Source organism: Archocentrus centrarchus, chromosome 20 (genome assembly GCF_007364275.1).
Source record: "Archocentrus centrarchus isolate MPI-CPG fArcCen1 chromosome 20, fArcCen1, whole genome shotgun sequence".
Classification (NCBI taxonomy): domain Eukaryota; kingdom Metazoa; phylum Chordata; class Actinopteri; order Cichliformes; family Cichlidae; genus Archocentrus; species Archocentrus centrarchus.
The window spans coordinates 14,859,957-14,987,095 of record NC_044365.1 but is presented as its reverse complement, the minus strand read 5'-3'; the positions used below and the strand labels follow the sequence as shown (position 1 = coordinate 14,987,095).

Sequence of the window (127,139 nt, the reverse complement as noted above, 5' to 3'; positions counted from 1 at the left end):
TTGTGGCATTGTGTTAACACACACTTGAAAGCTTCAGAACAGCAAACTCCTAAAGCTTCTGCTTTTATAGAGGTGCTCTCACTTGCTGATGATCAGTCCATCAAGTGCATTTGATTAGCAGCACTTGGCTGCTACCTACCCTTCCTATGGAAGCAGTGAGGGTGCACTTAGGTTTTCTCAGGACTGTGTAGATTCCTGTGAAAACTTTCTTTTTTCACATGTCCTCCTTGCAGTTAGATGTTCTCTATCCCTGCAAGTAATCATGACACCAACAAGCCTTAAGCATTGTAAACATGGATCAACACTTTACAATAAATCTTTGTAGTCAGTATGCATATAGGGCCATTAAAGTATCTACAATATAATGCTACAAATTTAGAAGAGAAAAAACCCCTATTTTTTCCACAGAGAAAGTTTTTTCTTTATCCATCACATTGATTTTGTTCACAAAGAAAGTTATCACAGGCAAGAGTGCTTTATTTTTATTAACAGAAATATTATCTTGGCTTATGCAAACAGCCAGACAGCTGAATTCATGACAGTCTGCTATGTGTCTGTGTGAACGTCTGAAACAATACAATGAAATCTCAGCATGTGGTTTCAAATCTTATCACTGCATCATGTAAATAAACTCAGAATCAAACAATGCAGTCATCGCTGTGTCTGGGCAATGGTCAGCGATGTTGATATTGCTGTCGACACTCAGTCTAATCTTCTATTCACAGGGGTGTGATGCACGAAACCAGCAGCGACAAACTAAATGACCACAAAACAATCACGGCATTAGTGCTGACTCCACCCAAACAAACAAATGCCAAGATATAAGTCAACATTTACTCCATCTGAAACTGTCCAGGAAATGAAGTACATTTTTTTGTTTCTTATTCTCTGCAAAACATCAGAGTTTACAGAGAGAGGAGACAATAGTTCTCTCTGCAGTGAAGGGATGCAACGCAGTGCTGTTGCCCTTAAGAATGACTTTTCACAGGGCCTCCATGGCCAATGTCTTGGAGGCAGGAAGGATATTAAAGCTTTTTCCCAGAGTTGACAGAAGAATACAGGGAAGTGGGTTGACCCTGTGGTTTTGACCAAAAGCAGTGTAGGAAGTGTGAGAGTAGTGTGCTTCCAAGCAGACATGCGCTGCTGTGATGGGTGAAATGCTGGCAATGCACAAAGCAACTTTGACTTTTCAAGGTTGATGTCAATTTCTAGTATTGTATTCTGGCTATTTTTTCTATTGACTAAAAATATCTACTTAAGAAGTGCTATTGAGTGTTTTTCTGGGTGGTGTCACCAAAAAAGCAAATCGACAGCACTACAAACAATATCCATAAAATCATGTTTAACACAAGGGATACCATCTCAGTTCTTGGCAAATTATTATGCCAGTTTGTAGCTCTGAGGCACACTGCTTACATCAGTGTGTGAGTTGGCAACCTCAGTGAGCCGCTGCTGTTTGCGTGCCCATTTGTGTCCACACCACCATCTTTCTACACTGAGTTTGAAACTAATAATTAGAGCCTGCATCAGTGATGGACATGTCCAGAGGGACACTTTGGCCTGATGTAAAAGGCTGATGGCTGATGGAGTGATTTTGTCTTTCTCACTTTTAGATCGCCTTCACCACGTGTCCATGGTTGTGCACACCAAAGAACACATACAGTTAGGTTAGACAGTGACACATAATTTTGCCTCTGCACACCACCACAGTGAATATTAAACAGTCAAGAAGTGATGGAATTGCAGAGGTGGGGAAGTAACAAAGTACAAATACTTTGTTACTGTACTTCAGTAGATTTTTCAGGTATTATTTATTTATTTAAACTTTATTTAACCAGGAAGGTCCCATTGAGATTAAAAATCTCTTTTGCAAGGGAGTCCTGTCCAAGATAGGCAGCAACAGAATATAAGTAAAACACTGTTAGAAAAATTACATAGTTAAAATACATGTTCAAAAACATAAAATAATTAAAAATTTAAAACATAAATTAAGTGAAACAAGTACAAATTATCAGCCACAAAAGTCTGCAGTTTTGATTTAAAGGCACTCTGAAATTAATTCTGTCAGTTTCCAATCTTTCTGTAACCTATTCCATGAGGAGGGTGCAGAGTAAACAAAAGCCTTTTCTCCCAAGTCAGTGCGAGCAAATGGAGCAGAAAGCAACAACTGATTCTGAGAATGAAATAAGTAAGGAATATCGCTTCTCAGTGTCAATAAACCACAAATATAGGCTGGTAGTAGCCCAAGTAATGCCTTGTAGATAAAAGTGTACCAGTGACAGGATCCACGGATGGACAAAGCAGGCCACCCCACCCGAGCATATAGATCACAGTGATGAGTATGCCTTACAATTGGTGATAAACCTGAGATAGGCATGATATACAGTATCAACCATCTGAAGGCATTGTGCAGAAGCATTCATATACAGCAAATCTCCATAATTCAATATAGTCAAGAAAGTTGCCGCAACAAGATGCTTTCTTGCACTAAAAGAAAAACACAACTTATTTTGAAAATAAAAGCTTAAGCTTCAACTTCTTTACAAGGTATTCCACGTGTGGTTTAAAAGTAAGAGAATCATCAAGTAGAAGACCCAAGTATTTATAAGTATGCACCAACTCTATTTTGTGTCCTTCAAGAGTGAGCACTGAAGGATTTTGTTCTTGCTTCTTCCTGGAGTTTGAAAACATCATTAACTTAGTCTTATCTGCATTGAAAACAGGTTTTAAGTTAAATAATGAATGCTGGACAGCAACAAATGCTTGCTGCAGGGATTCAAGAATCTGAGTAAGAGTTGGACCATAACAATAAATAACTGTGTCTTCAGCATAAAAATGCAAATTTGCACCTGACACATTTAGATCTAAGTCACTGACATAAATAATGAATAAAAGAGGACCTAGTATAGATCCCTGGGGCACCCCCTTGTGGACAGTAACAAGATCATAGGTCATCATGTTTGATGCACCATGTTCTATTACTAAGATAATTTGTGAACCAGGCGACTGCATTCTCTGAGAAACCTGACTGGAGCAGTCTAAATTTTAGTATATCATGATCCACGGTGTCAATTTCGATAAATCAATAGTGATGCACAATATTGTTTCTTATCAAGTGCCACAGAAATATCATTAACAACCTTCATTGCAGCTGTGATGGTGCTGTGTTTTTTTTTCTGAAGCCTGACTGGTAATTTGATAATATTTTGTTATGATGTAAATATTCCTTTACTTGCTCACTCACTAAAGCTTCCAGAATTTTAGCCAGAGATTATACCAACAACTAACAGTGATGACACGGGCTCGTCCGGGATTTGAACCCGGGACCTCTCGCACCCAAAGCGAGAATCATACCCCTAGACCAACGAGCCAGAAAACGCCTCTCTGACATCTGTCACAAGAAAAGAAAGTGATTTGAGTGAGAGAAAGGTTTGATGGATAGATGGGTTCAGTATTGTCCATAGACTTTGGCAACTTTCTGCAGAGTTAATCACTAACAACCTACAATCTTCATGTGGCCTTCAGATTAGCTCAAGAACAGTGCGCAGATAGCTTCTTGGACTGGGTTTCCATGGCTAGATCAAAGGTGCCGTGTTCTCTGCAGTGAGGAATCACACTTCTAGCTCTTTCAATCTGATGGACAAGCCTGGGTTTGGCAGTTGCCAAGAGAACAGAACTTGTCTGACTGTACTGTGCCAGTTTGGTGCAGGGGTGATTATGTTGTGGCGTTGTATTTCAGGAGTTGGCCATGGCCCCTTGCAATGGGTGGGCCACTATCCCCAACAGTTTGGGGATGGCCACTTCATGTTCCCAAAGACATGGATGAGCCAGTTTGTTGTGGAAAAAGTTGACTGGCCGGCACAAAGTCCTGACCTGAACCCGATATAACAGCTTGGGGATGAATCAGAGCGGAGAATGCGAGTCAGGTTGTCCCATCCATCTTCAGCCTCATGTCTGACCTCACAAATGCACTTCTGGAAAAATGGTCAAAAATTGCTTCCAATAAGCTTTGTGAAAAGCCTTTGCAGAAACTTTCAATCTGATACAGCTGCAGTGGGTGGGCAGATATGACATTAAACACTATAGTTTAAGAAGTCAATCAAAAGCACGTCAACTTGAAGGCAGACAAGTGAACAGCTTTGGCATGTGAATGAGTGTGTTGCCAACTACTACCTGAATGAGGACTGTGTCAGAAGGACCACCTTTGCAAAGATTATACCAACAACTAACAGTGATGACACGGGCTCGTCCGGGATTTGAACCCGGGACCTCTCACACCCAAAGCGAGAATCATACCCCTAGACCAACGAGCCACAAAATGCCACTCTGACATCTGTCACAATCAGTGGCGGTTTCTGATATGGGCGACATGGGCAGCCGCCCAGGGCGGCATTTCATCTAGGGCAGCATGACCGCCCCCCTCCCCCCAACGCATTGCGATCGCCGCAGCAGCGCCTACCGCACTGCTCCACTTGTGGGGTAATGGGCGCCCTCTGCTTGCTGTGTATTGCATGTAGCTTTCTGCCATGGTCAGACAGGTTGTAACAGAAGGAAAGGGGCAGGCGGGGGATTCTCTGTCTGTCTCGCTGTCACTGCTTCACTCGATCGTCACACACACAGCGCTGCCCCGCCCCCTTCTCCTCTCAGCCTGGGGTGCGAGTCAGTGAAGCAGTGATGGCGTGAGAGTGAGACAGTCAGCCGGGTTCATTCATTCATGCCTTTACAGTTTGGGCCTGGTTACAGCCAACATTAACCGCTGAATTATAAATAAAGGCGACTTTTGCTGGCAATCTCTCGCCAAACCTTTGATCCTCACTGACACTGCCATATCAAGATTAACACGAAGTGTATGTCCTAATATTGAAAAGTTTTGCGAGATCTCGCAACAGTAACTCAGGATCTCGCAAAACTTTTGCGAGATATGCATATGCAGATATTTTTTTTTGTCCTCCCATGTTTTTTTTCCCCCATGTTCCACAGAATGAATCTGTGCATCTAATAAAATTAGATGCACACAAATGATAGAGCACAAAGTCCATTTCATTTATAATACTGTAAATATGGTCATTAATTCACAGTATTTGTGTGAACCCGAATCCTGATAAAAAAAATAACACAAATACGAATCTAGACAAATGTTCGGACACACAGCAGTCGCTCATTACCCCCCAAGTGTAGTAGTGCCGCGATCGCTATTGTTGGGGGGGGGGGGGGGGGGGGGGGGGGGGGGGGGGGGGATGGGCGCCGGCGGGGATGCTCGCCCAGGGCGCCACACAGGCTAGGACCGCCACTGGTCACAATGAAAGAAAGTGATTTGAATGAATGAAAGGTTTGATGGATAGATGGGCTCAGTATTGTCCATAGACATTGGCAACTTTCTGCAGAGTCAATCACTAACAACCTACAATCTTCATGTGGCCTTCAGATTAGCTCAAGAACAGTGCGCAGATAGCTTCTTGGACTGGGTTTCCATGGCTAGATCAACGGTGCCGTGTTTTCTGAAGTGAGGATTGACACTTCTAGCTCTGGCAATCTGATGGACAAGCCTGGGTTTGGCAGTTGCCAAGAGAACAGAACTTGTCTGATTGTCCTGTGCCAGTTTGGTGCAGGGGTGATTATGTTGTGGCATTGTATTTCAGGAGTTGGCCATGGCCCCTTGGTTCCAGTGAAAGAAATGCTTAATGCTTGAGCATAACAAGACATTATGGACAATGGCCACTTTCCAGTGTGGTGCTTAATGCTTCAGCATCCCAGGACTCTTTGGACAATTTCTTGCTCCCAACTTTGTGGCAACAGTTTGGGGATGGCCACTTCATGTTCCCAAATGACTGCGCACCAGTGCCCAAAGACATGGATGAGCCAGTTTGTTGTGGAAAAAGTTGACTGGCCGGCACAAAGTCCTGACCTGAACCCAATATAACAGCTCAGGGATGAATCAGAGCGGAGAATGCGAGTCAGGTTGTCCCATCCATCTTCAGCGTCATGTCTGACCTCACAAATGCGCAGATAGCTTCTTGGACTGGGTTTCCATGACTAGATCAACGGTGCCGTGTTCTCTGAAGTGAGGAGTCACACTTCTAGCTCTGGCAATCTGATGGACAAGCCAGGGCCTTGTCCATCAGATTGCCAGAGCTAGAAGTGTGACTCCTCAAAATGCAGGAAAGGCCTCAGGCGTTTTTCTGTACAACTATTTGCAGAGCAATCAGGACTCACATTAAGATGCTACACAAATTATTTATGCCACCTCAAAAAACAGTTTCTGTCCTCACAGAACCCTGTGGAACTCCATTTTTAACCTTAGTGTGTGAAGAAGACTCCCCATTTACATGAACAAATTAGAGTCTATTAGATAAATATGATTCAAACCACTGCAGCGCAGTACCTTTAATACCTATAGTATGCTCTAATCTCTGTAATAAAATGTTATGGTCAACAGTATCAAAAGCTGCACTGAGGTCCAACAGGACAAGAACAGAGATGAGTCCACTGTCAGAGGCTGTAAGAAGATCATTTGTAACCTTCACTAATGCTGTTTCTGTACTGTGATGAATTCTGAAACCTGACTGAAACTCTTCAAATAAACCGTTCCTCTGCAGATGATCAGTTAGCTGTTTTATAACTACTCTTTCAAGAATCTTTGAGAGAAAAGGAAGGTTGGAGATTGGCCTATAATTAGCTAAGAAAGCTGGGTCAAGTGATGTTTTTTTAAGTAGCTGTTTAATTACAGCCACCTTGAAGGCCTGTGGTACACAGCCAACTAATAAAGACAGATTGATAATTTTTAAGATTGAAATATCAATAAATAGAAAGACTTCTTTGAACAGTCTAGTAGGAATGGGATCTAATACACATGTTGCTGGTTTGGAGGAAGTAACTATTGAAGTTAACTCTGAAAGATCAACTGGAGCAAAGAGTCTAAACAAGTATCAGCAGTGCTGAAAGCAGCCAAACATGAAGCTAAATCTTTGAGATGGTTATGAATAATTTTTTTCTCTAATCTGTAAAATTTTATTTTAACTTTTACTTCCTACATTTTTAAACAAGTATCTGTACTTTCTTCTTCTTACATTTTCAAAACAAGGTCATTACTTTAGATTTAACGCGTCTGAGAAACGTTTGTATTTCTGGTCAGTGCGTGAGTCGGCTCCTCGTTGTGAGCGTTTTTTTTCTTGGGAGCCGCAACAACAGGCTGGGAGGGAGGGAACAGACACCCACACGGTAGAGGGGGAGGCTCCTGCAAAGCTGGTTCGGAGACCGGAAAGAGCCAGATGAAGTTGCCTTTTACATAGAGGCTACATATCGGAACGGTGAGGAAAATAAGTGACAGAAAATGTAAAGGACAAAAAAGTGTCTGCAGTTTGTCACACAGTGTGTCTGCTTGCTAAAAGAACAGCTACTGTATTTTAAAGGAGAGCAAAGACTGAGCGATAATTTCACTCAGATGGAGAACAATGTAAGAAAGAGATCGAAACGTTCTCCAAAGAACTACTTTTACTTTCTTACTTGCCTGTACTTTTTTACTTTTACTTGAGTACAGAAGTTGAACCAGTACTTCAGCTTTTACCAGAGTAGTTTTTAACACAAGTACTTGTACTTCTACTTAAGTATAGAGTGTCAGTACTTTGGCCACCTCTGTGGAATTGTGGACTTTCAGCTTTAATTCAAGAGGTTTAACGAAAGTATTATCTTAACTTTTTAGGAATTACAACCATTTTTATACACAGTCCCCCATTTACAGAGGCTCAGAAGTATTTGACCTACTTGTGGCCTAATAGTGAGACGTTGTGCACAGATTTCTCTGTTCAGTTCCAGAAGTGGGGAACATACTGCACGGAGAACACATTTATTGTCCATGTATTTCAGTAGCTGCTACTGCTTTCCTTGTTTTCTTGCACAATTTGTCTTCTCTGTTGTCTTGTTATTAGCCCAGAGCACACACATCGTGTATACAAAAATAGTTCTATTTTTCATCTAAGATAGGCAGCATGACTGATCACTACAGAGGTCATGTGGTATGTTTTGGTTTTATGACTAATGATAAAGGTCTTGTGCATGTCTGTGTGAGGTCCAAGTGTAGGGAGATTTTTATTCACCCAGACAAAACACACATAATGTGCACACATACAGAAAGGTATTATATGGGCTTACATTTATTTACCAGTGCTACCCTAACCACCGCCTTAGCAACATCCATCCATCCATTCGCTTCCGCTCATCCTGTTCAGGGTCGTGGGAGCCTATCCCAGCTGTCATAGGGCGAGAGGCAGGGTACACCCTGAACAGGTCGCCAGCCTGTTGCAGGGCTAACACAGAGAGACAAACAACCTTTCACACTCACATTCACACCTATGGGCAATTTTGAGTAGCCAATTAACCTAACCCCAGGAAGTGCATGTCTTTGGAATGGGGGAGGAAACCAGAGTACCCGGAGGAAACCCACACAAGCACAGGAAGAACATGCAAACTCCACAGAGAGAGAGAGGGGCCTGGGCCAAGGTGGAATCAAACCCAGACCTTTCAGATGTTATTCTAACTGTGAGGCAGCAGTGCTAACCACTGCGCCACCATGCGCCTTAGCAACATAATATCCCAAATATCCTTGGCAGAGCAGTGCGCCATCAAAAGTAAGTTCTCACAGCCAAACCAGGCCACACACATAAATATATATACACTTACAGACACACACACACACAAACACACTTTCCCACAGTAAAAAGCTCTGAGGCACATGACCCAAACAGGACATCCTCCCTCTTTCACCCTCTTGAGTTCCCACTCTCCCCTCCACTACCAACCATTTGTACTCAAAAAACATACCAAATATCAAATAATCTTACACATGCTTTTTTGGAGATTATGCAATGTAGATGTGGTAATTATCCAGCCCCGAATACTGAAGTTTTCATGTACATCTTGTTGTCTCTGTCCTTCAAAGTGACAGTGGTCTGATAGATTAAAGGCTACATTTCAAAACAGAGAACATGGTGACTTAATTATGTAATACTTTAAGGAAAAGATAAGATTGTTTGCTGAGTCTATGCCAGAAAATTTGTTCTCAAGGACACGTCAGCAGCCGATGGAGTATCACTTTACTTCTCTTTTCAAAGACTCCCAAATGTATCCATGTTTCCCATGAGATGGCAAGCACATTTTGTTAAAGTTCAGTTTTATGTTTCATTATGTTCAGAAAAGTGTGTTTTTATTTCTACATCTGGAAGTAAGGTAGGGTCGACTTAACTTGGGGGTCCAAACAACATAGATTTCATAATGGGGTGGTGAGCTCGAGGCTCTGTGTTGATGTCCCCATGCTTTGCATTTTTTTGTGTAACTGAATCCATGTCTGCAGCAGAGTATAATCTCTGCCTTAGCCACCTGTTTAGGAAATGATCAGCCCACTGAATGTCTATTATCAGCTCTAATCAATCCCATGCAGCGTAAGCAGTTATTATCCACTGTAATAAGAATTAAACATGTAAAGTTGTGTGTGTAAAATGGGGCAAATTTTGAAATTTTGCTGGAAAATAGAAAATGGAGCTGATATAATATGAGATTCTGAAGAAAAACACATTTACTGCACATGCAGGGTTAAACTTTAAAACACAAAACAAAGCAAAAAGAAGCTGGCAACACAGAGGAAGCAGAAAGCAGTAAGTGTATTTTAGAGATCTGGAGAGAATCCGTTTTTTTTTTTTTTTTAACAAATGCTTCCAGTCATGTAGTCAGTGCCAAGATATGCTAATCACAGCCCAGCTCTAATTAAGTAGTAATAATGCAACAATGAGAGTGGCATACATTTTCTCAGCTCTTAAAGAGAATGCAAGCTTCCCACTAACTGATGAATTTTTGGGGAAAGAGTTCCAGATATGTGCTTTACAAATACAATCACCGGCCGCTTCATTAGTTACACCACTTCAACTGCCTTTTTAAATATCTAATCAGTCAGTCACATGGCAGCAATGCCATGCATTTAGGAATGTAAACATGATTAAGACAATCTGCTGAAGTTGAAAACTGAGATGTAGGGTCAAAATTTAGCATAAACAACACGAAAACATGGATTCATTGTGCCTTGTATTAACAGTTCACACTGCTGGTGGTGTAATGGTGGAGGGAATATTTTCTTGGAGCACTTTCAGCTCCTTAATACCAACTGAGCATGGTTTAAACACCAAAGCTGAGTGTTGTTGCTGATCATGTCTGTCCCTTTGTGACCACAGTGTACCCATCTCCTGATATGCCATTATACATTATAAGAGAGTCCAGACTAAAAGGTGGTGGTGCCATGCTGAGTGTTACCTAATGTACTTCATCTGGATCAAAAAATCATGAAAAAACTGGAACGTCTGTGTCCTTGTACTCAAACTAATTATGTCATTTTTAACAAAATGCTGCAAGACATAGTTAGACTGTCTCATCCATTTTACAGTTCCACATAGCTACACCTGCAAAATCATTCCCCTTACATACTGTCATGTTTACAACTCTACACATCCCCAACCAATGACTCTAAACAATTAGTCTGAAACAGGCTTTAAGGAAACAGATTTAGCTGAAAGACAGACCTACTGCAACCTCCTCACAGCCTCTATGGTTGTTTCTTTTTTGTCTGTATGATTTCACCCCCCGCTTCATCCTCATCCCCTTGGTGTTGACATTTTTCTATCCCTTTCAGAGTCCTTTCCTGCTTTCACCTTTCTTATATTTTTCTTCCCTTTCTCCTCCTCCTCTCCTATTCCACAGTGACCCTTTGCCCTTCTCTTTTTGACTCCCCCTTTGCTGCCTAAATCACCACACAGCTGGATTCTGTCTCTCTCTCATGCACACACGCACACACACACGCGCGCACACACACACACACACACACACACACACACACACACACACACACACACACACACACACACACACACACACACACACACACACACACACACACACACACACACATACTTTGCTAGAACAGACTGCTCAATCTAAAACGGCATTACAAAATTAACTGGTGCCTTGTGATAAGCATGGCCATTTGTGCAACAGTGTGCGTGTCCAGATGCACAAGCTGGGGGCCACTCTTGGAACATGTTCCAACTTTTGCAACATCTTGCATCATTTTTCCAATAGCAGGATTAAGACAGTCTAGGGACTCATTCCAAAGTTTTATTTCTACTTGTTTCAGAGATCTCTTTTTTTCTTTGCAATATTTCTCTCTTGCCTATGAGGCTTCTGTCTGCATGACAGCTCTTAGTGTCGATTTTCCTGCCGCGCCGATGTTACTTTTTCAATATTCTAACTGACGAGGTACTGCAGAAGCCGTTGTAATGGTTATTTTGATGTGTCTCTCTCTCTGCTCCCCAACAAGCCATAGAAAAGCGATTTATTCTGTTTCAGATCAGTGTAATAATCAGTTCTTGAGTGTAGATGGAAGAGATTTGGTTTGAGTGGCTGATTTTATCATGTCTTATAATACACAAGAGCAAACCAACATCCCGTTAGGAATTGAAGCAAAAGTAGATGCAGGGAATTAAATCTATAAGAGTGCAGAAGATGAGGTGAGAAAAGAGATGAGATGAAATTTTAATGACTCCTAGTATAAAACTGGGTCATCGATTCTTTAAGAGTATTCATTTGCAATGTGGAAAACATAAGATGGAACAAAAAGGAGCAAAAAGACCCAGGCTTATGCTGACCTCCTGCCAATTTGAGAAAAAATTTGTGTTCTCTCCTGACAGATTTAAAAGCATCCGTCTTGTTGCTTCTTCATAGCAAACATTAAGCTGACATATATGCATATCCTGCTGATGGAAGCTTTTATTCATGCTCCAGGGCAGTCCTTCAGTATCCTCTGAGTGCAAATATGCATGAGTGGCTCATCACATGACTCAGTAAATTTATATAGCAGGGGCACCAGCATGCATCGTAACCTATCACTATTAAATTTACTGCATTTTTTTGTCAAATCTTCATACAGAGATTCAGCTTACTGAAATGTAAGATGGGGATTTTAACAGAATGATACACTTTACTTTTCTGTCAGGGTTGCACTGCTAAATTAACATTTCAACAACTGGTGAACAAACAACACTGATGTCTAATGAAAGTGGGAATTAGATGCAAAGGTTGATACATGTGTATAGGTTAAATAAGAATCAATTGAAAGCACAGGTGGGTACAGCTGTTGGGCATTTCTGCCTATCGCACCTCCAACAATACCATTGGACATTGGCTGCAGCCACTCTTCAATGAATGATGCTTCGCTCCACCAAACCCATAACATCTCAAGGTGGTGAAGCAGTGGCAGGGATGTCTCCCTACCACTTAATCTGGGATGATTTTGGCTCTCCATAAATCACAACTAATAGTTTCTTGTCCTTCCATAACATTTCTTCTAGATTGAGGTCTGGACTTTGACTTGGCCTCTCCAAAACTCTGATTTCTTATTCCTTTGGTGGAACAGTTTGGGTTCTTTGGGCTGATGGTTTGACATATGATCCACTTTCTTTTGACAGCTTCTTTTGCCCTGATATTTTCCTTCAGATTTTGCTTGTAGAATTCCGATTCATTGTTCGATGGCAAGATGTCCATGAACAGCCCCTAAATAACACTACCACCTTGTATCACAGATGGGATGAGGTTCCTCTGCTGAAATTCACTGTTTTAAGCTTAAAGTCATCCTGACTAGTACCTGTCCATTTTCCCTCATTTCCTTCATTCTGGTTTCAAAAAGCCGTACGTGACAAGGAAGGGAGGGTCTGACTGTGAAACTGCTTGCTTATTGGCTCCCACTTGTTAATCATACCAGGATGCATAATCAGTTTTGAAATATAGTATATTTTTATTCAGAATTACCCAAAATGAGTGACTGAACCCATAAACTCAGCAGGAACAGAAAGCCATTTTCCCACAGACTTCTATGGATCAGAAGTCTTCCAACCACAGCTATCGCCCTCTGGTGCCCTTCAGATAGAATGTGGGTTTAACGCACTTCCAGCGTCTGGCTTAATTCCTTGTTTTATACCGTCTATGTTTTCAGCAGCTTTCTGGTTAGTTGTACACATGATCTTTAAAAAAAACTACAAGTGGGCAGCTGTTTTCTGTTTTTGTGAAGAGCAATGGATTTCTCCATTAAGCCCTGCCTGCACCATTGTTTTCAGTCCTGTAATGATGGTGAACTTATCGACATGAAAATTAGCCAGTGTGAATCATTGAAGTTACCCTGTGTTCCTTTGTGATCTCCCAGCTTCTTACACACCTCGCTCTTGGAGTGCTCTTTGTTGGTCAATCACTCCTGTGAGCAGCTTTGACTCTGGGATCAATCAGGATCTTGAATCTTGGGCCATAAGTGCCATAAGTGCAAACAATTGGTAAATTGGTCTTGAATTTCCTCAATTTCTAAAGTGTCTGTATGACTGTGCATTGGTGAAATCCAATCTTACTTTAACGGAAAAGCCTAATTTTTTGACAGAGTACAAAACAATGATACTATTTACTCTTTAAGACTTAAACTTGAAGCTTGATCTGGATTTTAGACAAGTGTGGTCACAAATTATTTGAAAGAGTGGGGAGTACTTTTATGGAGTGAAAAAGTAATAAGGAGCCATTTGAGGAAAATACATACTGTATGGAGTAAAAGATAGGAAGACTTTTTTTTTTTTTTCAGCAGACCGCTAAAATGAACCATAGTAAAGAGCAGGACGACTTTAGAGAAACTCTGCTGTAAGGACTCAGACACAGATGATATAGAAATTCAATTAGAATTAAATAAAGTCCATTCATTAAGAGGAACTCTTGCATCTTGGGCTATCGGCACAAAGACGATGTTTATATCTTTAAATTAGCTGCTTTGCATGCTCATTAAACCTGGACAGATCTCCCTTAAGATGCATTCATGCTGCTTTATAGTCCACATTATTTTGAAAGTGTCAACAAGTGTGGTGGGTCATACTCTTAATTTGGACTGTTGAATGGCATCACTATGGCCCTATTCTGATGAACTACTGAAAAGGGTACAGTTGAGTTTAATATAAATGAGCTCTTTCAGTCGCAGGTACAGCAGCTAAACCCAGGACCTGTTTAAAGAATAGACAATTCACAGAGACTTCTCTTGCTTATAACATCCACTGTCTTCAGCACTTGAGTGAAGATGTTGTGAATTGCTGATCTACTTGAAAGAAATGATTTTCACTTTGAAAATCATTTAAGAAAAATAATGATAGTCACAACCCAGCAGTGCAGGCAGCAGGAAGGACTTTCAGATGAGCATTATCTGAAGGCTGAAGATGTGTGCATCCAGCACACATAATGGAAGTGTATTTGTAGCTAATAGTGTGAATTTTAATGGTGTGAGGCATCTCTTTCAACGCTGATGCAAGTCAAAGCTTATCAGCATCATATATGTACAGTGGGCCATGATTACAACACAGCAGAGACTGCTGATGGAGACTTACACTGCACAGCCCCCCCCCCCCCCCCCCCCCCCCCCCCCCGGAGCAGCCTTAATGGTTACCCAACAAAGATTCTGACATTTGAATAAGAGTCAGCTAACTCTCTTATCTTGATGTCTCGTCTTGCTTGAAAAATAATTCCAATATCAAAGCTGTGCCACAAGAAGTTTGCTGTTGGCTCAGTGTACTTCTTGAACATCATCTGGATGCCCGGGCTAGCAGGAGAACATTTGTGTTCGAGAGATATTTTCATCACAGGTAGACAATAAATTAAATTACTAGTTATGCATTTTCACTTTTGAGAAACTCTTTCTTTTGATTCAGTGAGTTATTCTCTTCAGTTTTTAAATTCCAATTGTAGTGACACATATTTAAAGACTTATATAGTCATGGTCCTCTATCATCCTGTGACTTACCCTGCTCTCCTCTCTTGTTGAAAAATTACTGCAGAGAAAAAAAAAAACAGTGGAAACCTTGGACATACCTACCCACTCCGCCTCTTTCAGTTCAATTCAATTCAATTTAATTTATATAGCACCAAATCACAACAACAGGCTCAAGGCAGTTTATATTGGTAAAGACCATACAATAATATAGAGAAAACCCAACAATCACATGGAAAAACTCCCTTTTAACAGGAAGAAACCTCCAGCAGAACCAGGCTCAGGGAGGGGCAGTCATCTGCCATGACCAGTTGGGGTTGAGGGGAGGGAGACAGGACAAATTAATAAGAAATTAATAATATCTAATGATTAAATGAATGGCCTAAAAACTACTAGACCACTACAAGACTAATGTATGACATAAAACTGGTGAGTAGGAAGTGTTTTATGTATTTATAGAGCAGTGTAAGTGCATCTCTGAGGTATTTGTAGCCTCAGAAGTGAGTTTCACTTTTCCGGTGACGCGTTTGTGCCTTGTTGTATTATGGGTGTTGCATCCTGAGTACAAAAGTGGATTCAAAGGAGCTTTTTTCTAAAAGCAGAGTTCCCTCCAGTTTTGTCTTCCTGTTCACACCCATTCTCACACTTAAACACCCATTCGCACACACAGTTGCTCATGTGAAAGCGATACAGTCACTATGTTCAAAATATAATCAAGTATTTTATATTTCATATCCATATTACAGTATGGTTTTGATCCTCTCATAGCGTGCCAGTAAACCCACTGAACTGTCTCCCAGCAGGATTTCCTGTTACATCATCAGCTATCTTATTTATTTTTAATCATATACATATTTAAATCTAAGCCAAGAATAATGGCATACTCACTGTGGTTATTTGATTTATTAGCCTGTCACTAAACACTTTATTTGATTTATTCACATCACTCACTCAACTTTGTTTGAGGATCAGAAGAAACTGTGACAGAAAAAAAAAAGTGTGTCACAGAGGAAGAGGGCAAAGAAACCGATGAGTCATGCTGAACCCAAGGAAATAATCCCATCACACTACACAAAGCTGCTGCTTCAATCTGAAAACAGTTGCTTTCATGAGGAGAGAATTCAACGGTAGAAGATTGCCTTGGTCTTTGTCATGTAACATCACGGAGAAGGCTGAGCAGGTGGGATAAAAAGCAGAAAGAGGCAAAGGATAAAAACCCCAGTGGATACTTTTAACAACCCTCACTGGTGACTTTCTTTTCATCACATGAATAAGGATTTTTTTCTGACTGTATTGTCACAAGAGTACAGACAAAGAGACATGGGCATTTCAAGAGAAAAAGCCCTCATATCTCAGTAAATGTCCTTAAAGTGCACGATTTCTGCTGGTACTTTACACATGAAAAAATTGTATTGTAAAATGTATATAATGTAGGTAGAATGTGTTTCTTATTATTGTATTTGATTACCAGACCAGGAAATGTGAGATGTGTGCTGATGTCACTGTGGCAATGTTAAACATTGTTAAACACATGTAATTTTTACCATGATATAATAATTAAACAGTCACAGAGCTATCAGCTATTAGGAACCCTGCAAAGGCCTTGAGACAAGATTTCCACAAGCAGTTCCAAGAAGAAGGTTGTAGAAATGCATTTTATTACCAGCTTTATCATGAAAAAGGGAAACACCATTTATATGTAGACTTTGGAAAATACATCTTGGGCATAATCATGGTGTCAGTGGATGCCAAAATCTGGATGGCAAAATGTATTGCAGCCAATTTCTACAAGGAGGAGGTGGAATTCAGCGCTCCTGCAAGGAAAAGGCACCAAGAGGCTTGTTCAGATATGTCAGTCAAATCAAAATCCAAGAAGTAGAAGGCATGTACTATGGCGGTACAACAGAGAGTGTTTTACATCTATCTGTAAAACACGGTAGAGACTCTGTCATGGTTTGGGGCTGCTTCCCAGCCAGTGGTGCTGGAGATCTTGTCAAAATTGATGGAATTATCAATGCAGAAACATTTGAATGTCCTTCAAGAATGCTGGAGAACTACTCCTGAAGACTACTTAAAGAAATTACAAGAAAGTTGCCTGCTTATGTAGAAGATTAAAGGTGGTCATATTGACTTTCAAGCACATGTTTCAATCCATCCTACCTGGTTGCTCCATTCCTTGGAGCTCCAGTGCAGCTATATATATATATATATATATATATATATATATATATATATATATATATATATATATATATATATATATATATATATATATATATATATATATATATATATATATATATATATATATATATATATATATATATATATATAAAACTGTACAAACAGGCTAGTTTTGGTCATTTTTGTATTTTGGAATTTGGGTATCTGTTCTCCCACAGAAGCACATAAAGGCTGGTTCCTGTTACATGAACAAATAGCCTTATGGTGCTTTGCATGAGCTAAGTGGCTTTGAAAGGAGTCAAAACCCTGGACTGAACTATTGTTTCAGGCCACCCTCTGTATACATTTGAGCAGAAAATGCACATCAAACTGCTATTTCATGTGCTGCCTATTATCTGCCAATAAAAGCCTAATAAAACAGGTGTTACCAGGCAACTGACGCTATTATAAATTGAAACAGTCATTTTATGATGTTTAATACCTTTTTGAGTGTGAGCGAGTGCTCTAACAGCTCTCCTCTGAAACGGTGGGTGGGATTTGAGAGCATTTGTGTAGCAGCCTGCTAGAAATGATTGTAAAACTATTTTTCATTTCATCTTTTACATTTTGCACATTACAGAATTAATCAATCTCAGGTGTAAAAATAAAACCATCTTCCTTTACTTGAAAGCTTTTATCACTCAGGTGTGTAAAGAGTAACAGCACACATTGCAAGTCAGTGGTCAAGCCTGAAATCATAATAAAATAAGCGGTATAAATACAACAGGCTAACTTCTAGTAGTAGAAAGGGTTACCGCTTTTGAGCACAGAAACAGTACACTGAGCCTTGCTGATTGATGCTGTAGGTTTGGCATTGGTTCTCAGCAATGCAACGGTGCTCACAGCCCTTTAAAATTCTTCGTGCGTGCATGTATCAGTGTCACTATGAATTATTATCAACATGACAGCAGCAGCAGCTGCCTGTGAGTTTATCGTTTAGTCTCCTTATAAAAGTAGTAAAGGCTGCACGCAGACAGTTGGCTATGCACGCAATGTGTTTAATACAGAAAATAGGTTGGGATGACCCTCCGGAGCTCACATTAGTACACACACACACAGACAGACCAGTACACGCACACCCACACGCAAATGATGAAAACAACAGGAGATCAGGTAGGTGCATCAGTCTATTGGGAATGAAAGAAAAGACCTTCAGGAATACTGTCCATCTGTCTTTCCTTCACCCCTCAGGGAATCAGCCTGCATAGCTGCCAAGTCCCTGCCTTGAGCAATCAGCACCAGAAAGAGGAAACACAATCGAGTCTCACACGGGGGGAAGCAGTGGAAGGTGAATATGTCCCTCCAAGCGAGCTCAAATGAAACTGCAGCAATGAAAATTCAGGGCATTTCTACAGCATTTGTGTATGTGTTGAAATCCCATCAGTCTGGTTGCACATGGAGAAGCACTGGAATATTATACAGCAACCTGTCACTGATGATTTACAATGCAAAGGAAGCAAAAAATGCTATATGTCAGTTTTATATTTGGCTTTGTCTGTTAGGAACGGGATTTATTTGAATGTTCTTTTGAATTAGAGAGAGAAAAGCAGGTTTCAGGATTAATAATTAAATGTTTTTAATATTTCACTAACACAGGACTTCAAAGAGGATTAGTACCTGTTTGGGAACAAAATTTAGCAATGGACTCTGTGCAGAAAGTGCCTATAAAACACAGTAGCTTTTGGAATTGATGTTGTTTGAATTTTTTTCCTCTTTTTTTTTTTCTTTTTTTTTGAACAAGTGAGTACAACACTGTCATTTAAAGTGGATCTATTATGCTCATTTCCACCTGTATACTTTTATTCTTGGACTAGAGTAGCTTTGAATGACCCAGAGTACAAAATAATCCTTATTTATCGAAAACTGAGCCACAGTGCAGCCGCTCAGTTCATCCTCTGCCTGAATCAAGCAGTTTTTGCTCGTCTTCCTTTAATCCCCCCCTCACCATATTTGTCATCATCCGATCAGGTTGCAGTGTTTAAACCTTGGTTCTCTTGTCATCACCAAATCATTCAGTTTACATGTGTGGTAAAGATGTTTCTTAGTTTTACTTCACTTTGCTTTCTTTGCTTTAGAACCAAGTCTGGCTTGTGCCTCAGGTTTTACGCAGAATTCATTTTGGATTATGTTGTAGGCTGATGTGGATAATAGCCATTAATCCACATTTCCCTTCCTTTTATTTTCCCACAGACTGTACAAAAAAAGACATTTCATCTGGATCTGAAAAGTGAAGCCAGTGCAGATGTGCTGTAAACCTGCAACCTTTCTAGTTGTGGGCCTTATCATGAAGTGTTACTGCAATTTCTGCTCAGCCAGATCTACAGCTGTCATTTTCATGAAAATCAATTCTTTCTAAGTACCTCCAAATGTGTGTGTATGTGTGGGTGCGTGTGTGTCTCTTCATAGCAATGTGTGTTTCTTGGAGACACCAACCAAAGTTCTGTTGCGTAGACGGTGACCCTTCACCCTTTGTGACCTGTAAGCAGTTGTTGTTCCTGTGACAATGTGAGCTGTCCAGATTTGATGGGGGCAACTTCAACATGTGGTAATCCAGTCTCACAGTTTTTTTTTTAGTTTTTTTATTGTGAAACAATAGACAAAGATTTTTCTCCTGAGTCAGACTTATGCAATTGGATATTTGGATGTGCAAGTCTTTAGATCATTTTTCTTTACGAAAATTGAATCATGTAGTTTTGTGCCAAATGTTATCTTCTGGGAACCATCCATAGATGTCTTTGTTAAAGTCCTAACTCTTGTGCCAAGCTTTTACCTGCCTGTTTTCAGAGTCAGTTTGTTCACTCCTGAATGCCACTGTTTATTGCACCTATATTTAGATGCTCACCAGTGTTCCTGCATCTTTTTCCAGCTTTGTGAAGTCAGTTCCTCCGGCAGTTCTTTTTACCCGGAGCCCCGATGCAGACGTGCAAGACAGACACAGCTCACAGGTCCCAAACTAAGAAAGTTCTGGTGTTCACAGATCATTTTATTTTATTTCTATTTTTAGTTTCAAGAAATAAGGATGCTTTGAAAACACAAGCAAACCCAAATTCTGTTTCAGTGATGAAAAGTTTTCTAATATGATCAGAGGGAGAACATCTACTTTGGGGCTTGTATATTAAGTTTTTGTTTTTGATGGCTCATAAGCAGAAATACTCATCAGCTTAAAATAACCTAGCCACTGAGCATTATTCATTTTAAGTAGAATAATTTGACATTTCAGTCATATTGATCAATACTCACTTTTGTTGTGTGTTGTATGGTTCACCGCATAGGCTCAAAACATCACTGGAAAGACAGCCCCAGCATGAGCCTGTCTTTATTGGTGGCAGCGTCTCATATGATGAGGACGACTGAAGATAAGGATTCAAAGGTAGTTACAGTCAGGCAGTATTTACTGTTTACTTTGGGCTCATAGAGTTCAATACAAATCACAAATGGGAGATTTTAATTGTAGGCGTCATCATCTGAGGAACATGAATGTCTGTTTTCTGACTGACTAGAAAAAATCCCTATAAAAATACAGATCAACACAATATGAATTTCTGTACAGTTCTGTCAAACAGACAGCTGGTAATATATTTTTATTTTTTAGCAATCTCAGAATCGAATTTATTTTTTTTTAGTGGCTGCGATGAAGCCACGATTATGGATACATCACGAAGTCCTATAACAGCTTCCATTTGTCATATAATAAAACACATTTTAGCTGCAGAGATGGCTGTGATTTTGTGAGCACCAGAATTTACACTTACAGTTCTGGCTGAGCACCATGACACCAGACGGAGCGCTATTTCTTGCCCTGGCTTTGCCTTTCACATCATAAAAGATCTCAGTAACTGCAGGCTGTTTTTGGACACAGTTCAGCCTCAAATCCCTTTTATCTAGTTGTTGGGAACAGGAAGCAGGAGTGGAAAAATACAACTGGTGGCCAACAGTAAACTGCAGCATAAACAAGCTTCTGTTTGTGATGCTGACTGCAGCCAAACAAGAGATGACGTCTGAAGGCGTGACGCAGATTCTCCGGTCTAAGGGTCAGCTCTGCTTTCGGCCTCATGTTGGTGACACGTGTGTTTATGTTTTATCCTCATTTTAATGTTCTTCTTTGTTTTCATTTCAAAACTCAACAAGCTTGGAGGGAAGAGTAAACGCATTTCTTCTCACTCTTATTTCCAACATCTTTAAATGCATTTTTCTCTGGATTTGTCCCCAGAAATACTCTGGTTCTGTCTCACACCAGAAGGCATAAAATATTTGAAATATTGTTATTGGATGTGAAGATGTCTTTTTTTGCTATTATTCAACCTGTTGCACTGTATCCGTGTTTTTATGTGTGAGCGTGACGAATTCTAATCCAGGAAGACTCTGATTATCTAAAATGAGTGATGAATACTATGTAAATCCAAGTTCTTCCGTTAACAGTATTCAGACATGATTTACTTTCACTTCCAGAAGCTTGATTACACAGTAACTATCCAGCAGGGTTGCAGATGAAATCCAAACTAGATACCTGGTTGGGGCATAGTCCTTGTTGATCAGAATAACTCCTGTAGACTTTTGCTCACATTTACTGTGAATGTCAAATCTCAATCTTCAGAAAGTCTGCAAGAGCGATGTGACAGTTATTACATTCATATGTGCAGAGTGCTAAATGAAAGTGCCGCCGATCCCTTGGAAGCGCTGGGGAAGTTTACTGCAGCATGCGACCGGCTAATTTTTTCTCCATGCCCACTAGTGAGTCACTTTTGGGAATGACTTGGAGACCATTGTTAAAAGTGGTTCCTCTTGTTGAATAGGAAACATGCTTGCTGTTTCACATAATGCACGATTCTGCTTAAATGGAAATGTCCTGAAATGCATCAGTTAAGTAGCGTGGTCCTGGGTTCAAATCTGGACTTGGACCTTTCTGTGTGGAGTTTGCATGTTCTCTCCGGTACTCCGGCTTCCTCTACAGTCCAAAAACAATGGAAATGATTAATTGGTGATTCTAAATTGACTGTAGGTGGGAATGTGAGCATGAATGGTTGTCTGTCTCTATGTATTAGCCCTGTGACAGATCCAAGGTGTACCCTGTCTCTTGCCCTATGACAGATGGGATAGGTTCCAGCCCCCCCAGCAACCCTGAATTGGATAAGTGGAAGAAAATGGATGCATCCATCCATTTTCTTCCACTTATCCAATTCCAATTATCCAATTATGGATATTCATCTGCGTGAGCTAGCTAAGCTAAATGGGCTTGGAAAATGCTAGGACTAATAAATGTTGTCACTACTCCTTCTCTGCTCATGCAGCCTGAAATGAAAGGTACTTACAGGAGGCTAGGACATTTTGTCCTGTTTACTTTAGATTTGAAAAAGTCTTAAGTGACCTCACTGGTCACTAATTTCCATTTTCACCAAGTACACCCTTACCTTATGCCTATGATTAATTGCTGTGTACTCAGCCACATTTCAAATGTCCTGATCATGGTAAAAATTACCATCTACTGTAGCATTTAGAGGAACTCGCAGAGCTTACACTATACTCCCCTCCCATCCCTCTTTCTAGTGTATTGAAGTTCTTGGGAAGGATGTTTGGATTTATCTAGTGTTTGGGATAAAGGTCCTGTAGAGATTTGCTGTGTATACACACAGATAATGCTGTTTGGGTTGACCGCTGGCCTGCATCCTGCTTGACGCTGACTAAACCAGAGGAAAACAATGCGCTGCCATCAATCGCCCTCTGAGCTCCCAAAGCATCCCCCTGGTCATTCCCCAACCTTTAACTGATTTGATGGGTTTATGCATGTACATTATAGGAGGCCATTATATTCATTTTTAGTGGTATTTTCATTAAAAAAACCCTCCTTTAAATGTGCTGAAACTCTTTATACAAACTGATATTTTTTACTTACCAAAGTACAGCATCTTTGTAGTGCACAACATTTGAATTAATGCCTGTTCTCTGACAGCGACTTCTGATGTGTGTCGTGTTTAAATGGCCTGCTGGCAGACCGAGGTGGCGTACAAAGAGAATATAGAAAAGGAACAAGAATGAGAAGTTTCTGAAATAACAGCAGCCACTCCAAAGATACACCTCATAAAGCTCCCTCATCCTAATGCTAGATTAATGCTTCAGCCCCTTGAGCCTTCTCTTCATGTTGTTCACACAGAGATGTAAACACATGTGGATGGAAGCAACTAAACATGCAACATATTTTAGGCTAGAGGATGCCTCTGAAGACCTGTCCTTGTTACTCATTTTTTCCAAAATGTCATGACTGAGGCATCCATTCCACCCACCAGGCAAGATGTAGATTAATCCACAGATTTAAATCATCTTCTACCACATAATATTCACTGTGATTTGTGATGCACTAAGCTTTTGCTTCAGCAAAGGGGGACTTCTGTTTCTGAAATAATATCTTGAATACAGAAGGTGTAAAAGGATTAAAAAAAAAAGAAGACTCAAGCCCCTTTCAGACATGAAACTCTTTTGGTTAATCTTACAGCATCCGAGCAGTCTGAATGAGTGCCGTACTTTTATTAAAGTCAAAAGATTCTTCTTCTCTATAGAGACCTAGGAACATTTACACATTACAAGTCCATACACTAATGGATAGACATACAAAAGATTACATAAGATCTTTTCTGTATGGAAAGAGTTGCTCAGTCCAGTGAAAGATTGTCCTGCACACTAAACAAAGTCTGAACTTTCCCCTCTTTTCAGCACCAGCACTGGTCAATAAAGATCGAAAATACAAAAGACTCACATCTGTGGCTGAAGGAGGCACACAGATTTGGCCAAAGTCAGCTCTAATGTAAGCTGAGTTTAACCTTGTTCACTTTGCTTCACAGTTTTACTTTTAGTGAATGTTACAGTGAAGCGTTTATGAAACCATGAGGAACATTAATCTAACTTTAAATGAAGGACAAAGTTTTTGATTGAGTTTCAGAGCAGGAGGTCCTTATGGTCCTAAGACTTACAATGTCATTTTCAGGCATACATATACATATACTCTTATTTGTGTATATATTTTTTTAATGTGTGCTGCATTCCTCTCAGTCTATTTGAGGCAGTGAATTTTGTGGTTTGAGCAAATTGAGTTCATTTGTTTAAAGTGTTGCTGCAAAGCCAAAGTGCCCTTGTCGTGTGGCTCTGGGTTTGCTACAAAATACTGCAAACCTTTGTGAGTTTCACCGCACTTACTTCCTTCTTCCTCCAATATTTTGATTTCTTATTCCTGTTTCTACATGTTTTGTCTTTACCCTCCAGTATCTAAGTGTCAGTGATTTATGAAGCCTTTAATTCAGTTGGAATAAGGTCTGAATGAGCACTCGGTGGTGTATTATGTGTTGTGTGTGAGTAATGGGACCTTTGTGTGTGTAGGTGAGTCCTACCAGAGCCTCAGAGGTGATTACCAGTTGGAAACTGGTTTTGTTCTCAATCACTGATGGGAACTCCTCAAAGCTACAAGGCCCACTGAAAGTCACTTCAAAGCTTATGCTGGGAAGCACGGCTGAAAGATTATTTGGGAGTGCATGTTTTAACATTCTCATTAGCCTGCAGTGGGTACTGTATGTATTCTCCCTTGAATAGAAAAGTGGTGAAAGTTGACGTTTTCATGCTAGAAGTTTCTCAGGATCACTGAATAGTACTTTTATAGCTTCCTTAGGATCAGAAATACTGACAGACAGAAATTCTTATTGTCTCAGGTGCAGGTTGAGACAGGTTAGCCTTCCTGTTGCATGGTGTGACAATGCCATTGTTACGGTTTGGTTGGGATTAGCAATCAAAACAATTTGGGTATGGCTTGAGTTAAAAGATGGGTTTTGGAAACATGGTGCTTTGGGTGAAGATTATTCATTTGTTCTGTGATTTTTTACAATAGAAATGGCAAAACTCATCTTGTTTCACAGCAGCCACAAAGCCAAAGATTTATGAAATCACATCCACCTTGGAAAAATCTATTTTTATGTAGAAGGTAGACATATCTCATTGGAATTGTGGAAAAGGGGCTTAAAGTAGGGGAGACAGTGGCCTCTTGGCCCCCTACCTTGAGCGTCCTTTACTCAGTACTTCTCAACCCATTCTCTGCCAAGTCATCCCATAATCTGCTTTGCCACATGAACTCAGAGAAATGTCAGCAGAATTAAGTAGAGAGATTGTCAGAAGTTGCCCTTTCTCATACCACAGGAGATGGCCTGATTCAGATGTGTTTTCACTACAGGAAATATATTTGGTTTCAGTGCTGCTCGAGTAAAATGTGCAGTGTGATGTCACTATCGGGCATCACATAGATTTTTTATACTAGGAAACAGGTGGGTTAAAGACTGATCTATGTCTGATCTGTCTGATCTGACTGTGTCTGACATTTGTGCTCTCACAAGGATCTCAATAGAGAAGTGTTGAGAATATTTCAGGGCTGGAGTACACGTGTGATGATGGCAATACTGATGCTTCGTCAGGCGTCAGATTGTAACATACTTGGTGCCCCTTTAGCATCAGTTATTAATGTGTCCAACAGAGTCTAATGGCAGTAAAACAGCCCCTAAAATGTTCAAAAAATAAAGAACATGACCACAGGCCATTGTGAGACATCTAACTGTGGTAGCCAAGGATGCATAAGTGTGCTAGCAAAGGCAATGTAGGAGAAGTGGTGGTGGGGATTCAAGTAAAAATTACTGCAGTCCAAAAACGGGGAGGAAGCAGGAGCAATCAACAACAAAAACCGACAAAGAGTGAGGAATACACAGAATAAATACACGCACCAGGGAGTGGGATAGTAAGGTACAAGGTAACTCAATCAAGAGAATCAGGGCGGGAAAGGAAATAAAGCCACATGGAGTCAACTGAAAGAGGGACCAAGAATAAGCTCAGACAAAGCAGTGAAATGCATACAGCAGAACCACAGGAGGTGCATGGAAAAAGAAGACACTCAGGATTATTATAAGAGCAAAACTACAAAGGATTACAGCAATAACAAGGATTATAACTAAGGAGATGACAGAAGCAGAGGTTGTAAAAAGGTGCATTTCCCCTTTAAACGTAACCACTTAATTCTAGTGCTTATTGTGAAGCACCAGTGGGCAGTGGGTTAATTGCTGTCTTGCTGTGTGAACATGAAAGGTGAAGACATGGGATGCAAAGAATATTTGTAAAAGAAATTGAGAGAGGAAGCTTAGTTTTGGCTCCTCACCATCACTGGGGCCCACCACACAGTTTGAGATCCACTGACTTAACCATATTTAACCATACAGGTCATTTTGGAAGGCAAACAAACCTGCTTTGTGTTCAGGGGTTTGGCAGATGGGGGAAGAAATAAGTCAGAATAATTTATTTTGTGAGCTCCAGTAGGTTTATCTTTGTGTGCTGTCTGTGATCAGGTGACCTGAGCTGCTTTGTGAATTTAACCAGGTGAATTCAACATGATGTAAGGGGATGTTTCACGAGCCTTTGATACCATAATGCTAATAAAAAAAGTAGAAACTGGTGAGTCTAATCAGCATTACAGTGTCTAATCCAGTATTTTCATGTAAGCTTTGAATAACACAGAATTTGTTTCTTGTTATTGTAGCTGTAGCTGTTTAAGTGCTCTTTAACTAAAACTGCACTGCTCTAATTTAACCCTTTCTTGTGTTTTCTTTAGAGCAATCCAGACAGTCCAAACATATATTTAACAACAAATTAACCACCGAGCAGTTACTGTAGTTATTTCCTTTAATTCCCCACACAGTTGTGACATACGTTGCAATGGAACACATGGCATGCTTTAAGAATATCCTCCGTCTGGAGAAAATACAGAACAAGGAACATCTCATGGGACTAACTTTTCTTTTATTACTGAATCCTCACAGCTTCCCATTACATTGAAATGTATAACAAGCCAGGCAATGTGCATAAAGATAATAAATAAAGATTAGGATGCGCTGGTATATCTGTGCTTCTATGAGCCCACATGTAGTACCAGTCAAAAGTTTGGACACACTCACTGTGTCCAAACTTTTGACTATTACTGCATATGCTTCTCCTTCAATCATTGCACTTTTTTTTTTTGCGTGTATTTTGAGCTTGCACATTTCCCAAAACATTTAAAGAAGCTTCCTTAGAAATGTTACCACAGATGAGGCACTTATGTGGAGGAAGATGAAGAATTGAAGACCCCCACGGGACATGAGATGTGCGGAGAAAGGATCAAATAAATGCAAGAAGATTGTCTTTTCAGTAGAAAGACATTTGTGCAATAACACAGCAAAATGTAAGACATGTTACACAGTCAAATCCCACCTAAAACCCTGTTTACTCTGGATTCTTAAATAAAGCCAAGCACCACTTAACCTGTCTATATTTGCTGTCCACATAGTCTCCAGGCTTTCTTTCTTTTTTTGATGAAGCAGCTGGTGTGCATGTTGTAGTGTATATGTCAGAGCAGGTGTTGTGTTGATGTTCTCTTCATCTAAACTTCCATTTTCTACACCTACTTATCCTACTCAGCATCACAGGAAGCTGGACACAATCCCAGCATGCAGAGGGCAAGAAGGATTCATGTCGTGGACTGGTCATCAGTCTGTCACAGGGGTCTTTCGGTATATGTGTGTGTGTGTTGTGTCTCTTTTCGAGCTGTCATTGCCAACAGTCCTGGCACTGACATGTGCTACAGTAAAGTGGTCTAATCAGTAATAGTGGGATGCCTCAGTGTAGCTATAAATGTACTGTGGATATTTTTATGAGGTTATTAACTTTGTTAATAAGCACTAATCATGTTAATGGGACACAGAGACTTGGGAGATATGGGACTAAAATTAGCTGTAATTGGTGATGCATTTGATTGATCAAATTGCTCTGCCAGCCATTGATTGTTGCAGGCGTGTGAACACAGTGAGTAGCAGGCCTATTAAGAAGCTCTGTGCACAGACACAGAGGGCTGCAGTAAGAGTGATACTGAATATACAAGGGAAATAGAAGGAGATAGTTTAGCAGCCTTTCCAATAAAACAACACAGAAAAACAACAGTTTTAGGATGTTAAGAATAAGATTGTTTTTAAGAAAATGCCACTGTATTCAACATGTTACAATCCCATAACATTATAGTCATCCGGCTTCATTTGCTCTATCATTATTCCAGCTTTGTAATGTTACAGTTGCATCCTCCCACAGAGTTTAAGTCAATGAACCAAACATTTTTTTTTGCTGAAAAATTGCTGTGTCAAGGTTAAATTACAGATAAATCTGGAAGCCACAGTGAATACCTCTTTATGATACCAGAGTGCTTTTCATCAACACAGATATTTGTGAAAGTGAGAAAGATGGAAGAGTTCAGATGTACCTTTCAGTTTATGAAAAAACAGAGAGGGAAAAGAGCAGTGGAGTAAATTATGGAAAGGAAAAGACACAAATAAGCATTTTAAGCACAATGTGACTCATGACAGCAGGGAGTAGGAAGGGGGAATCAGTCATGCTTGGATATGGCACAAGGCTGGTGTGCGAGTACAACTTTAGTTGCTTGGCTGCTATATCAGAGTTTAAACTTAAGTTTAATATTAGCTGCTCTGGATTTTGGGGGGTTTATCCACTAAACCCACTACATATGCTGGCTATTCAAGTACATTTAGTAAAAACTCACATTCTCAGAGCCTTTTCTCATGGGACACTGTCTGAAAATCCTAACATAGCTCATGCTCTTTAGCTTTAATGCTTTAGTATAAGGTAATTTTATATAGTATGTACCCATTGTGCTACTCTTTACAGGGTTCATGCAAGCTGTACACATTAGAAGGTCACATAGACACTCATGAAGTTAATGTTTAGCTACAAATGAGACTCTTTGTAGAAATGAAGCATCTATTATTTCAGAAATAAAGAAACAGTCAGTAGGAACTCTGACCCCCAGTGTCATAAATGCTGTCTGCTCAGCCTGTATCTGTTGTGAGCTTCACATATTTGGCAAAGAGAGAAGTGTTTCATTTGGCAAGATGTCGCCGTCAAGTGTTCTTGACATGTCAAGTGAGCATTAGTGATGGGGACCACTCGATAACCCCAGAAACACACTCATGCTATCAGCCGTGCAGCAGTTAGATTAGATGGCTGGAGAGCAGGATAATCTGTCTGATGCTGCTGTATGACAGCAGATGTCTGCTATCACCCTGAGCGCAGTTTATCACTTTGCTAACAGCATTGAGGTTCTGTGAGAATGCTCCAGGAGATTTTACACATTGTCACTGAAAAATGGCAGGGACCAGTATAATCAAACCTGTTTTTATTTAATGCACATATGTCCCCTTACCACCAAAAAAATTGGATATCTATGCTGATATGGACTGGGTGATGTGTTAGGAATGAAAGGAAGCCACATTGTTTGATGGAAATCAAAATGATCAACCTACAATGAAAAAAAAATGATGCAGCAGGCTATTCCATTTTGCTGAAATTTCATTGCAAGCAATTCAAAATTAGTCAGTAGTTTGTATGGCCCCCACATGCTCCTAATGAAACGACTGGGGGATCTCCTCCCAGATCTGGAACAGGGCATCACTGAGCTCCTGGACAGTCTGAGGTTCAGATGGACCAAAACATAATGCCCCAGAGGTGCTCTGTTGGAGTTAGGTCAGGCGAGTGTGAGGGCCAGTCAGTGGTATCAATTCTTTCGTCCTCCAGAAACTACCTGCATACTGTCACCACATGAGGTCGGGCACTGTTTTGACCCAGGAATTAACCAAGGACTCACTGTCTCAGTGTAGGGTTTGACAGTGTGTCCAAAGATTTCATTCAATACCTGACGGCAGACAGGGTGCCGGTGCCTAGCCTGTAGAGGTCTGAGACCCTTTTCCCACTGAGTGGGTGCCGGTGCCAGTATTTGAACCGTTCAGCGTTTTTTCCACTGCGAACGCACTCGGTGCTAGACCAAAAATTAGGTTCAACTCCGGCATTGCAAGCTAGCTGGTCTGGAACCAAGAATGTATGACGAAAGCAGCAGAAGGGCGTGACTCTGCCATCTCAACATAAAGTTTTCTACTGCTATTTCACTGCATGGTGTGAATTACATGAGAAAAGCGATGCAATTTTCATGACTGTAAATTAGGTTGGGCTCTAAGGCTGAACCTGCTGCTTTGTATCAGTTCATATCACAGATAAAAGGACGCAAAGTGCGTGCTTGTCGTCTTGCTCATAATCGCTGTGTGTTTTCCTCTGTGCCGCACACAGAGGCTGCAGTAGTTTTGTTTGGACCATAAAATATGTTTGTAGGACAACAGCGTGTTCTCCCACATTTGTGCCCTTCAGCTTCCGTGTCCAGACGAGGACCCACCCACACTCATATGTAAAGGATCAGTTCACAAAGCGCGGTGGAAATGCAGGCCCATTCTTAAGAGTTCTTAAGAGCACCGGCACCTCGGAGATGGAAACGTAGTATGTGTGTCCCTCCATAGATATGGCTCTCCAGACCATCTCTGTCTCACCACCAAACCAGTCTAAACAGTGTTACAGGCAGTATAATGTTCTCCACGGCTTCTTCAGACCCTTTTATGTCTGTCACATGTGCTCAGGGTGAACCTGCTGTCATCTGTGAAACCACAGGGCACCAGTTGTGGACCTGTTAATTCTGGTATTCTGTGGCGAATGCCAATTGGGCTCCACGGCATTGGGCAGTGAGCACAGGGCCCACTAGAGGATATCAGGCTCTCAGGCCACCCTCATGAAGTCTGTTTCTGATTGTTTGTTCAGAGACATTCACACCAGTGGCTGCTGGAGGTCATTTTGTAGCTCTGGCAATTCAATTCAATTAAATTTTATTTATATATTGCCAAATCACAACAAACAGTCACCTCAAGGCACTTTATATTGTAAGGTCAAGACCATACAATAATATGGAGAAAACCCAACAGTCAAAACAACCCCCTATGAGCAAGCATTAGGTGACAGTCGGAAGGAAAACTCCCTTTTAACAGGAAGAAACCTCCAGCAGAACCAGGCTCAGGGAGGGGCAGTCATCTGCCGTGACAGGTTGGGGTTGAGGGGAGAGAGACAGGACACAAGACATGCTGTGGAAGAGAGCCAGAGATTAATAATAACTAATGATTAAATGCAGAGTGGAGTAAAAAGAGAGTAAAAAGAGGTGAATGAAAAGAAACACTTAGTGCATCATAGGAACCCCCGAGCAGACTAGGCCTAGCAGCATAACTAAGGGAGGGCTCAGGGTCACCTTATCCAGCCCTAATTATAAGCTTGATCATAAAGGAAAGTTTTAAGCCTAATCTTAAAATTAGAGAGGGTGTCTGTCTCCTCAATCCAAGCTGGGAGCTGGTTCCACAGAAGAGGCGCCTGAAAACTGAAGGCTCTGCCTCCCATTCTACTCTTAAGTATCCTAGTAAGCCAGCAGTCTGAGAGTGAAGTCCTCTAGTATTGTGATATGGGACTATAAGGTCTTTAAGATAAGATGAGGCCTGATTATTCAAGACCTTGTATGTGAGGAGAAGAATTTTTAATTCTAGTCTGGATTTAGCAGGGAGCCAATGAAGAGAAGCCAATATGGGAGAAATATGCTCTCTCTTTCTAGTCCCTGTCAGTACATAAGCTGAAGACTTTTCAGGGAGCTTTTAGGACAGCCTGATAATAATGAATTACAATAATCCAGCCTTGAAGAAATAAATGCATGAATTAGTTTTTCAGCATCACTATAAGACAAGATGTTTCTAATTTTGGAAATATTGTGCAAATGCAAAAAAGCAGTCCTAGCTATTTGATTAATATGTGCATTGAAGGACATATCCTGGATAAAAATGACTCCAAGATTTCTCACAGAGTTGCTGGAGACCAAAGTAATGCCATCCAGAGTAAGTATCTGGTTAGACACCATGTTTCTAAGATTTGTGGGGCCGAGTACAAGAATTTCAGTTTTATCTGAATTTAGAAGCAGGAAATTAGAGGTCATCCAGGCCTTAATATCTTTAAGACATTCCTGCAGTTTAACTAACTGATGTGTGTCATCTGGCTTCATGGATAGATAAAGCTGGGTATCATCTGCATGAAAATGTATGCAATGCTTTCTAATAATACTGCCTAAGGGAAGCATGTATAATGTAAATAAAATTGGTCCTAACACAGAACCCTGTGGAACTCCATGACGAACCTTAGTGTGTGAAGAAGACTCCCCATTTACATGAACAAATTGGAGTCTATTAGATGATTGGCAGTGCTCATCCTGTTGGTCCTTGCACAAAGAAGCAGATACTGGACCTGCAGATGGGTTAAGGACCTTCTACGGCCCTGTCCAGCTCTCCTAGAGTAACTGCCTATCTCCTGGAATCTCCTCCATGCTCTTGAGACTGTGCTGGGAGACACAGCAAATCTTCTGGCAATGGCACTTATAGATATGCCATCCTGGAGGAGTTGGGCCACCTGTTGCACCCTCTGTAGGGTCCAGGTATCACCTCCTGTTACCAGTAGTGATCCTGACCCTACCCAAATGCAAAACTAGTGAAAAAACAGTCAGAAAAAATAAGGAGGGAAAAAAATATCAGTGTCCTCCACCTGTAAAACCATTCCTGTTTTGATGGTTGTCTCATTGTTGCCTCCCTAGTGCAGATATTTGTTTCCAGAGATGATTGTTTCCTCTTTGAAACCATTCACTGAGATGTCCAGTCTTTGTCAGATCCATGCTCACATTATGCATGGAGTGAGTGTCAGTGTCATCACAGCTACTGGGAGCTGTGATGACAAATAATAATCTTATAGCACAGATTCTCATGTGACTGGTCAATATTAAATAATCATATTATTTAATATTGACTGTGTGCGTGCGTGCGTGCATGCATGTGTGTGTGTGTGTGTGTGTGTGTTAACCTAGGCTGATTTAATTAGGATAGGCAGATGAGAACCAATTATAGTAGACTTTGTTTAGCTTTCAGAAAATATTGTCTCGTTGCCAAAAAAAAGCAAAACAATAAGCAAACAAAGACAACTTATAATGATAAAAGGTTTACTCAGTTTGCTTTATCGTACTTTGTTTTGATGTACTTTTAAATCTGTCCCTTAGGCAGTATATTAGATCTTGGTTTCAAATTGCTTTTATCAGTGAAATGGCACATTGTACTGCGTCCTAGTCTGCAGAGCTCTGATTTTCAAATTCAAACGCATTTCCCTAACAATATTTAGAAAATTATGGGCCATTTCTGGAGGTTTTGCAGCATACAATATCAATAATGCACCAGTTTTTCCACTGTGAGACAGTTGTGAGTTAGTCCCTGGTTCATGACATTGGGATATGAGCCAGATGTATTGTTGAAAGAAACTGGCGTCCCACTGGGTTTGATTCATTGTCAGGATTTTCCTTGCGCTCAGAAGGAAATAACTGGAAGAGACCGAGAGGGACTGAAAGCAGATGATAAAGGGTTTCATATACCGCGCTGAATTGAGAACAAAAGGAAAAATTTTATCTTATTACTGGAAAACAAAGCTTGTACAAATATTAAGCTTTCTCCCCAGCTGCTAGTGTGCAAAGAGAGTGTAAGGACTGACTGTCCTTTAAGTATTATCAGCAATATGGTGCAGTTTGAATTTCAAGGCTTTAATAGAACAAACACTTTGAATGCAAAAATGATCTGGAAAGATAATAGATGGGAGACTTACGGCACAAACTTTTGGAAAACAGTACTTACAAGTATTTATTCATGATCAATATGGAGTGCACAAGGATGTTCCAGAGATTTGCTGCTTACCCGCCTACCTCAGAAAGTGAAAACATTCAGAGTGTGATGGCGGTGTCAAAGAAGATGCGACAGGATGGAGGAGAAATTGAATTCTTCATGGAGACATTAAAGGTTACAGGGACATTTGGGAGATGAGTGTTTGGGAGGCACTGATGCCACCAAAGTTGCTGTTTTCTCTGACAAGATAAGCCATCAAGACAGGCTGCCCATGCCCACAGCCTGCATCACTGCAGATGTGTGCAATAACACACCTGACGAAAGTAAAAACTAAAGTGTTCTCTTTTAAAGGCTCACTGCTTTTAGCATCATGGCTGCTAGCCAGAGCCAAAGTTGGCAGTCATTAGAAAGTTAGCTGGTGGAACAAACAGAAACTTCGCTGTTTCTTAGAATATAACCGGATTTTTTGCCAACTTTTATTTCTGACTTGTAAATGAGTAAAACAATATGTTGGCAGTGACTGAAAACATGCCATTAAATGGCCCAGAAATGGTTTGTTTGCTGTGGTTTCCATGGTTAGCTGAGGGCACAACATGCTGTAGGTATGTCCTCAACCTGGATCAGTAACTGAACTTCAAGGTTTAAGAAAAGAAACCCTGTAATGATCTACACCCTGAAATCAAGATGGAGAAAATGCAGATCTTTTTTTTTTGTATTAACTGGCTATCAACAGTGTTGGGGTCAATGCTCAGAAAACATAATGTATGATACTTTGTTTTTTTTTAAAGTGTTATGCATTATGTCACTCTACTGAAATACTTCTTACATCACTTTTGTGTCACTGACTTGTGTTACATGGCCTGAGATGCACTGTAACATAATAACAATTAACAATAAAAAAGAAACTAAGCTATTTACTCTTCAATCAAAGAGTTAGAAGCGTGAACACTGAGGTCATTAGATTATTATTGAAACTTATTGGATTTTATTCTGAATTTTGTAAGGAGCTAATGTTCAAGCTGTAGAAGTAAAAATTCCCTTATTGTGGACACAGAGACAGACTGTATCAGGGCCTGATGATAAATTAAGATCTATATCTTCTACTATTATTAATAATTGTTCATTTCATGGAAGTTAACATTTTCCTCTTGAAATGCTCTGTGACGCCATCCATCCATCCATCCATCCATCCATCCTTTTGCAGGGCCCTGGAAACTGTATGACAGGATACAGCCTGTATAGGCTGCATCACAGGGCTGCAAAACTACTAAATTGCCCCAAAATTACTGTTTTCTCAAAACCCCCTGATAGTAGGCTTCATATCCACGTATCTGCATGTGGGAGCAGTAAATCCTAATTGTGCCTAGGGCACCCAAACGGCTACAGCCAGTCCTGTGACAGAGATCCCTTTTTATCTGAAAGCATGTTCTTCCATTCATTCTCCAGTGCAAAAAAACATTTGCTAGATTTTTTTGGCTTGATGTGGATTTGAAAAACCTTTCCCCACTAAACCAGTGGATGTGTTCCTGCTGCAAAGAACACAGTGGGATCTGCAGCCCAAATGGGAAGAGAGAAAACAAAATCCATCCCAATGTGTGTTTGTTTTTGTGCATGTACTTGTGATCTCTGACCTACTAAATAGTTCTTTCAGTCCCTTGTAGGGCTATTTATTAAATTAGCAGTCATGCACTAAGCCCCACCAGTGCCCACTGTAGACACAAACTGAATTTAAAGGAAGCACCACATGTAGATAGCGAGTAAATAAATTAGCTTACCTGAAACACAACTGGGCTGTTCCTTATCAGTGCCATCCTCAGCCAACAGGCCTGTTAAGCAGCATTTTTGCAGTTTCTTGCTTGAAGAGTGCTAATGTATTAAAGCTGCAAAGCTATTCAAACTGACCGCAGTGTAACCCCGGGAAGACAAAGGGAACGAGGTTCTGCACTCATGACCCATCATAACAACATGCTTAATTATAGCTTCACACGCAAGAAACACCTTTGTTCTAGAGAGTGGGAGACCGCTCACAAGTACTGAGAGATATGAGTGGGACACACATCAGCATTTCAATTCCAATTCACTGTTGAGCACCTCACGTTGTGCCAATAACAAAATCTGTTGACCCTTAGCCGTGTGGCCATCAGTAAAATCCAATCTACAAACATTTGCAGGCACTGTGGATGTAATTAACCAAATGATCAAATGCAGACAGTGTAGCCTGAAAACATTATGTGATGTTATCTCACTCCAGTTAATGTGGGCCACACAGTAGCTCGTGCATTTATGAAAAGTCTTCTGTTGAGCTGTTCAGCTCAATTACTGTTAAAGTAATGTGTCATATAGTAGAACTTGCTGTGCATTTATTAAACACTTCAAGTATTTGTGTTCACTGTTGTAGCCAAGAAATATTTCATCACAAAAAAAGTGAGTTTTTGTGGTCAGTAGGAGGGTGAAGGTGTGAAGCAGGGGACAGAGTAGTGCAGGGTGGGATTTTGCTGGGGGGACACAAGTTGCTGAGAGCAGTTCCACTGATACAAGAACAGAGCCAGAGGATGGACTCAGGCTGAAGGAAACAGTGAATAGTAACTTGGCAGTCAAGGAAAAAAGGCTAAAAATACAAGCTTAGCTGGAACAAGAGTGACTGTGAGATACAGTAGAGGATATGGCGAGGATTTGGGGTTGGAACCAGGCATTTATGGCAGAGCAGATGGGATGATGAACACCTGGTGGCCTGACTTCCCACGCACCTGCCTCCGCTTCTGCAATCAAACTCACACAAGACAGGAAGACAAAAGACAGAGAGGGGAAGAGAGAGAGCGAGAGTGGTGGCAGAAGCAAAGGCCCTGGGAGCTTTTCATTATGGAAATGCACTGGCATTTACTGTATGTAGCTGCTGACCACTCAAGCCACATTCAACAGATACACTCCCAGAGTGCTTAATTATATGCATTTTAGGCACTTTACCTGTCTCGCATCCACAGCTCTGGACAATTTAGAATCAGCGGTTAACTTAACATGCATGTGTCTGAATTGTGGAAGGAAGCCAGAGTACCCTGAGAGAGCCCACGCAGGCACAGGGAGAAAACTGTACAGAGACAAGAACCAGGAAGAATTTTCCATTGATCAGTGTTTTTTAATGACTTCTTATTTATTCATGTGCATCCCTGTTATTTATACAGCATTCTGCTGTGTCAGACAGAAGAGTTACAACCTGTGGCTGTGCTTAACGTCACAACACTCTGCTATTCTTGTATATAATCATTTAACTTTTGATTTATCATGCACAAGGTGTCGGTGCATTATGTTGCATCTACCCGGTTGACATCTGTTATCTGTTGAACCAAATTAACTGGCACATGTGGATATGAGGCACTTGTATGCAAGGACATACCTATCTTATTTAACTGGAACGTCCTTTAAGATGGTGAGGGAGAAGCCTTAGTTAGGTGTGTGAAAAGCCCCCTCTGCCATTGTGATTGATTCCCTGATGATGATAATGGAACAACTGTACTGGAAATGTCTCACAAATGTGTGAGAAATTAGAAATAAACAAAAAAGAAAGAAAGAAAAAAGCACGTCATTTACATTTGCTACAAGGTGGTCGGGAATGTGAGCTGGAAAGCTTCTGATTGGTTGCCTCCTGCAAGGTGTTGTACTTGTATCTGCATTTTCACTTTGCCAAGGTAGCAGATGTACTGAAATGAATGATAGGGCTGCACTTTGAAAACCAGTGCTTCCGTCAATATAAACAACTACCTGACAGACTGGCTCTAATCAGGCAAACATGATTATTGTGTCTCTATTTATGCAAGAGGTTTATGGGCTTCACCAAATTGAACAGAGGAGGTTGTGTATGTGATGAAGTTTTAGCTTGTCAGTAATTTATTGGTGACATTTGAATGACTTTGAAGTCCTCACTCCAATCACCAAAAAAAAAAATACAAAATAAAAAAATAGTTTGAACCCACAAAACATGGGGCACTCCTTTAGTGTTGTTGATTTTACAAGAAATGAGGCAGTATGAGATAACAGGCTAACTCATTGGTCCATGTATAAATCTATATATACTGTATATGGTTCAGGACTGGAGCCAAGAATGATATTAGTAACTCACCATGACAAAATGTGATGTAACAGGAGTGAAAGGTGAATCTGTATGCAGAGATCAAAGCTGCCACTGTAAGGTCTTCTTCTGGTTTGCAAATATTTGTTCAAATTATCTGTTAATCACATGCAGTCTTGACAGGGAAGCTGATTTATGAGCAGCATTAGCTGCATGCACGATACCTCACCATTAGCATGCAGCATTTATCATCCATTTGTTGTCTGGGCTGCTTTGCTTGTTGACTTATGGCTTGTTTAAGGAGGCAAAGATGCATAAAAGGTCAACAACATGTTGACGTGTAAACCGTGATAGATAACTGAAGATTGCCACTTGGAAGATTAAAGGCTTGGCCTATATAGAGACGATTGTTTATCTTAATAATTGAGGCTGGTATATACCCGAATAATTCACTGTTCTCTAATGAAACTTCCATGGCTTGTGCTGTTTATTGGTGTTGCTTGTTGAAAGCAGCCATTTTTATTTAACACAACAGAACAACAAGGATGCAGTACTTAGCAGACGCAACAGATGGCAGCACAACAGCCACTCCATTAACAACCATTGAACAAATTACTGCTTCATATTTCAACACTCCCACTTAATTTTACAATGGTTCTAAGACACAAGGTAATGCTGAAATAATAAATTTAACTCAACTTGCAAAAACTAACCTATTATTCCTTCCGGTTTATAGTTTACTTCTGTCTTGCTATATCCAACAAAAAAATATTGCCCATTTTATAACAAATCCACACAGCAAGACATTCTATTACAGATTTACATCGGGACAAGTCCAATCTCTCTCCTGAGATACTCAAATTTCTGTCTTGTAAGTGTCATGGTCCTGGGCCGTCTGCCCAGCATTTTGTGTTTAGTTCTGTCTTCCCTGAGTTTTGTTGTTTTTCAGTTGTTTTGATACGTTTGTTCCCCTCGTCCCTGTCTCCCCTGCTCCATGTTCTTGTCATGATGTCTTGTCCCTGACCTCCTGTGTTTTCATGTTGAGTTTATTCCTAGTGTTGTGACTAGTCTGTGTCTCTGCCCCGTGTCTGTGTGCCAGTCCCCCGTATGTAGTCTGCGTGCGCCTTGGTTAGTCACTTCCTGTATTATTTTGACAGTCGTATGTTCCCTGTGCTTTGTGTTTAGTTTTGCTTCCCATGTTGTTAGTTTCATTTGCTTCACCTGTTGTTCCCTGCTGTTTCCTCTTGCCCTGATTACCCAGTGTGTACTTAAGCCCTCAGTTTTGTTTTGTTCTCTGTCGCGTCGTCTTCAGTGTTCCCTCGCTGTGTGTCTCCCTGCTCCTCCTCAGGTTTTGGTTTAGTCCCTTCCCAGTATAGGTTTGTTTTGTATTTTTCCAATAAATCCTGTTTTTTTGAGTCTGCATCCTGGGGTCCAATTCTGCCTGCCACACACACACGCCATGACAGTAAGAGGTTTTGTCAAGATATCTGCCTTCATGTCATCTGTTGGACAGTATTCCAACTTGACTTCACCGTTCTGCACACACTCACGAATGTAATGATAGCGAATGTCTATGTGCTTGGTTCTTGAATGGTTCACTGGATTCTTTGCTATTGCAATAGCTCCTTGATTGTCCTCCAGAATCACTGTAGGCGTTGTGACCATACCTAGATCACTTAGTAATCTTCTCAGCCAGGTACCCTCTTGAGCTGCTTGACTGAGAGCAACATACTCAGCTTCTGCTGTTGAAAGTGCAACTGTTGCTTGTTTCTTGCTTAGCCAGCTCACTGCTCCTCCACCCAGCAGAAATATGTTGCCTGTTGTTGAATGCCGGTCATCCTGATCTCCAGCCCAGTCAGCATCAGAGAAGCCAATCAGATCTTTGTTCCCTGTACAGTCATACTTCAGAGCAAGGTTAACTGTGCCCTTTAAGTATCGAAAAATTCTCTTTACAGCAGTCAGATGTGCAGTATTTGGGTTTGCACTGAATTTTGACACTGTACTCACTGCTTGTGTTATGTCTGGTCTTGTTGTCATCGCTGCATACAGCAGACTTCCTACCATGGACTGGTAAATACTTGGATTGACAGGATTACTGACACCATCATCCTTTTTCAGCTTTACACTGATGTCAGCGGGGGTTGCAACAGTTTTTGCTTTATCCATCCCATACTTCTGAAGAATGGTTTCAATGTACTGCTTCTGATGAAGAGCGATGCAGTTTTCTTCTTTGTCTTGAACAACTGAGATGCCCAGGATATAGGACAGCTCACCCAAGTCCTTCATTTTGTAGTGCTCCTGGAGAGCTAGTTTTAACTCATCCATGCTTTCAGTTGACTCTGTAATCAACATCAGATCATCTACATAGACTGCAATGATCTCCAGCTCCTGTGATGACCTCACAAACACACAAGGATCTGAGGTGCTCTGCTTAAATCCAAGATCCTTCATGAACTGTGTGAATTCTTTATTCCAACAACGAGGAGACTGTTTTAGTCCATAGATTGATTTTTTTAGCTTGCACACAAGGTGCTCCTGACCTGGTTTGATGTATCCCTCAGGTTGTTCCATGTATACTTCTTCCTCCAAGTGTCCATTTAGGAATGCAGTGACAACATCCATTTGATGCACATGTAGGTTATTCTGGATGGCAAAGGATAATAATGTACGAATTGAGCTAAAACGTATCACAGGTGAAAAGGTTTCATTGTAGTCAGCACCATACAGCTGTGAGTAGCCTTTGGCAACAAGTCTGCACTTGTATCGCTCCACTTCTCCATCACTTTGATGCTTGACTTTGAACACCCATCTTGACCCTACAACCACTTTGTCCTTTGGTAGTTCCACCAGATCCCAAGTTTCATTTTCTAGCAGTGACTCGTATTCCAAATCAGCTGCTTCTTGCCATTCTTTTGCATTTGGACTCTTTAATGCTTCTTTCAGTGTACCAGGTTCTGTGACAGAACACACATTAGCACAATGATCAATAGTCACCATATCTGCAAACTCATCATATCCATATCTCTTTGGTGCACTTCTGATTCTACTCCCTTTTTTAACAGTTTCATCGACAGTGATTTCATCATCAGTTGTTTCCTTTTCTTCTGTGATGATAGTCACTCCCTTTTCTGGACAGGAAGCATCCACCTCATTTTTCCAGTCAAATTCTGTCTCACTAAAGATGACATCTTTTCGAATCAGGATTCTTCTCTTCTCTTCATCGAACAAACGATAACCTTTTGCGTTGCTTGCATAGCCCACAAATCTGAGCTTTACTGCTTTCTTGTCTAGTTTTCGCCTTTCAGCATCTGGGACATGTGCATAAGCAACACAACCAAACACTCTCACATGACTGATGTCAGGTTTTTTGCCAGACCATCGTTGGTAAGGTGTCTCTTGCTTCAGAACAGATGTGGGCAACCTGTTTTGTATGTAGGCTGCTGTTGCTACTGCTTCAGCCCAGTACATATTTGGTAGCTTAGCATGCAACAACATGCTTCTAGCTGCTTCAATCAATGTTCTGTTTTTCCTTTCTGCAACTCCATTTTGTTGAGGCGTATGAGGTACAGACATTTCATGGTGGATACCTTGAGCCTTCAGATAGTCTTGAAACTCCCTTGAAATGTACTCCCCACCATTATCTGATCTTAGTCTTGCAACTTTGTGTCCACACTCATTGGAGTATGTTTTCTCAAATTCCTTGAATTTGCTTAAGACTTCACTTTTTTGTTTCATGAAGTAAACCTTACAGCAGCGAGAGAAGTCATCAATGAATGTTACAAAGTATTTTGATCCACCTATTGACTCAGTCTGCATGGGTCCACAGACATCACTATGGATCAGTTGCAGCTTACGTTTGGAACGGATTTCTCCCACTGTCTTACATGACTGTCTCGTCAGCTTGCCCTCCACACATGCTTCGCAGAAGGGAAGCTCTTTGTCTGTAGAGAATTTCACTCCATTTACCAGACCTTCTAGTTCCTTTAGCTTGGTAGTGTGACCCAAGCGCTGATGCCACAGATTAGCTGTCACTGATGCACTTGATGCACTATAACAGATAGGTGAAGCTCCTTCAACATCTAACTGATACAGTCCATCAGTTCTTTGTGTTCCCATTCCTCGAAGAATTCCATCCTTGTCACGTATGTAGCAACGAGATCCTTTGAACTGCACTGTATTTCCTTTTCTTGTAGCAGCTCCCACTGAAAAGAGATTTCCAGACAACTTTGGAACGTACAACACATCATACATAGTGGCAGGTTTAGCATCACTGACTTTGAAGATCATGTTCAATTTAACAATGCCAAAACCTTTGGCTTCAACAACTCTGCCATCACCCAGTTTTACAGACTGTGGGTTTGAGAACTGCTGGTAATCTTGAAGAATTTCTTTATCACACGTCATGTGTTTTGATGCTCCAGAATCGATCAACCACTCAATTTGTCTTGGTCCTTCAGTAAGATTCGCATTTTTAGCAACGAATGCACTTTCAGAGGAGTCTTCTGCATTTTCACAGATCACATTTTTGGCTTTGTGGTTTTTGATTCGTTTTTTCCAGCTTGGACAGTTACGCTTTATGTGTCCTTCTTTTCCACACTTGTAACATCTCCATGAACTTTGTCTTTCAGCTCCCACTACTTTTGAATCAATCTGCATTCCTCTGTGAACTTGTGTTGACATGGCTGATGCACCACCTGATGTAGCAGCACCGTAGTCATCAACATTAGCTCTCTTTTGCTCTTCGTTTATTAAAGCTTGCTGAACAAACTGCAGTGTCAAATTGTCTATCTTTGTCTCCAGAGCTGTAACAATTGTAGCGTAGCTTGGTGGTAAGCTACCCAGGAGTGTTACGATCTGATCTTCTTCTTCAATTACAGCACCTATTGCCTTTAGCTGATCAGTCAGTTCCTTCATTCGTTTTAAATGATCATTTAAGCTTTCCTTTTCTTTCATTTCACATCTGAAATATTTCTTCTTTAGAAACAGTTTATTTGCTAAAGTGTCTCTCTCAAAATGTCCTTTTAGCGTGTCCCAAGCCTCTTTTGGTGTTTGGCAACTTGTTATCAAATACAGTTGTGGTGTACTCACATTCAGCACTAACAAGGAAAATGCCCTTTCTCTCCGTCTCTCAAACTCTGCCGTAGCTTGTGCGTTAGCATCCGCAGTTAGCATATCCGTCTCAGTTAGCATACCCCATAGTCCTTTAGCTTTCAGCAAATGCTCCATCTGAAACTTCCATGTTGCCCAGTTCTCTGGTCCGCTCAGCTTGTCAATAAACGTCTTATCATCCATTGTGAATTCCACAACTCCGTTTATCTGACTCAGCAACTAAGTTTACAGAGCTTTTTTAGCGACGCTCTGGGCCCATAACCTGTTGAAAGCAGCCATTTTTATTTAACACAACAGAACAACAAGGATGCAGTACTTAGCAGACGCAACAGATGGCAGCACAACAGCCACTCCATTAACAACCATTGAACAAATTACTGCTTCATATTTCAACATTGCTTTATCCATAGATATCAGGAGTGAAGGATTTTCAGCATAAATATGAATAACTGGCAGAAAATCTGTGCAACATTAGTTTTAAAAAGATTCAGATTTTTCTCAAGCACACTTTAACCTTTCAAGCATTTCAAAGTATAGCTGTTTGCACCAGGAGAAACTGTATCATTGAGGCCATTCCACTTAATCGCCTCACTTTTCAATCACATTTGTTGATTACTACCCCTTTTAAGTGGAATCAATAAGGTATAAAATATTTGTGAAACAAAGTGAGGTTTTAAGGGTGCCCCACAGCTGAAATAATTAAAATGTGTTACCAAGGGTTCCTTTCTTATGTCATTGACACCCCTTAAGTTTCTCTCCTTGTGGTTTAAGGGAATACATTAATTATTCTCTGCTTTCATTAAAAAGCCCAGGATCAGTTACAAATGTAATAAACCTACAAAGAAAAGGAGGAATATGGATGCTTCCAGATATTCATCAGTATTCCATTGCTTATAATTCTAGGCACACCTTATCCTGGGCCTACAATGATATGAGAGAATCGGGTAATTAGAAATGGCTTGAGGAGAAAAGTTTAAAAGAATAAAATATAGTCTCAAAACCCCCACAGGAATTGACAGCCCACATCCATCCATCCATCCTTTGCCAGTTATCTAGGTTTAGGTGGTGGGGACAGCAGTTTAAGTAGAGACATAATCTCTCCAGCATATCCTGGCCTCCTACTGGTAGGACATACCAGAAACCCCTCACCTAGGAAGTGCCCTGATCCACCCTGATCAAATGTTCAAACCACCTCAACTGGCTCCTTTTGATGTGGAGGAGTAGCAGCTCTACCCTGAGCCCCTCCAGAATGACCAAGGTCCTCGTCTTATCACTATAGGGAAAGCCCATGTTCCCTGCTTGTATTTGCAATCTCAGAGTTTGGGTGGGAACATAGATCACTTTTATGCTCAGCTCTCTCTTCAACACGACAGACCAGTTCAAAATCTGCATCGCTGCAGGTGCCGCACCAATCCGTCTTCCTCTCCCCTCTCCCCTTACTTATGAACAAGACCCCGAGATACTTGAACTTCTCCACCTTGGGCAGTAAGTCATTCCCAGAACCATGCCCTCAGACTTGGACATTTTAATTTTCGTCCCAGCTGCTTCACATTTGGCTGCAAACCGCCCCAGTGCAAGCTGGAGGTCATCGTTCGATGAAGCCAACAGAACTAAATCATCTGGAAAAAGCAGAGTTGAGATCCTGAAATCACTGAACCCTGCGCCCTTTGGCTGCACCTAGAAAAATCTGTCCATAAAATTATTAACGGCAGGAAAGAAGAGTTTAGAAGACAGAGTAATGGATGCTGCAAGCAGAGCAGAAGAGGTCTCAGCAATGTATAGGTCTGCTGTATAACACTACTTTTCATAAAAGATTTCTTGGCTCAACTATAACTACAGCACAATGAGACTGATTATTAGAAAATAGTACAAAAAATCAAATAGTGTTACATACAGAAAACTGCATAAATCACATCTTGTACTCTGCAGAGAATTGATCATAAATCATCAAAACTGTGCAGACATGGTTGGAGAGTGGAGGTAACTTTAATATGGTACTGTCTTCTGGTCAAGCAGTTTTGGATGGATATTACCAAAAACTGTATTCTTGATATATGTCAAAATGTTCACTGTGCAACAGAAATCTCTGCACAGGATTACAGCAAATGGGCTTGCAAACTGTTTTAGTGTGAATAACTGGAATAAGGACTTTCTGGACTTATTTTCTTGCAGCCCTGTTTTGTTTTTGGTCTTTGCCAACTCAATAGCAGTGAAATGCTGCTTCTTCTTCTTTTTTTAAATTGATCTTTTTTTACCTGTGTGTTTTGTCTGTTTGCCATTCAGTGCTGGACAAGTAGCACAGATTTTTTAGAAATGATGATGAAAATACTGAAAGAAATGATGTTTCATTTAACAGCTGTGGACAAAAAGAAATGCTGTCCTCATATGAGCTAGTCTTGTATTAAGCGGGAAAATGAAAGATGAGGAAAAAGGTTAGCCACTCCACCAGACAATAATTATGGGTACTGATGATAGACTCCAAAACCTTGCTTTAGTTGCTCGTATCAATAACTAATCAATAGTCTAATCAGTTCTAGGAGTGGCTGCAGATTCACTTTTCATATTCTTGCTGCATGAGGATGTCAGTGCTTTCATTTGTATTTGGACTGTGAACACAAGGTTATTGCATTTTCTGGTTCAGTTAATAAATAAAAAACAGAATAATACAAATGCACTATACCACTTATTCAAGTTCACTCACATGGCCTGTCACACTCCATCACTGAATTCCTCCAAATCACTGAACTATCAAACCTAAGGCACTGCGCGGCGCTGCGCTAGATTAACTGACCCCTGGTCGAGAGTCGTGTTATAAACAGATGAGTGTCAAAAGTGTAAATGAAAAAAAAAAAAATCCTGCTTAAGGACTTCTTGCTTAACAAGAAATGACTTGTTAGAGAAAATATGGAGACAGAAGAGTAGATTAGCACTGAATTAACAGTGTCATAAGTAGTTAGTATGGGGCATCACCTGCAAACCCACCAAGAACGCCTCACAGTGCAGAATTTAAATGCTGCAGGAGTTTAAATAGGCAGTCAAAAGACTGTATAATTACAACAGTCACATTAGTATTTCAGATCCAATCCAGCCAGAAAAATGCAATTTTTCCACTTTCACTCTTAATTTTCTCCGTGCATCAAAAAAACAACTTGGTACCTCTGAGTGACACAACATCATTTATAAAGGATTTCTGATCAAAGTGAAACTGATGAGTAGAGATTTAAAAGTTAGCAGTTAAAGTAGGACTTTATATAAGGCATTAGCATGAAGGGTCATGCTGCAGGAGGGCAAACAAAGACTTTCCATCATTAATTGATCTGAGTTGTTTTTAAGGCTTTATAGCTGATTCAGTTATTGGGAAGAATAAATGTAATTAGAAGCATTTACTCCTTTGTATAATTATTTTATGCTACTTTAAAGAGAGGCATCTACATGTAGGTTTTACTCTGTGATATCTATCTCATGGCTGAGTTACTTGATAGCTTCTTTTTTTTCAGTACCTTTTATGCAAATCTACTGTACATGAATTGATTTTCACTGTGGGATTGTGGGGGTGGAGGCAAGTTTCAAACACAGTAATAATATATGTTCTTCTGCATAAGGTGAAACTGTTACTAAATTGCTTTGCACATCCAGCAGAGATGGAGTATTCATTTGGAGGTCTTGCTCTCTGACAAATATAAAACCAACTTGCTTATCTTGCATCTTTGCTTTGGTCTTCACCAACTTAATAACAGTCAAATACTACTTTACTTTTTTTTTTTACCTGTGTGTTTTGTCTGTTTGCTGTTCAGTGCTGGGCCAGTAGCACAGACTTTAAGGAATGATGATGAAAGTGCTGAGAGGGAACACAAACAGCAGCCAGTAAAATCAAAAGGAAAACTATGCTACTGACTTGATGTATGCTAAGGTAAGCTAAGGTTTTTCTATTTATATGGAAATTATGATTTGCTCATTATGGCATCTGTGTATTTGCATCCACATTGATTTATTTTTCTGTTCAAGAAAAGTCATTTGAGTATTTTCCTTCTAACTTTCAGTTCCTTTGTTCCTGTGTTTTGAATAAGTTTTCCTGCCAGCAGCAGCATTTCAATAGACACACTGGGTGGATTTAAATCCCATTAAGTGGGTATTGGTCGCTTTTCTTTGTTCCAGCTTCACTTCCTGATTTAGGATGATAACAAAATGACTCCTTTAAATCAGTGTCTTTTTGTGTAAACACAAAGAGCCAGTTCTTCTATTTGATCCGTGTGAGCTGTGAACTTCATAAGGAAAGGGAAAAAAAGGATTTAATGTTTGACTATTTGGGATGAATGATTATTCCACAAAGTCATTATAAGCCACACTGTTTAAGCAGAAACTGACATTCTTTCAGGACTTTGTCTAAACCTAATCTCTGCTTGTTAACTCTCCCTTATTCTCCTAAAGTATCTCCCCCTCCACAGCTTGCCTACGCTAAATCTCCTCTCCTCTTTTCAGTTGCAACTCTGACCTTAAAAATGTCTTGCAAAAGCTTGTCATTGCATAAGCGAGTTAATCTACCCTTGACTTCACTTGTTCTCTTGCAAAAGAGAACGGCAAGAGCAAGCCTCATAAAAACTCACACAGAAAAACAGGAACATACACATTTACACAGCGTGCACTGTCTGGCAGTTTATCAGCCTGTTAGATCTCTTGGAAAACAGGAAGTTGAGTGTAAGGCACTGGCAGCGGTCCGACGTGAACCGCAGTCACTCTCAGACAGATTGGCGAAGGTTTGCAAACAACTGCTGTTTAATTTATGAATGCAGACAGATTTCCAACACCTTCTCAGATTGATCTACATCTTCCTTTGCGTTGGAGGACTCAACTCAGCTGGTTACCAACTGGTTGTATTCTGGTACTCATGTACTTATTGTGGTTAAATCTGATTTTTGTTTCAAATCTATGAGGTTCTGACTGGACTCTGAATGTAAGTATTTAATGTACATTTCTGTTTAAGGCCAGTTTTTGTGCATGAAGACAGCATCTGATTCCCAATTTTTGCAGATTCTCACAGTTATTTGCCATATTATTACAAACAGATTGCATGTTATCTCCAACTTGACCCCATTCAATTGCAAACTGACTTATTATTATTACTATTATTATTATTATTATTATTATTATTATTATTGCCATCTTGACTCACCAAAGTCACTTTGAAGATGGCAGCTGGCTGAGAGCAGTTGCAGACCTCTCTTCTTTGAAGCAAAGGCAAACATTGCACACAGTCACAGTAATTTTGGTCATGCTGTGGTCTCCAACCACTGTTTTCCCCAGTGTGACTGTAGCAATATTATTAAAAGGGGAAGGTGCTAATCTATAGTCTCAAGGAAGCAGTGAGATACTGATGGCAATGAAAATTATCATGTGTCTTGTTCTGAACAGAAAGTTTGGTGAAACACTGGCTCAAAAGCAAAACTAAAGGGCTTTCACACACAGTAGTATCTTTAAGTCAGGTTGATAGAGGAAGGTAATTTATTAAAAGAAGAAAGAAAAAGGAAATGAGTAGGAGTGACACTATTTTTTTAAACAGGATAATTGAAAACCAAAATCCAAACGGCTGCATATTTCTTGGCTCTAACGTGAAAACGTGTTTTTGCTAATTTAATTTTCTCCCCATGGACAAGCTCACAGCTTACAGCTTTTAGTTCTCCATTGGGGAAAGAAAAACAACAAAACAAAAGAGAGCAATTTACTGCTCGCAGCTTCTAGCTGACACAGAGCCAGCCATTGTGTCCGTGCTTGTGTCTGTGTGCTTCAAAAAAGTTTCTTGTGACAAGTGACTTGATGCTACACTGTTCCCTGACAGTGTGAAATGTCCCCTGATTACTTCCACATGCTGTAAGTGAGGAAAATACGAAACACAAATGGATTGTAATGATGTTTTTGTGGATATAGAGACCGTCAGCTCTGATATTTATCATCACTGTATGGGTTCTTATTAACGGCATCAATCTCGGCTGTGTAAATCTGCAGTTTGTTTATTTCAAAAAAAGAATAATGGATACCCCGAGGAAACAAAAAAAGCCTTTGAGTCGTGAATGCTAATTCTCACATTTATGGAGGCACTCATATTACTGTATTCCATCATATCGCAGTCAATCTGACAGGCTGGGATTGTAGATGGTGTATATCTTTCAGTATCTTTTAGATGTCTGCTTGGATGTGCTTGACACCAGGGCACCTAGAAAGCGCACACAAACAGAGGAAATCTGTAGAGTTTAGATAGCAGCGAGGTGTTGCGCTGATAAACCTCCTGTGAATACAGACTCTCTGTCTGACTCATCGTCTTATCTCGCCGGCTGCTCCATTGCGACACCTCACATGGCAGCTACAGCTGTGTGGGCTTCCATTTTTCATTATGCAATTATACATCCACCAGCTCACTGACATGAGACAGGTTGTGCTCCAAGATTTTATGAGCAGCTTGATATCTGCAGCCTCAACCTACACAGAGTGTGTGTTTGGCGGGGGAGGCATGGGTGGGGGAGGGGTGAAGTGGACCAAATGCCATCAGAGCCCAGCGAGCAGGCCGCTGACAGTTTGTCAAATGGACTTTTCTTGTTCTTATGGGAAGGAAATAACAGCATAAACACTTTTATGTTTGTTATAACTCTGACTGTGAAACTTTCCACAGATTTCAAAACAATTTTTTTTATTATTATTGTTTTTTTTTTATTAAATCAATCTTCACATTCTCCTCCTCAGGTCTTTTATTGTCATTAGACTGTAACATATTTAAAAAGCGTTTAGAAAACCTGCAGACAATGCTTTGACCCATTCTTCTCATCCGCACAAGGTCAGGACTTTGAAATTCTCCAAAGAGTTTTGTATGGTATTGACGATCTATTTATTATTGTTTGCCCATGTGGTTACTGTGTGTCTACCGCTCAAACAAAGACGTGCACAATCCATTTATATTGCTTGCTGCTTTGGTTTGCTTGGTTTGTCCAAATCTTTCTGGTTTTGATACATCAATACCTTAGTGTATTTGCTATTATGAGTGAGATGGCTGGCGGAATGGATTATATTTTTTTGTAAAATAATAAAATGCAATGATCAAGAGAAATATAGAGCACTGTGCAAAAGTCACGAGCCAGTCCATATTTCTTTATGTTTTGCTTCCAAGGAGCCAGACTTTACTTGCCTTGTAATCTTTTTTAATCTTGAGCAAATTTTCTGGCGATTTTCAAATTGTTTTTTTCTTTGTCACTTAACATTAACCTATGAATCATCCAAGCATAAAAAAGGCACCTAATTCAAGGGTCTACATATAACAGAAAACTTAAAAAGAGCCAATTTTAAATTGTGTCTTTAGACATTTTGTTACTAGCAGCCTGTCACAAAAACCCATCATTTGTTCCAATTTCTTTGGCTAAATCTATGAAAAATACCAATGATAACACACTTTGAGAGGGAATAAATTAGTATTTTTCCACCAACAAGGTGATTTCCAAAAAAGTATTAGCCGAGAAACTGGGATATCTCGGCATGGTGTGCAATATGTCCTCAAAAAAATCAGAGGAACCTGGACAAGTGTTGGACAAAAGTAGAAGTGACAGGCCAAAAAAACTGTCTATGGCAGCCAAATAGTGTCTGAAAGTCATGTCTTTAATAGGAAAAACAAAATCCAGCAAGGACCTGACACAGGACCTGAGAGATGCGTCTGGCCCTTCAGTTGATCCATCTACTGTTCACTGAAGCCTCATCAGAAATGGTGTCAGTGGAAGGACAGCTGTCAAGAAGCCGTTCTTCAGGAAGTGGAAACAGGGAGAAAAGGCTGAGGTATGCCACATTACACAAGAACTGGACTGAAAATCAGTCTGATGCACTGATTAAGTTTTGGTTCAAATCATAAAATCTGTGGAGGCTCTATCGTGGTTTGGAACTGTGGTGTTGTGAATCTTGTCAAAATGGATGGAATTGTGAACTCAGAAAAGCGTCATCTTACTTTGATCTACCACAAAGAAAAGTATCTGTTTGGCAGGGGCTTAATTTTTGAGCATGACAATGATCCCAAACACACTGCCAATGCAGTAAAAGCATACATGGACAGAAAAACACACAGTGGAACAAAAGACAGCCAAAATTCAAAGAAGAGCTTTGAATGTCCTTCAAGAAGCCTGGAGAACCGTTCCTGAAGACTGCTTAAAGAAATGACATGAAGCTGCTTCAGAGAGTTCAGGCTGTGCTGAAGAATAAAGGTGGTCATACCAAATATTCAATTCCAAGCTCGCTGGAATTTACTTACATACTGTATTTCTTTGTGTGTTTGCATGTTTCAATATACCACTGCTCCTCTTTCCCATTTTCCTCTCAAAATATAAAGAAATGAAGGCGTGGTGTGAGGCTTTTTGCACAGTACTATAAATAAACATAAAAATGCATTTCTGTTAGTCTACTAATTTATTTCCACTAGTGTCATTTCTGCCAGCTTTGAGGGTCATCATGTAAACTGAGTTGACCACATGTTGTCATTGTCAGCACAAGTTTCTCAATAAGTGTTAAAACAGACACAAAAGCTGCAAAAGAGAGAGAGCAACGAGCCACTTGACCACACTTTGTGGAAGCAGTTAACTTCCACAAATTATGCACTAAGCACAAAATAACAGAGAATTCAGTATAATAGGTCAGTCTTATTCTGATCAATACTAGATGCTTCACAATGTCTCCCTAATCCCATAAGACTGAACTTTCAAGCCTAATTTAAATAAAAACAGTCCAATATTGTTGATATTGATTTATTTTTTGCCCGTTCATTACTATATTTTTCTTTTCTTTCACACAAGTAGTTCCATCCTGCTGTTCTTCATCACGGTGTCCGGTCCTGTTTTAGTTCCCACGTTGTGGTACAGGTGGAAGAGGTCAGAATCCACTGATCTGTGTGTAACTGTAAATGGCTTCCTCACAGCGGTCACCCTTCCGGCTTCATCCCCGGCCCAATGCATGCTGATAAAAAGGTACGATAATGAGTGATAATCATGCTCGCTATGCTCCTGCTGTTAAAGAATTGTGTGTGTGTGTGTGTGTGTGTGTGTTACCGGCTGCTTTCACATAGAAAGCAGAAAGTTAAGCACTGTAAACTATTTGTCAAATATACTTCCTTTATGGAGTTACTGGTTCAATAAAATTATCCTGGCTGAAGATAATGAATTTAACTGCTTCATTTGCTGTTTTTATTCAGAAATGGGAGATTGTGGCGAGAGGAGCTAGCTTATAACACATTAACTACCGGCATAGTAGCTAACATAGCCTGAAGCACTAAGAGTTTAAAAGTTAAAAAAAAAAAAAAAAAAAGCCTCTCAAGCATTTATTTCAGTGAGGTGAGTTAGTTACCTGTCCCGATAGTTGATGTTACTCCAGGGCTGAGCATATGAAGCATTTTTTTATGTCCCCCTCTCCAGGACCAACTGCAGATAAAGTTTTGGTTCCCCGTCATTCAAATCTTAGAGCATATCCATCAGATTAAAGTGGGTCTCATCAGTTCAGTTGGTTTATTTCAGAGTTTGAGCCCCAGTTTTGGCAGAGAGTTGATTATATTTTGGCCATAAAATGATCCTGATTGCATTAGTAACAGTTTCTTTAGAAAATTAGCCATTCATTTACAGACAGCTGCTACTCGGTTAAATGATGTTAATTGGTGATTCTAAATTGGCCATAGGTAGGAATGTGAGTGTGAATGGTTGTTTGTCTCTCTTGGTTAGCAGGCTGACAGGCTGGCGACCTGTATAAGGTGTACCCTGCCTCTAGCCCTGTGACCGCGCCCCCGCGCCCCTGAACAGGATAAGCAGAGACGAATGGATGGATGGATATCAGTAAACACACAAAGTGTCTGCAGTTTGTCACACAGTGTGTCTGCTAGCTAAAGGTCCAGCTGCTGTGCTTCCAGGGAGAGAAAAGAAAGAGTAAGCTCACTCAGAGATGGAAGAGGTAAGGGCTGCTCAGTGACACCTGACGAAAGCTTACATTTTTAAATCTAATCTTGGATCTAATATATGATGTAAAGTTGAGTTTTTCATATTGTGAAACATCCTGCAAAACAAACTGAGGTACACTAACTTTGTGTTATTCAAAGGTTGCATGGAAATACTGCAGTTTAGTGCAGGACAAACAGGTCAGTTTGCTGTACTGTGGTGACAGTATACTGTCAGTGTAGGCGATGGAAATCAGCTAGGATAGCTCGTGAAATACTGGATTACATCTTGTTGAATTCAGTTGTGTAAATCCACAAAGGGGAGTAAACCTCAGAGCAGCAGCAGCTGCACACAATGAAAGTCTGCTGGAGCTCACAATAGAAATTATTGTGAGTTGTGATTCTTTTCCCCACGCTGAGCCACTGCAACCGATGTCAGGGTCCCCCCGACCTGCTGAATCCCAGCATTTAGGGGAAAGTAAGAGCAAATAAAATTTAAAATTCTTTTTCTTTTTTCTCTGCTCGTGTCTTACATAACAGTGTTCAACCTGAGTGCATTCATTAAAATTAGGATTTAGATTGAAATAAAGTTTGCATTCTCATATAATAATATTGACTTATTTTAAATTAATAGAGCACGAGGTAACACAAATAGGTGGTGGAAACGTCCTCCAAAAAGCTCCTTTTACTTTCTTACTTTGAGTAATTTCAGAGTCTGCACTTTTTTCCCTTTTAATTAATAATGAAGTTGAATCAGTACTTCAGCTTTTACCAGAATAATTTTTAACACAAATATCTGTATTTCTACTTAAGTACAGGATGTCTGTACTTTTGCCACCTCTGTTTAACACACCTGTGAGGAGTTATGAGATTAGTGGCACCCATCCAATGTCTGATTGTTGCTTTGACAATAGTTAGAGGAACTGGCTCTTCTGAATCTGCATGTTTGTCTGTCTGTGTTCTGCGATCTCTACTGAACTGCTGTTCCCTTCTGTGCCAAAGACCCAGAGCTCGTGCTCATGAGCAACCTGAGGGAGAAAATCCTGGTGAGGGATTCTGTGGATTATCAACTGTTATTGCTTATTTATTGCTTAATGGATGGTTTTGTGGAGACTTTGGAGCAGTTTTCATTGGAGGCCTCAAACCTCCGTAACTGCTTTGCATAATTCCACAGAGAAGACTTTTTAGTTATTTCATCACTGTAAATAAATGCACTGAACTTCATTCTGGGAGTCTGCACTTTGAGTTCAATGACAGAACAGCACTCTGGGACCCAAAATTATAGCCAAAGGGAAACCTTTGTTGCAATTTAAAAATGAGGAGGGATGAATCAAAGACTGAACAATCTGAGGAATTTTTAAACTCTTATCTGTTTGTGTCTCTCTGAAACATCGTTTACTCTGAAAACTCCACCAAACCTTTAATATGCAAGTTGATAGAGAACACAATAAGAGAGACAGGGTATTGATCTGCACTAAAGAAAACATTCAAAGGTCGAAATGTGTTGAAGTTATCAGGATTTCTCCCAAAATATGTTTTGGTCTGCTTGTATTGTACAGACTATAAACTGCAAAGGTTGTTTTCAGTATTTCACATATCTATTCTATAAAAGTGTGGTGCTGAAGAAGGAATATGTGCATATGTATAAATAAATGTTCTTCAAAGAGTGGTGCTACAGTAATAGTGCCTGTAATTGATTGCTTTGTCTTATACAAGGAGGATACAGCTTGTAGTAGTTTAAGATTGAGCCCTGTTGTTTCTGGAGCTTGAAGACGTTTCACTGCTCATCCAAAAGGCTTCTTCAGTTCTCAAACCAAAAGGTGGAGAGACCCAGGTATTTAAACCCCAGTGGGTGTAATCCCCTGGAGCTGGTTGTGACCTACCATTGTTCATGTGCATAATCACATGCACCAAGCTCCAGAGACTTGGCTTTTGTTGTTCGGGTGCTGGGGGGGGGCAACTGCATTAGCCGCAGCTCTCTGCTTCGCACCACCTGGTGGGACTCGCTCTGTATGTTTGGCTGTGCCGTGCTGCGACTCCAGATGGAAAAAAAAAAGTAGTCAGATTACTGCTGAACACACACACACACACACACACACACACACACACACACACACACACACCATGAACTGATTGCCATACCTGACTGTGATGAAAAGTAGGGGGACGAGTGCCTGAGCTGAAATGCTTTAATTAACTGATGGATTTATACATACCAAGAATATATTTATTCAATTTTACAAGTTCCACTTGCCTTTTCTCTCCTTACGCTTCATCTAGTTTGACCCTAATGAAACACACTTTGCATTTTCCGCTTGGAGCAGAAATGTAAATTGTCTTGATTACAGGAAGTGTCAGAGTGTATAGATCTTAGTTCTCATCAAAGAACATTAAAAGTTCTGCATAGTCACAAATTCTTGAACTATTCCCCATTTCTTTTATGGGTGTGTTTTTTAACAGACATTTCGCTGAATCTAATCTACTATTAACTCAGTTCCAGTTTGCCTTTTATGTAGTGGGATGAAAAGTGGTAATGTGGGCATCTCAGCATGAACATTATCAAGATTAACAGGAAGTATTAGTGCTACTCTGAGGAGAGACAAAAAATCAGATTTTCAGCTCTAATCTTATGAAAAATAAGTTGAAAAAGGCGTTTCATTATCAGACCAACGTTATATTTCTGTGTTGTGCTGCTGTATATCAGAAATCCTTCAAATAAATGCCCTCTAGCATGATACATAAAAGCACAACATAAAAAAAGATATCTGTACACTATCTGGCTTCAATAAGTCTAGCAACCACAATCATACCAAACATTATATCACATTATGAGCAGCCACATTGTTTCCCACATATAGGATTAAGCATGTTCACATAAACGTGTTGCTGCCTGATGACCCTGTCATGTACAACCTGTCATGATTCCCAAGGAGTCAAATACTGCTATTTTTTTTAAAGACCATCGCCATCTCAGATATAATCACTTGGTGCACTTGGGAGTCATGGCAACACTGTCATAGTGAATTGTCCATTCATTCTGCTGTGCTATGGTATCACTGGGGAAAGCTCTAGCTGGATATTGGTTAATGACCAAAATTACTGTAACCATGTGCAATGAGTTTGCGATCTCTTTGCCTTTGAAATGGATGCCTTTAATTTGGGGGAGCAGGTGTGCCACCACTCGCAAGTGAATTTGGTTTTGTCAAGACAGCGACAAAATGGCAATAAGAGTCAGTCTGCTATTAGCTTGTGATTAAATGGGATCAGGCTGGCAATTATGTGCAATCTGCTTGTGATAATACTCCAATTAACTGTGACAAATCTGCAAAAATCACAAGTTTATTGCTGTCTACATACACAGAAATTTACATGAACGAGGTTCTGACTGGATTACATCCAGAATGCAGTCAGAACCTCATAGATTTAAAACAGAGATTCAGAAATTCCTCCACAAATTGCGACGTAGTTGCTGCAGGACAGTGATTTAACTGCAGAATGACATAGGTAACCTTGTCCTTATATAGGAATATAACCAGAATACAACCAGTTGGCAACCAGACGAGTCGAATCCTCCATTGCAAAGAGACGTCGCAGATAATTTGTGCTCATGGGTGGAGACTGACTTCGATGGCAATTACTACATTTGCAAACTTCTAAATTAAAATCTATCTAAGAGTCATTGTTTGTTTGGATTGTGTGGATACAGCAGCTGACCTGTGCAGTCACCTTGTGATTGAAAGTGGTCACCCAGAGGTTGAGGGTGTTGAGTCCAGGATCAAGATACACCGTGGATAGGTCACCAGCCTTTTGCAGGGTTAAAACAAAAAGTTTTAGTTTTAGGTTTAGGAAAATATTATGGTTTGGACTGAAATACTCCCCTGCACATATAAAAATTATTCTAATATAATGCAACTCTGATGCAGGGGTCATGACCATGTGTCACATGGTCATGACCATGTGACTATGTCACAAGACGGGAGTGAGACCAGCTTCAGCACAGCCTGTTTTTCAGTTTGTTTGTTTGTTTTGTTTTAAATTAAGTCATACGATCTAGAAACAGGTCAACAGACTGACTGTCTGGTCTGTACCCTGTAAGTCTTACAGGGTACAGACCAGACAGTCCTCTCACAGTGGAAGAGGACTGTTTACTTTTACCTTTTTTCTGAGCTGTGACAAAAGGATTTATCCTCACATGAGTGATGGCTTTCTGCTGCAAACATAATTTAATCTGCCCAAAAGAGGAAGCTGGAGTAGTGAAGATGCAATAAAACCCCCTCTTTTCTGACTCAGTGGGAGCTCTTAAGGTAGAAAAAGTCCCAAGATGGAAATGAGAATGCAGTCTGGATGGATAGCAGAGAAAAAATAAGAGAAATATGAAACAAAGTTGTGAGTTCGGTAAACATTTTGAGCAGAAAAATAAAAGCTTTAGAGACAGAAAAAGACAACGTGTATGTATACATATGAAGCCTTCCATCAACTGGCTTTTCTCCCCCAGTTTTTCCAATAACCATTCATCCTCCCGCCACCTCTCAACATTTTTCTCAACACAGCTTGCATTATTCAGTCATTATCCCCCAGCAGTGTATGACTTATGAACACCATTGTGACAAATGATTCACAACGTACCCAAAGGAGTTCAGCCAGATGGATAATGTGAACCCACAATGCATTCAGTTTGGAAAGAAAAATGATACGACATTAAAGTGTCTCTGATTTCAAATTTAAAGATGGAGAAATCAACATGCTGCTGGTGCTGCTGAAGCAACAATAAACTGCTTTTTAAACGATGCCATTAAATTGAGTGAACGCGTTCTCCTCCCTATTTTTTTTTTTAAATCATTGTTTCTTCATTGTTTTAATTGGCTTTTGTCTTCAGGTTTTATCCTCTAATTTTACAAGGTTTAAAAACTATAAATATAAGTCTATTCAAACACTCAAATGAAGATGAATTCTCCTCCTTAACAAGGTTTTTCTCTGTTATGTGCAGAGTAATGTGATGTGTCGAGGTATGACAAGCCTCTGTGCATCACGTCGTGCAGGGCTTCTCTGTCATCACTGATTCCTCTTCCCTCTTCCTCCCCAAGTCTTTGTCTTTTTCTTAACGTGTGCAAATTTTCTAATCTCCCTTTCTGTCTGGAGCCGGATTTCCATCTGAGTGTATCATGCAAATTATGATAAATGCAAACTGACTGCAGGATTTGGGGGACAAGCTAAAAAAAAATCCTACTTTTTTTAGACTCTTAAAAAGCTTTTTTTTTTTTTTTTGTCAGTGCAACAGAAACAAGATCTTACTGAGTGCTGTCACAGTGGAAACCTGTACCCTCTGGAGAGAATAGATTGTGCACCATGGCCACAGCACGAGTGTCTCAAATTCTATTATTTTATTCCATCGAGTTGATAGACTACAGCTGTTCTAGATGTGAATGTAATAGTAAATAAAAGGAAGCAACAAAAATCTGTACATGCTACTACACATTCTGTTTAAATAAAATTAAAATTATAGAGGTGCATCAATTATTTCAGCAGGAGGGGCTTCAGGCATAGAGGCCTGTGGTAGATGCTCCTGAAGAGCCAGAGCCTATCCCAGCTGTTCCAGAAAAACCTCACATTTTTGTGCCCAACTATAGGCTGTGTTAGGCTATAATTTTAAACAATGAGTCCTTGATTTCAGTCCAAAGGAGAGAGACAAAGACAGCTTTTCATTTCTAAATTGTTAACATGAATTTCAGCCATTTATACATATCTTGGAAAATTATTTCATAAATCAGAAGAAAAAGCGTATAAGACACAATAACTGAGAAGATTATGAAAATACCCACCACTGTCTGATTTTCTGAAGAAACCATAATCTGCTTCCTCTGTCTGTCTGAAAAGGCAGTTAGTCATTGTTCTCTGTCTCATTACAGAGAGAAGAAAAATACACCTCCATATCTACAGATATAGAGTGAGTAGCATTTGAGTCCCTGTGTGGATATGGCACTAAACTAAACATTTCATCTCTGGGATGTCATATACACTCACATGAAAAAGAAAGCTCAGCTACTTTTAATTCTAAGGCTTTATGGATCAGAAAATAATAAAAAATTGGCTGGTCCTTAGCAGGTCTTAAAACTAGGTACCCACAGGGTACCCAAAATTTAACAAAAACTAAACCAAAATGCAAAAGAAGTATGTGAAAAACTAAATACACCCTTACTGCTTCCATAGCCAGGTGCTAATAATCAAATGCAAAGTTCAACAAGCCGGACACTTACTTGCTTCAGGACAAAGAGTATTTCTGAAGTCTGGTGTAAGTTCTGACTTAAATGAGGCATATTTAATTGATGCTGTCCCAGGATTAAGAAATAGAAATTCTCTTTTCTTCATTAGTGGGACAATCAAAGGAGATTTTAAACCTCCCACAGGGACTTGTTCCTGGTGTTTCAGAGGCTTTTCCACGTCACAGTATAACATTATCCTAGTAGAAAAAAAAAATGCAAAAACTGTTATTACAGGATGAAGATAACAGGTTTGGCTGAGAAACTGAATTACAGTACCCTCATGATGAGTCATCCTCATTAGAGACCATTAAAATTTGGTTGGAGGCAGAAAATATTTAGCTCAGCATAAGCAGTGGAATGTCAGCTACAGACGCACGCCCCAATAATCTTTTCAATTAACAGATTCAACAACTTTTTATATTGAAAAATTAATTTTAATATCATTTTAATGAAATTTCAATTTGAGCTTGAGCAAGGCAAACATATCACATGTTGTGCAGCCTTCTGGACAGTCTTTTGTATTCTTTGTCTTGCAAAAATAAATCATTTTAAAGAAGTAGTTCAACCTAACTACTGAATAGAGAATTGTCCAATTTAGTTCAATTCAATTTATCGATTAATAGTTAAATGCTTAACATAAACTTTAAATGTTTGTGCAGTGAGAAATTGAGTCGATCAGCAGCAGGAATCTAACACTATGAACAAATGTAAACAAATGTTGTTCACACAGGCTGTAAATAAAAGATGGACATGGCCAATGTGACATCACCCCAGACTCTCCATTTTGAAGCCTCAACATTAGCGCTTTGGATGCATTTGAAGGACAGGGTGGAGTGTTAAGTTATCAGCTGCATCCATAAATTGTCTGGGTGACACACATACTTACTAATTAGTTCTAACAGACTAAAAATAATTTCATTCAGCACAACCAGAGCACATACTTCTTTACCACATAGAGAGCAATAATATCTTTCTATGGTGAACCCTTATGAATAAGGGGGCAGCTAAAAGTAGCTATTAGAGCTTGAACTATTTTTGAAGACAGCCTCAAGTGGCCACTGGATGAACTGCAGTTTTTGGCCATTCTGCATTGGCCTCATTTTTCAACCACATAACTTACCAATTTAGTCCATTTAGCTTCTTGATAGCATTTAACGTGTTATCATGACAATGCATCTCTCTGCTGCTGTCCTCATCTTCATCTGCAGATGTCTTAATCCAGCCTCTCAGCACACTTTGCAATCAGGGTTTCTTTAAATATCCAGATTCCCATAGCTAACTAACTAACTGCTACATAGTTACAGTTCTGATGCCAGCTGATACCTCCTATTACAGATTGCACCTATTTAGCTGTAGCTAACAATAATGACCTATTCATTTTTTGCATATATAGGCTATGTGTTGGCTAGAAAATATCGGGGGGTGGGGGTGGTTTGTTTCTGTTAACTTATATACTTTGATTAATTTTAATCTTAGAGAATGAATTAACCATTGGTTACTACTGTGAATAACTGCTGTAGTAATTATGGATAAAACTGAGCATTACAGCATTGCTGCTAACAAGGTTATACTAATACCTTCAGTCTAATACAGATGAGATGTTATCAAAAGTGACTCCAAGTTCACTGAAGCACATTGTGTTTGTTCTCACACTGTGACATTGATATAAGCATATGGGGACATATGCTTATATGAAAATATCACAGCAGTGAGATGCCGAAAATGGAATGTTAATGTGAAGCACACTCAGCTGGCCTCGGCTTTGCCTGAGGGACTGTCGGGAGTAAAGTCCAGTTATTACAGCATAAAAAAGCTTAATCTATAAACAAGAACAAAACAAATATACAGCTGTGCCTCAGCTCACTCGTTTGTGCGCTTTTCATAGCATCATTCAGGACTCGTGGGTTTTTTCAGGATATTAAATTGCAGCTTGGGGTTTCAGAAAATGCATCAAAGTCAGCTGGGAAAATATGACTCCATAGGGAAGAATCTGAAGCTATGCAGCAGGAGCAGGAAGAAACCATCCAACCATTGTCATTATCCTTTTCAGGGTCATGGGGGGCTGGATTTCTTGTAAAAAAAAAAAAAAAAAAATTTGATTGAGAGCACACTGATCCTGTGAACTGCGTGAGACCAATTCAGCAACTGAGTTGCTGTATAAGAGGCACCACTGATTCCATGTGAGATTGTGAGGACAGCAGAGTTAACAAATATGTGCAGTGCGGCTGTGCAGTAAAACATTTCAGTTGATCTCTCTGGCACTCAAACAATGATGAAAATGAAGAAAGAGTAAAGACACAGTTGAACAGCCAGTAACAACAGAAAGGGAATATAGCTGAGTGTAATACACTTCATTTCCTAGTCTGTATAAGTATATTTACATAAAGTTGCTTATATGAAGCTATAGTGAAATGTGTAATATATATGAAAATGTATTATAATCTTGGGTACTGCTGGGTAATGTATGGATGTGTTGTATCATAGACTGGGTTTCCTAAGACTGCCCAGGTGCTAAAACCCCTCAAAAACTGGTAAATCACTGAATACTGGAATTGGACCAGTAAATCCATTAAGTGTGGGGGGATGGTTTCAGTAAAAAACCTGTGATGCCTCAGCCTATTCTAAGAGGCTGTTTACCCACTTTAATTAATTTCATTAGCAGGACAATCAAAGGAGATTTTAAAACCTCCCACAGGGACCTGTTTTTTCCACCTCACAACACTAACATTGTGGTTAGTGTTGTGAGGTGGCACACTAACCAGAAAGTGCAGTTCTTAGAAAAACACTTTCTAACATATAAAAGGTTATTTTGAGTTTTTCCATAAATCCTGTCATGGCGTGTGTGTGTGGCAGGCAGAATTGGACCCCAGGATGCAGACTCAAAAAAACAGGATTTATTGGAAAAATACAAAACAAACCTATACTGGGAAGGGACTAAACCAAAACCTGAGGAGGAGCAGGGAGACACACAGCGAGGGAACACTGAAGACGACGCGACAGAGAACAAAACAAAACTGAGGGCTTAAGTACACACTGGGTAATCAGGGCAAGAGGAAACAGCAGGGAACAACAGGTGAAGCAAATGAAACTAACAACATGGGAAGCAAAACTAAACACAAAGCACAGGGAACATACGACTGTCAAAATAATACAGGAAGTGACTAACCAAGGCGCACGCAGACTACATACGGGGGACTGGCACACAGACACGGGGCAGAGACACAGACTAGTCACAACACTAGGAATAAACTCAACATGAAAACACAGGAGGTCAGGGACAAGACATCATGACAAGAACATGGAGCAGGGGAGACAGGGACGAGGGGAACAAACGTATCAAAACAACTGAAAAACAACAAAACTCAGGGAAGACAGAACTAAACACAAAATGCTGGGCAGACGGCCCAGGACCATGACAGCACCCCCCCCTCAAAGGCCGGCACCCGACGGCCAAAACAGGAAACAAAACCAGACCAGGGAGGGAGGCGGGGGACCAGGACGGAGGGACCGGAACAAAAACAAAACCAGGCAGGGAGCAACAAAGGCAGGGAGCAAAACATCAAAAATCACAATGTCAGAACAAAAACAGCAGGGGCACAAGGCCGGGACAAAGTCCAAAAACAGGGACAAAACACAGGAATGAGAAAAAAAACAACTGGATGAAACAAAAAGCGACGGCACAAGGCCGGAGAGCTCCAATGTCCAAAACGGGGTCAAAACAAGGAACAGTTCAGGAGCTATGACAAAAACAGAAACAAAAAGAGCAACGGCCAGGGGGAACAAACAGTCCATAGTTCAGGGGGCCGTCCAGGCCAAGGGGCCAAAAAGCAGAGTCCAAACCTCTCAGGCGGGCGACCGCGGCTCCAGCGGCGGCGACGAGGAGTCGTGGCAGGGGGCCGACCGCGGCTCCCGCGGCGGCGACGAGGAGTCGTGGCAGGGGGCCGACCGCGGCACCAGCGGCGGCGACGAGGAGTCGAGGCAGGGGGCCGACCGCGGCACCAGCGGCGGCGACGAGGAGTCGAGGCAGGGGGCCGACCGCGGCACCAGCGGCGGCGACGAGGAGTCGAGGCAGGGGGCCGCCCGCGGCACCAGCGGCGGCGACGAGGAGTCGAGGCAGGGGGCCGACCGCGGCACCAGCGGCGGCGGCGAGGAGACGAGACTGGGGGCCGACCGCGGCTCCAGCGGCGGCGGCGAGGAGACGAGACTGAGGGCCGACCGCGCTCCAGGCGGCGGCGGCGGCGAGACGAGGCTGCGGGCCGCCCGCGCTCCAGGCGGCGGCGGCGGCGAGACGAGGCTGAGGGCCGACCGCGCTCCAGGCGGCGGCGGCGGCGAGACGAGGCTGAGGGCCGACCGCGCTCCAAGCGGCGGCGGCAAGACGAGGCAGGAGGCTCGAACCGAGCCCGACGCTCCAACTGAGCGTAACCCTTGGGCTTCAAACACGGCTCCGACTGAGCCGGACCCTTGGGCTGAACGGGGCCTACAAGGTGAGGCTCCGAATGTGCAGGCTGGGTCTGCGGTGTAGGGCACACAGCTACTTCACTGAGCAGCTGGGGCTGCTTGGGGGATGGACCAGGTGCATGGGATGGTGGGTGCGAGGAAGCTAACACTATGGAGGGCGAGGGAGCTGACGCTATGGAGGGCGAGGGAGCTGACGCTATGGAGGGCGAGGGAGCTGACGCTATGGAGGGCGAGGGAGCTGACGCTATGGACTGTGACTGCAGGGAGGCTGAGGGACCTAGGGGGACCGAGGGACCAGAAATGGAAGTACAGGAGGGAACTAAGGCGGACACTGCGGGAGCTGACACGGAGGGAGCTAGGAGTGTGGAAGCTGAGGACGGGGAAGCTGACACTGGGGAAGCTGACTGCGGGAGAGGTGAGGGGACCGAAGCTGACTGCGGGAGAGGTGAGGGGACCGAAGCTGACTGCGGGAGAGGTGAGGGGACCGAAGCTGACTGCGGGGAAACTGGAGTCGGGGGAGCAGGAACAGAGGAGACTGGGACTGAGGCTGCAGGGGGAACCACAACGAAAGGAGCTGAGGGACCAGAGGAGGGAACAAAAGGGACCAAAACTGACGGGACTGAAGCTAAGGGAACTGGCACTAGGGGCCGCGTGGAAGCAGGCCGGGAGACGACTGGCTGCGTGGAAGCAGGCCGGGAGACGACTGGCTGCGTGGAAGCAGGCCGGGAGACGACTGGCTGCGTGGAAGCAGGCCGGGAGACGACTGGCTGCGTGGAAGCAGGCCGGGAGACGACTGGCTGCGTGGAAGCAGGCCGGGCGCTAGGGAGAGCCGGCTGCGTGGAAGCAGGCCGGGCGCTAGGGAGAGCCGGCTGCGTGGAAGCAGGCCGGGCGCTAGGGAGAGCCGGCTGCGTGGAAGCAGGCCGGGCGCTAGGGAGAGCCGGCTGCGTGGAAGCAGGCCGGGCGCTAGGGAGAGCCGGCTGCGTGGAAGCAGGCCGGGCGCTAGGGAGAGCCGGCTGCGTGGAAGCAGAGTAAGGGACTACGGGGACCTGAGGGACTACGGGGACCTGAGGGACTACGGGGACCTGAGGGACTACGGGGACCTGAGGGACTACGGGGACAGAGGGCACAGAGGAAACCGAGGAGACTGCGACTAGAACTGAAGATGAAACTAAACTGATTGGAGAGACCAAGGGATTTAAGGGAAGTGACGCCACTGAAGGGGGCAAAGCTGAAGCACTGGCTGTGGGGACTGGGGAAGCTGACTGGACTGAGGTGACTGAGGAAGAGGGGACTGAGGTGACTGAGGACGAGGGGACTGAAGCTGAGGAGGATGAGGGGACTGAGGTGACTGAGGACGAGGGGGCTGAAGCTGAGGAGGATGAGGGGACTGAGGTGACTGAGGACGAGGGGGCTGACGCTGAGGAGGATGAGGGGACTGAGACTAAAACTGAAGATGAAGGGACTGGAGGTGAAACTAAACTGACCAAGGGGATCACAGAAAGAGAAACCACTGGAGGGGGCAAAGCTGAGGCAGGGTGAACTAGAGCGGCTGGAGCTGCTGCTGACTGAGGGCGAGCAGGCTGAGAGCTAGGGAGAGCTGAGGCTGAGGGAGCTGAAGCGGGGAGAGCTGGCACTGGGGAAGTTGAAGCGGGGAGAGCTACAGAGGCTGACTGAGGGAGCTGGGGCTCTGATGGGAGTGGCTGAGGAGCTGCTGCAGCTAACACTGGGGGCTCTGACTGCTGTGGCTCGGAGGCTGCTACAGTGGTCTGTGGTGCAGGCGGCGTGGGTAACTGTGGTGCTGCTGCTGGTGATGCTGAAGACAGAGAGTTCAGTGCTCTAATCTGTGCCTCCACACGAACAGCAGAAGCCATCCAGCCGGCAATAGTGGGTGACAGCAATAAGCGAGGGTGGGTGTCTAAGAGACTGAGCACAGCAGAAAATCCAATGGAAAAGGCTTTCGAGTCAGTACAGTTATAAATCTGGGAGGAGATTCTGAAGAATCTTCGAACCTCTGGCCCAAGTTCCCGGTCCAAGAAGACGGAAGCATCTGCAGGATCCATTGGAGGGCTGGCAGAGTCAATACAGGACATCTCTCTCACAGTGACTGATTCCTGCTTCTTGTCATGGGTTGCTGGCTCCGTGCTCCTCTTCCTGAATCGCGAGCGCTGCTTCCGCGTCGTAGGGAGAGGAAGGGAAGCAGAGCTGGCAAGAGAAGCAGCAGGCAAAGGACTGTCTGATGAGGAAGTGAGCCCGCCCAGCCTTTTCCCGAAAGGTTCGGGCGGGGGCGAATCTGATGCCAGGGAGAACCCGCCCAGCTTAATCCCTAAAGGCTGGGGCAGAGGGGGGGCAGTGGGATCGGGCGGTTGCTGCAGTGCGGCTGATGAACAGGGCTGTGGCGGCGGAGGTGGAGAGAGCGGCAAGCTCTGACGCGGAGACCCTTTAACCCAGCTGGAGTCTCCCCAAGCGCGGTGAGAGCGGCGGAGCTGTCCCTCATACTCGGGAGCCAGCCACGGCTTCCTCCTCACCACTTCCTGCAGGTGAGCTTGCACAGCTAGCTGCCGTTCACGCAGGTCTGAGTCCGCGGGGTCTTTGAAATGGTCGCGTCGTTCTGTCATGGCGTGTGTGTGTGGCAGGCAGAATTGGACCCCAGGATGCAGACTCAAAAAAACAGGATTTATTGGAAAAATACAAAACAAACCTATACTGGGAAGGGACCAGGGTTATAATAGTTTTGGATTTTACATTATAGTTTAGTTTTAGTTAGTTTTTACTTTTTTTTCTCTAATTCAGTTAGTTTTAGTTAGTTTTCAGAGTGGTTTTGCTCGTTTTTATTAGTTTTTATTTTTGGTTTTATGCTTAGTTTTAGTTAGTTTCAGTATTAGTTTTAGTATTTTCATACTTAATCAGGTACGCTTTAAAGATACCCTTTAAAGAAATAAATTCAGCAACCAACTGTTCACAGACAGCAGAACTACATGCTAAATGTGTAATATTAAGGACACACATGAACATCAACAGGGAGAAACTGCTAACAATATGAACTCCAAAACTCGATAAATTCTACAATAAACTCCCAATAAAGTTCAGCCTCAGTGCAGCAGATTAACAACAGCTACATGTGGTGTTTGACAAAAACAAACTCCTTGAAGGAGTCAAAGCTCAAATCCAGCTGCATCCTGATGGTCTCTCCACCTGATGCTGCTTCTGTTTTGGAGCTAGCTTGGTTAGATGCTCGCTAATTAGACTTGCAGGGTCTTTGCGGCCTCTGTAGCCTACGGAAGTGTCCGACCTCATGTCCGCATTTATGCATGTATAGCTGGATTGCGTGTGTTAATTACCTTGTGGTTGTGTGCTGGGGGTTTTTTGGTCCTCGCTCTTTGTGCTCAGTTTTTAGGGTGCAAACATATTTGTCCCTGTTTTTTCACTTTCTTCATTCCTTCCCGTCCATTCCCATAGTTTCAGCAGCTCCCTCCAGGAATTTGCTGACATTTGTGAGTCCTTATATTGATGCTTTGATTATTAGTCCTGATTGTTATTATCTGACTGATAAAGTAGCCGGAAACGCACAAGGACTAAACACAACGTTGTGGGCTGCGTTGACCCGACGAGTAGTCACGTTTCTCTGGAGGTGCAGGCCGGGTTGCCTTGTAGGATGAGAGCGGTTTCCGTAGCTGCCTTGTGTGCGCTTCTCAGGTCTACTTTGATGTTGGTGTTTTTTTTCCTGACTAAGAAGTGTTCCGTACATCATCCACAACATCATCCACAACAAGACACTCGCTGCTATCTGTGCTATCATAGTAAAAAAAAAAAAAAACACTCCACATGGGACTCTCTGAGGAGCAGCGCGGTGTGCGCACGCACGCACATGCGCACCCATTTGCCCGACGGCGTTCCGAGCTTAAACTCGGAGAGAGGAAAAAAATGATTTCATATCAATCCACAAGACTTTTGAAAAAATAACAATATCTATAATTTCAGTTAGTTTTAGTTAGTTTTGTAAACTCACAATTCAGTTTTAGTTAGTTGTCGTTTCTTCCTTTTAATTTTAGTTTTTATTTATTTCAGTTAACGACAATTTTTTTTAAAGTTTTCGTTATTTCGTTCGTTTTCGTTAACTATAATAACCCTGGAAGGGACTAAACCAAAACCTGAGGAGGAGCAGGGAGACACACAGCGAGGGAACACTGAAGACGACGCGACAGAGAACAAAACAAAACTGAGGGCTTAAGTACACACTGGGTAATCAGGGCAAGAGGAAACAGCAGGGAACAACAGGTGAAGCAAATGAAACTAACAACATGGGAAGCAAAACTAAACACAAAGCACAGGGAACATACGACTGTCAAAATAATACAGGAAGTGACTAACCAAGGCGCACGCAGACTACATACGGGGGACTGGCACACAGACACGGGGCAGAGACACAGACTAGTCACAACACTAGGAATAAACTCAACATGAAAACACAGGAGGTCAGGGACAAGACATCATGACAAGAACATGGAGCAGGGGAGACAGGGACGAGGGGAACAAACGTATCAAAACAACTGAAAAACAACAAAACTCAGGGAAGACAGAACTAAACACAAAATGCTGGGCAGACGGCCCAGGACCATGACAAATCCATGGACACCCACTTCTTAGACTGTCCTCTCCATGAAAACAACCTTAGAAGTTTTTTGTGCAAGGCGACAAGTTCTATACAGTTTAAAGTGCAGCATGAATTTATCGCCCTAATAAGCTAAGAAATTTAGTTTTCAGGTGGTTAAAAAGATTTGAACCCAAACTACAGTTTGTTTTCTTTAACCAAGAGTCTCACATTTGTGCCTTTCTCCAGCGGCTTTGACAAAATAACAATAACAAAAAAATAAAAATAGTAATAGTGTAACAATAATGACTATGAAACTTTTGTTATTTTAGTTGTACATATCATTATAATGAAAATGCAAAGTTAAGGTACCAAATAATCATAAACCACATGGGACTGCTCACTTGAATTATTTACACCTACAGCACTGTGTAAAAGTCTTGCCAACCCTTATTTATATTTTGCTAGGAAAATGGGAAATACATGCAGTGATTTAATGAAACGTACAAATATAAGAAAAGCGCATATATTTATATACAGCATATAAGGCAAAAAAAAAAAGAGTTTGAACAATTCTATTGAGTTTGGAAGTCAATATTTGTAGGACCAACTTTATATTTCAACTCAATCTGAACTCTCTTAGTCAAGCTTTTGTGTAATTTCTTTTATTAGACTTCTGGAATAGTTCTCCTGCCTTTTTGAAACACATTCAAAGCCCTTCTGGCCGCCTTATATTCTGTTCTCTGTCAAGATGAAAAATGAACCCATTGGCAGTCAGATGCTTTCCCGGTGGTATTGCATGGTGGATCAAAATCTGATGGTACTTTTCTGCATTCATAAATCCATCCATTTTGACAAGATCCCAAACACCACTGACTGAAATGCAGCCCAAACCAAGGCCTATCACTTGTCTAGTTTCCTCAAAATTTGTATTGACACACTGCACACCTTGCTGAGATATCCCAAGTTTTCAGCTAATAGCACTTTGGAATCAGATGGTTGCTGAAAAAATACAATTTTGTGTCTTTCAAACTCTGTTAGCGTTTTTCATTTAAAAGAAATGGGAACAAATGATGGGTTTTTGTGACAGGCTGCTAGCAACAAAATGCCTAAAGACACAATTTAAAATTGGCACTTAGTTGTCTGTTGTTGGAGTGAAAAAGCAGCCAGTGTCCAAAGAAAAACTCTGAAATAACTTCAGAAGCCTGGAGAACTATTGCTCATGGCCACTTAAAAAATTACAAGATCCAAGGGAAAAAAAGTCAAAATTATGGTTTATTAGATCAGAATCATGATTTAGTCTCAACCATGACACAATCAATACCATAAAACAAAAAAAGGTTAGGAGATAGTTGGACTACTCAAGAGGTAGCAACAATGTATTAATTCAAAGCTGTCAGTCAAACTTTTTTAACCAAAAGTTTGACTGACAGAAAGATCCAGCAGTCTATCAAATATTGAATCACAGTGCTGATCTACCAAAACATCTTAATATATGAATGACTTTTCAGCAGATTATTTCTGGCATAAATGGGCTTCCATACAAAGCTCAGGCCTAGTCTTGAAAGACTGCCAGCTCTTCATTTTTATTGCCATTTCTTAATGCTTGACATCCTGCTGTTTTCCATGTAACACACACAGCAGCGGCACCATTCAGAATGGGGCCAAAGTTTGAAATCCATTATCTTCACACTGTCCCTGTTGACAACAAGCTAGCCAGAGCTACAAGCTGGACTCCGGAGTGATTGTTGGAGGTCAAATGAAGACGCACGTTCAACATTTCTTGATTTCCAGCTGTGGATAGAGTCGTGTCATTAAGCTCAGCTGAACGTGCTAACAAGTGAGTGAACTGTGAGCTTTGACAGTGTTTACTGTAACTCATGAAAACGTCACATGAGGTCTGACATGTTTATTGTCAGCACATGTTCCACGACATGTCTTGCTGTCAGGGTCCTACCCACACACTGAGACTCCAACAGCTCTACTATGATATTAATCAGAGCACATAATAAACTTAGGAGCAAACACTGCACTGCATGCATGAAAACAAAGCTGCATGTTACTTAAAATTTGGAAGAATCAGGGACATAAACGCTACTATCCCCTGAATGCCAACCTCTTTTAGTGCTTTAGCCATTTACCACAGCCTTGTAAGCCACTTTGGTGTTGTTTGTGCTATGAAATAATAGTTCTTTATTTGTGCTTGCGCACTTATGTGACTCAGCAGGAACACATAAGTGAAGTTCTACATCTTCAAAAACACACATCTGAAAAAGATTTGGTTGTTTTTATTTGAGCGGGACTGAAAATAAATGAGCAAAACAAATGTTTCAAAACCGATCAATAGAAGGGGAGCCGTTCCTCATTTTGCTGTGATATTTATAGGACTGTCTTTGAGTGAGTGAATCACGTCACACATTTCAGCCCCGAGAGAGCGCTCACCTGTGGGAGTGTTAAATCCACTGAAGCTTGACATAATTATGACAGATGCTTTGTAGTCTAAACTTGGATGAAATTATCCTGCAGCCTTTCAAATTATTCAACAGCTAACCTCACACTCAGGAACAATAAGCAAAGGTTTCATGATTAACGTGCAGGAGCTGCCCAGAGGCATCAACGGGGCTGCGCGTCATGATAAGAACTGTTCTGATTCAGCCCCCTGTACTTTGTATAAATGCAGCACCCTTTGTTTTCAGATAAACTGCAGTACTCATACTAATCTCCCTTACACAAAAGCCATCATTGTAACCATTAATTTTAGGTTATTACAATTGGCTTTGAGTGCTGCCCAACTTCATTTGGATTATTTTCCACTAATAGATCTTGGTGTTGGCCTCAGATGACGCAAGCATTATGAAGAGAAGTAATTGGATTAAAGGGATCCATTGAGACTGCTGCTCAGTCGCAAACAAGATCCATCAGGGGAGAGGATTAGGAGAGGCAGTCAGAAGAAAACAAAGAAGAAGAGATGTGGAAGTGCAAGAGAGAATGAGCAGTACAAGGGGAGGGGGCACCATGAAAGACTGTCATAAAAAGGGAAGGGTGGAGGGAGAAAAAGAAGAGTGGGTGGATAATTACACAAATGCAGGTGGGAGAGAGACAGTACAGACAGTTGGTGGGTGGAGGAAGATGTATGTAAGACGCTGTTCTAACTGAACTGCAAAGCGGCACAAAGACATGTGAAGATTAGTTTGTCATCCAACTGTGAAATTACAACACTTGATTGTGTTTTTTTTTTTTTTTTTTTTTGGTAAGATAACATGACATTAAGTTTCAAAGGCAACAGTTAGAAAGTCTGTTTTCATTTCCTTGGTTAAACATGAATGTGATAAGAAAGCTGGAACAGAGTAATAAGAATGCAAATGTTGCCAAGGGGTGGAAGGTGGAGGGTGCCAAGGGATGGAGAATTTGGCAATCTCAGGATCGAGCAATGACCTCCAGCTCACACTGGAGAGATTCGCAGCGGAGTGTAAAGTGTTTGGGATAGTAATTAGAACCTCCAAGTCTGAGACCATGGTCCTCAGCCAAGTTGAGAACAAGTCACTGCAAGTGAGGAGTTGAAGTATCTCAGGGCCTTGTTAACAAGTGAGGGGAGAGAGGAGCGGGAGATTGACACGTGGATTGGTGCAGTGTCTTCAGTGATGCTGACATTGCACTGGCCTGTTGTGATGCAGAGAGAGTGTGAAAGTGAAGCTGTCACGCTTAGATCTCTTGTCATCGTTTGACTACTGGTCATCTACTAGTAGTCTATCGAGTACCGCCATCAGTGAAAGAGTGATGTCAAAGATACAATTGGTGGATGAGTTTTTTTCCAATGGGTGGCCAAGCTCTCCTTTAGAAATAGAGTGAGGAGCTTGGTTGTTTAGGAGCGACTCAGACTGAAGTTGCTACTCCTCTAAACTGAAAGGAAAGGAACCAGCTGAGGTAATTTAGGCATCTGGCTAGGATTCCTCCTCGACACCTCCTAGGTGAGGTATTTCACATATGTCCTACTGGGAAGAGGCCCTTTGGGGCAGACCCAGGACACCTGTCAGAGATTACATCTGTTGGCTTGCTTCAGCATCCCCCTGAAAGAGCTGAACATCTGAGCTTCTCTGCTTAGACTGCTGCTCCTGCAACCTAGACCAAGATAAGCAGCAGAAAATGGATGGATGGATGGATGGATGGATGAATGGATGGATGGATGGATGGATGGACGGATGGATGGATGGATGGATGGATGGATGGATGGATGGATGGATGGATGGATGGATGGATGGACGGATGGATGGATGGATGGACGGACGGACGGACGGATGGATGGATGGATCGATAGATGGATGGATGGACGGATGGATGGATGGAAGGTTTTACATGGTTGCCTCATTCTGTAATCAAACCTCCAAAACACTCCTTGGCAAGGAGATTTCAATAATTCAAAGAGGTGAGTGAAACTGAAAAGATTATATTGAAGTTACAGCTAATAAATCCCGAGCAGCAGTTACTCTGACTGAAATTACTGCAGTGGGAAAAAGAGAGATTATGTTGGAACTGACTGAGTCTATACACGGATGGCAGAGCTGTCATAACAATAAAATGACAAACGGTGAAACGGGCAAATTAAGGACTGCAAATTATTTGCATTATAAGGATGCAATATATAATTACAGCTTGTTACATTTTGTAAAATAGTGACAAAACAAGTCAAAGAAAGTTCAGTTTGACTGAACTACCAATTAAATACATTTAAATGTGCCCCTGGGGCAATTTTATATTCCACTTGCATAACTGCTGGACGTACTCTGACATTTAAAATAAATGCTTCTTTAAAAACTGCTAGAGACGGAAGCATTACCATATTTTTTAGACTGCAACACCTCATTAAAAGTCTCGCTATGTTTTTCCTCTTAAATTTCATTCCTAATAGTACACATTAAATTGAGCACAGCGTTAGTTCGGGCAAGCCATGCTGGAAGCTGAGCCAGCAGTCCCAGTAGATCAGCTGATAACAGCTGATGCCAGCTCACATCAGCTCATGACTCAGCTGATATTCTTTCCAATTGGAAAATCTCATATAAAGTGGTGCTATTTAAGCTGCTTTAGCCAGCTTGAAGTTGCAGCTGCACTGCATGCCACTGCGCAACCCACCTCACCCACATTCTTTCCTTCTGTCACTGCAAAGTTATTTACTGTTGTCATCAATGTCTTCTTTTGACTACCGTATGTGTTTGTTGAGTTATCTTGAGCTTAACTGTGAAAAAAAATCTGGATGCATAAAAATAATTTTATATTATTGTCCAGCAACATCCATGCATTATTAATGCAACTTTTCCATCAGTAAGTAATCTAATAGTGTTTTGTGTAGTGACCAATGAAAACACACTGAATAAAGAAGTGTAGATATTGTAAGGACTTTTATTGCAAAGTGAGGACTCTATGTCGACTAGATCAGCAGTTTGTACACATGCATGTGTGCATTGTGTAGTTTGCAAGAACAACTCAAACATACTTATAGATGCACTCTAGAATTCAGTTATAGGACACGAGTGTAGTGGCAGAATAACATGTCTCTTTCTATGATTAAAACATTTTAACTATGCTTTACTGAAAAGCTGTGACAGAAAGAGGGAATTTTTGATTTAGGTCAGTGCTATAATATGTTTACATGTACTCACTGATTTATCATTGTTTGCACTTATATTACTCATGTCTTTATACAGCTGCATTATGGGAATTCATGTCACTTTTATGAAAAATACACATCTTCGTACCATTAACCATTAACATTTATTAAGAAGACTTGATTAAGTTTAGGGTAAGCAAATCATAGTGACAGAAACAGTGTATGTGTCAGGAACAGGGAAGCCCTGTGAGTACTTGTTTTTTACCAAATCTTTCCAGCTTCAGTTATTTATCATTGACTCAACAAGTCAATAACTTCCTTTCCTATTGTTTGTGAGTGATGACAGTTTTCCTGCAGTCTGGGCTGCAGTCATACAAGAGTGCTTCCTTGTCATTTCCAATTTTCAAGATTGAGATTTCAGAAGGAAAAAAAAAACATAAATCTGTTGACTGGTTTCAAACCCACTGCCACATTGTTTCTATGTGGTTCTATAGGGCCACTATAGGGCTATAGGGTAAAACTATAGGGCCTTTGCAATTGCAAAGTTATTTACTACATGAACTTTTAAGTACCTTGAACTTGGATTTGTGTAACAAACTTCTGCTGTTCAGCATACTTCCCTGTTGTTTTTCAGATGCCTTTTGATTTAATTGCAGCTGGGCTCATTGATTGGCTTCCAGTGAAAGTCGATTTCTTCATCCACAGTGACAAATAATCAGTAATTTAAGTGTTTGCTGACACATACAGAGTTTGGGGCAAGGACAGGCCAATAACACAGCACATAACATCAATACTGATCCATTATCCTTCCCCTGTTTCTTGACAGTTTGAGTGGATTGGGTGATGCAACCACATCACCTTGAAATTCCTTACACATTTGAAGAAGTTACAGTCATTTAATTGAAAGCTAAATGTATTTTCAAGAGATTAAAGAAGCATTACTCTCATTACTGCGAATCATTCATATTTTATCCTGCATAAAAATAAAAATGTTCTCATGCATATGCATACATAGGACTTAAATGTTATCTTGCTTACTTGTGTTCTGTGGTTCCTTTTCAATTCACAAGTACAGATAAACTCCACATATTCTATTTTAAAAGTTCTACAGTGAGTTAAAAAAAAAATCTATACTTTAAGACAAAGACGGGCAGGTGTGATGCAGCTTAGCGCTGACTTCTTCAGGTTATGTAAGACCTGTAATAATCTTGTGTCTGGCATCTCTGTGACAGTTTGGCAATATGTAGAAGCAGACAAGTTCAAAGGAACAAAGACAAAACAGCAAAAGTCTAAAATCAGCCAGACATCAATAGTAGGCATCAGACAAGTGAACAGCAGCACCAGCTAGAATATGTGTGTGTGTGTGTGTGTGTGTGTGTGTGTGTGTGTATACAGCACCAGTCAAAAGTTTGGACACACTCACCCATTCAAATGAAAATTTCGTGGAAACTGGAAGAGTGGAGAACAAAAGAAGAAGTGGCATTCCTAAAATTCTATCTACAGCAGATGAACTGTATCTGAAAGTCATGTTCTTAAGAAATCCAGCAGTGACCTGACACAGGACCTGAGAGATACATCTGGCCCTTCAGTTGATCCATCTACTGTTCACTGAAGCAGAAATGGTCTCAGTGGAAGGGTGGCTGTCAAGAGGCCATTCGTAAAGAAGGGAAACAGGGACAAAAGACTGAGGTAGACCAGATTACACAAGAACTGGACTGAAAATCAGTGGCAGCAGGTCTGATGGAGTGATGATTGCAAATTTGAAATTTTTGTTTGAGACCAATAGGAACAGAGGAGATAAGAAACGATGTACAACAGAGAGTGTTCTGTAAAACATAATGGAGGCTTTGTCATGGTTCAGAGCTTCATTTCAGCCAGTCGTTTTGGGATCTTGTCAATCAGTCATGGATTGGGCTCCCCACAGCCCGGACATATTACTGAAGCAGTGTGAGATCATCTTGACAGAGAACAGAACAAAAGGCAGCCAACGTCCAAAGACTAGCTTTGAATGTCCTTCAGGAAGCCTTGAGAACTATTCCTGAAGACTACTTAAAGAAATTACAAGAAAGCTGCCTCAGAGAGTTTATTGAAGAATAAAGGTGGTCATACCAAATACTGACTTCCAAGCTTGTACAAACTCTGTTTGTGCCTTATGTACTGTATTTCCATGTATGTGTGCACATTTTTCAGTTGCTGCACCTATTTCCCATTTTCTACCAAAATACAGAGAAATGAGGGGGTGGCACAAGACAAGGTAGCACTGGTATGATACATATATACTGGGGGATTGAATGATCAATTTATAGTGAGGAACTTTGTTGTTAAACATATTATGACATGGTTACAACTCACAGAGCTCCATGGATGGAGGGTGGATAATTTAACCAAGTGGCTTTGGTGAAGCAGTTTGTTCTGCAACAGGTCAAAGGTCACAGCTGTCGTGATGGCTTGCCTTTGGTCATGGGTGCTAATTAGTGTGACAAATACACCAGACTTGACCGCTACGCAAATATTTGCATGGTTCATACCTTCCCCCTGTAAACAAATTCACAGATGGTTGCAGATTTTGTCATAAAGTAACAGTTGTATTGCTTTAATTGGTAGTGTTACATTGTGGTATCACAGTGTTTTATTTCTGTTTTTCTGTTTATTGTAGATTTTGCACTTTCAAGTTTTGCACCTTTTTACAGTTATTCTTTTTTTGGTGTCTTTGTCTACATCCTCCAGCCTTTCAGTTTTAGTTGTCTGGGTTCTGTTCTTTTCTTTTATTACTTCTATCAGTTATCTTGCTTTCCGTGCATTCTCCATGTCAAGTCTGCATTTCTGTGTCATTTCTTGAGTTACTTCCTGTTTTATTTTGCTAGTCTCTCGTCTCGTGTGTGTTCTGTTCAGTTTTGGTTCTCCTTGCTCGTGAGTTAGATTCTGTTCACCTGGGTCTCGCTGTCCCAGCTGTGTCATCTCCCCCTCATTACCTCGTGTGTATATTCAGTTTTCTTCAGTTGTTTGTCACGTCCTCCCTCATGCTGCGTGCACTGTGTTTCCTCTGTGTTTCCCCTGTCTCCTGCTTTGTATGATTTTGGATTCTGTTGTTTCTGGCAAGTCTTCAGCATTAAAGCTGCCTTCTTCAGTTCTCATTTCTACCTACGTATCCTGTGTTTTGGTCCACATTCTGGCTGCCACACAGCAGTACATGACACATGACTACTGCCATGCAGGAGTTCTTTCACCTGCATAATTTAAAGCCTATCATTTCTCACAAAGGTTATGACCCTGACAATGATGCACAAGGCAAGGTCATCTTCCTTCTCTGTTCCCCTCAACTTCTGATGGCTGCCATCCTGTCAGAGATGTTTAGCACTTACATAATCCAATCACAAATCAGAAATTTAGAGAAAGTGGATTTTTTTGGTTGAATAAAGTCTATAGCAGGGGTATTCAACTCCAGGCCTCGAGGGCCTGTGTCCTGCAGGGTTTAGATGTGTCCCTGATCCAACACACCTGAATCAAATGTCTGAATTTCCTCCTCAGTACGCAGTCGAGTCCTGCTAATGACTTCTATATTTGACTAAGGTGTGTTGAAGCAGAGACACATCTAAAACCTGCAGGACACGACCCTGGAGGCCTGGAGTTGAATACCCCTGGTCTATAGGAAAATGATCCATAAAAATTGTAGGATTCAAAAGGGATTTGATTAGGTTGTATAATTTTTTTCCCTACATATCAGCTCTGGTCAGGACCCCAGGTCACAATTCAGTTTCAAAAAGCAGATATGCTTGCAGCCTGCCTGCTGATGTAAATCCTGAAACATTTTTACTTTTACATATCACTGTGGGAGGAACCTCATAAAGAATTCAGAATGCAGAGGCTGGAACAGCCGCTCCTGACTCTGTACATCGGTGCTGCAAACACCATCAAAGGAGCAGACAATGTATGAGAATGTACCTTTATACTCTACACAAAGGAGGAAGACAGATAGATTGTGTTTGAGCTCACGGAAGGCCGTGAAAGCTATTAGAAATGTCAGGCTTGGAATCTGATATTGATCCTTTCATCAGACGCAGACAACAAGCAAATGCATTTCCCCAAATATACAAAAACACATCAACAATATGCTGGAGAGACTTTGTAAGATTGCCTCTATGATGCCCCTGCATGCTTCATTCTTCCTTCTGAAACAGCATTCTGTAATATCTACATTAGCCTGTATTGATCAGCAGCCATGCAATTAAATTAGTAACATATTAGACAGTTGCTTTAGCTGTAACTGAAACTAAATACAATGTACAGAATGTGCAATGCAATATTGCACATTCTGTACATGTGTGTCATGGAAAATACTTAAAATTTGAATTTCAGGATTAAAGTCAGAAATTAAGGTTTGTGAAACATATTTGTTTTTATTGTTGTTGTTTGGACTTGGCTGAGAAACATTTTAACCTCTCCCCATGTTGTTTAATTTGATCTGGATCCCTACATGCAATCCATTTATCTTCTGTATTTGCATTCCTGTCTTGGTTGTGTTATATCAGTATTACAAATGAGTTAAATAAGGAAATAACATGATTAAAGTGAAGGGAAGCAATACCACAGATATTTAATTGAAATCCAGCACCTTTTTCAGAATAAAGACTGGGTAGCTGATGCTGCCACAGTTACTGTCAGGTTTATTTAAACTGGCATGACAAGCCAGTGACAGCTGACCTTTCCCTGTGCTGAGCAATTTTTTGTGTGTTTTCCCACTGTAGAAAAATGTTATTTATAACTGGCTGAGATCCTGAATTGCTTGGATGTGCAGCAAAAGATCAAGTAATCAAGAGTTTTTTTTTTTTTTTGTTCTAATCTTTTCCCAAATAGATATATTTTTACTCCAGACTGCATGTTTACCACATAAGGAAAGTTTTGTCCTTAAATATGAATTCTATCTTCAGTGGACTTGCCTCCATCTCTGTTTGCATATCTGTCTGCAGCTTGCACTTCTACGCTGAGGTCTGCTGGGGTCATTTTAGATAGTCAGAAAGGTGCACATTTATATTTATTTAGCGCTGCTCCCCCCTGATATACAGTATCTGTGAAAGCTTTTCAAGGTTAGCAGAAAAGATGAATTACCCACTGACCTAGTCCAAGCAGCACATCCTTTTCCAAGGCAGCAGGCAGAGAAAGGGTTTCGGTAATAAAAGTTCAGAAGGAGAGGTGACAGAATGACTTTCAACCAGCTTCCTAGATACAGAAAAAATACAAGTACAAGGCTAACAGAAGAGCTGAATGAAGAGCTTCAGTGACAAGTTTATAGTCTAAGACGAGGACTGATGAGTGTCTGGGAAATTGCTAAATAGCTTAAAAGTTATGTGTTATCATGATGAAAAATTATAATTATGGTGATACAGTGGACTTGTTATATTAATATCTACATATGAAGTGATCAGGTTGTCTCAATAGATAAAGACTAAATTACCTCAGTTTATCTAACAAAGAAGAAGAATGAGGAGGGACTATCTGACGTTATCCATTAATGGAGGGGCAGAGGGTCAAATCCTATACGAGGACTTCAGAGAAAGAGTAATTATTCTGACATGTTGATTGGCACCACCGCCTCCCTCCATTTCCTGCACTTCTGCCACTGCACTCTAAGATTTTGACGTATATGGAGCACTGATGCATTTGCTGTTAGAGCACTTTCTTCAGTATTGCCCTTTTAAATTTTTAATTGAAACTGACATATTCAAACAAGACCGAGCCCTCCGCTGTCTTCACCGGTTCACCATTTCATGCGAGAGCAGAGCCATTTGTTTTCCAGTCACACGGCAGGCAGACACAGACACACAGTGATATCAAGAACTAATTAGTGTCTTTCTTTCTATTCCCCAAACGATTTCAGTGCCTGCTTTCGCTAAAAAACAGACTGTTTAGAATATGACAGAGACCATGGCCAAGTGTGACTTTGAACTGCTTATGTTTCTGATATTTTATTATTACTAGGTGTGCAAACAAAAATATCTCAAAAATTGTCAACAATGAAATTTGGTACAAAGATTTGTAAGTCCCCAGAGGGTGACTCCTGATGATTTTCATGATCCCCTAATATTTTCTCACCACCAGGAAGTACTCAGCTAGCAAACAATTCCTGGTTTCACTTTGACTTTTTATGGGTGGTTTATCATTTTATTACATTAAATATGGAATAAATGAACATGATTTTTCACATGAAATAACATAATAAAACCCAACTAACATGCATCACCATGAAAATGGTATCAATTGTTTGGAAATGTTTTATAGAAATGAATTATATCAACACTGGTGATGCATTCATTGTTGTTTAATGTTTAATGATAAATAAAATCAGTATTTCAGAGACCCTAATTGTGTACATAAGCTTTGTGAGGTTAGCTTAGAGAATATATGGAGAAATAATTTTTTGACTTCTGAGCTCAATTTTTTATTTATTTGTTTTTTAAAAAGGTAGATTAATGGAGACTTTTTCTGGAACTCTTGGAAGTGCAGAGAGAGCTAATTTCAGTGCTGTGAGTTTCTTTGGTTTAATAAGGTTGCACAGTCAGAAGATGACTGAATATCATTTTGGTAGCTGTGGATTCACTTAGGGCGATAAGAACATCATCATCGTCAACATGGAAATAACAGTGAATAATATGAATATGAGGCATTTAACTCAGGTTTACATAGGACTGAACCCAGTGTACACTACATGTACCAAACTGGCAACAAACTTGCTCAGGTATTATTTAGTGTCTCAATAGCTTTAAAAAAAAAGATACTGTTTAAGGTTATTGTGGTTTTTTCCCCTTTATTGTCTACAGACTTGTCACACTTGGAGGAGGAAACCCAAACACAGGACACTGGAAAGCAGGATAGAGTCTACCAAAGCTGTAAACAAAGGCCAAGCTTGTACATGGGTCAGCAGGCAGGCAATGTGGCAAATAAACAAGTGAGGACCAGGCAAAAGTCAAAGTCCATGAAAGTGGCAGAAAGTCATGCGTGAAGAGAACACAGAGAAATGGAAGCTTGGAAAACACAAAGAACATGAGAATCTACTGGAAAACATGACTGCAAGTAAGACAGTCTAGTGGGGGGGGGGGGGGGGGGGGGGGGGGGGGAGTGAACAACTGGTGGTTTATATACTGAGGTAAATGACTGAAAGAGGTGTGCCCCCGCCCCCTAAAAAAAAAAAAAAAAAAAGGGCAGGCAACAAAAAAAAAGGCTGGAAGTGAATGACAAACTGATTTAAAGATAAAACAGGAAGTGGCAAAACAGAAACCTAAGCCGTGACAGGGATGGAGAGTTATTACTGATCACAAAGAATATGAAATGGACAACAACCCCTCATTTACACACTAAGCACACATGACAGCAGCACAGAAGGTAGCCCATGTGGGGATACAGTGACATAAATAGACTCGCAAGCTCCTCTGAAGCTCTGTGGGCCTGCAAAGGTTTCTTGGTAGGGATTTACTTCAGTAAATTTTTTTAAAACTAACTATAATTTGTTGATTTCCTTTAATTAGGAGGCTCCTGATTCTTTTAATTCCTCCAGGTCCTATAGCGGTCATAAATTATTCGCTACCACTTAAAAGTTTCCTCTTCTTTCATATACAGGATATGTGTCAGTCTGTGAACTTTGCTAGCGGTAAAGTTAATATCCTCCAGACTGTAAAACCATTAGCATGCCAGCACCACCTGGAGTCTTACAAAGATTTGTTGCAACTCAGACTTGTCTTCCTGCCTTCATCTATAAAGAGAGCAAACATCTCGGTGTTGGCTGGAGGAGCTTTTTGGGAAGTTCTGGACTAACTGCAAAGCTATTAACGGGCTTCCCAAATAGGGCTGTGCTGCACGTGCCAGCACCAAGACACCCATCCTGTGGAAACTCCTGCTGACTGTGTCAAGAGTGATGCAAAGTCTTTCCACTAAACCTGAACTTGTTCATTTCTTTTTACCACACTGTTAGAAATCTGCTTAGATTCTTGTCAGAGGGCTGATTGGGGCATTCACACCATTTATGCAAATCTGATCTTATGATCACCATCCTGTTTACGCAATACTGAAGGCATGTTAGAGTTTCTAAAGTGTCTTCATCTGATTGCACTTTCAATCATTCCTGTTTGTCCTGAACACCCAGAGAAGCCTGCTGATGTCCCCAATTGCACTGATTCTTCAATTAGCACAGCAGGAAAACACAATACAATCAGTGTCTCTATTCAGAATTTTGCATTGGTCACAGAGGGGAAGAAAGCATTGTTTATTGTTGTTAAAATAGCATGTGACCCAGGAATAACAATGTAAACTGAGACCATTGCTGCTTTTTTTTTTTTTTTAAGGCTTTTTTAAGACTCAAAAACAGATTGAATAAGGGTGATAATCTTAAACAATGGAGGAAGCCATGAGTCAAATAGCTTAAAATAACAAGAAAAAAATCTGGACACAGTCAGTGTGTGTGTGTGTGTGTGTGTGTGTGTTATTGATAGCAGTGCATATGAAGTTAGTTTCTTAAGGTCAGTGGAGAAAAACTGCAAAAAGAGGAAGCACCTGTTCTTTTCACAACACACACATTTGTATGTGAGGACTTGCAGTGACATAATGCATGAGCTATCCCTATATATATATATATATATATATATATATATATATATATATATATTGGTAGTGGTATTATTGTTATCCTGAAAAATGAAGCTGCCGCCAATCAGAATCTTTCTGGAAAGTATTGCATGGTGGATCAAGATCTGACTGTACATTTTTATGTTCATAATTTCATCAATTTTGACAAGCTCTCCAACACCACTGGCTGAAATGTAGCCCCCACCATGTTTTACAGATGGCTGTAGACACTTACTTTTGTACCTCTCTCCTGACCTTCTCCATACATGTTGATGATGCCTGATGATGACATAATGGCTTCTTGACAGCCACCCTTCCATTAAGACGATTTCTGATGAGGCTTCAGTGAACAGCAGATGGATCAACTGAACAGCCAGATGCATCTCTCAGGTCCTGAGTCAGGTCTTTGCTGGATCTTTTTTCCAAATTTTTTAGGTTTTCAGGCCTGCCACCTCTTAACAAGTTTTGGCCTAATACCTTGTTGTCTAAGTTGTTGTGTCTGTGTATACACAACACATGTTCATCCTTAGAGGTAAGTGTCATTTTAAGCTTAAATGATTCATAGGTCAGTGTTAAGTGGCCTAACAAACAAACAACAAAAAATCCAAAAAATCCAAATCCAAATCTCTGAAAATCAGCTACAAGATCAGGTACAAGGAGTGGACTGAAAATAGATGAAAAAGCAGCCAATGTCCAAAGAAAAACTTAGAAAGGGCCTCCAGAAAGCCTGGAAAACTCTTGCTAAAGACTGCTTTAAAAATTACAAGAAAGTTGGGCTCTTTGGAAGAAAAATATAAAGATATGAGGGGCAGAGTACTGTACTGTATGTATTCTATCAATTTTTAAGCAAGATATCAGGCTATCAGACTCTGAGAGGTCCACAACCCTCAGCAGCACATCAAGGCAGCATGGCAGTGTTGCCTCTTAGCAAAGAGATTCAGAGTTTTAATATGCTGGTTGCCTGGAGGCCTACATGGGAGTTTTTCCCAGGTGCTGTTGCCAAAGATGTGCACGCTTGGTTAATCTGTGAGTCCAAACTGGCTGTATAGTAGGTGTTAATGTGAGAGCAGTTGGCTTCACAATAACATGGCAGGCACAATCCCAAAATCATATTTGGAAAAGAAGACAGCGCTGTAGAGTTGTCAGCTAAAGCCAGGAGTGAAGAGCTACCTTAACTTGGTGCATCCATAACTCACTGTGATATTAATCTGGATGTTAATTTTAGACTGCAAAAAAAAAAAAACAGTCTTAAAAATTTTATTTACCAGAGATACTGAACAGTCAACTCCCTGCAGTGTGTTTCAATGGAAAGCTTAACGAGACAGAGCAGCATGCGACATTGAGTCTAGGGGGCCACTAATAATGCATAACTTTAGCCTTTAGAAAATTTAAATGGGAAGTTACATAAAAAATGTCATAAAGTCATCATAAAGGAGGAAAGGAGACCAAAGCCACATTTATACCAGCCTATAAACATTAGACAGTGAAGTTGGGCATTTTCAACATAGAGTCTGGAAGGACTCTTCCTTCTGTCTTGCCAAACAAGGCCATTTTCATCTTTAAGTGAAATTTATCTGCCTCATGATAGTTTTATGTTAACACCTCTACCTATAGCAGACACAGATGTGTCCCTGACCTCTGACCTCTTTGAAATGTCTGAGGCGCTACAATGGATCCATCATCATCTCAAAAACAGAAGCGGGAAAGCAGAAGAGGGGCATGTCTGTCTGTCTGCTTTTTAAAAAATAATAATTATTATAAATTAGAGCTCAATTTAACTGTTTTTGCAGAGATGCTTGTTTGGCACTCCTTAGCTTTGTGTTCACCAGGTATGTGTGTTTGGCTGGAAAAGATCCTGCTGTGCATGTGTGGGGAGAGACAGGCGGGCCATTTCACACGCATAAAAAGGATTGAACAATTTAGTAGAACAACAGGCCTAAAGAAAAAAGCAAAAAAAAAGGAACAAAGTGTTCTACAAAGCACAGAATCGCTGTATCACTCATTACCGCACAGGCCTTTGTTACCTTCAGGGACACATTTCTTAATTAGTGACATTTTTTTTTTACCTTCTGTTGACTCGGGGAAGTCGGGGGCACTGCCTTTGATCCGAAACCTCCAAATTTTGGTCAAATATTTGCAAAGCTAAAGTACGGTCTCAAGCGAATAAGTAAACCGTTTTTTGTTGTTGTTGTTGTTTTATATATATATATAAGTATACCGTTTCTGACCTTGACAAAGAAAAGAAATGGGAGATCACAGCTGATGATGCTGTGATCTCCCATTTGGGAGATGTAAAGGACAGAAGAATTTCCTTTCAGGGAGCAATAAAGAAGCATGCTGTTATTATTCAGCCTTCACTGTGGGACTGGTATTTTAAGGTCCTGGCATTTTAAGGTCCTGGCCATAAAGAAAACAATTTCCAGTCACCTTAAAGAATTAGCGCCGCTTTTCCTCACTGTAAATGAGACTCCCAGGGTCAATAAATAAATACTCAGCTCACTGACTACCTGCCAAACGTTCCAGTTGCAGCTTGTTTATTGCTTGTTTGCTAGGATGAAGGATGTCCCAGTAATACTGAACGCTGTAGACCAAACCCTGTGACTGTACATGTTGCACACATCCTCTTGAACACACTTCACTTTTCCTCATTATTAGGCATTAATCTATGCTGCGCTAATATTTGTCATCAACATGCATTATGATCATGATGATGATATGATAAAAATTGGATTCTCCTCTGATTAAAGCCATATCACACAGCCGAAGAAAATTAGTTTTCCTCAGTATGTGCCTACATTTATTTTTGTTCCTGTGTATTAAATCCATACAAAAAGTCATAATCAAGATATCACACCTCACTGCTCATATTTATTTAGTTGCCCCAAGCAATGGTAACGGAGCCCCTCAGAGGTTACTTTGTTTACTGGCGGATATCTGTGTACATTCAATTACATTCTGATGGAAAACAGGAAGGCTCCGCCTAATGAAACCTCGAATCTTGTCGGGGCCCCTGCTTAAATGAATTATGATAACAAGACAAAAAGGCAGCAATCACAAACAGGCGTCTTGTGGTCTGTAATGCCGCGCACGCGTGTGTGTATGGTTGTGCAGTCTTGTCAGTATTTAAGTGTAATTCAGAACAATCTTTTCCTGATTACACACACCTGATATGAATGTGAAAACGGACACAATGGGATTTCAAGCTTTTTGAAATCACTTTGCAAGTGATGATTAGATCTATGTACAAACTCAATGTTCAAAGTTCTTTTGTGTCAGCTTTGAAAGGTGACATAACAGAGAATATGGCCTGAGTTTGAAAAGGTTTGTCATGACAGTGGACTTCTCTGTCCATCTGAGCTCCTTGTACAGGATAATGACAATCCCGCATTCCTATTCAAAGCAATACTATTGTAGATTGTGCTTATTTTATGGTACAGATTATTAAGCCACTATACATAAACACTTATTAATGCCAGTCAGTGAACATGGTAGTTTAATATGTTGCTACATTGGCAAATGCAAGCTCAAATTCTGTGATGCAAAGAAAAAAAAAATATCTAAATAATTCTGCAATATATTATCGAAGCTAACCCTGCAGACTCAACAAACTGTCAGCACTTTTACGGTGCTTATTGAGTAGCAGGAATGAATTAATGGAAAGCAGGTAAGTGGCTCGAGAGGATGACCTTACAGCAGGAATACGACCAGGAGCACTGCCAGAGAAGAGAGATGAGGTTAAGAGCAGTCAAGGTGAGTTCAGCACGCTCTTGCAGTACTTGGTTTGTTTCAGCTGATTTACTTGCTCTGGAGGGGTAAATGGCTGGCAAGTGGAAATCCAAAGCAAGTGGGTGAGTGGCAGTGGAGAGTGAACAGCCAGGTGCAGAAGTAAGTCTGTTCCTTTGCAGGTAGCGAGAGCAACTGACCGGTTCAGGCAAGATTAGCTGGTGGTGCTGGCAAAACTCCCCAGGTGAGTAAGAATCCAGGTGAACAGGGTTAAGGAATGGGTAACTAGGATGGAGACAGATAAACAGGGTTAAGGAACAAAGAACACAAGACTTAGCAGGTAACAAAGAGGGCCTAATTACCGCTATACTGGCATTAACAATCTGGCAGAGAGCAGCAGCACCATCCAGTCTTTGAATACCAAGAGTGTGAAAAAATAACTCAGAGTGGGTGTGGGAAGTACAGCCCAGGCAGGAGATGCAGAGCCAGCCCACAACTCCCCCCTGAGACTTACCTGAGACCTAGAGAAACAGACTTTTAGGAAGAAAAAGAGAGAGAAAGAAAGAGGAAAAAAAAAAAGGAGACCTAACCCCAACCCTGCTAGGCCCATAACAGATTCACAAAACGTGTTGTGTAAGCGCTTTGAGTGCTCATATCTGAGTAGAAAAGCGCTATATAAGAACTAGTCCATTTACCATTTACCATTCACAAATACAATACAATACAATGAGTATGAGCTCATTTAGGATGAGGTGTAAAAGAACACCCTTTGGCCTGACCAAGAAAAATTTGAAATGTTTATAGAAAATTCACAGACACCAGTTCTTCCAAGCTCAACAAATGAGGGACAATTCAACTTTTCAACTGTATACAGATCAAAACCCAGGAATCATAGTCTGATGCTTAAGTGTTCATATCAGGTGATGGATGATGTGGGCTGGCTGACACTTCTGCAAATCTAGGTCGTACTCCACAAAACATCTGGCAACTTATGGTTTAATTTCCTAATTTTTACCACATAAATCTTTTAATTATGAGGTGTGATTTTCAGTACATAAAGTACTTACTGGTTCCCAATGACACTTAAAATGTAGGTTCAGCAGAACAAGGGAATAAAACTGACAGTTTTAAAGAAAGGAGGAACAAATTATACTGTAAGCATTTTAAGTAATGCGCACTTACTCATTAGTAGAAGCTGTCTGTGATTTAATCAGTCATATCTATTGTCATGAGTGTTGGATGTAATGCCTTCCAAAGCAACGTGTTACTGTAATCACATTATATTTTTCTGTAACGCGGTAATGTAACCAAGTTACCGCACTGAAATCAATAATCACATTACAGTTAAAATGATGTCATTACTTGTGTTACAAAGGTTCTTCGGTTAGTCTGCACACTGGGCAGATAAAACGGAGGGGAAACATCAAGCAAACACAGTTGTTTTTATCCTGCACGCTTGGCAACAATCAGCTGATTTCATTTGGTGTGCAGGCGGAGGAGAATGGTGGAGTGCTCTACATTACTTTTATTGTGTTATTTAATCCAAACATGTACTGTTTTGCATGATATAAATTGTGGGATCAAACTGAAGTGGAAGGGTTTAGAAAAAATCACACAAATGAATGTTTTGATAATAGACCCTTAATAGTCAATAACAAATGTATTCAAAACATCAGTTTAGGCTGATATAATTAACCTAATCAAATTAATTAAAATGTCTCCTATTTGGACATAGAGGTGTCAGGCTGACCAGCTCCACTCTTTTTATAGAATGGCAATTTCTCCCTTACAGCAATCAGAAACACAGCTGCCATGAAACCCAGAGTGACAGGGTCAGCAGGTGGCTCAGACAGAGGCATGGAGGGGAAACAGGCAACCAGACAGCAAGCTTGATAACAAGCAGAATGGACAGATAACAGGGGGCAGGGGGCAAGCAGACAGATGGAGGAAGTGTTGGTATCTTTGATAGGATCTTTGAGGAGCTGTAGGTGTCATTCTGTGAGATGAAAAACAGAGGGAAGGGAAGATACTCAGTTAAGTAATGACAAAAAGGCAAATGAATGTTCAGTTCTTTGCTCTTTTTTTTTTTACTGTGAGATGAAGTGATGTGCTGAAATAAAGACGGAGGAGAGTGAAGAAAAAAAGCAGTGTCATTAATGGAGGCCCTCCATCAGGATGAAAGAGAGATGCAATTGCCTCAAACCATAGACGCCCACACAGCTCTGCAACTTTCCGGTGACAAGAAAGTTAGGACACACAAAGGGGGGGTGGGGGGGTGAGATGACTGTGCTGTCGAGGCTGACATATTAGAGGGGCAGCAGAAAGAAAGAGATAATGAGAAAATGAAAATGAAATGAAAAAAAGAGCAAACAGCAGAGTGGGTAGAGAAGGAAGAAAATGAAAAGACAAACTCGTGGAGCCTACAGACCTCACTGTACAGCACCTTCTTTGTCTCCACCCCCCTGAGTCCATTATTTCTTTTATTGGAAGAACTATGTCTATTGTCCCACATATTGATTTATGTGTGTACATGCTGAAGTGATCTGATAAAGTACATTCTGTGTATCTATGACATTTTAGAGGTCAGTGCAGCACCGTCTCATGTGTTTCTTATCAGGTTGATTTACAGTGTGGAGGAGTTCCCATCAAGCTCAAACCTTTTATATGTTTTCCTCTTTGTTATTGCCTCATTTATTGATGATAATAAATTTAAAAAAGGGGGTGTTTTCATTTTTTTTTAAATGCAAACACAATTAAATATTAATTACAAGATCAAGACAGATGTCCTACAGTGTTTGACATTAGCCATGCTCTTTCATTGCTGTTCTGAGATGGTGAAGCACAGCACAAAATCAATTTTTCTTCTACTCATAACATCTGATAGTCTCAGAGGGTTGCTGAATCAATATAAATCAATCTGCTACCGAGTGATCTCTTCCATGACTGCTCCTGCCATCAAGCCCTTCTGCCTTTGTGAGCATTATACTTCATTTCAGATGCCCTTACATATGCATTTTGTTCTGAATACAATGAATAAATGTTTAACAATCATCCCATGACTTGCAATAATACAAAGAATATTGACCTTGGGATAAAAAAAACCCCCCTCCAACTTATGAATATCAAATATTTGAGTTCTTGGTCTTCATGAAATCTGTGACAGCAATGATTTAAAGATGCTATAATCAATTATCTTAGCAACTGATTACAGTATTATTTGTATATGAAGGGGGCTCTTTCTAGAGATGATCCAACTAGACATCATCATCCTGCTGCAGTTCTCGTCAATTATATAAATTGTTAAACTGTCTTTTAGCTCATTCATTGGGATTTTCACACGTTTTAGTGCCTTCAGACAGGTGAAGCACACAGCAAGTTATGCATACCTGACATACCCATTTTTTTTTCTTTTCTGTAGCCGGTATGACAAAACCTCAGATACCAGTCAGACAACAGGCATCACAAAGGTGGTTATCAACTTTCTTTGTTATCTCAGTCTTTCTGCTCTGTGCTCAATCACGCAAAAGGAAGGTTTGAAGCACCATTTGGCTCTTCTTCCACACAAAAGTGACCGAGTGCCTCTGCACATTCTTCAGTCAGAAACGATATAAGGATGTATTAAAGGATATAAAAAGTTGGAGTGTGTAGACGAGGACACAAATTCAGGATACAAAGGCAGATGATGTAAAACAAAAAGCTGTTTAATGGCTGTTGAGAAGTCCATACATGAACAAAGTCCACAAAATTGCAAAAAAAAAAAAAAAAAAAGATCCAACTAAATACAAGGACAGGAAGCGAAAGTAACATGGGACACAGAAGAAAAGAAACCTTCAAAGTAAAACAGGAAATAACCAAAGGACACTGATGCACACATAAAGAACAGGAAATCCCAAAATCAACCTAACAAGTAATCAAACTCAGAACTAAATGGCAGCAAAACCAATCAGAAATCCATCCATCCATCCATCCATCCATCCATCCATCCATCCATCCATCCATTTTCTTCTGCTTATTTAATTCAGGGTCTTAGCACAAATCCAAAAAACTACAAAGCAGCTCAAAATCCAGGGACCAAATCAAGGTACAAAAGAAATACAGATTCAAAGTGAAATCATGGGAGAGTATTTATTTGGCCTCTGAGTGCTCACTTTTGATTCTAAGGTAGCAGCTGCACATCAGAGCTCTGAAACTTAAATCATGACACACTTAAACATTAAAAGCTTCAGACATTGAAACATTAAACATCTCAGATCAGCTACTTCGGCATATATATTACAGTATGTTCTGAATCCATCATGTGGAAATGCGACAAACACAGCACCGCTTCCTTTGATGGCAATAGTAATGCATGGCCTAACTAGCTGCATATGTAGGATTATTCTTTCAGCAGAAATTCTGAATATAACCTAATCCAGGCCAGCATTAGTAACCATGGTGATCGAGCCAGGTAAAAAGAGAACCACCTTCATGACACCGAAAACTCGACATACCTCGCTAACCCACTGATGTCCCTTTGTAGTACACCCCTCTGGTTGTCTTCAGCTCCAGCAGGCAACTGTCCAGCATCAAATGGCTGTATAAAGGGCCATTTAGCAGAGGAAAACAAAATAAAAAGAGGATGAATACTGGACTGTTATATTCCCAGGTAAACACAAGCCTGCACTATAATATAACATTGTACTGCATAGTATGTGCACCTAAATGTTAGCCAAATGAATACAGCATTAGTACATAGAATGTTAGTGAGCTAATTCAAAATTAAGCAAATTGGGCGCTTGTTGTACCTTCATAATTTCACATACTGCAGACATAAATGCAGTAAATGAGAGGCCATCCAAGTACTGCAATACATTTTTATATGCAGTAGGGCTGTTTATGTGCCTGTTTGTGTACATGAGAGACAGCGAGAGGTTAGAGATCCAGCAGATTAACTAATTAACTAACAACAGTAAAAGGTCATTTTAGCCTTTTTTATTAATGATGGTGAGAATATTCACTGAGTGGTGGAGTAGTTAAAGTTTTCCCAGCGATGATGGCTGTGATCCATCATCTCAGTCACGTACAAACAGGGCAAGACAGCAAACAAGTTAGCTCTGTCATGCACATGTGCAGTATGAGCATACAGTTTGGATACAACTGTAAACAGACACAGAGAAGTACGCAAACCCTTGTGTATGTTTACAGATGTAACATCCAAACATACCCACACACATAATTAATCCCACAGTGTTTTCTCTGTCTGTATTATTCATACAAACTTTCAACATTAATTATTAACTGTCTGTCCAATTTTTTCTCCATATCTGGATTTTTTCCACTAATCTTTAGTCACTCTTATTTTCAGAATATAGGACACTCTCAGTAGGGGGGCATTCAGTGAGAAATAAAGCTTTTTTTGTGATAGGCTGGAAGACAATGATGTGTCTAGTTGGTAGTTAATTCAGAGTCAATGCCAAATATTCCCCGGTCACTTAAATGTGAAATGAACCACCCATTCTCCATGATCGTGTCTGGACCTCTAATTGCTGTTGAAGGGGCAGTGAGCTGAAGACGTCTTGTGCCTGCTATACGGACACTTTTGCTTTCAGCTATCGTTTTAAGTCTCAGATAAAATTTAATGATTCTGATTTTTTTTTTTTTTTTTGTGCACTGTAAAAGTCTTTAATGATGAAACAAAACTGGTACTAACAATCTGTGCTACGCCTCCCCATCACACTAACTCACAGTCCTCCATTGTATTTTACAAAGCGCTCTAATGAGTTACAATAACTCTGAAGAAAAGGGCTCATTGGGTTGCTCGTGACTGAATCCAGCTGCCTGCTTTTTCTGAGACTCTTATTGGAGATTTCTGGGAATTACTAGTCTATTCTATGCAATAATGGCAGTAATGTTTCTTTTCTCCCTTTTCTCACCAGTGCTATTGTGTTGATCGCATCTGAAAAGAGGGTCTGCCTATAAACCACTAACCACATGTCCTATTACAACACCACAAGCTTTCACCACATATCACTGATTTAAAAACGCCTACCAATAAAGAGAATTCAAACACAGAAACTGGGAATATATATATATATATATATATATATATATATATATATCTCTTAGAAGGTGTGAATTTGTCTTATACTGCCCCCTACTGTTTAAAGTATTAACTATTACTGGAGGAATTTTCCCTGCCACAGAACAATTGGCACTGAAAAAATTTGTGGGACCTTTAACGGTAAGGTTGTGTTTCTGTAATATTGATAAAATAATATACGTCTCCTTGCACTGTTTTATGGTGGAGTTGAATTGTTCCCGTTCTGAGGAGGGTCTGGAAAGAAGAAAGCACTTCCTGAATTGGCTGTCATTGCTCTGGTGCCCTGGCACTGAAATACTGATATCATCTGGAGCCAGAAAAAAACAAAAAAAAACTGGGAGCAGTGGGAGAGAGAGAAATGAAAGGCTGAGATTGGCACACCTAGTTAAAATGCAGGGGGTTGACATGACAATGAGAACAACCATGGTGATAGTATGAATAAATAATCTGTCCACTTGTCTAACATAAAAGGACGCAGGACGTTCTTCTGTCTCCCATTCAGCAGGTGTGCCAGTTGCACAGGTTGTGGTCAGTGTCATGATAAATTTGGATTTTTTTAAAAACAGTGAGCAAGAGAAAAATAAAAACTTTCAGACAAAAGTGGTCTTTAGGAAGAGATTTAAAAACAGGGCACTGTGTTTGCCTGTCTTAGATCCTCAAACAGTGAGGTCCACAAATGAGCAGTCGCAACAGCAAAGTCCTGACCACCTTTAATTTAGCCGAGATTTCAGAACAGTTTGCAGGGCTCTGCCAGAAAATCTCAAGCAGCGATCAGGCTCATTAGGTGAACGCACACATGAGCAGGAACCTGAGCAGTCAAAGCTTTAAAAACAAGCTTTGAAAGGCGTTAGGTAACAATGAAGGGCGGCGAGGTTTAGTGTGATGTGGCTGGTCCTCTTCAAACATGTTACAAGCCTTGTGAGAGCTTTTCAAGTCAGCTTTAGTCTTTCGATGTTTCAACTGCTGATGCCTGAATAACAAGCGTTGCAATAATCTAGCATAGAGGGGATAAAAGAACGTATGATTATTTCTAGATTAGAAGATAAAAGGAATGGTCTAATGCTGGTTAAATATTTCAAGAGATGAAAAGAGAAGGTAATGCTGCCAGTGCTGGGCCAGTTTGTCTAATACTAATGAGTTATGATTTGGACTCATTCAGCTGCAGGAAACTATTGGACATGCGCTACTGATTTTCATCAACACAACATAATAGATGACATGCTGGTGGTAGCAGGCCCTATCAGGAGCTGTTTTTCATTCTGTAGTAACAGAAATCTATATGTGTGAGTATGGTTTGACCAAGTGGTGACATTTATAGAGGAAAAGTAAAGGGAACTTAAAAACAGACCCTTGTGGCATCCGGCAGATACTTCCACCAATATTTGGTTAACGTCCCTTCACAAGTTACACCTTAACCAGACACAGGGTCACCTGATCCAGCCCTAACTATAAGCTTTATCAAAAAGGAAAGTTTCAAGCCTAATCTTAAAATTAGAGAGGGTGTCTTTCCAATCCAAGCTGGGAGCTGGTTCCTCAGAAGAGGGGCCTGAAAGCTGAAGGCTCTGCCTCCCGTTCTACTCTTAAGTATCCGAGGAACCACAAGTAAACCAGCAGTCTGAGAGGACTCTATTGGGGTGATACGGTACTATGAGGTCTTTGAGATAAGATGGGGCCTGATTATTCAAGACCTTGTACATATGAAGAAGGATTTTAAATTCAGTTCTGTATTTAATAGGGAGCCAATGAGGAGAAGCCAATATAGGAGAATAATGCTCTCTTCTGGCATAATTCTGGCTGGATATTTGAACACGCTTCTTGGCAGAATTGGTAGAGTTCCCAGACTTTTCTCCAGAAGACATCTGTCTTGTCCACGTGGGCTGCCACAAATTTCAGTTGAGTTTGAAGGTGTTGATTTTGGAGCAGGGGCTTCTGTCTTGGTCGGCACCCTGTCACTCCATGGTGATGTAAAAGTCCCTCCACTGTGGACAGTGACACTGGTGTTCCAGCGGTTTCCAGTTCTTAGCTGGCTTGAGCCTTGGTGGTTCCTGGCCAATTTGATCTGCGAGTGACAGTTTGGGTCTTCATCCAGACCTCGGCAAAGTGGTGAAACAGCCGAATAACTTGTACTTACGTACTATTCTTTGAACTGACGGCGCAACGAGTGCTGTCAAACAAATCCTTTTTATGCCAAAGTATGTATACTTTTGACCTTAGTGTGAATTAAAGAAACTCCAAAATCAATTCAAACATTTCCAGCCACTTCTTGATTAAAAAAAAAAGAAAAAAAAAAAAGCTCATTAAAAATGTATACTGCACAGTCATTTCACCCTGGATAAAGAATAGTTCAAGTAAATCATTAAAAGCCAAAACGACCAGCACATTCATGCCCATGATGATTGCTCTTTTTTTTATTTTTTAAAGTCACCTGCATGGAAACAAATCTTTCAAAAATATGTTTAAAATGACAGGAAAATGCTTCTTTCAAACTAGATTGGCTTGTTTATGATTACAGGAGTAAATGCTACTGATCAAGGAGCTGCCAACACTGGCTAAAATAGCTGGAAAAACAAAAGCAGAATACAAAGGGCTGATTAATTATTGTCCCACCGCAGTAAAACAAGTTTTTTTACACTGTTTCAGCACTCTCACTGATAAACAATGAGGTGCTGGGGTGAATTAAGTAGCACTTTAGATTCAGTTTGTAAAGATCACAAAATTGTTATCACCTAAGCCTGCTGATGTATAATCTTGCATGTTGTTTTGTTTTGTTTTTTCACTCCCTCTCTTAAGTTTGTAATCTTCTTGTTGTCGATGCTTGTTTTGGCAGCACAAAACTCAAACTAATTAAAACACGAGGGGTGTCAACAAAGTAGAATCATGCAGGAGAGTTCCTTCATGCAAATGTAGTGTGTTGTGGGTCTGAGGAAGCTCTCCACTTGTGCCTTTGGCAATATCAACAATTCCAATAAATATTCAGGAATCCAAACTGTGCTGAAACTGTGCACAATATATCTGGAGTATGCAGATACAAATCCTGCCTGGTTAATATAAATATCTGTCCTTGTTAGGATTCAAAGTGACAGCAGATCCCCCATGGCGAAAAGAAATAGATTCCTGCTTTGAATACATGCGAAATGAGTTTTGTTACATGCCCACAGGCTTTGGTTGGGAAATGCATTCTGTGGCTATTTGCATAAGGGACATCTGTCTAGTTAGCAATTCATATGTGCAATGTTCTCGTCCAGAGTTATGAGGACAGTTTGTTTGGAAAGCTGCAAACAGGACTGCGGTCTGGGTAATATATAGACCACAAATACATTTCTGAATATGCAGCAGCTGGTATAAATATAGAAAGAGTCCAGAGGAATTCTATACTCCTGCTGGCAGTTCACACTTTATTGAAATGGTTAGTCTGAAATTGGCTGAAGGAGCAGAAAGTGAAATATGAAAGTCTCTTTTTTTTTATGCGACCTGCGTATGTAATCTATTCCTTTTTGTTTGGTCGATATGGTTATATAGAGAAAAGATAGCGACTCATGAAAACATGATGCACCTGTCTTTGCACTGGCAAGAAAACAACACAAATCTGCTGTTTGTGGGCTTTTGGAGGCTTTTTCCTGTCTATCGTCTCTCATGTGCTCCTAAATTTCCTTCAGTATATTTATGTGTCTCCAGTAAAATCTCATGTGCATGCTCTGGGCTCTGCATGAAGTCACTTCAGCATTAACGGCTCTGATTTGCTGCAGTTTCTTATTACCATGGAGAAATCCCACACAGCTGGGTGATGACTCTATGCCTCAGTATCTGACAAACTAATTGAGTGGGTTGACTAAGACACAGAGTGCCTTGCTGCCCGGCCTGGCTGTTCAAGTCAAGAGGCTGAGAGAAAAGAACATTACTCATTAGAGATTTGAAAAGTTCCTTTCTGATTTGGTATGTGTATGTGAGTGTACTGGTATTGCTCATGTTGTGGGGACAAATCTGTTTAAACAGTCATATTATGTGGAACAGCCCATCTTTTGGGACAAAAAATTAAGTCCCAAAAATGGAGTGCTGTGAAATTGTAGCAAGAAGACAGTTTAAGCTAAGCTTTAGGCAAATAATATGGTTAGAGTTAGAGGTTTCAGTAAATTTATGCATACTCAAGATTCATGTGAACCATAAGAGGCGTGGAAAACCAACAAGAAGCGAGAATTACTTGTTAAAGAGTGCCATCTAGAGGTCAGTAATATTAAAAATACACTCATTGAACAGGCACTTTATTAGGTATCCCTGTTCAATTATTGTTAATGTAAATATCTAATCAGCCAATCACATGGCACTAACTTAAAACATTTAGGCATGTGGGCGTGGTCAATATGACCTGCTGAAGTTCAAACTGCCTATCAGAATGTGGAAGAAAGGTGATTTAAGTGACTTTTAATGTGGCACGGTTGTTGGTACCACATGAGAAAGTTGGTGATCTACCGGGGCCTTTCCCCCACAAACATCTCTGGTTTACAGAGAATGATTCAAAAAAGAGGAAATATTGAATGAGTTCTCTGGGTAAAAATGTCTTGTTGGTGCTGGAGGTCAGTGGTGAATGGGCAGATTGCTTTGACGGCAACAGTAACTTAGATAATTACTTGCAGTCGAGCATCTGTGAAAGCACAACATTTCAACCCTTGAAGCGCCACTCCTGTCAGCTAATAAAAGGAAACTGAGGCTACAATTCACACAGGCTCACTAAGATTGGACAACAGATTCTCCATTTCAGTCTTGAGATCCCTCCCCAGGTACCTCAACCCCCACTCACACCTTACTTTTATTGGGGGGGTGGGACTCAATGGTTCCACCTAAAAACCCTGGTGGTAATGAACCACAACCACAACGCCTTAGCTTATGTGCAAGAGTACATGAATAATAAGGGGTCAATGGCCACCTCCAAAGGGGACAATTCCCACTAGGGTTTAAATACCTGGGATTCTCCACCTTTTGGTGGAGAAGCCTGAAGAAGCTTCAAAGAAGTCCACTCACCTTTTTTCGAGCTGTTGAGAAAATCATGACCTGGATGAATCTACACAGACATTTGTTCCAACTACTGATGTTCCTTGCTACAAGCACATTTAGTTGATTGGTCAAATTACAGATCCATGTATTCTTCAATGTTTTTATTGATTATAAATTATATTTATATATCTGATTTTGTTTAATATAAATTTAAGCAAATAATGTATTGTGGTCAGAATGAGCAACTATGGGAGTTCTAGTACTTCTGGGAAAAATTCTGGGAGTTCGAGTGTTAACTTGGATCTCATTATATATATTTTATATATGTTCTTTTTTTATATATTTTTTAGAAAATGAATGGGAATTTTTATAAGTTAATTCTTAAGCTCTAAACTGGCCTTTACCTTAATAGATAATTAAATTTAATGGAAATTATATTGGTATTTGCAGCTTAAATAAAATTACTACAAACATAATCCGTCTCTCTGCCCGTCCCTGTCCCGTTTCCTCTTCTGTAGCTCAAGGAAGGAGGAGCAAGAGACACTCCAGGAGGTAGCAGCCAGAATAATTCAAAGGGCCTGGAGAAGCCATGTGTTAGGTCCATCTGCTACTACTGCCGTGGAAACACAAACTCATATATGTGCACAATTTTAAGTATATAAGCACTGGCAAAACTGGTTTTTATCTATCCAAAATACAGGCCAGAGAAGTCTTCAAGTATCTCAAAGAGCTGATTTTCTACTGGAAACAGCAGGATCCAAAGACCATCCTCAAAACTGTCAATCCTTAAGAGATACCAGAAATTACAAACTCTATAAAATAAAAGCAAATCAAACAAAAATGAATTGAGATTTTGCTGTGGCAGGCTGAGCTGCTGGGTGCTGCAGCTGGAGTGTTTATCAGATTTTGTCTTGGAGGGGTAAGCTAATTTTTTTTTTTTTTTTTTTTTTTTACTTCCGGCGCCGCGCGAGCAGGCAGCCAGTTTCAGCAGCTCCGCACTAATTCCGTGTTTTTTCTCATTTTGTTTAGTATTAGATGTGTTTTTGTGTTTCTGTAAGGTTAATATTGTTTGTTGATTTTATATATATTCTTTTCTTAATAGTGTGAATTATTATATCTTTATTTATATTTATAATAACTGCGGCTGCTGTTACACCCAAATTTCCCCTCTGTGGGACAATAAAGGCTGTTTCTTCTTCTTCTTCTTCTTAATGGCAGATCACCCAAGAGCTGTGTGAATATGATATTACAGACATGCCTACTGACATCTAACCTGTTTATTCAGATCAACTTTGCTCCCAATATCTTTTACAAGATCTTCACCTATCGGCCCATCACTGATGTGTGAGCCTGCTGAGATCGGTGCTGACAAAAAAAATGGACTTTCATTATTCCAAGTTGCAGCAGAAGCAGGATTTAGAGAGGTGGAGGAAGAGAAAGAAAATTGAATGGCTGAAGCAGATGTAAGTGCATCCTATGTTTGTGTGTTAAAGTGAAACTGTTGGGGAGGAACTGCCACTGTGGCTTCAAGCAGTGATTACAAGATAATATAAATGCTATCTGCAGCTTATGTCTATTGCTTATTAGTGGTCATCGAAACCCCTCCCTTGGAGTTCCAGCTTCAGCATATTACCAGCACCTCTTCGCTAACCAACACATAATAGCGCGTTGCTTTCATTGTGTTAAATGAGATGTCAGCCTTTATCCTAAGCTTTGTGTGTAGTGTGTGCCTGTGAAGAAAATGGAAAACGCTTTTCCGTCATATGACTCCACTTCCTTACATGCAGGTATAAAGAAGGTCGTCTACAGGACCATGCAGAGAAAAGACACATGGCGACCCTGGTGGAGATATATATATATATATATATATATATAAGTATCCATCACTCTATATTCATCCTGTATTAGAGGTCATTTTTATGCATTTAGAATGAGTGTTTAAAAGAAACCCTACATAGACATGCCACAAGGAAAACTTTTCAATCTGCATTAAATGACAGAAACATCTTTATTTCCTTTTAGTTCATTTGCTTTCTCCTCGTCTTCATTTTCTCATTTTTTGCATTCATTTTTCTCATACTTAAATATACATTTTTTGGAAAACCACGTTCATTTATCCACACATTTTATTGTCACAATGTTTGTTTTTCATAAATTGGATATTTTGATTAAGTGTTTTGCTTAATTTAACTTTCTGTTTTGGATTTTTCGAGCTCCCCATGTTAGTTCCTGGCAGCATTCACTTTTAATCTCAGAGAGCCAATCTCTAGATTCTCAATGACAACCAATGTCTGTAAATTCAGCCCAAGTAAGTCGCCACTTATGTAACCCTCAATGCCGTTAACCTGCGTCTGGCTGTGGTGATCAGCCCAAATCAACTGTGTTTATGAGTGGACCCTCATAACAAACTGAATCATTTAAAATTTCGTAATCAAACAATTTGACCTAAAACAATCAGAAATTCAAGCTGGTGTCACCCGCTCTCCACTCTGGGTTCTTTCTCAACTGAGATTTCAGCGCTGACTCTGTCTGCTTTCAGCTGTCAGGCGCTGGTCTCCTCAGTAACTTACTCAGAGGTAAGAGCTCTTTCAGAGTCTACCTGCAGGTTTTATGGAGCAACATGAAAGCAGAAAAGAAATCACTCGAGAAATCCCATCCTCTGTCGCCATGATTGTTGTGGAGAAAATGAAACCAAACTGATTTTCTGAGATTTATTGAAAGAAACCTTTGCAGGGATCAATGCAGCACGAACAGTCTTCACACCGACATTGATACTGAAGAGGAAAAATAACACCTCATTGATACTCGTGTGTGTGTGTGTGTGTGTGTGTGGATACAGTCTTTATATTCCAGCTGTGGGAGTTTTCTTGATAATGATGCTCACAGTATCTCATGACCTCAAACTCAACTTACAATTAGTTGCTTTCTATATTCACTCACACACACACACACACACACACACACACACACACACACACACACACACACACACACACACACACACACACTTTCCATACAAATAAGTAACTGTACAAGACAGTCGTGGTGGTTAAATCAGGTGGAACACAAATTTTCCACTACACAACCCTATACTTGTTCAGGCTTTTTCTAACTGTTCTGTCATTAACCTCAGCATTTAACATGCTAACTGAGGCCTGCAGGGATGGAGCTCTTGGGTTTTTTTGCAGTTTCTCTGAGCAGTGCACTCCTTGACTTTGGGGTGAATTTACTAGAATGTCCACTCCTGGGAAAATGGACAAATGTCTTGATTGTTTTCTGCTTGTGAATAATCTTTCTCACTGTAGCATGATGGACTTATTTGAAAATAGCCTTATACTTCTTCTAAGAGGGCAGCACATGGTGTGGTGGTTACCTCACAGCAAGAAGGGTTTGACTCTAAGGCCTTGGAGTTTGCATGTTCTCTCCGTGTCTGTGTGGGCATTTCTGGTTTCCTCCCACAATCCAAAGACATGCAGTTAGGTTAATTGGTGATTCAGAATTGCTCATAGGTGTGAGTGGTTGTCTGCCTTTCAGTGTTAACCCTGTGACAGGCTGGCAACCTGTACAGGATTTCTTCTAAGACCAATGGGCAGCAGAAATTACTCATGTAAGTTCATTACCAGTGTCTTTTTGCCTTGGAATTGTGTTAGCGCACACCTGAATGCATCAGACTGCCAAAACCTCTGCTTTTATAGAGGTGCTCACACGCGCTGCTGATCAGTTAATCAAGCACATTTGATTAGCAGCACCTGGCTGCTACCCACCAGGTGTGTGAAAAACACCTGAGAGGTGTAATTTGTTCCAAAAAACTCAGTTTCTGCTATCAGCTCTTCAAGATAACTGTGTGGATCAAACTAGTTTTTATGATAATGTTCACATTCATGAATATTGTCTATCATCACCGGCTCACACAAATCTGCTGTCCGGCGTACAGCTGAATCCTGTGTGTTTGTATCCGTCTGATTAATTGGAAATCACTTTGTGCCTTTGGATTATTGCACTGTCTGAACTGACTGCTTCTACTGAATCTAGTCCACATCTTTTATCTGCTTAGTCTCTCATGGAATAATGAGGGAACAGGCATCACAAGGGCAGAAAATTGTTTTTAGTTATTTGTCCAATTACTTCTGGGCCTCTGAAAATCCAGGAGTATATAACAATGTTTCAATTTTTGTGTTAAAATCCTTGAATTAAAGCTGAGAGTCTGCACTTCAATCACATCTTGACTGCATGCTGATGGTATACAAAGGCAAAATGCTTATGGACCTAACTGTATTTGACATCTTTCATGTTTCTTAATGCGGTTTTTACTTGACATCTGAGAGCGTTTAACTCATTGTGGCAGGACTGTATTTGATTTTACTTGTCAGCAGCATCAGGAGAGAAGTGGTGCGAACACAGCCACAGCTCTTTGGGAGTTGCCTCCATCCACAAGCATCGCCCCCTCTTATCGACAGGAAATGTGTTGTAGCTACTTGAAGGACCAACTTCACTGCATTTAAACTTTAGCTGACTTCAGCTTTGCAGTAAGTTTTATTAGATAGGTACAAAACACTGTTACAATCTTATAATATTTATTGTTTGTTGTTTGATTAAAACTTGGGGATCTACTGTCCCACCTTTGGGGACTAATGTAGCTGTTTTCTATTCTATTTATAGGAACCTATAAATTATGGCTGCTTACCTCTCTTTTTCTTTGCTTTCCTTTTCTACCTGGGTCTATGTGGAGAAAGGGCTGCCATAAACATGGCAGATTGGTCTGATTAATAGAAGAAATTTAAGGCTATAGATGTTTCAAATTATTCTTTCCTTTTTTTGATTTCACAAAAATCTGCACGCATGGCAAATGTGTTGCTAAGGGAATGTCGAAGCATATCTCTGCAGTGACCTGGAGAACCTGGTCATCTCTCCTTGTGATGCTGACAGGTCTTAAGAGGTCTTAACTATGACTCAAGTAGAGAAATAAGCTAAACAAAACATTATTTATAGTTTTCCCAGCCTTTAAAAGCTCATATCTCCTTCTCTTCTCTGGTGATAACGTCCAACTCTGACGAAGTTGGATGGATCCTACACCATGATGACCTTAGAGAAGCTGCTTCCACTGTCACGGGGTGCCCAATACCTGAAGCAGTAATAGTAGTAGGAAACTGATGTGATGTGTTTATTAATTTACTGCATTAATCCAGATCATGTTCTCCGACAAAATTATTCCAAATTAGAGCCAACATATTTTTTTCTTATACATCTCTCCACTTTCTTAGATGGGACACACACACAGCGAGAAAGAAAACCACATACTTTCACTTTTCACACATCCCATCATTCAAATATTCAAAAAGAATAAAATAAAATCACAAGTGATTAGCGTTGCTAGCTTTGAATGCTATAAGTATGTGTAAACAACGAAATAAATAAAGTTTTACATTTCAGCCTCACTTGTTCCTCACTTATTTTGAATAAAGCCATATACATCTTAAAATGTAATGTTATATAATGTTGCAACTGACATTATAGATACGCTGTTATGACTAATAAAAAAGTAAATTCCATAAGCATCACTCGCCATTGACGTAATGTATAGAATTTCTGAAAGCAAATAAATAATTGTTTGAAAAACAGGGGGCACCCGGATTTGAACCGGGGACCTCTTGATCTGCAGTCAAATGCTCTACCACTGAGCTATACCCCCACCTGTAAATGTTGTCACACAATATAGTAATTATCATAAGTATTCCCCGAATCTTACCTCTATATTACTTCAAAGTTTATATATGTATAATCACGGAATAATTACCAGCTAACTGATTTCACTCACGCTGCATCATATTACAACGCACCATTGTCTGTTTATCTGGAAACGTAATGCTAGCACCGGATGTGTCGTCATGAATACGAGCCGCTGCCGGATACAGCAGTATATCGAAAGGAAAGAAGAAGAAACGGAGTCACAATGGTATGATAGCGTTTATATCATAAATCATATTTTTTAATATCTTAACCTCGTTGGTGCGCACTCTGTTTGCTCTAATAATATGTGTAATCATTTAAAGAGTCCTCGGTGTAGCTGTTTGTCTTTATTCCCGCCCAGGTTGAGTATTTGTGAATTTGATTAGTCACTCGCGCTAATGCCAGCTAGCGCTTAGGTTAGCCACAAGGTCCCCCTAGATAAATCCATCTTCCAGGTGTGTGTTACTTATAGCCGTGAGCTGAGTGGGACCAAGTGTAAACGGTGCATGTGTGTGTCTTGGCTGTGAACTGCAGAATACCAGAGGACTTCGCTCTCAGCTTAAGGACAGTGTACCAGTGGCAGGTTTCTGTCCACAGGGAGCTTACGGAGTGCAGGACTCTCTGCGTAGTGGGTAAGAAACTGGCAGAAATAACATGAAGTTGAACGCAAACCTTTGAAATGCATCCATTTAAAAAAAAGTGTTTAAAACACGATTGTTGGGTAACACATCACCAGCCTCCAAATAAAGCACAGTTTGCTTATTGTAACCTGCTTTGGTTCTTCTATTAAACAGCTTCACCAGTGTCAAGAATGACCTGATTCCAAGCCATCCGCTGGAGCTGTCAGAAAAAAATGTGAGTCGTTAAAGCTTTAATGCTGTCTTCATTAAATGCTTAGTTGGTGTTAGTGTTGTGTGCTTGGTTATGCAATAAAAAGTGTTTTTAAAAGCAGCTCAGTTTAATCGTAGTACACACCAAGAAGTAAAGCTTTGTGTCTGTGGGTGACTCACTGTTTTCTGTTTCTTTCTGGTGAGCAGTTTCAGCTTAACCAGGACAAAATGAATTTCTCAACACTCAGAAACATTCAGGGTCTTCACGCTCCGCTCAAACTGCAGATGGAGTACAGGGCGGCCCGGCAGGTAACTCCAGTCCACATCTTTAATGGCTCTTCCCCTTTTCAGCTGTTTTTGTGTTCTTCACTTTCAATGTGTTGTCACAGTCCTAAGATCAGCCGTTTCTTCCCTTCAGATCCAGCGTCTGCCGTTCCTACAGAGCTCAAACTTGGCTCTCGATACTCTGCGAAACAGCGACGAGTGCATTGGATTTGAGGACATTCTCAGTGGTGGGAACCTCATCCTTCCCTTCTACACCTTCAGTGATGTGTGTGTTAACATGATACCTGATCATTACCTCTGCTGTGCTTTTGTCCTTTTCCTTTGCAGATCCAGCCCAGAGTGAAGTGATGGGTGAGCCACACATGATGGTGGAATACAAACTGGGATTATTGTGAATGAGGATGGACACACAGATATTATTATTATTATGTCTGAATACATTTGTTTATTGACTCCATGATAAAAATGAACAGCTCAGCTGGAGTGTTGCAATCTGGGCAGGAAATGGGCGTGTTTGTGTTGTGGTCTTTAAATGGGTCACTAACACAGGCTGCTTTTGTATGATTTCCATCTGGTTATTTCTAATAAACTTCACAACTTTCCTCATGATGTTGGTTCATTTGATCAGTTTACTTACATGTTTGTAGATGAACTTGTGCTCATGAAGTTACCGGGGGTGTTTTCAGAAAGTAGGTGTAACAAACTCTCACTCTACCACTCTTGAGTATTCACCTGTGCAGCTTACCTTGATTCACCAGTGCAACAGGTAAATAAAGAGCATCACTTCTATTTTATAGGTTTTCTCAGTTGCTTTGGTGCATCAAATTGTTTCATTTTCATCAAAGCCTTAATGCCTTTGGAAAGAGTTCTGCAAAAATGTGGCCCTGATGCAGAGTAAAATTGGTCAGACAAAAATGAAATGGGAGGGATTTAATGAAACTACAAAACTGCTTAAATGGGTGGTACTTGTGAAACTATATACATCAGAAAACAAAATATATGCAATCTGAGAACATAGCACCAACTACTGTCATGCTACATCCATTCAGCAACCACTTCTTTAGGTACACCTACTTACCTGCTTGTTAATGTAAATATCTAATCGGCCAATCACAGGTCAACAATTCAAAGCATTTAAACATATAGACATGGTCGAGACAGGCTGCTGAACTTCAAACTGAGCATCAAGAAGCAAGGTGAGTGAAAGTGATGCTTGTTGGTTTGATATGGAGAGAACATTGACTCAACATATCTGTGTCTGTAATGCTGGATTTGTAATTTTTTGTAAGTTGTAAACATTTTGTGTGTAACTTCAGGTACTTGTAAATGTGTGTTCAAATACAAATACAAATATTAAAAAATTATACGCACGGACAAAACGACAGTTACGCACAAATCAGGTTACGAGTGCACAAAATTTTTTTGAGACACATTTCACGCTTCCGCTTTTTTCGCTGAACTTATTTCACTCTATACTTGTGCTGAAGTGGCAAATACCGTTTTCTGTGGAAAATGGGATACCTCAGCACACCTGTAAGGACAGAAACACCAACATTTAAAAAAGTGTGCACTTCAACAACCCTCATAATGGTGGATATTATGCAGTATTAACTGAAGATTATATAATACATACACCTACATCTACTTTTAAATAGTCTAGGTTTGTTTTAAAAAACGACCACGAGGTGGTGCAATGCTTCTCTGGCTGGGAAAACAGGCAGTCAAACTGAGAGGCACGAAGGAAGAGTAGGAGACGGTTATGACGGTGGTCTACCCTCACAAGTAAAAACACTACTCCGAACAAAACTCAGATGACCCAGCTTTCCACCAGCATTAAACGCACCACGCACGCACGAATCTTGGAGCTCTCCGGAAGCGTGAAATGTGTCTCAAAAAATTTTTTTTAAAAAGTGTCTCAAAAAACTTTGTTCACTCGTAACCTGATTTGTGCGTAACTGTCGTTTTGTCCGTGCGTATCAGGTTATTCGTGTACTTGTATTTAAGCTTTTCTTTTTCTCTTGTATTTTTGGATAAACCCGTTTCTTTTATTTTGTGGACATCGGCTGTGCGATATCGGGTATAGTAACTGGAACTGATATCACAGGCAGTCTGTGTCAGCCAACAATACTGTGACAGTGTTTTTGGTCTTTACAGTTACTAATTAATCTGCATAATATCCACCATTATGAGGGTTGTTGAAGTGCACACTTTTTCAAATGTTGGTGTTTCTGTCCTTACAGGTGTGGAGAGAGACATAAACAAGCTGATGTTTGCAGATGTTTAATAATCAGCTCTGAACAGGAGCTGAAGAAGTCCAGCCTGTAGCTCTTACAGTATAATACTACTAATAAAAAATAATGGTAGCATTAGTTAGTGACTGGGCAGTCAGGATGACTTTAATGTTTCTCATATAAACAGTTTCAGGGCCTCATCTTCAGCTGTCTGCTGCAGGTCTGAACATCCTTCGGTTCAGTCCAGTCAGAGCAGCAGAGCTAATGTCTGAACTACAGCGCTGACTTTAAATATACACATCCAGCAAGCACACAAAACAGCGCCATCTGTGGTTCTGAAACAACATGCTCACAGCAATTTAGCCAATCATTTTGATTTTTTTTCTATAAATACACAAAGATTAAATAGAAGAGAAAGTTTAGTTGAGATTTTAGAGACAAAGGAGGTGTTAGATGATGAAACTCTGCTGTGAACATTTGTAAGGATGCAACTGGGCAGCAAATCCCCCTGTTAGTCTTTTTATTCACTTTTGTACACATGAAATATCTGTGAAATAGTACAATACATTGTAAAGATCACCAGGTCAAAGTTGATAATAGATCCTTTGATTTCACTCTATTGTAAATTTACATGCAAAACCTTGAGCAAATATCAGTACATCAACCCTAATATATTTAATGCCGCACAGGCTCCACTTTCCATCATGTCATTTTTCATGAATCAAAAGGAGTACAAACACTTTCTTTGCCACACTTTAATGACTACATGGAGCTCACAACTCCCTTCCAACAAAGTTTACATGTGTGAAATATTTTAAAGTATATTCAACAAAAACATGTACTATTCAAAAACAAGTTGGAACTCAAATGGAAGCAAAAGCTTCAAACTTCAAGCTAAATATTACTCTTCCTGTGGTTTTCCTTTTATTTGAACTTTAAAATAGATGCTCATTTATTGTATTTTAATGTGCTATTTTGTTTTCTTGTGGTGTTTGCTCATTCTTTTGGTTGCTGGTTAAATTTTTAATCCAACAGTTCATTTTCTGTTCAATTTCTGAACAGTTCATTTATTTCTGGAAATTTTGTTTCCTGTTGAACTTTTGTTTCCTAAATTGAAAATAAACGTTTTTGAGGAAAATGCTGCATCCGTTAGGTTTAGGGGCACAGAGGAACCTGGTTTACCTTTCTATTGTTTTCTGTAGTTTTAAATTGTTTCAGTCAACTTGAGAGTTAAAAGGAAAAAAATATTTATTTATTTTTATTATCTATTTATTTATTTATTTGATTTTATATTTGAATTTTAGATTCAGAAATCTAGCCCGTTTCCTTCTTAGGGTGTGCGCTGATGCATCGTCACAGGCCATCTCACATTGTTTTACAGCTACAGTGGGCCTGAGAACAGCTGAACGAATTAATTGAATGAACAGGCTGCAACACAAACAGTCCCATTATGTTTTTGTGTAAAAATTCCTTTTTTATAATAATTTAGTCTTCCAAAACTTTTGCATCCAACTTTTTTTTTTTTTTAAATGGGAAAGTTGTGTCTAATTAATTTTTTAAGTGAATGAGATGAATGCGTATAAATATAAAAAAATAAAATAAAATTAGGAATACAAAATGGGAATTAATATGCATTTTCCAACACAAATTAATTGCTAAAAATATTCCTGCCCTCCAAATAAATGTACATATCACAAAATCTTTAAAGCTGTTTGTGCATATTGCATTTTATTTAAGCTATTTGGTGTATGTTGTTTTATTTATTTATTTTTTATTATTTTTTTAAAATTCTTCTGAAACGAAAGAATCACCCAAATCTTAAGAAATTAACTCTAACTGTGAAGTATATCATCATTCAGGCTGTTAGGATGAGTCTCAGGGAATCGATCTAAAAAAGGTGTAAATCCTGCCACCTTGTGGACAGATGACGTTGCAGCTTATATAATCGCCTGTTTTTATCTACATTTATCTCCAGTGCGACAGTGGGAGCTGTGTTGGAGTCATTTTAGTAAATCACACAAACATGCATGAACACAGCTGTTGTGCCTTTGTATTCTCATACATACTGTGTTTTGCATGAGCTTGCATCTGTCTCTGTTCATCTAATCAACACCTCCACTTCAAACGAAGACTGACTGCTTTTATTGTGGTCATGGTGATATTCTGTAGGTATTGTTTGTACCACCAAAACAGCTCCGACTGAAGACAAACAATGTGAGCTCAAATCATTTTAGCTGTCCTGTGGCTTCAGTGGGGGTCCTTGAGGAAGTTGATCAGGTCCTGCTTTGAATCATCTGGCTTGCTCTGTTGGGTGGCACAAACACCAAGCACACAAAATAGACAGCGCTGTCCATGGTTCTGAAACATGCTCACTAATTTAGCCAATCATTACAAAAAATAAAAATCTATAAATACACAAAGATTAAACAGAAAAGTTCGGCCAAGATTTTACAGACAAAGGAGGTGTTGTAGAAGTATCCAGCACAAGTGAAGCTCTGCTGGACACCCGCTGCACCCACTATGGAAACGGAAGTACCTGGACAACAGCTTCCCCTGTTACTCTTTTTATTCACTTTTGTACACATGAAAGCAGTTTACACTGTGAATCTCAAATTTATCAGAGTTGATAAATTTGCATCCAAAACTTTGAGGAAATGTGAGTGCATCATCTTTTATCACACACAGGCTAAACTTTCTATCATTTCATTTGTCACGAAGCACCAGGCGTACAGTCACTTTTTTGCCACACGTTACAGACTGGAGATGATTGCTCCCCTACAACAAGGTTTACAAGTTTGGAAACTTAATTTTAAAAAACATGATATTCAAGGTAAAACTGTTTCTTCTTCCTTCTAAATTCAACATTTTGGGCATTTGAAATAATAATTTAAGGAAATGTAGCTCACATAAATTATAACTTACATTTGGCTCACATGTGTCGCTTTATATGTTTCCTTACTGAGCAAAAGGCCGGTCAATGTCGGAGGTGAGGGAGGGGAGAGAAGAAACGTAGAGGTTCTGTAACTCACTGTAGCAATCAATTGAAATCTCACCACCATCGGACCAACCGAAGTTCCTAACTGCGACTGCGCATATTTATAGTCCTGTGTTGACTTTGCTTTCTACCATGCGGTGGTTCATTCTGCGCATCTCCCCCAGATACATACGTGATTAACCAAAGCATGCGCTGGTTGCAATAAACCATCTCTGCTGTTCCTTAATAACGGTGTTTATTCGAATTTGGTCTACAGCTTAGCCCTGCAGAGCATGCTGGGAAAGATGCGTCACGCCAAGGGAGGAGTTGCTTATCGACCAATCGCTTGGACAGATGACCGCTGCTGCGTATTAGTGGCTCTGGTACCTCTGATCAGATGAATTGGAAACTGAAATATGGCGTAACTGCATAAAATCATGATGCGGGCTGTATGGCGTGAGTGCAACCATGATGAATAAATGCAAGGAGAGCAGAGCAGCCGAGTAGCCTCATTGGCTCCTTGCTGGACTTCAGTGGATGCGGGCATGGCTAGTGGCGCATGCGCACAACAAGTCCTTTGTCCGAGTGAGAGCTGCTGTAACCGAGACGTTTTAAGAGAGACGTGACAGTTGAAGTTTCTGGAAGAAGTTTGCATAAGCAATATGGTTTTAGAAGTGGGCCAAAGTCAAAACTGCTTTATTTTCATCATCAGATTTGACTGCCGTTCCTATATATGAAGAATTTTGCCCCAATAATATTTGAAAATAAAGTTAATTTAGATAATACTAATACATAACTGCCCATATGAGCGCCCAGAGGCGAAGCTGTGTTAAATAACAAATCAGGAACTGTAAAGCAACATTTTAAAGTGTAAGAAATGCTTTATTACTTTATGAAGGACACATTTTTGTTGCATACGTAACAAAGCGATTGATCGGTCTATTATTCAGATTTTACTTTCTTTGTAATCCATAATGCATCACTTGGATTTAATAAATGATACTGTATTTCTTTAAAGCCGTTCTCCCTGGTATTTCTTTTCCCCCCATTTCCTTTTAATCACACTCCCTCAAACCTGGGCTGACAGAACATCTGAGAACTCGGCGGATTGGCTTAATGCTTCATTGATGAACTAGAAACCAGCTGTTTGCTGATGCAAGCCTACACCACCTGAAAACAGCATGTCTGCAGAGAAGCTTCGCCCCCTGTGCTGCGACCTTTTTTTTTCGTTGCCCACCCCGTGTTGGTTTTGTGGGGATATGTAGAACTTCACTATTGAGTAAAAATGCATACGTTGTACTCCTATGGGAACCGCTGAATCAGTGTTTTTCATCATAAACAACTTGCGCTTTAAAGCTACTTTGATCGTGTTATTGCAGTAGGCAGCCTGGAGAAACACCATAACCAACTAATATTATTATTATTATGTGTAAAGTGTATTGGGTTCCTCAGCTGCTTCTGTACGTCTCCACACTTTTCAGTTTCAATGAGAAGTATAAAAACATCTAAAAAAGCAGGGAAATGAAGCCAAGACATGTTATTCAGTAATCTTACAATCTGTTCTTTTCGGCATTATTATATTTGGGAGACTTTTATTCTGAAGAGTCAGCCACCTTGCTGCGTTGCAAGGGTCTTATTAATTAAGAAAATTATGATCAGTGTTTAAAAAAGACAAAATATGTGCTTAGTTGTACATTATCAGTTGTACATGCATCCTACATTTCTCATTATTCCTCAACAGCTGCATCTTTCAGTAAAACTGTCCTTTTCAAATTCCACCCCTTTAGGTTTGCATAACTTTTACATTCAACTGCTGTTGTTTTTAAACGTGCTTTAGAAATAAACTTGACTTAGGAAAACCCAAGGTGACGTCAACCCCCCGCCTCCGATCCACAGAAGATGGTGTATTGTCTGGCTTTGTGATGTCAAAAGTGAAGCCAACGCTGGAGTGTGTTTAACCGGTATTATTAACCTGTATGCAAAAACATCTGGTTATATTGAGGTCTGTGGTATTCCATGGCACCAGGCTCCAGGCTCAGTGACTAATTTCTGGTCATACTGAATAAATAATGGGACTTCACTTAATCAATGGGTGACATCACTGTGGCTACATCCATGTTTTATTCGATCTGTAAATACAAAACTTCAAAGTGTGAAACTAGTGGCATGTCCCTTTAAGATAACAAACGGCATTATGATTACCTCTCTCTGTTTCTTTCCTGTTTTATTTTGTTAAACACTGTGTAAAATGATGACCCTGACTTCCACTCTGCAGCAGTATGGCCAGCATTGGTTACATTCTGTCTCCAACCACAAGATGGCAGTATGAATCCAAAATGAGCAGCTCACATTGCCGCCTCCCAGCTCCTTTCTAACCCACTTTCTGATCCAACACATGAAAACAGGTCTTGTGTTGGTAAAACCTCAGCTCTGGACATTCTGCTCTTAGTGCCCGAGGAAACTCAGGAGAAAGCCTCATGTTCCTTGACACACATGACTGGAAAGCAGCTTAGCCCGAGGCTGCTAAAGGTCCATGATGCTGTCTTCGACAACAAATAGCCATCCCCATGGGTCAGCTGGAAGCAATAATACATACTGTAATACAGCAACTCTGTTTGCACCTGCACATCCAGCCCCCGCTGACCTGTCCACTAGGCTGGCTGTACTGGAGTGAATGAGATGCAGTGCAATGCCTTAAATGATGTAATCCTTCAGTACAAAAGAGTGCACTGCTCTGGTGATGTATGCTGAGGGCAAGCGTCATAAACAACAATATATAACATTTAAAAGTCGAACTCCTCAAGCATAGAAGTCATTAACGCTAAGCTGTTTTACAAACTGCAGGCGACATGAGTGCTATATGTTGATGAGTACAGTTTGCAGATTTCTACTGAGCAATTAGATGTAGTTCAGTCTGTGGGCGAGTTCTGAAAAACGAAGACAACTGAGGTGGTTTCAGTGAATGAGTAATGTATTGTTTTGTACTAAATGTGCTGTGTGAAGAGAAGTTTGTGTGTTTGATTCATAGCGATCAAGGAATAGTTGTTAATGAAAAGATTTCTGCCACCTGTTTCTTTTTCTCCGCACCTACAGGATATGTATATAGAGTGGAAACATACAGTATTATCATCAAAATCATGGACAATATGTATATCCTGAATATTAACTGAAGCTATAAAACAAGACACTTTCCCAGTTACACTCTGTATTCTCAAAGAAGACCCTGGGCTTTGCTCGTGTCTGTGTAGAGTGTGTATGTAGGTCTCCACCCCCCACCTTGAAGTACATCAACTCTGATCTTGACTGCTAAGTCTGGAGCTACTCCTTGCAGTTGACATACTCTTGTGGGGTACGATACTCTACATTATAGTTGAGTTAGTACATAGACCCCACTTTCCTATGCAGGATTTGGAGTGTGCCTTTCACATTGTGTAATCACTTACAGCAGGAATGATTGTGCCCCCTTCAAGTGAAGTACGCTGGTGTGGCTCTCAGGATGGAGAGCCAGTGTCAGCTCATCCACCTCTTTGGCCCTGAATGATATGATATAGCAGTTGTTTGACCTGCCATGCAGTCTACTGCAGATTGCCCAACTTAGAAATGTCAGCAAGCTAGCTGGCTAAACTACACCTGTACCTGCTAAACACCTGCACAATCACATAGTCATTATGAGCATGTTAGCATTTAGTTCAGAGCTTCACTGTTCCAAAGTACAGACTGCTTGGAACTGGTGCATCATAGCACTGCTATGATGTATAGTTTGGAGACATGGGGCATTAAAAAAGAGAGAAGAGGCAGAGTTGGAGGTGTCAGAGTTGAAGATGTTGAGATTTTCATTGCTCGTGAACAAATGGACAAAGTTCGAAATAAGTACATCAGAGGGACAGAGGTTAAGCGGTTTGGAGACAAAGAGAGGGAAGGCTGAAATGATTTGGACATGTGCAGAGGAGGGCTGGAGGATATACTGGACAAAGGATATTGAAGATGGAGCTACTAGACAGGAGGAAAAGAAGAAGACCTCAAAGAAGATTCACGGATGTAGTAACAGAGGACATGTAGACGGTTGTGCCAGAGGAGGATGCTAGGGATAAGGTGAGATGTAGGAAGATGATCCACTGTGGTGACCCCTAAAGGGAGCCGCTTAGAGAAGAAGATATCCAAAGGTTGCACTAGAGTTGGCTATGGCACTAGCTTGCTTGCTGCTAATTTTCCCTGTGATCAATCTTATGAAAAAGAACCTTTTTGTTAAAGTCTCCTGAAGCATGGAAATATGTGATTTATTTAATCCCAATGTAAAGTCAATGAGCTCAACAGGAATGGTGGTATGTGCAGTAGGCCACATAACCTTAAACCTAAAAAACTTTTCTGGCTTTGGCATGCAGCACGTGATCTCACTGAATCAAGTGGGTGCTGACTTTTACTGCCATCCAGCTGTTCTTAATACTGTACATCTCAGCCTTATAGCACTGATAGCATAGCATTGTTTTGTCTGGGTCCAGCGTCAGTGTGGAGACTGTACTCTGTATAACCATTTTAACTGAACATAAAGTGATAGCAGTAGTTCTAGTTCACACAGAGGAAATGTATAGGTGACGCTAAAAGGCCCAGTAATTATCTGATTGTGATTGGAGCACTAATTATTCAACCACTCTGAGGGTCACAACAGTTGTGATGAGTTCAATTTACTTAAATACTGTAGTTATGTGTAAATCTGAGGTTTACATGCATGTATTGTATAACATGCAACTTAATAACTTTACTCCACTGCATCTAAGAGGCACATATTGGAGGCCTATGTTTTACTTTTTAATACCAGTTACTGATTGCATTTCAGAGGACATTGAACACCATGCATGTCCAGCATATTTTTTTATTCAATTTCTTTCCAGTGAATATTTGTGGTAAAGATGTACATGTACAGTCAAAAATCTGAAATCAGTTCTGTTTATCTACTCGCTCATGAAAAATTGATATTCCTATCAAAGATGATGCATTGCTAAACTACCCAACAGTATACAGAGCAGATCCATTTAACTCGACCTTAAATATACAGCTTTAAAGTGTAAAAATGTAACACACGGATACAGCAGTAACAAGGAAGAAATAGTAGAAGGTACTTTTGGCTGCGTGATTATTTTCCAAGGGGCTGCCACAGCGGGTTTTGATTTGGCACAGATTTTATGCTGGATACCCTTCCTGGCACAACTCTCCCATTTAGCTGGGCTTGTGTCCTCCCGGAATCGAACCGAGGAACGTTAATCATAAATGCCATATAAGTAATTTCAATACTCTAAGTACATCTACATACTTTTACCTAGTTAAGGTGTAAAAGCAGGACAGTTACTTATAGAGGAGTATTTACACACTGTGGTATTTGCAGTTTATACTTATGTAAAATATCTGACTGCTGATTTGACCCAAACCAGGTGTGTTCAGATTTTGATGTTTGGAGGTTGCTGAGTTGTTGCTGAGAGATTTACCACATAGTACTACTTGATTATTGTTGCAGGACACTGTTCATTTAGCACTGTAGTTAAATGAACAGTGTTAAATGCTAAGTAAGCCATCACACTTTCAGCTACATTTCATATCTCAGTTTTGGTGCTCTGCTTTTCACGACAGTCATGAAGTAATATCTCCTCACACATAGTAAACTCTCCCACCTCCTTGCAGCCTCAACAGAAACACAACATGTGGTGTAATTTCCACTCCAGACTCCGATCCTCGATGGATGTCACGCATTAGGCAGGACACCGACTTGTCTCGTTGAAGTGCTCCTTCTCCTCTGGCTGTGTGGTAATTGCTCCACAAATCACAATGACTGCTGGGGGGAACGAAGAGACAGCGGGCCTCGGTGCCACTCACCATTTGGGAGTGGGTTGCCATGGCCACAGATGGATTTTAACTCACTGAGAATGAGATTAGTCTTAATTAATGCTGATGAGCAGCCAACCTGCATTTATTACTCTTGATGCAGCTACATGAATGTACATAGACTCAGGCATTTTAACTCATAAACAATATATCTAAACAATTTTCTTGCAATTAACATGGAAAGCCATTAAATATTGAAAAAAAAACCCATTAAAGCAACACTTTGAAAACACAGGATGGCACGTATTGATGTGCCATCCTGGAGGAGTTGGACTATCTGTGCAACCTCTCAGTGTCACTACCTCATGCTACCAGTAGTGACACTGACCCTACTACTGAAAAACTACTGAAAACAGTCAGAAAAGATGAGGAGGGAAAAAAATGTCAGGTGTCCTCCATCTGTAACACCATTCCTGTTTTGGGGGTTGTCTCATTGTTGCCCCTCTAGTGCACCTGTTGTTAATTTCACTGACACCAAAGCAGCTGAAACTGATTAACAACCCCCTCTGCTGCTTAACAGACCAGATCAATATCCCAGAAGTTTAACTGACTTGATGCTATACTCTGATTAAAAGGTGTTCCTTTCATTTTTTGAGCAGTGTGTTAAGTCACACATGTGGCTAAAAAAAAAAAAAAAAAAAAAACTCACATTGCCCTCTGTTAATTTAACTGTCCAGATCTGTACATGGGAAACAATAACCAAATGCCTTTTTCATCCTGTCTGGTTCACAAGTTTCCTTGCAGAACCTCATCACAGACTTACCCACACTCTGTGTGCTACAGTCTTTAAATAGGTGTTGATTGGAGCTGTTGCACTCAAATAGCTATTTTCCTGGTGAGCCTCAGTGGGTGGTAGATGCTATTCTCCACACTGGCTCTTTCAGGCCTTTATTTGATGGTCTGTGCCTCAGCAGCACCCACTGACAGGAAAACTGGAGGCTTTTTTCCCTCCTCTTTTAGGCAATTTTATGATAAGAAAAAAAACCACTTGAGTGTTACACTGTTTTGGAAACCAAAGTCTTCAGTAAGCAGAAAAGCACAGACTGCAGTGCAAATGCTTTGTGATGAAATGGCATGATTTATCCAGTCAAAACTTCCTGTATTCCTTCGATGAGATTTTGACTGATAGTGAGCAGCCTAACATCAATTTGTTGTGGGTGGTAAACTCTCCCCGCTTTTCACTCTTCATGTCTCCTTCTTAGTGGGTGGTGGACATCTCTCCATCAGTCGGAGTGCAGTAACACAATTTGAACCTGCATCCCACGCCTTGTAGGACAGGCCCACCTCCCACTCGATCATCAAACACCCTCTCGGCTTTGCTTTGGCTTCCTGACCGTTTCCATCTGCCGCTGAAAACACCTCTTTCACATCTATTTGTCTTTTGCCAGACCTTTTCTTATTTTTTCTTTCTTTAACTTGTTATAGTTGTGCCAGTTCAAGTCAAACAAGTCTTTTCCAGACCTGTAAAAGTGGGTCAATACTAAGCACAAAGAACAAGCTGAGATATGCTGTAGTACTACCACAGCTCTGCACTACCACCTGTCTTACATGCTGTATAATGACCCAGTAGGGGTTTTATCTTATAAAAGCTTCTTTCTGCTGTTCCCTTATTCACAAGGGGTCACCAGAGGGATGGATCCACATATTTGATCTGGCACCGATTTTTATGCGGGATACCTTTCCTGACACAACCCTCCCTGGGATTTGTGTTGTCTCCTGGTCTTGAACCGGGGATCTTTTTCAAACAACATGTCTACAGCAGAGGTGAACTCTAAAATCCCCATGGACACCTGTGTAAATTGTTCAACATTAACACAGGAAAAACACATTTACGGTCTGGTACAAAACAAAAAAGCAAACAAACAAAAAATAATCTTGGTCTTTATTACTAATTACTGTCTATTCTGCCCTCAGTTGTTAGACATATAGATAACTCTTCCCAATGATGAAGCATGAATAGCTGTCATTACTGAGCTTTATTCAACACACCACTGGTCAGAGTAAAACTGCAAAGGAAAAAATACAGCACATCAGGATGCTGAAACAACATATGAAATTAATGCTTGTTGGTGCTAGCTTAAATGCTAAATATGGTAACAGCTCAGACACATATAAACAACATTTCTATCGCTCTGAAAATATCATGAACTACTTCTTCCAACAATAAAATTAGCTGCACTTATGCAGATATACTTCTATATGAGAAATAAACACTTTTAAGAACTTACAGGCTGTGCTCTTCCTAAATGAAGCTGGTAACAAAGCACATCGCTAAACAGGAAGTGCTGACTCCGTGACTTCCGGTTTCCCGATTTTCAGAATTAAACTAAATGAATAATATTAAATACACCAAAGCAAACAGTGTCACGTTGAACAAACATCAGTGGCTCATAAGGAGCCGAAACACTATCTATGTGGCAAATGTAGGTAGACTTTTTTTTTTTTTACTTCACAGTTTACATTATTATAGGGAGCTGAGGCTGCTATTTTGCAAGGTGTCAACTGGACTGCTCTGCTTTGTTTGTGGTGTTGGTCCCATTTAGAACATTAATACAATCAACATCAGTTCAATTATAAACATCCATCCAAGGAGTTGTTGTGCTTCTGTTCTGGTGGGCAAAATGCTAATTAACTTAGCATCATCTAAACATAATCACTTCTGGCTCCAAAAAAACAAAAAACAAAACAAAAAAAAAAAAATCCAAAACAAAAGAAAGAAACAAACAAACAAAAAAAAGCTAACAACAGCTTCACAATGGCTATGTCCATCTTTTAGCTACAGTTAATGGTTTTTTTTGTTTTGGTTTTTTTTTTAATGAAATAGGATTTTGGCGACATTCCAGCTTAATCCAGTAAGCTTGGTAAGATAACTTTAATTGACAAACTATCATGAAATCCTTTATTAGGTACACTTGTTCAACTGCTCGTTAATGTGACTATCTAATCAGCTAGTCACATTACGAGCAGTTGACTCACTGCATTTAGGCATTGTCAAGATGACCTTTTGAAATTCAAACTGAGCATCAGAATGGGGAAGAAAAGTGACTTAAATGATTTTGAACATGATGTAGTTGTTGGTGTCAGATGAGCTGGTTGGAGTATATCAGAAACTGCTGATCTGCTGGGATTTTCCCACACAACCATGACAGGGAATGAGAAAATATCCAGTGAGCAGCAGTTCTCTGGATGAAAATACCTCGTTGATGCCATAGGTCAGAGGAGAATGGCCAGATTGCTTTGAGCTGACAGGAAGACAACACCAACTCCAATAACCACTTATTACAATCAAGGTCTGCAGAAGAGCATCGTGAAGTATGATGAATCTCAATTTTCTTAATATTAAGATGGTGTGGCCAGAATTTGGCACAAGCCAAAACAGGATCCATCCTGCCTTGTATCAGCGGTTCAGGGTGCTGGTGGTTGTATACTGGATAACATGCCACGTCATAAAGCTCAGATCATCTCAAACTGGTTTCCTGAACATGACAGTGAGTTCACTGTACTCGAATGACCAGATGTGATCCCATAGGGCACCTTTAGGATGTGGTGGAACAGGAGATTCACATCACGGATGTGCAGCCGACAAAAAGGGGTTCGAATCAGAGCTAGCAAAGTGTACCTAATAAAGTGAGCGTAACTCAATTTTTAAAATTTTTGACATGAATTTGAATAATAAAAAGACTGGCAAACAGTTAGAAAAAACATAAATTGTATCTAATTCCTATTATCTAATTAAAATTTGATTTCTTAAACTACTTAAAAGGAACAATAAATCTGAAGCAACATATCTGGTTTGTAGAGATAATGTATATTGCATCCTGTGAAGCTCATGCATGGACAGAGTGCAGTAAAACCCTTAAATGCTCTCTTTTCAAGTGCATTGCTTCTGTAGTTTGAGACTGTGAATAGGTCTTTTGTTGTAAAAATGGGAAATGTATTGCACTGAGCTTACAAGCCTGCACGACAAAGCATTTTAAATCTTATAAGGTTTTGAGTTTTCTTGAATTTGACTATTTTTGTCACATTGTGGCATGCAAATCATTTTCAGTACTGTTGTGAAGTCTTCTGTATTCATCATAACAGACATTACTCCACCGCACTTTGTTTATTCTTTTAATACTAGAGAAGGAGACACGTGGGTGTGAGTCTCATATAAAAGCCTCCTTTTAATAATATATGTATATATATAAAAATTCAGCCAGGGTAGCACTTGTGCCATGACTTGTAAGCTATTTTAAAAGCACATCATGTGACACAGTTTGGAGATGAATAACCCAACATGAATCTCTCTGACACTGGAGGATGTTCCTCTTCTCATTGAATGTTGTCTTTTTAATGAGATGGAAAAGAGAACTGCTTTGCCCAACTTTATGTGCTGATCCATCTTTATCAAGCGCAACATCGAGAGCCACGCCGGCATCCTCCACAACTGAACCACTGCCAATAAAACCAATCAGAGCATGGAGAGACCCCCCTCCGGCAACCAAGAAGCAGTGGGAGGAGGAGAAAAGACAGGAGGGAGAAAGACAAGTGAAGTATAGAGGAGAGGAGGAGGGGTGAAATGAGGGAGCGGAGGAGGAATAAAAAGTCTTTAAGTCACACTCCATGATGCCTTTCAAGGACACGAGGAGAATTCCTCTGAGGCGCAGCACTTGTTTGGAGAAACTTTCCACTTAAACATTGTTCTTTTTACTACACACCTCACACTAACACACCTCAGCCAAGTACAATAAACCACAATAAGTCAAACACAAAGAGAGTAAAAGTGCTGCTGGACATGGTGGGGGAAAAAAGTCAGCCCTTGATTTATTAGGTTTTATTTGCAACTTGTTCAGTCTTTAAGCAGTTTAAGGATTCACTCGGGAGCCTAATGTTGTTTTGTTGTTAAACTCAAGGCAACTTTATACAGATCTATTTGAATTTTAGGGAGCAAGGCTTTCTCTTGCCATTTACCAGTGGACCAAAGCCTTTTACCATTTAAAGTATTTTTAATATAATTGTAACAATAATAGAACATTTATGATGCTATATTAAAAACCACCACCCCCCACAGATCATACTGTAAACTCCATTTTATCCATTAAACCATATTAGACACTGCAGGGCCCATTTTCAGACAGCTGTGTCCCTCTAAATGAAAAAGAAACAACGTGATGATTCTCTAGAAATCTATGATTTTCCCATTAATGTTAAATGCTTTCCAGCTGCATACAAAGACTGAACCATAAATGAATACATATCAGGCTGAAAAAGCATGGATTACTGTATATTGTTGCAAGCAGATGTACCTTGAACATTAAACTGTGTCTCTGAAATCTTGGATTCATGAGAGAAATTGTGACTTGATGAAGACCAACATTTCAGAGGGCATCAGGAGATGTGTACCACCCCCCCCCCCCTCCCCACCCTGGGCTCACTGCTGTTTTCTGTCCTTCAGATACAGCTGTTGTCCATGAAGTCCCCGTGAAGTCTGTTTACCAGGAAGAACTATTATCACAGTCAGAATAGAGTCCCACAATGCCTCTGCAGGCCTTCACATTTAGTAAATGACATGCTGTACTGCATATGGATTGTGTAGCTGTGCCTTAGACCCCTGTCACACTGACGCAAAGAATCCTGCGGACGGCTGCGGACGAGCAAATCCACAGAAATTCATGGTGGATGGGAAATGTAAACAACTGACAGTGTGCACATTGCGCGCGCCGCATGATCTGATGGCGTGTGACTCGTGCAGATCAGGTGTGCAAGGTGGAAAATTTGTGCAGACGGTGGACAGTTGCGGAGAATTGATGTGCTGAACATGTGCGTTGCGGATGGATCTTTGCGTTGGTAGGCTGTTGGAAACAGGTTGCTTCCCGTCAGGCAACCTGCGTAACTACCTAACTAAACCGACTGCAAGTAGTGCAACTGGTCACTCAGATGTTGACTAGCTGGTTGCTGCTTGCAACGTCTTGCAATCGGTGGCTGAATGCAAAAAAAATTCAGTGCAATCATTATCAGTTTTTCCTAGTTGTAAGAAGGCTGCTGCCCCATCTTTACTCTTGTGTCACTGAGGCATTTAATACAACTACTGTTTACATACTGACATACAATCTTGATAATGTGCTAAATCATTTAATTTAAAAAAATGGTATAAAGAAAAGCTTTTACTTATTTTTAGTCATATTTATACTTTTACAATAGTGGATTACACACATGGCCAAATTTTTTTTTTTAAAGTAATGAGGTCAGTGTGTGTGCAAGTAATTCTCATGAGCCAACCGGCTTCTGACTCCTTAAATGATCTGTTTTAGGCAGTTTTTTTTCAATCTTTGCTTTGTATGATGTCAGAGTGGTTGTCCCTAATATTGTCATCTCAGGCACACAGTCTGGCTGTGAGCACAGAAGCCCCGCTCACCTGATGTTCAAACCTTCTCTTTGTGAGGGAAAGGCAGTCTGAAGAAAGTTGGTCTAAAGGGGAAGGGGAAGTTAGCAAAAATGGCTTGTTTCAGACAGTGAATGAATGGCGCTGCAGCGAGGCCCAGTATAAGGTGAATAGGTATTATTTTGAACTGTGACTCATACAAAAGAACTCTAATTGGAGTCCAAGAATAAAATATACGGAGCTAAAAATGAGCATAATAGGTCCCTTTTGAAGCATTTTATAACTGAACTTAGAAGACGAGTTCAATAATTTAAGCTATTAAGTAGACTCAGCTGTTTTATTCACACAAAAAGTTGTTACATGACAGACTAAAGAGTCAAGCCTTCACTTCAAATGAATAATTCACAGCTGCATTTGTGAAGCCGCGTTGCACCAGATTCAGTACAGAAACAGTGCGATGGTGCACGGGGGGAACAGAAAGTAGCAGAATGTTACCAAACCTCTTTTTTTTTTTTTTTACATTAAGTTCATGAGTGTTGATTCTTTCATGATGGATTGTCAGTGCATTATACTTTGTCGCAAATCCACCATCCATCAAGTGTGATGACAGTATGAGGTGTGCATGAAGTGTGTAGGAGAGTGGGTTCACATGGCTAATGCATCAGTTCTACAGTATATACTACAGTCATTTGTGTGTGTGTGTGTGTGTGTGTGTGTGTGTGTGTGTGTGTGTGTGTAAGTGTGGTTCTCCCGGGGGATGTTGATAGGATTTTCTTTGAAGAGGCAAAAAAAAAAGATCATATGCATCAGATCATACATGAAGCTGACCTCCTAATGTGATCCTATGTAACCTTTGCCATCATCACTTCTGGCCTAATATATTTAATAATAGTAACCTGAACATGGATAACCCATGTTAAGTGTGTATTTTATTTTGTGCTTCTGTTGACCTGTGTGTTTCTATTCCTTTATCATAGAACAGACACAATGAAATTTAGAATCCCAGCTTGCTGAGAAGCATATTTCCAGCCTTTTTTCCTACTGCGTTTGCTGGCGCTGCTGTTTTGTTTTCTGCATGTTATCTGCTTGCTAACTGTCAGTGGAATAATGTGAAATCAACAGCATGACTGCTGTATTGTGTCACCCACTTTGTGATTGCATAATGCAAACAAACTGGGACCCACTCATAAAAATATTGCTCGACAGTGCCACAGGCTACACTTTGCAAAACATTCTGTTAGTCAGTTTTAAACACTGCGCTTTCTGTGTTGCACAGTCGTCTGAGTGGATGTTACCCCCTAACTAGTCACTGGGTTATAGCTCTTGAAACTGACATCAGTGTGGGAAAACCACAAACTCAGATGGGAGGCTGATATGTAACTGCTGTGAAAAGTTTGGCTGAGGCCAACTCCTCTGCTGACACTGACCATGTTCCCCAGGTCCCTATGCACTGTAGGAAATGAATGAACTTCCTGTGAATTGTTGATCGTGTTCCTCAGTACAAATGCTGGGGTTTAATTATTTTTCACTCTTGTTTGAATCAATGCTCCTTCTGCCTCCTTGTTCCAGATTTGCTGTGTTGCCTGCTGTGTCTCCAGTACGGAGTGTGCTCTCTCTCTCTCTCTCTCTCTCTCTTCTGTCTTTCTTCCTCGCAGGTGTGGTTTCTGTTTGTCTCCCTTTGGCTTGCTGTAGGTGTTGAGCAGTTACTCTGATCGCATTCTTGCTCTGAAGTCCCTCCAAAGATCACCATCTCTTTAGGCCCTGCAGACTGTCCTAACCCAGTTTCTCTGCGGCCCACACAGTGAGAGACTCGGCAGGTTTGGTCCTTTTTTTTGTTTTTTGTTTTTATATCTTGTCTCTCTCTCTGGCTTTGTGTCTGCTTATCCACATAAATATTCTTAAAACGGGCCTAAAAACCCGAAGCTCAACCTTGCTACTGCTTAAGTGACTGTACAGCCTATGAACCTCACTGATGATATTGCATGATTTATAAGAAATTGATAGTACCTTATATGACATGGCACTTGCAGGTATTGTTTTGTTACATCAACTCTACTTATTTAATTCAGTTGATGAGCTTGTCAACATTGAGCCTTTTTCTTCAGTGTCACTTTGACAGCCTTTAACTGGATAATGTCAGTGTCTATTAACGGATCAATCTTCCATTTATGATGACGCGATATGTGAAAATAAACTCCAGCATGCTGTCTGAGGCGAGGTGGTGTAGGTAGAGGAAGGGAGGAGGGGTGGGCCCCCTACAGTGTATACACTTCAGTGATTCATGTCCGCTGTCGCAGTGACCTTTATGCAAATGTGTAATTAACTCATCAAAGACGTCAATAACAACATTTTGAGTCAGTGTATCAGCACATCTAATCTGGTTGAGCTGGAAAGAAAATGTCTAAATACAAAGGGGAAAGGAAGGAGCCAGCGGACTGGAAATGCCAGCGTGTTCCCGTATGTGCCGAGGCCCAAAGTTTAAGTACAGGGCTGATTTGATTATTGCGATTCCCTGAGTTTTAGTGAGAAATCAATCACCTTCAGTACGAAGAGGCTTCACGCCAGTGGGTTATTGTATTTGTAGACTTAAAACCATGATTACAGCTGCAGCCGGTAATCCTGCTTTAATGAATTTATGAGATCATTTACAATTCAGATGACAGTAGTAGTAGCTGCAGTATTAGTCAGCAGGAGAGTCACTACACTAATAGCTCTTAAGTGGCAGCAGCTGTTATACTGGTATGCTTGTAACTTTAATAGCAGTAGTAGATCTCTTTACCCGTATACTTGGGTAAAAAGTACAATATATAAAGACGGGAGGTTGTATCATAAAAATTGAGCAAGAAAACTGAGTACACCCTTAGTGCTTCTCTAGGAATTAAGAGGGTAAGTAGCAGCCAGGTGCTGCTAATCAAATGCACTGGAACAGCACATCATCAGTGTGAACAACTCTAAAAGCAGAGGTTTTGACAACTTTCTGGTTTGTAGCATTCAGATGTGTGTTAACACAATGCCACAGTCTTCCCAGGTGTGGCTGTCCCAGCAAATTTATCCCAATGTCAGACTGTGCAATGCTCAGGGAAATGTCAAAAACAAAAAAAAAACCACATCTCAGATTCTACAGGCCGCAGTTAGCAAGTTAAATGTTAAAGTTCATGAGAGTACAATTAGAAAAAGACTGAACAAGTGTGGCTTGTTTGGAGAAAGAACAAGAACATGGCAGCGCAGCTTAGGTTTGCACATTTGCATCTGAACAAACCACAAGACTTCTGGAACAATGTCCTTTGGACAGAAAGACCAGAGTGGAGATGTTTGGCCGTAATGCAAAATGCCACATTTGACGGAAACCAAACGCAGCATATCGGCACAAACACCTCATACCAACTGTCAAGCACGGTGATGGAAAGCCATCTGTCTGACAGCTAAAGCTTGACTGAAACTGGGTCACGCAACAGGACAATGATCCCAAACACAGCAGCAAATCTACAACAGAAGGGCTGAAAAATAAAAGAATTGCTGTGCTGGAATGGACCAAAGTCCAGAAGCAACGTTGTACAATATTTAAAACAAGGAGCGGTTGTCGAGTGAGCAGGTATAGATTTAGAGGCAGCAGGAGGGGTTTTCAGTTTCAGCAGCAGCAGTAAACCGACTTTGTTCCAAAGATCACAGATTGATTAAGTGATCACAAAATAATAAAACATTTAATAATCCTTTAGATACTTTTCCATACAAAATGCTGAACATGGAGTTTTTAGTTTTTAGACCAAACAGTTAATCAGTGGAATACTTAATCAACAGGCCATTTTCACAGCAGCCATTTTGAGATACAACAGTAGGTAAACACAGATGTAACAACTCATATTATTGAAGGTCCTGTTCTAATAAGGTACAGAGCCTTATTAATGTGATTCGAAACATCTGTGTTTACCCACTATTTAATCTCAAAATGCTGTGAAAATAGTCTACAATAATGGGTCTTTGCAGCCGTCTTAACATACATGGAAGAAATCCTTCAACACAGTTTCTCCATGTATAAAGGTGTAAGCCAAAGGCTTAGCCTGTTACGCCTGCTTTCAACAATATTTGTTCTGTCGTTTGTCTTTTCCCTCAATAGCATCAGTAGCAGTAGTACTGTTTTAGCATTAACAGCAGTAGTACCTGTAGTATCAGCAGGGTATTACCAGTAATATGAGTTGCTTTAGCATCAGTAGTAGTAGTAGCTGTTTCAGTAGGAGCAGTAGGTGGGTGAGGCTCAGTGTCTGAGAGGGATAAAGTACAACTGATCCAGCAGTAGTGCCCACTCACACTCTCACCAGCCTCCCAGGGGATTCATTTCCATCTCTCTGCTGCTGCGTCCATCCATTCCCACTATAAGACCTCAGCATCAGTGGAGCTTTCCTGTACCTGCTTACCAGTGGTTGTATATGTAACTTGCAAGAAGCATTGTCAAATCTACTCGCTTGTGATAGCATGTGCTGAAAAATGTGTTTGCCTCCCACACTCTGAGCTTAGGTTTTTCAAAGAATCTAAAAGATTAAAATTCAAGCGACTGATTTGTTAATAAGATGTCAGTGAGGCAGTGAATATAGGCGCCCCAGTATTTCATAATTTGTTGAGTAAAAGGTGCAGAAAAGGAATGTAGGTCACCCATGATACGCAGTCGCACTGCCACGGGCACGGATCAAACGGCTTCGCACGCATGTTACAGCGACTAGCATGTTCAAAACACTCATTTGAATGACTGTCTGAATAAAATCTGCCATTTAAAGTTGTAAATATTGTGTTTGTCTGCAAAAGTTTTATGAAACTTGGTGGAGAGGTGGAGCATGAGCAAAGGAAGAACTCCTTCGGTTCTGGTTTGAGGTGTACAAAAACAGAAGCTTTTAAATCACGATTTAAACAACTCTTTTGCACTCCTTACAGGAAGCATTTATTTAAATATCCTACAGTACACAGACACCCTATTTAGTGGTTTTCACCTCGAGCCTCTGCTGTCAAATTGTTGGAAGAGGAATGCACAGTTGCTGTGCGGGTGTGAAAAGTCACTAAAACTAATGGCGTATTTGTGAGTTGTCAGAGTCGAGGTTAACTGAGGGCCCTTCACCTCAAACTCTGAGTGAAGGCGAGACAGTGGTGTCACACTAAACTGGATCTAGAAACCAAACTATTGCTCAGTTCATCTGCAACCGAGCCACAGCTCTGCCTTTTTCTACCTTTTTCTACACTGTGGCTCTTAAATCAGCACTTAAGCCCTCACAGTGAATCGTGAAGCCCCCCCCCCCCGAGACTGTGGTCACCCCTCCTTTCCTGGGATCCCCTTGGAGAAATAGAGTCTGTCCCCTGCCAAGCTTCAGCACCGCACCAAATCAGCCATTTGTTTCTGTTTAACCTTTCACATAAATGTGACATACAGGGGCTGGTATTGATGCTGGCAGGTAATTTGTGTTTGTGGGATGCATTTCTAGTGATGTGTGTGTATGTGTGGTGACTATTACACTGTGTAGTGCTCTACTCCTCCATCCCTCTCTCCCTAATGGAATGAGTTCCCTGGCCCATCAGTCTATGGCCAGAGAGTCTGCAGTGCTACATCAGGCCTCTCATTATTCTCTTTGCTTCCTATCCATGCCCAGTTTGCTAACAACGTGAGTGTGTGATCACGTTTGGAGCTATTGTGTCTCTCAACAAAAGAACTCTCATAAAGTTCCATATTTTTTCCTCCCGACACCTGAAGTGGCATACAGCATTGTTGATTTATACATGCTTTTAATTCATG

At 40.6% G+C, this 127,139-nt stretch overlaps 2 protein-coding genes and 3 non-coding genes across 5 annotated transcripts; 2 read left to right on the top strand and 3 right to left on the bottom strand.

Moving 5' to 3' along the window:
- Positions 1–3,299: 3,299 nt before the first annotated feature.
- Positions 3,300–3,371, bottom strand: trnap-ugg (transfer RNA proline (anticodon UGG)). The gene has a single exon. It is a non-coding gene; the product is annotated as a tRNA-Pro (tRNA).
- Positions 3,372–4,241: 870 nt separating this feature from the next.
- Positions 4,242–4,313, bottom strand: trnap-ugg (transfer RNA proline (anticodon UGG)). The gene has a single exon. It is a non-coding gene; the product is annotated as a tRNA-Pro (tRNA).
- A 40,482-nt stretch (positions 4,314–44,795) lies between these two features.
- c20h11orf65 (chromosome 20 C11orf65 homolog) lies at positions 44,796–100,692 on the top strand. Its single transcript, XM_030757207.1, is given in 8 exon segments — positions 44,796–44,812; positions 97,600–97,672; positions 97,782–98,000; positions 98,367–98,425; positions 98,427–98,451; positions 98,453–98,544; positions 98,869–98,923; positions 100,633–100,692. Coding segments are annotated over 8 exon segments (600 nt in total).
- A 2,006-nt stretch (positions 100,693–102,698) lies between these two features.
- trnac-gca (transfer RNA cysteine (anticodon GCA)) lies at positions 102,699–102,770 on the bottom strand. The gene has a single exon. It is a non-coding gene; the product is annotated as a tRNA-Cys (tRNA).
- Positions 102,771–102,956: 186 nt separating this feature from the next.
- On the top strand, positions 102,957–104,532 carry pomp (proteasome maturation protein). The gene is made up of 6 exons (XM_030756800.1): positions 102,957–103,034; positions 103,343–103,440; positions 103,603–103,663; positions 103,846–103,947; positions 104,057–104,150; positions 104,251–104,532. Exons 1-6 carry the CDS (start codon positions 102,957–102,959, stop codon positions 104,316–104,318), a joined length of 501 nt encoding a protein of 166 aa, XP_030612660.1. The 3' UTR covers positions 104,319–104,532.
- The last annotated feature ends 22,607 nt before the right edge of the window (positions 104,533–127,139 follow it).

Excerpts from the sequence above, each read along its gene's own strand:
- pomp (XM_030756800.1), top strand. The coding sequence starts at position 102,957 with ATGTGTCGTCATGAATACGAGCCGCTGCCGGATACAGCAGTATATCGA. Across the intron at positions 103,664-103,845 it reads TGGAGCTGTCAGAAAAAAAT|TTTCAGCTTAACCAGGACAA; the intron begins GTGAGTCGTTAA and ends TCTGGTGAGCAG. Across the intron at positions 103,948-104,056 it reads AGTACAGGGCGGCCCGGCAG|ATCCAGCGTCTGCCGTTCCT; the intron begins GTAACTCCAGTC and ends TCTTCCCTTCAG.